Source organism: Pelmatolapia mariae, linkage group LG3_W (genome assembly GCF_036321145.2).
Source record: "Pelmatolapia mariae isolate MD_Pm_ZW linkage group LG3_W, Pm_UMD_F_2, whole genome shotgun sequence".
Taxonomy (NCBI): Eukaryota; Metazoa; Chordata; class Actinopteri; order Cichliformes; family Cichlidae; genus Pelmatolapia; species Pelmatolapia mariae.
The window spans coordinates 25,466,019-25,587,914 of NC_086229.1; the positions used below are offsets into that span (position 1 = coordinate 25,466,019).

A 121,896-nucleotide genomic window follows, 5' to 3' on the forward strand; every position below is an offset into this window, starting at 1 on the left:
GGAGGTAACACCTCGAATCTGACGATGATCCTGGTGACATATAGCATTTTGTTAAAAGCCGAGAAATGCACTGTATTTGATAGCTTGCTGCGAGACCTCACACCGTGCACATCTACTGCGGCTGTGGTGCCTGTTATCGGACCTGGAGTTAGCAACATCCCCCAAAAACCCGAAGAGGAGAGTCCTGGCCCCTAGCCCTGCCAGTGTAGCAGAAATGATGATGGATGATGATGGCAGCAGCAGCCGTTCTTCTCTGCGTGAGTAGCTTCATGTTGTTCGTGTGTAATTTACGTTGAGTACGCTAACCACGTTATTACATTGATGCATGAGGTGAACTAGCAAACACCGTCGTAGTTACATGCGGCTGTCTTCTTGTTTGATGGCAGATACTCCCTTCACCCTGGCCAAAAAGCCTAAAATGACCAAAGAAAAAGAGGAAAACGGCTAAACATGAGAGGTGTTTGGACAAAGTTTGTGTTTTTTGCATTGCTTAAGCACTGCTTCCAGCCAAGAGTGATACCATATATGCCCTATAGCTGCAGAAAAGGCTAACATTGTTATCTTTTTACAAAAAAAAACGTCTGAACATGAGAGGTTTTTGGACAAAGTGTGTGTTCTCCATTCTTTAAGCACCGGTTCGAGCACCATTTAAGCACCAGCGCCATTTCTAAAGTACCGGTTTGGTACTGGTATCAGATAAAACCTAAACGATACCCATCCCTAGTCAGGAGTTAGTACTGCAGAGGTCAGTTTGCTGACAAACCATTTAAAAACATTTTAGAGCTAAAATCAGCTTTCAGCTTTATTGACCAAAGATAAGCTCACATGTCACCTTCATGACACAGACACTTATTTCCACAGCATATGCAGGACTGACTATAAATATCTATAAAGCCACTTCTATCTGCCATACCTGTCCTTCTATCATGGTTAATCTCCTCTCATTCTGTCATTTATCCACAGTCTGCCTCCCTCTGCTCCGTCAGCTGATGTCCTCTGTACACCTACCTGCTGTGTTTTTATCCTGCAAAGCTCAAAACTCAGTATAATACAAAAGGAGGTCATGCTGAGTGCTTTCACTGGGGTCCCACCACTGACATCATGGGGTAGAGGACATGTTGGAAAACTGCCAGCTGCCTACAAACTCCAGTGCAGTCTGTCCTGTGTGTCATACAGGCTCTGACACTGAATGTTTATGTGACACATTTAAAATAAGTTTGTGTTGTTCACAGTCGTGCTTGTACTGAGTGCTGACAGCTGACAGGACCTAACAGAAATAATGTGTCTGTGCTGAATGAGAAACTAACATAACACATAATGATGTTCATGAGTCTGTTATGGAAACACTTGTTCGTTAAGTAACTGGTCTCTTTACTCCGGTCCATGTGAGCTGTAACTAATGATTTGGATCTTAATTGTGTGTTTCTAATCACCTCTCAGCCTCACTAACAGAGAACGGCTCTTTCCCAGCCGTGGCGAGATAGTTAATGAGTTACTGCTAACAGTCACAGTCCAGTCATAGCAGGTGTTTAATCTGGAAGTGACAAAAATACAAAATGTCTCCACAACAGGTGATAGTCAGCATCAGTTACCGTGGTGATCTAATCGGACAGAGAGAAACATTCATGGCTCTAAAAGCATCAGACTTTTAGCTCAACATACTTTAATACATACAACTGTTACACTCTGGTCATGTGATCATGTGGTTTGTAGGAACGCTCCTCTTCCTCAGAGGATCCACCTGTGCTTCCTCTCCTCTCTCCTCCACCTGTTACAGTGAGGGAACGTCCTCCATGATGGAGGAGCTGCTGGAAAGTGCTGAGAGTTTCCTCCAGAGTGAGACCTCTGTCACAGTTCAGAGGATCTACGGCAGCAGAGACCTTCATGGACACTAAAAGTCTCAAACACACAACAACAACATCACACTGACTCCACTCTGACATCACTGATCAATAATCAAAGAACACACAGATCAAACTGATTGATCAGCCATCAGAGGAGTCGGATCAATGGAGCTGCTTCTGTTCCTGATGTCCCCTGTTTGATCCTGGACCTGAACTCTCCCTGCAGAGGAGACACAAGACAGTCAGACACACACACACACACACACACACACACACACATACTTTTAACTTTGAGTATCACAGTTTTGTGTCTCCAGCAATGTTCCCTCTAATTTTTCTCGTATCTGAGCGAACACACAAACTCCCTGAGCGATCCCTTGGACCACTGTGAGCGACATCAGACGCGTGCACTGTGGTCACGCCGGCATCGAATCCATCCAAGTTACATGGTTTATTAAAATAATCAAATTACAGCATTTACATTTACGTTAGACTACTTTTAATTAAGTGCTTTAGCCCACTTACAATGAAAATTAAAAAAAATCTTGTTCATGACCTGTGTAGTATGTTAACACTATTGGAAGTAAAAATAACTTGAACTCCAATTTTGAAAACACAACTTTCTTTTTTTTCATAAAGCTCTGACTTGTATTATGAGTATCAGTCTGTGGTCTGGGAGAGTCCTGTAACTCTCTGTCTGTCAAATACAGTATATAATGACCAATGTTGGGCAATTAATTATATAGTTACTTCTTTATAAAAGTAACTCAGTTTGGCAAACAACAAAGTTTTTTGCAGCTATTTTTTTTTTAATGCAGCCAAGGCGTTTTTTAAGTAAACATTTCAAACTATTTACAGAACAATCAGCTGTTCTGCAGGAGATGTATCACTGCTGTAACTCCTGTAACAATCAGCAGTCGCCTCACTGCTCTGACACACACAAAAAAACTTTTGACTACACTACACAAGACTTGCGCTAAACGTCTCAAATCTCTCACATCTCAAAACACCGCCGTCACTCCTAAAACTTCCCCCCGTTTCTTAACTAGATGCCACGTTGCCATTTCATTTTTTCATTGGTCGACATGGTACTTTCTTCGACCAGGGTGGGGGGTTGGTTTTGTTTTTGCTCACAGGCGGAGAGTGCTTTCGAGCGTTTTCCTTATAAAACACTGTTTTTACTGTTTCTTCCCGCAGTAAATATAAACAACGACAGTATTCAGGAAGAAAACCAAACATTGCATATTTTTATCATAACTCTGGTTTTACGTGGCCTATCAACACAATTTAAAAACTGGCATAAAGTCCGCACTTTTCCCGTCACTTGTTCCGTCTGTCCTGCTCACATCTCCAGTGGTTGTACATGTTGTCATTAACGTGGCTTCACTCCTCATCAGCCACGCCGCTTTGCTAGCTAAAACACCGGTGTTGGCACATAAGGACGCTGTCATAGCCTGTCAACGACGTTGACTAGCTGCATATATACGAATGTGAATCGCATTATTGGCTGGACTATGGGATAAGGTGGCATCGTTCTAGTCTCATACGGGAGCAGCCAGTCACTTACTGACTAACACTGCAAAACAGAATTTTTAAAGTATTAATTTTAATTTCAATTCAGGTTAGATTGTTTTTTTGTGCGCAACACAGATTTTCTGTGCGCAGAGACCGTGCCAGCAGTGCGCAATTGCGCACGTGCGCAGCTTAGAGGGAACATTAGTCTCCAGATTCTCTTCTTGCGGTTATCATCCCTGTTGCTCACTTCACATTCATACTCTCCACTGTCTCTCTCTGTGGGGTGTCTCAAGATCAGACTGAGGTCTCCAGTTTTCAGCAGGTCTTTGTTCATCTTTGTTCGGTTCTTGTATTTTTCGTCCTGTACTTCAGGCCGGTCAGAGCCCTGCCGATGCATGTGGACCATCTTTGTTTGATAATAATAATAATAATGGATTGGATTTCATATAGCGCTTTTCAAGGCACCCAAAGTGTTTTACAATTCCATTATTAATTCACTCTCACATTCACACACTGGTGGAGTTAAGCTACAGTTGTAGCCACAGCTGCCCTGGGGCAGACTGACAGAAGCGAGGCTGCCATATCGCACTATCGGCCCCTCTGGCCAACACCAGCAGGCAGTAGGGTAAAGTGTCTTGCCCAAGTACACAACGACCAGGACAGAGAGCCCAGGGATCGAACCAGCGACGTTCCGGTTGCTGATACTCTTCCCAACCCCCTTAGCCACGGTCGCCCACTCCACTCATATCCGCACTCCACTACAACATCTTGTTGAGCTGTGAGTTCTGTAGCTTTGAAGGGCAGCAGGACAGACTCCGCCCCCTCCTCCGACTCCACCTGACAGACAACAGAGGACAACAAACACAACATGAGCCGTACAGACAGCAGCAGCAGGTTTTCAGGGTTGTAGAGAAAGCTGAAAGAAAGATCAGAGCAGAAGGGAACAGGGGACCAAAATCTATCAATAAAGTTGATCATTTCAAGTTAAGGTGTCCGTGAAAACTGGATCAGTGCAGTTTCACATCAATTCTATTTTATTTATAATGCACCAAATCACAAAAATAATAAAGACCCAACAATAATACATAGAAAGCAGAGAAGCCCCAACAATCAACATGATCTATATTTCAGATTCATTCTTCCTGTTTTTGAATCAGCAGACAGGAAGTCCTGAAGTCACATGACCTCTCTAACAGGACGATTCAAGTGAAATTTAGCCTCATTTTACTGATGAATTCTTTGTCTCTATAGCAGAGCTGTGAGCATCATTTTCTGCCGTCACCATGTGACCTCTCTCACTCACCTTTAACTCTGTGACCGTCTTCCCTTCAGTAATCCTCTCAGTTCCCTTAGCTGGGCCCACGCCCTCATTTTAGGTTTGACAACATTTTCAGCAGACAAAGGCTTATACATGAATTGATCTGCGGTTAGGGGCAAGCCTCAGAGGGGACTGGCTGCAGCTCCCAGGGCTGGCAGATCCCCATGTACTAATGAGAAGTGAAGAAGTGAAAGGAGTGAGAAGGGGAGGAAGGGTGGGGCTCGAAAAGCTTGTAGAACTGGGGATCATATATAGATAGGAACGTGGGGCGTGTAGTTAACAACCTGAGAAAACGTAAACTAGAATGAAATGAAATAATTCAGAAGCAAACACAGTTTCTGATGCAAAAGTTGCATTTGGAGAACTTTGAACATGTAAATAAATCTGGAAAATTCCTCACTAACCACTTAAATCTACATAAAGAAAAAAACTCTTCCACTGGGAAGGTTCCTCGTGATCCACAACAAATACATTTATATTTTAAAGACTGTTATAATAATGGATTGCATTTATATAGCGCTTTTCAAGGCACCCAAAGCGCTTTTACAATTTCACTATTCATTCACACACTGGTGGAGGCAAGCTACAGTTGTAGCCACAGCTGCCCTGGGGCAGACTGACAGAAGCGAGGCTGCCATATCGCGCCATCAGCCCTCTGGCCAACACCAGTAGGCAGCTGGGTAAAGCGTCTTGCCCAAGGACACAAGGACCAGGACAGAGAGCCCAGGGATCGAACCGGCGACCTTCTGGTTACAGATGCGCTTGCCCCAACCCCCTGAGCTCCCCTGATTTCTGGATTCACCTCATTCAGAGTCTGAATACTGAAAAGGCCCAGGTCCACATGGTTTTCCAGCAGTTTTACATTTTGGCCCACACTAGCACATTCTTTTTCCAAGATGGTAACTCAGATTTACAATAATCACACACTATCTCCAAACATGATCTCTGCCATCATTAGTCTACTTCTTGAACCAGCCAAAGATCCCACGCTTCCATCCAGCTACGGCCCAATCTCACTCACAAATGTAGGCCTTAAAATACTTTGCAAAGCACATGGCAGAAGATTATAAAAAAAAAAAAATTAAAAAATCACTCCATTCATAATACATCCTGACCAAACATGTAGTCAAGGGTAGACACCTGAGTGTAACGCTAAAAACTCTACAAAGACCAAAACACAATGGTGATCTACAACTACCACATTCTTTACCGCTACTTCTTATCCAACAAACTGTTTCAGAATGTATTAAACTTATTAGACAGCACATGGCTGGACCTAGAACAAGCACTCTGTGGAAAAGTACAAATCTGCAATCTGGCTTTCATAAGCTCCAGTTTTAAGCATCATACGAGCTTTAAAAGCCTCAACATAAACACCTCTCTGAAAGCCCGGTGAGAATTATTAAAAATAACGTATGCCATTTAAATTTTGAACAATCCAGTAATGTCAGAAAAATGAGCCGTACACACTCAAACACATGCACCTGCTCCACAGACAACTCTGCTGATAACTATATACATGCTATTCAGATAAAACTGAGGTAATTGTACTCGGCCCTAAAACTCTTAGAAATATGGTTTGTAACCAGATACTTAGTCTGGAGGCTTTATGTTGGCCTCCAGTAACACTGTGAGGAATTTGGGATTCATTTACTTCTAGATCACATCAGTTTGAGGAGAACATCTGCCTCTGCATAAAAACAACTGGATGAATTTGTTTCCTTGATCACTGACCAGATCAGCTGACCACATGCACTTAACTAGATACAGTAAATACTTTATTGCTGCTTAGTGATGGTGGTCACGCTCACAGCAGAGCCAATGAGAATCGATCAGCAACCAAATCAATATCTGATATCGATAATGGAATCGCAATCACTAAATTCTTATCAATTCCAAATCCCTACTTTGACCTTAATACACTCATGTGTCCTGCCTGGGACGTGGGTCCACTGGTGGCTTGCAGGCCTGTGTGGATGTGTTCTTTCATATTGTTCTCTTCCAGATGCTCTATGCTTTTGTTTTCTTTTTTGTGTGTTGAAGCTTTAGCAGTCGGAGATTCATTGCTTTTCTATTTGTTGTCTGTCTTTTTAGGTTTTTTCTCCCTCCTGCCTGTCAGCTTGGACATTTCCATACTGCACATGTACTGTAACAACAGAAGTGGCTTAAAAAAGAAAAGAAAAAGGAAACCAGGAGACAAACTGAATATAAACAATGAATAGCAGAGCTTAAAAGTCCACAAAACTCTGGGTCAATGATCCAGGAACCATGACACTAATGTGTTTATATGATCAAATTCAAAGCTTGCTTTTATTTCTCATTATGGATGATTTGATTATAAATCAAAATCACACAATTAATGGTTCATCCTGTGGGATGAGTGTAGGTCTAACACAGAGAGAACACAGTGTGTGAACAAATAAAATTCTCTCTGACCTTTGACTCTCAGATTCGCTGCCTTCTTAAACACAATGTTTCTCTCCCTGCTGTAGATGGTGCAGGTGTAGAGTTGTGTGTCTCTCTCTGTGGGGTATTTCAGGGTCAGACTGAGGTCTCCAGATTTCAGAAGGTCTTTATTCATCTTTGTTCGGCCTCTGTAATCCTGATCCTGTTTATCTGGCTGATCACAGCCTTCCTGATACACATGGACCTTCCTGTTAGCGTCTCTCCACTTTAGCACCTTCAGGTAAATTAGGTTTGGTTTTGCAGGGCAGCAGTACAGACTCCATCCCTGCATCCACCTCCACTTGGGGGACTGAGAAGACAACGAAGCACGTATAAGTGGTACAGACAGCAACAGCAGCACTGATGGTAACATTACCTCCTCTCCTTGTTTCATAGACTCAGACTTGTGATATTTCCATGTGTGTTTATGTGGAATATCAGAAAGTTTTCATAGTTCTGGTAAAAAGCATGACTGAGATATGAGTGCTAACAACATACATATATATGTTGAACTGATTTAGCTTCAGCAGTATGCTAGCTACATGCTAAACAAACATTGTGAGAAACTCATGAAACTCTCATGGATGATGTGGACCCTCGCAGTTCATCTTCTCTGAGCTTTTACAGTGACCTCTGACCTCTATCTACAGCACTGACCTCCACTGACATTGAGCAGCATTTGTTTCTTCAGCAGGATGTTTTCCTCCCTGTTTGGACAGTGCAGGTGTAGGTGTGTGTGATTGTGGGGTATTTCAGGGTCAGACTGAGGTCTCCAGTTTTCAGCAGGTTTCTCTTCATCTCTGTTAGGCCTCTGTAATCCTCATGCTGTTCTTCAGGCTGGTCAGAGCCGTTCTTACACATGTGGATCTTCCCGTATTTGTCCTTCCACTCAAGCATCTTTGGGCAGGTGAGCTGTGGTTTTGCAGGGCAGCTGGACAGACTCCACCCCTGAATCCACCTCCACCTTGTAACCTTAGAGGACAACAAAGCACAACATGATGACATCAGCAGCTGTGATAGTCACATGACCTCCCTGTCCCCTCCTTGTCTTCTAGTCTCAGTCAGATTGTGTCTCAGTTTGTTCCTGATGTGTTCCTGACTCGTTCTTTGGTAACTCGTCTGCAGCGTCCTGTAAAGTGCTGCAGACATGTTGGATGAAGAGCAGAAGAACAGACAGACTGAGGCTGTGTCCCAATTCAGGGTCTGCACGCTTGAAGTACGCATTTTAAGTGCGAATACGTCACCGCCACGCGACGACGGCTGTCCCAATTCAAAGTGTACTTCAAATGCATACTCCAAATGCGCCCTCGATTTCCCCAAATATCAAGCGTGGTCCGGTGCACACTTCGTGGTCTCATATATCCCACAATCCATAGTGCGGCGGTGGGTGTGGATAATTTTGCCGCAAAATACGGCAGAAGGGAGCGGCCGAAGAGTGAACTGGCAAAAGTAAGTACTGAATATTATGTCACTTATTTATGTGCGAATGTTTAATAATGAAGAACATTAAAACATTACTGTTGGCCACATGTCGGCAAAGTTATGTGACATTAGTGATGTTTGTACTTTCAGCGGTAACTTGGTTTTAAAGCCTCTACTTCTAAATATATATATATATAGCTGACCTTATCTTACAGAGAATGTGATGATTTTATGGATAATTAAAGTCAGTCATATATCCACAAACACAACAAGCTGAAAGTCAGTGATGCTGCTCGGTTTGCAGTCCTGAATATCACGGCACAAGCAGGATTCACTGCACTGTTAATGTTAGCTGTGTTATATTGCTGCCTCTGTTCGGTGGTGTCGAGCCAAACGGACTTTAACGTGTGTTTGAACGAGCTGACGGTTCACTCGTTAAGCTGAAAGAAAGATGCTTTAATCACAGGAGTCACACATGTGTCCACTGGACCATCTGGGACTCTTCTTGTTTAGCACTCGTAATAACACAAACACTAAATCCTCCTTCTCTGTGCTGTTTTGTAGCAGTGTGTACACCTGAGACTGTCACCTGTCTGTCTGTCCTGCACTCTCTCTCTGTTTCTTTCTCTCTGATTGTGGAATAAAAGTATGAACATGTATTTATAAGTTACACTTGTGTTTGAATCCTGCAGCTTATCACACATTTGATTTCCATGTGTGACGACTGCAAGTGTCCAGAGTGAGGACAGACTGAGGGACCCACTGCTGCACATCATCTGTGAGGTTTGCACCCCTGATGATCCACCAGGACAAACTCAGCAGTGTGTGAGGAAGAGGAGGAGGAAGAGCCAGCAGCAGCTGACAGATGGAGAGAATAGACAGACTGTTCCCTGTTTGTGAAGGACTGCTAGAAAAGTTTAACATAACTAATTATCTGTCCTGAATCAGTCTTATTAGGTAATGTTCAAATAATGTTATCATCCCAGTGTTTTCAGTGTGGGAGAAAGTACTCAGGGCCTTCAAGTTACACACTATGAAAGGCAGCAACAAGTTTAATATTCAGAAACCTAAAGTATGTATCAGCAGCAGAATGAACCTGAAAATAAATGTTTGTTTCAGTTCTATGAAGCTTTGAGTATTTTGGATTAGTAGCACTGCTGTGTTTGTTGCATCATATTGCTGTAATTGTTTATATGCTTTATATATTCTGAGGTAAGTTGATCTATAGTGTTACATCATATTCTATAAGGATGTTATGTGTTTGTTTACTTTCTGCCCAGTTTGACCCATTTAGCAGAAGTCAGCCTGTTTAAGGCTCTGATATCTATTCTGTATGACTTAAAGCAGTTATGACATGGTCTGATTTCCTCACCCAATAAAGGAATATTTAATATATCAGTCTACTCTTCATTCTATCAGAAACAGTTTTCACAGCTCGTACATTTTCCTTTTTACACATATATGTAAGCATTGAGCCAAATGTAATAATGCCAACATATTAGACGAACAATATTTGTCTCTTATGTATAATACATCTGGTCAAAGATACTTGTCTTTGAGTGAAGATTTAAGGTGATAGGAAATATAAATAACTGCAACTTTAATCTTTGACCCAGAGTTTAGCATTACTGCTGTAATATATCCCGTAACATATATATATATATATAATAATCTGACAATACATATAATATTGGCCATATTATATTTACATTACCACAGTGAGATGATTTTAGTCTCATGAACAACATTAGCTAATTGTTATTTACTAACTAATCTTAAAATGACTGTTCAGTACAGAAATGAAGCCCAACTATCATGTTTTACAGTCCCGTGGTCTCAGCCTCAGATACTCAACTAATCAAAGTGATGTCATGACAAAAATGAATGAACAACAAAACATTTTTTCTCCTTCATTTCTGTCACACACTGCTGTATGAAACGTTTCTCGCGGTTAGTATAATGGTTGCTAGGCAACCTGAACAGCGCGACGAAGGCTAGACCGTCCCATTTCACAAGCCTCTCACTTCCGCACTTCCCGTACTTATAGTACGCACCGTCCGTAGTACGCGTAGTGTGCGTACTTCAAGCGTGCATACCCTGAATTGGGACACAGCCTGAGCCTCCACAGTCGGCCATGTCTCACACACATCAGCACAGAAACATGAAGATCTCATGTGTCTGCTCTGAACATCTGAAGCTCTCCACCACATGACTGAGCACAACTCACAGAGGAACATTTACTGAAGCTGCTGCAACATTTACTGTCAGCACATGTTTCCATGTCAGCCTGCTGTTTACCACCACAGAAGAAGAACAGCTTGTGCACATGCAGCCTCTGTGTCAGATCAATGCAGTGAAGCACACACACTGTTTAGTAAAGTCATGTTGTGGAGCTGTTTCACTGATCAATGACTGAGTCTGAAGGAGGTTTTCTGACTTCTGGAACAAACCTGGAAGTTTCTCTTCAGCTCTCTGTATCAGCTGTTTGTAACTCTCAACTCTTTCAGCTTCTGGAACAAGTTTGTGTGAGCCGCAGTCAAGGAGCCACCAGAGGACACCTGCTGACCATCGGCATTATGGGTAGTGTAGTAGGAGACACTCACCTGACATGAAATAGTGACGGAAATGAAATAAAAGTCATCCAGAGAAGATGAGAAGAAGAACCAGGAGAACTGTGACCCAGGATGGAAATGGGTCTGTGGTGAAACATGAAAAAGCATTAACATGACCTCTGACCTGTAACCTTTATCTACAGTTAGTGTGTTTTTGTCTATAGTGTCTCAATCTACTTCCTATTTACCCTAATGAACACTTGCATAACATATGATCATCATGAGTTCATAAATATATTGGGACCAGACCTCATTTACCTCTCTGTTCTACTTTCCATGTCCCACCCTCTCTCTCTTTGTTCGTTTGTCACTTCCTGTCATTGGCACCAGGTATATCTGCCTGGCCCAGGATCAGACACTGAACTTTGGTGAGGCCTACCCCCAAAACCAGTTGCAGGGATGGGTAGAATCTTGCTTACCATTTATCTGTCATCCTCTATCAGTAACGTTTGTCTAATTGTTTTCGAGGTTACGTTTTTTGCTAAACAATATTTGTTTATATTCACTCTCATGTCATTTACTTTCTTAGAAACATAACTCTCATTGTATCGGCTCGTTTTATTATTAAGTATAAAAATAACAGCCCTTCTAACATCCCTCTCAAACTGCTTTCATTTTTTTATTTTAACGATTTCACTTTGTCCCTAATCCCAACTGACCTTTGACCTGCAGCACTACTTTCTGTCTCAGGATGTCTTTGTCCCTGTAGATGGTGCAGATGTATCCTCCACTGTCTCTCTCTGTGGGGTGTTTCACGGTCAGACTGAGGTCTCCAGTTCTCAGCAGATCTTTGTTCATCTTTGTGCGACACCAGTAGAGGTTGTCCTGTTTTTTACAGTCATTTGGATGTACATGGACCATCATGAGTCCAAAGTCAGAGTGAGTCCACTCCACTGTGGTGTCCTCAGCCAGCTCAGGTTTTGTTCTGCAGGCCAGGATGACAAACTCTGAGCCCTCCTCCACCTTCACCTCCACCTGTTGGTCTGAGAGGACAATAAACAGTAATATGAAGTACAGAAGCAGCACTAGTAATACTTATAGTAATTGAAGGAGTCACATACTAAAGACTTACTTAGAATTCAAACAAAAAATCCTTAAATTCATTTTGAAATTCAATGCAGAAACAAAGCTCTGGACTACTTTCTAAATATCTTCTTCAGTACTGTACATGGATGGATGGCTGTTTACCAACAGTAGTCAGGGCGGTCAGGAAACCTTTATGGAGGGAAATCATTATATTCTCTGGACTGCATAAAACATGCTGTGTCTGAAGCAGCTCAGAAATACATGCTGGCATTTTCAATTCCACAACATATGCTATTTATTAGAGCAACACACTATTTGTCATCCTTCCCTTTCTTCAGCCTTGTCAGCAGTTCAGGGGTGGCTTGCCTTCTCAGACCCACTCTGTATTGGTAAAGCAGGATTTGGCATCATTTATTCAGCGAATAAATGAAATGGGTTCTTCTGTACAAAATTACTGTTTCAATGTGGTCTCATCATTTTGCTCCACTCCTGTGTGGAGGATGGAGTTCAGATATTCAAAAAAAAAAAAAAAGTGTGCACACTAACTGCAGTAAAGACCTTATCTCAATATTTCACTCACTCATGATTAGACAATCGTGAGTGAAATATTTTCTTTCTTTCTTTTTTTTAATCCTGTCCTGTCTGGCAGCTTTTCCAATCATATTTAGGATCTGTGTGCACTGTGCATACAGATCCTAAATGTGAAATTTTAACATTTTAACTAAGAAAAAAAGCCTTAAAATGATTCCAGGGCTTTTGTACGTCTCAAAAAGCAGAAAGATTTGTAAAAGTTTTTAAAAAGCGTGATGATCATAAACAGAACTGAGCTTATCTTTGGATCAGAGTTTGTCTCTGTCAGCTTTCAGTGAGTCACATTTAGTGTGTGCAGCCAAACATGATGGCAGACTGCCACAGATCACTTCTGAGGAAAGAGGAGGCGTTCAGCTTCCTCATAGTTTCACACCTGGTGACCAACTTTGTGCCAGTATCACCTGCCTCTGTCCTCACAGAGGTCCCGTCCGGTAAATAAACCATTTCTTTGCAGATGTTTCACCACCTTCTTCCAGGACTGTGTTAAATAAAAGGAAGGTTATAAATATAATGATATTATCACAGCTCACTGCATAAAGTAAGAGCTTCTAGAAGTAGTTATTTAATTGGAGGTGGGAAACAGCCTGTCAATAAAAATACATTTTAAATTGGATTTAAAATTGAAGCATTAATGAATAATGAGATTTCTTTGAGCATCAGGGTCTCACAGGCATGTTGTTTTTTTTTAAGAAAGTAATGACTGAAGTTAGTTAGAATGCCCAACAGGAGAAAGTGAATCTAAATAAATCTGCAGACGTTAAAGGTCCTGTACCTAATGATTTGTCTGATTTGTTGCTTTTTTCTCAGAGCAGCCTTTATGTCCATGATCTGCATGGAAACACATCTATGGAGAGGAAATCCAGCTGCTGAGGGTCACATCTGCATCATTGTAGCTACAGTGGATGTTTCAGTGTCAGGACTGAAGGTGGAGCTTTGTGCGTGTCACTGTAAACAGATTCTTTTACAGCACTAGTTGAATCTGCACACTCTGCACAGCAAGCCCCATTCACCCAGTCATACGAGCACTTTTTCTACACATCACAGAGGAAGTGGGGGTTCAGGATCGTTTAGCATGCAGAGTGGTTGAACCACCAACCATCCACTTCGTAGATGACCTGCTCCACCTGCTGCAGGCACCCCGATTGTGTTTGGAGAACTGGGGCATGAAACTATGAGGAAAGCCAACGTCCTCCTCTTTCCTCAGAAGTGATCTGTGGCTGCTGGACTTCATTCCTCAAATTAACAAAGTGTGAAGCTGAACTCTGTGACAGTGTGAGCAGTGTGAGAGTGTCAGTAGATGATCAGCAGAGGAAAGTGAGAGCTGCTGTGAGCTGATGTCCTGAAGGGCTTTTAAAGAGTCTCTGAGTTTGACAGGAACATGAAGATGTTTGTGGTGTTTGTGATCCTCCTGCACGGTAAGTACACCTTCCTCTCTCTGCTCTCATCATCATCTCTCTCTCTTCAATGTGTTGAAGTGCAGCAGGAGGAGATTTCCATCAAACACTGGATTCTGATTCAGATCAAACTAACAATCCAAAGCAGCAACTTTCAAATCACTGGATTCTTCTTGGTGGCTTTCAGATGAGCTCATGTTACAATCAGCTGCTGTGTGTGTGTTGTTGTGTAGCTGAAGCTCTGACTCACATTTCATATGTGACCAAAGGAAACTTGGTGCTGTGTGACACACTTTAGATTCTCTGCTGCTGCTTTGAACTCAGTCAGCACAGAGTGTGGAGACATCTAGTGGTCGTGGAGAGTAGCGCCATCAAAGCTCTGCTGGTGAATGTAGTTACTGTAAGGTCTCTGATGGAGCTGTGTGATTGGTGGATTGTCCAAACTAAATTAAGTGATAATGTTTCCTCGTCCTCTGATAAAACATGAAAGGACTGATCACCAGTCAGGACGTCAGTATCGTGACACGAGCACTGGATCCAAATTTGACCCTGAGCTTTGTTTTTAGCTACAAAGTTTATATCTTCATTCTTTTCCCTCTGCTTGAGGCCTGAAGCCATTCAAAGGTAGGTGAACTGCAGACAGAATTCAGACTCTCGTGAATTCCTTCTAAGGCCTGATGTGGCTTTTCATTTATACCACATCTTATTTCTTTCATTATTGCATTTATTTATTTAACCTGCACACTGTTTATTCTGTTATAACAGTGATTTTATTTCTATATGTGGATATTTTATATTCTGTAACTGAAGCTGTGTCCACATTTGATCTTTACCTCAAAGTGACACTCTGTCTGTGTCCTCAGTTTCCCAGCATGCCTCAGCTGTGGAGCTGTATGAGGGAGAGCCGTCTGTCCTGCTGCCCTGTGAGTTTCCCACTTTTGAACTGGACAGCCCCACAGTGGTGTGGAGTCGCTCCGACCTCAGTCCTCCAACCGTCCACCAGCGTCAGCTTCAAGGAGACGAACTGAAAGATCAAAACCAGCGTTACAGCGGCCGAACATCCATGAAGACTGACGCTCTGGAAACTGGAGACCTCAGCCTGACCCTGACTGACCTCCAACTGTCTGACAGCGCCACCTACACCTGCTCCATTAGATCGTTTAGAGGAGAATGGAGACTGAGAGATGTCCCACTGCAGGTCAAAGGTCAACATCAAACCAAAACCCTGCTGTAGACAATCACAATCACTCAAAATGAACTTTTAATATTGTCACAATAAGCATGCTTGCTTAACAATTTTTAATTCTAAGCATATTCTTTAATTAATTACATTCAGTCAGAGGTCAAAGGTCACATGCTGCTTTGTGTTTCTCTACAGAACCATTTCCATCCTGGGCCACAGCTCTCCTGGTTCTCCTGGTTCTTGTTCTCATCGTCTCTGGAGGTCTTTTATTTCATTTCAGGCACTATTTCATGTCAGGTGAGTGTCTCCTACTACACTACCCATAATGCAGATGGTTAGCAGGTGTCCTCAGGTGACTCCTGTGACTGTGGCTCACACAGACTTGCTGACAGTAAATGTTGCAGCAGCTTCAGTAAATGTTCCTCCTTGAGTTGTGCTCAGCCATGTGGTGGAGAGCTTCAGATGTTCAGAGCAGGATCAGTCTCTTCGAGTTCTGGAGCGGGTGTGGGGGACCACTAGAAGGTTTGGATTCAATGACCTCACTCAATAAGAAGAGGTATATATATGAATAAAATCAGAGATAGAGGGAGGGGCCTGTAGGCAGGTGTTTCATTTCTGTCTGGGTTTAGCTGTAAGTAGTTGTTATTCAACCATTGCTTAATGTTTGTTTCTCAAAGGGGACAGGTTGTGAACCTCAGAAGTTTAAGTGAGCAGTATAGCTGAATACCATTGGCAAACAGATGGTAGGAAAAATCAGCTGTATTATCTGGCCTTAAGTAAGTATGTATTTAAAAAAAAAAAAAAAAAAACAGATTAGGTCCCAGCACGGAGCCTTGAGGAACTCCACATAGCAGCTCTGTGGGTTCAGACGTAATCTGGTTTGCAGAGACACTGAAACTCGTTTATCCAATGGCATGTCCTCAAGTGAAGGTCAAAAAAGGCTCAGTTATGGTCTCTCAAACAGACACGTTGCTAATGCTGAAGCCCAAAGTAAAGAGCCGTTTGAGACATGGCCGACTGTGGAGGCTCAGTCTGTCTGTTCTTCTGCTCTTCATCCAACATGTCTGCAGCACTTTACAGGACGCTGCAGACTAGTTACCAAAGAACGAGTCAGGAACACATCAGGAACAAACTGAGACACAATCTGACTGAGACTAGAAGACAAGGAGGGGACAGGGAGGTCATGTGACTATCACAGCTGCTAATGATGTCATCATGTTTAGGGGTGGGTTTTGATTATCGATTTATTCATTAAAAAGGATTCTATCGATTTATATTTTATGTTGATTCATGGTTTTCTTTCGTTTACGATCTGCTACAGAATATTTTTAAGGTCATCTGCAATAAACTCCCAGGCGTAAACAGTTTTTCTGTGTTATTCTCAGTTACTTTGACACAAACACATCTGCTGTGATGCTTACACCTTTGATAAAGTCTCGCAAGTGTCAGCTTTCTACAGATATAAAAAAATGGAAATGTACTGATACGTGATCAGAATTACAATATTTCTGAGTGCCTGTGGCAAAATTTCTGATTCAAAACAAATCGAATCGTCGATCGAATCGATTCTGAAAATCAGTGATGATACCCAGCCCTAATCATGGTGTCTTTTGTTGTCCTCTCAGTTTACAAGGTGGAGGTGGATTCAGGGGTGGAGTCTGTCCTGCTCCCCTGTAAAGCCACACTTCAGCTGCCTAAAGACGTTAGAGTGGAGTGGAAGGACATGAAAGACAGGAAGGTCCACGTGTATGTGAACAGCTCTGACAAGAATAAAGAACAGGATGAAGTTTACAGAAATCGAACAAAGATGAATGAAGACCTGCTGAAAACTGGAGACCTCAGTCTGAGCCTGAAACACCCCACAGAGAGAGACACAAACACCTACACCTGCACCATCAGCAGGGAGGGAAACATCCTGCTGAAGAAACAAGTGCTGCTCACTGTCAGAGGTCAGTGCTGTAGATAGAGGTCAAAGGTCAAACTCATTGTGACGGTAGGACCATTATCAGTTTACTCCATCCATCTAATCCATAGATCCTGTTTGATGTCTGCTTGTAATAATGACAAACTGGAAGCAGAACTTTACGATTGTTTCTTTAACCGCCAAGGACCTGGCGTCCACATATTTGGACATCACATTTTTGGACGTCTAGACCAAAATACAAAAATTTGCTCCACGAGGGCCTGATATCCACTAACAAGCACATTATACTGCTGTTGTTCTATCAAAATTTAAAATGAATGTCCTCTCATGTGGATCTCATTTTTCTCATTTTTACATCCCAAAGGTGATCAGCAGCTCCACGCTGACAGGAGACTTTACTGTAAAGTAGCAAAGGGACAAAAAGAAAAAATCCCAGCACCATCAGACTGTGATCAGCTCCAGCAGCTGCTTCTAATGTGCTTTTTTACCTTCTGCTCTGATCTGCTTCAGCTTTCTCTACACCTCTGAAAGCTGCTGCTGTCTGTACTCCTCACACTGTGTTTGCTGTTCTCTCAGAGTGTCGGGTGGAGGTGGAGGAGGGGGCGGAGTCTGTCCGGCTGCCCTTCAAAACCACAGCTCAGCTGCCTGAAGACACTCGGGTGGAGTGGTGGCACCGTCCTGAGAAGCCTGACAAACAGGAGCGGGATTACAGAGACCGAGTGAAGATGAAGGACGAGCGTGTGAAAAGCGGACGGTTCAGCCTGACCCTTGAACGCCCCACAGAGAGAGACAGTGGCAGATACAGCTGTGTGGCCTGGAGCCAGGGAAACATCATCGGATGGAGAGTCGTGCTGCTCACAGTTACAGGTGTTTGTTCACTTTCTCTTGGTTCTCTCTGCTTTCACTTATTATTTTATTGTGTTTGAGTGCTAAGCTGTTGTGTCTCCTCTGCAGGGAGAGATCAGCACATCAGGAACAGAAGCAACACTGGACATTATATTTCATATATTTCTTATATTTCTTCATTTCCATTTAATATTTGTACAGCTGCTGCTGTTGTATACTGTATATATATTTATATTATATTTCCTGATACATTCTTATTATTTCCATACTGTTCATTTTGTTGTACAGTTACTTTATTTTCAACTTAAATTCATATATATTTTATCTTATTCTTTCCCAGTTAAATTTACCCTTCATTCTAATTTGTATTGTATTGCGTATTTTGTTGTACAGACATTCTATTTTCAACTTAAATTCATATATATTTTATCTTACTCTTTCGAAGTTAATTTTACCCTTCATTCTAATTTTTGGTGTACAGTTATTTTATTTTCAACTCTAATTCATATATATTCTATTTTATTCCTTCCTAGTTAAATTCACCCCTTTTAATTTTCATATTTATTTCCTATTTTATTCATAGCCTTTTCTTTTTTTTCTTTAGGTCACGAGCAGTTGTATAAGGCATTTCACTGCATATCGTACTGTGTATGTGACAAATAAAATTTGAATTTGAATTTGAATTTGAGCTCCATTGATCCGACTCCTCTGATGGCTGAAGTTTGATCTGTGTGTTCTTTGATTATTGATCAGTGATGTCAGAGTGGAGTCAGTGTGATGGTATCAATTATGCTGGATCACTTTGCTTCAGTTTCTCCTACTGATCAGTTTGTGTACTCATGTCCCGTTTAGAGCTTTGTGAGTGTCGGGTGGGCAGTGAGCATGAGTGGGAGCCGTGGACGCTGCTGCAGGAAGGCTGCATGTCATTTATTTGTATGAGTTTAATCCATTAAAGTTAATAAAGAGCTACTCGGATGTTGTTTGTGAGTTTTTCAGGTGATTTTGTTTTCACCTGCAGCTCAGCTGTTTCTACGGCAACAGCATGAAGATGATGAAAGGATGATTAGACATCAGTCTGTAGTTGCTAACACTCGCAGCTTCCTCACCGGCTGGTACCAACGAGTCTCACCTGTGAGGTGGACTGTTACCTCCTCCTCGTCATCATCATCTTTCCTGCGCCTCCTCCTGGACCTCAGGGACACAGCAGGACTCCCCTCAGTTATTACATTCACTCATTATTACATCTTTAGCTGATCCTACATTAGAAAATGATTTTAAGAATAAATGCAGTCGTGAGTATGTGTTTAAACCAGCTGGTAGACAAACAGCTTTTTACAGCTACAGTATAATGACCTGTGTGGGTCCAGTGAGGGTCAATGACAGGACATCCTCACCTGGAGGTGAGTGACAGAAACCACAGCAGAGACCTCTGTGTTTAACAAGTGGACGGTTGTGGTCACTGATGCTCTCAGCTGGCTCAGTTTCACACACAGGTACGAGCGCACAAGCCCCCACTGTGGAGTAGACACTACAGGGACTAAATCTGAACGCCTGTGGAGCTGTTCACACAGACTGTAGTTACAGGTAACCGCCAGCAGGTGGCAGCGCATGTATGAGTGAAACAGTCATTTTATGTGCAAGTGATCAAAGAAATAAACACAAGCTGAAAAACAGACGAGGTACAGTTCGGTGACAGAAGCTTGGTGGAAACTCACAACTCATATACACACAGACCTTATTGACACAGACACTTGCATGTACAGACACACACAGACACCTGTCCTTCCATCATGGTTGCTCTCCTTGCTCCTCTTTCTCTGGTTTCTGCTTTCTGAGATATTCACTAAGTACACGGTCAGTTGTGGCTGATGTCTCTGGTCTCATCCTGGACAGTGGCTCTGCTGACACTCACTGGTCCTCGGCCTCCTTCCTTCCTCATGTCACTGGTTTCTGTCTTCTTCTTTGGCCAGCTTATCTGATCACCCGCTGGGTGTAGGTGTTGACTGACATGTGATTTGGCGCTATATAAAAAAAACATAGAATTGAATTGACCACTGTCAGATCCCATCTACAAGCATCTGTGAGGGAGACATCCTGTTAGGGAAAGAGGTGGAGCAGAAAGTCAGAGGTCACAGCTGTAGATAGAGGTCAGAGGTCACTGTAGAGTGTAGCTAGCATACAGCTGAAGCTAAGTCAATTAAAATACCAATTATAGTTATCAGACATGTCTGAGTAACAATAACTATATGCATGCATGCTTTTTACCAGAACTATGAAAAGAGTCCTCCTAAAAAGACATGTCACAAGTCTGAGTCCAAGAAAGAGGGCGGGCACAGGGAGGTCATGTGACCATCAGTGCTGTGTCCAGCTGGCCATAGTGAAATGGAGGGACATATACAAGAAGGTCAGACAGAGAAACAGGACAAGGATTAAGAAAGAAGACCTGATGACTGACCACCTCAGTCGGACCCTGAAACAACCCAAAGACGGAGACAGTGATGTTCATGAGTCTGTGATGGAAACACTGGTTCTTTCAGTCACTGGTGTCCTCACTCCAGTCCGTGTGAACTGTAACTAATGATTTGGATCTTAATTGTGTGAATGTTGTTGCATCTCTGAATGTTTAAATATTTTTATCTAACATGATCGTTTCATATTTTAATAAGTGTTCATTGTTATTATGGGCTGTAACAGCCTGACTGTGTTACAGAGGATTTCATCCTTTTACCATCATGACAGTCGCACAGAAATCTGCTTCCTGTTCCAGTGTGAGCGTTTGTCAGCCTCACTGATGGAGGATGGCTCTGTCACAGTGTGCAGACATGTTTAATGAGTTACTGCTAACAGTCACAGTTCATCGCAGCAGCTGTTTAATATGGACGTGAAAGAATAAGAGATCCAACATGACCTCTGACCTGGACCCACAGCACTGATCTCAGAGAGGATCACAGAGTCTGTTACACACACTAACTGTTCTGTGGTGAAACATGAAAAGCCATCAACGTGACCTCTGACCTTTATCTATATTTGACAGTGTGCATTTGTCTACAGTGTTTCAGTCTATTTAAACTTTTCACGCTATTCAATCTTTATTAGGAGGACCAGGAACACTTCTTGTCCCCTTCACATCCATGTCCATGTCCATCCTTTCTCTCTTTGCTCATTTGTCACTTACTGTCATTGTAACCAGGGAGATCTGCTGACCCAGGATCAGACACTGAACCTCAGCCTGAGGTGTAGATAGTTAATAAAGTTATCTTGTATATTCACTCTCATGTCATTTAAACTTAACATTAGAGCAACTAATCTATTTTAAAACACAGCAGCTGCAAGTATGCAATTGTAGGTCTCTCTCTCTCTCTTACACACACACACACACACACACACACACACACACACACACACACACACACACAGCCTTTATCTTAAAAGGTGAAACATAATAGGTCTAATGATCACATGTTTAGTCATTACCACAAACATTAATTATGTTTTCCTTTGAGGATCATTCAGCGAAGAAGACGAGCTACCGTAAACCTCAGTGTAGAAGCGCAAGAAAATCCACCCGCGGCTGCCGTCACGTGACCACACGTCCTGGTGAGTCATGTGTGTGGAGGCTTAAACGCAGCAGTGTGTAGCTGTAGTGTCTCCGTGATTTATGAACATATATAAAGAGGATTGGATCCCCGCAAAATGCTCGTGTCAGTGTTCGTGTTGGAGTTTAACCTGCGACGTAGAGGAGCTCGTTACCATGGAGCCTGCCGACAGGAGAAGGGGTTTCCCTCCACAGCAGCACTGAGCTGATCTCTCCCAAAGAGGTACCGCACACAATATACCTCCATCCTCCATCCTTCATCCATCCATCATCCATCCATCTATCCTCTTTCTATCCTCCATCCGTCTGTTCTGCTGAGTCGTATCAGCGTCACGTGACCACAGTCACTCCCTATGTTTGAAACGCTGCAGCAGATTCACCATAAACATCTCATTTCCTGCTGGAATTATTCAAATGTTTACTGAACCAAAGAGACACGTTTCTGATCTCAGCCTCTCTCACCCTTTAAACAAAAACACGTCACAATGACTGGATCACACACAGTCTCATGTAGCAGTTTCTGTTTCCATGGCAACAGCTGAAAGGCATCACCACCACCAGGTGGAGCACCAGTCTGATCACAACATGGTGGATGGTCACGTGAGCTGTAATCAGCTGATAAACAATCAAATCAAAGACAGAAAACAGGATGAAGCTTCATGAATGACAACAAGGGAAATGATGACATCATAACAGAAACACAAAAAGGCGTACATGGATATAAAACATGTCAGACTGAAAATGAGACGTCAACAGCATCCCAAACATTAATGTTTAAAGCTCCCACGACGTTTTACATTTCCTCCATGGAAACAGGAAGTGCTGCTTTTAATTTGAAAACACATTTAAGGATGTGGACGTGGAAAAGTACAAATCTGGCAACTTTTGTTGGACATGAAGTGGGTAATGTGTCTGTGTGACAGCTGTGGAAGCACAGGAGCAACGTCTGTGGGAAAATCCACAGACTCTGTACCACTGAAACATGTTTGAAGGAGGTTTTCATAATAAAATCCAAATATTGTTTTAAATGAAACTGTCTTCACCTTGTAAGGAAACATTTTGTGGACACGATCGTTTTGCAGCTAACAAAGTTAGTCCAGTGAGAGACGGCAGGAGGAGCAGAGGTCAGCTCATTGTGACAGAGGTCAAACAGATGTGAGGGGGAACAGCACACACAGGTGTGTTTCATCTAAGCTGCGCACGTGCACAATTGCGCACTGTTGGCACGGTCTCTGCGCAGAGAAAATCTGCATTGCGCACACACACAAAAAAATCTAACCTGAATTGAAATTAACCTCCTAGGACCTGCCGTCCACATATGTGGACATCACATTTTGGGTTATTTAGACCAAAATACTCAATTTTGCTCCACTTACGAGGACATTATACTGCTTCTGTTCTATCAAAATTTTAAATGAATATCCTCATATGTGGCCCTGATTTTTCATAAAAACAAAAATAAGGTAACAAAAAAATCTGATAATTCTTTGTTTTTACATTCATTGGGCCCCATATGCCCAAATATCAAAGAGAAATTAAAAATGCATGCTGTGGAAGAGTTCAGGTCTTAGGAGGTTAAAGTAAATATTTTGGTGTAATTGCATTGTACAGTGGATCAGGGCCGTGCAGAGACGTTTATAGGGGCGGGTGCTCAAAGTTTAAAAGGGGCACATTGAACCAGGTTGAATAACAACAACACACATTCATCAAGAATCTAATATGGGCAACAAGGCAAAGCAAACGTAGCCTATGTTTTACCTGATGGGTACAATGTTGCTGTTGAGGGGTTGGTGCTGCTCCTGCTGCTGATAGTGCAGGAGGGCAGGGCTGTGCTGATCTGAGACTGTAGACATTAAAAGGTCAATAGGACAGATGGGAGCTGACTAAACAAGTGTTATGAGATAAAAACAAAATGCAAAGATTGGTGTCAGCGCTTGGAGCCATAAGGCAACAAAAAACTGTGAGAAATAAATTAGGCTCTGCCTGTGAATCACTCTGCTTCTCTTCTTCCTTCCATCCCCTCATCTCATCTATCACTCTCCACTTGCTGTCTATCTGAGAACAAGGCACAACTTGCTATTGCAATAAACTATAATTTAATTATCCACACTTAACAACTCTTACACTTAATCTATAATAAAATGATGACAGAAAAATGTTATAGCACTGCCTTTAGTAGCCTCACACAGCTCCTGCTGTTTCCTCCTCATGTCCTTACCAGCCATGTCTGGACAATGTTACATCATGAGTAATAATTTTAAAAATCCATATACATAAAACACACACATGCACGCACACACACCTTCTTCAGAATACTGTAAATACTGTGGGCATCACGGTGCTGATCCAGAATCCTTCCCTTATTATTTATTATTAGAGCTACAATAATAAAGCAATGAGGGGGAAAAAGTAATAAATATGAAATAATGTATTTATGATGATTCCATTTGTTTCACTATCCACTCTGTGCAGGCAGAAAGCTTATTACATTTTTAAACTGTAGAGATACAATAATTTTACTGCTGTAAAATCCAAATTTTGTCTTATTTAAAATATAAACCTAATATAATCTGCTTCTTAATGTATGTTCTTTAAAATACAGCGTGTTTTTTAAAATATTATAATTATAATAATGCATAATTATGTGGACATGCATATTAGATTGTTTTTAGTGAAATATAATCCCTCCAGAAAGGCAGGAAAAGCCCTGTAACTTACTTTAAAACTAAATATGCTACAGACCTATGACACCTTTACCCAGTGAGCTTGCAGCTATGACCAGCACTACTTGTGCAGTTAATAAAAGGACAGGTAATGTTTGTCGCGCTGTTACACACACAGCACGCTCATTTGTTTCAGTTCATCAGTTGCCACAAGACAACTTACCAACGTGCAGAGGCGGAGGCAGACATTTGAAACACCCGGGGCTTAGCCCTAAAGGGTAGTATGCATGTGGGATTTTTTTTGGGGGGGGGGGGGGGGGGGTTAGAAATGACTGAAAGATTATTAGGCTCTGTTTTGAGTTTTGTTCAAAAAAGAATGACTTCATATAGGGAAAAAATATATATCACATATGCAGGACACCTTAAGCTAGTTTTTTAATTAAGCAGCAAGGCAGAACAAAGACGGGGCTGTATCAAGACACAGGGACTAAACCCCAATTCAACCAGACCCAGAACTGATCCGGAATTAAAACAGGACTACAACAGTTCAAAATCAGGACTACTTAGGACTTAACCAAGACAGAACCAAAATCAAAACTAGATGATAGTATCACTAAAAATCATCATAGACCTGCACTACACTTATTTTTTAATTCTACCAAAGTACACTATTTAGATTCAGAAAAGTTTATATAATTATTTCACCTTGTTGTGCAAACAAGCCTGCATAACTTAATAAATATAGAGTCTGAAAAATAACAAACCTAAAAAGAAACACTAAGTACGAGATACATGAGTACCTGTGATACGGTGATACTTTTGGTAAACAACCATTTGACTAACATGTGTCTCACCTGCTCTTGTTCCCTCTCTGCTCCTCTCTCTCCCTCTCTCTCCCTCTCTCTCCCTCTCTGCTCCTCTCTCCCCCTCTCTGCTCCTCTCTGCTCCTCCCCCCCCCTCTGTTCCTCTCTCTCCCTCTCCTTCCTGCACTGCATGCTGGGAGTGTGAGTGAATGGGTGTGTGTAGGTGTTTGGTGAGTGCGTGGAGCTGCTGAGTGAGTTTGGGACGTTTGGACTGTTTTTTCTGGAAAACTTTGGGCTTTAATGGTGGTTAAAAGGTAAGGCAAGTTTATTTCATTGTGTTGTGTGAAGTGAAGAATTTTAGTTAATTGGCCAGTTTTACCTTGAGTCATGGCGTCCCTCCCCAGTGAGGGTTCGCCTCCCCTGTCTATTAGACATGGGGCCAGGGTGGTGGCACCCCAGCAGTACACCGTGGAGCAGGTTCTGCTAGCTGTTGGTGAACAGGTGGGCCATGAGAATATAACTTATGGCTCTCGGATGAACAAGGCTGTGGTTGCTTTTCTCCGTGAGGAGCGCTTGGTTCACCTGTTGGTTGAAAGGGGGATCATTCTGGATGATTTGTTTGTGGCTGTTTCGCCACTGTTTGTGCCGTCTACGCGGGTCACCGTGTCCGGTGTCCCGCCGTTTATCCCGAATGAGCTACTTGAAAAAGAACTGACCCGCTTTGGAAAGTTTGCTAGCGGGTTCAGGGTTGTTCGTCTTGGCTGCAAAGACGCCAGACTGCAGCACGTTCAGTCACTAAGAAGGCAGGCTTTCATGTACCTGACCGATCCTTCGCAGACACTGGAAGTGTCGTTTAAAGTACGGTATGAAAACGGCTTATATACTGTTTACGCCAGTGCAGGTAGCATGAAGTGTTTTGAGTGTGGTGATGTTGGCCATAAGCGCTCATCCTGCCCTCATAAAGAGCAGGAGGTGCGCCGTGACCAAGAGGCTCATGCTAGTGGGGCGAGTGAGCAGGAGCGCGCTGCCGGTACGGGAGAACGGCCGGCTTGTAGCGATGCGGACGAGCGGCCGTCTACGAGCAGCGCTGTCATCGGCGAGCCGCTAGCGGCGCAGGGTGACAGAATGGAGGTCGCAGCCAGTGCTCCACAGGCTGCGCTAGAAGAACAGGGGGTAGTACAGGCGACCACTGAGGTGGAGGATGGCTGTGATGACATACAGGTCAGGGAAAGTGTGGAGGAAAATCAGGATAGTGGACAGACCAAAGCAGCGGCAAGTGAGGTGGGTGTTGCAAATGTAGTTTCGGGTTCTTTGAGCGCAGAAAATGAGGAAGACGACTTGTTGGAAGATGATTCCCTGTCACAATGCTCTGATATTGTTTCACAAGAAGACCATCAGCAGTCGTATTCCTTGGAAGATATAAATCGCTTTTTGGATGAGACATTTGGTATGCAGTCTGTGGATGTCACTGAGTTTTTTCCAGATGTTGATCTTTTTATAAAATCTGTTCTGAAAATCAGAAGAGTTGTTGGTTATGAACAATTGAGCAAACAGAAAAGATTCCGTCTTAAGAAGATCCTGACTAAGTTGAGGAGGGAAAAACGTGGAAAAACTCCTTTAAAAGCATGATGTTTGGAGCACTAAGGGTGTCTTTCTGGAAGTGTCTCACTGTCTTTTCTCTTTTTCTCCTCCTCTTCTCTCTTTCTTATATGGCGAGCTTGAGAGTAGGTACACTTAACATTAATGGGGGTAGGGATAGGGAAAGGCGTGCAGTCTTAGTGGAGCTTAGCAAGAACAAAAACATTGATGTGTTCTTTTTACAGGAAACACATAGCACTGTAGATAATGAGACAGAATGGGGAATGAGTTGGAGTGGGCAGGCTTTTTTAAGTCATGGTACCAACCTCAGTGCGGGTGTAGCAATTTTATTTTCTAGGCACCTTCACCTGTCACATGTTTCTGTCTGTGAGATAGAGCAGGGAAGGGCTCAGGTAGTAAAAGCAACTATCAAGGGGATATCTTTTGCTTTTCTGAATGTCTACGCCCATAACTCAGTTGCGGGTCGTGTGCGATTATTTCGAAAAATTACTGATGAGTTAGCAAAATTAAATAGTGGTTCAATAATAGTGCTGGGAGGGGACTGGAATTGCACAACCCACCCTTCAGTTGACAGAAACACAGGAGAGCCTCACCCACCTTCGGGCTCACTTTTGTCTACAGTCATTCTTCAGCATGATTTGACTGATGTGTGGAGAAAGCTCCATCCCGCAACCAGACAGTATACATATGTGAAAGTCTCTGAGAGCAATGTGAAGGCAGCTAGGCTTGATAGATTATATATCAACCAGACGTATAATAATAGACTAGTTAAAGCAGAGATTTCACCTGTTGGTTTTTCTGATCATCATTTAGTGACTGCTGATATTTCTTTATTGGTGCATTCTACCATCTGTTCGCACTGGCGCTTTAACGTGCAGCTGATTCATGACAAAGAGTTCTGTCGAGCTTTTTCTGACTTCTGGTGCCACTGGAAACTGAGGAAAACGGACTTTTGCAATTTGGCTCAATGGTGGGAGGTGGGGAAGACACAGATTAAGCTTTTTTGTCAACAATACACATCACATGCAACGGCTACTGTTAAAGATTACTTGGAGGACTTGGAACGAGAGCTCAAGAGGCTAGAGACTGAGATTTTAAGTGGGACAGACGATAGAAATGATGCCTGGGGCAGTAGGAGGAAGGCTTTGGGCAAGTTTCTTCACGAGAGAGCAAAGGGTGCTCTTCTCAGGACTCGGATTTCTACTATTAAGGAAATAGATGCCCCGACAAAGTTCTTTTTTAAGCTGGAGAAAAGGGTTCGAGAGTCACACCAAATGTTGCACCTAAGGCTCCCCGATGGGAAGGTGACATCTGACCCAGCGAAAATGAGGAAGCTCGCCATTGACTTTTATGCCAGCCTCTTTAGTGCTGACGCGTGTGACCCTGAATGTGTGACGGAGATGCTGGTGGGGCTGCCACGGCTGGATGGGGCCGAATCGGCTGTGTTGGAGTCTGCTATTTCTTTTGTGGAGATGTCTTCAGCGGTTCAACAACTCAACGGTGGTCGGTCATCAGGAGTTGATGGTCTTCCTGCGGAATTTTACCAAAACTTCTGGTCGCTGATAGGAGAGGACATTTATGAAGTTTTCACGTATTGTATGACCACTGGGATCTTACCGACAAGTTGCACAAGGGCAGTTTTGACTTTACTGCCAAAGAAAGGGGACCTGGGCTTGCTCAAAAATTGGAGGCCTATCTCTTTGCTTTGTACGGACTACAAGATTCTTGCGAAATGTCTTTCTAATAGGTTGAAGACCTGTATTGACATGATTGTTGATGTGGATCAAGCGTACTGTGTCCCTGAAAGAACTATTATGGATAACTTGTTTTTAATTCGAGACATTGTTGATCTGGCCAAGCTCAAGGACTTGGATGTGGGGTTTTTATCTCTGGATCAAGAGAAGGCTTTTGATAGAGTTGATCACCATTATTTGTTTAAAACTTTGGAAGCTTTTGGGTTTGGGAACATTTTTATTTCTTGGATTAAATTGTTGTATTTAAATGCTACTGTCATGTTGAAAGTGGGGGGAGGGTTAAGTCGGCCTGTTCCAGCTCGGAGGGGCATTAGGCAGGGATGCCCTCTTTCTGGTATGTTGTATACACTGGCTATTGAACCCCTTTTACACCATCTTAGACGGGGACTCTTGGGTTTTACCTTTGACCAAGCAGGAAGTCCAGTAAAGTTGTCAGCTTATGCTGATGATGTTACGGTTTTTATAACCGGTCAATGTGATATTGAAATACTCAGAAAGACGCTGGACTTGTATGAGCGAGCGACCTCCGCAAAGGTTAACTGGTCAAAGTGTGAAGGTTTTATTTTGGGAGGGTGGGTTGATGAAGGGGAGCCAGTGTTACCGGCTGACTTGCAGTGGAACAGGGAGGGGCTGAAGTGTTTGGGAGTTTTTTTGGGAACTGATGCTTTTCAGGGGAAGAACTGGGAGGGTGTAGTTGAAAAGATTGCTGCCCGGTTGTCTCGATGGACTTGGGTCCTGCCACAGTTGTCTTATAGGGGAAGGACTTTGGTTGTTAACAACTTGGCCGCTTCCGTACTCTGGCACCGTGCCACTGTTATTGAGCCTCCAGCCTCTCTTCTCCAGGAGATACAAAAAAGACTGGTTAATTTCTTTTGGGGAGGGTTTCACTGGACCAGGTCTGCTGTGCTGTCTCTACCTGTGTCAGAGGGGGGTCAGGGTTTGATTGACCTTCGCAGCCGGATCACAGCGTTCCGTCTTCAGACAGCACAGCGTTATCTTTATCAAAGACAACAACCACCCTGGTTCAAGACAGCATCTACGCTGCTTCACAGAGTAAAGGACCTTTCATATGACAAGCACCTGTTTCTCATAGACCTGACTGGCATGGACCTTTCGCAGACCTCTGTTTTTTACCAGTCTGTTTTGACTGCTTGGAAGACTGTTTTTAAAGTACAGAGAGACTGTTCTCAATTTTATGGTGATGTTGGTGAGGAGCCTCTTTTTTACAATCCCTTGGTGCCAAGTAGGATGCTCAGCACTGCTAGTGTGCAGAGGTTCCTCGTAAATGCTGGTCTTACCAAGCTGGCGGGCCTGAGGATGGCAGGGCAGTGGAAAACGGCTGCCAAGCTGGCTCAGGAGACTGGGATCAGGTCTCTGCGCTTTCTGGAGAAGCTGGTGGAAGAAGTCATGGGTGTTCTTCCTGGACTCGTAAGGGCTGCCCTGGGGACTCGCTCTGCAGGTGGTCAACCGAGTTCAGCTGACTTCCCTTCGCTGTCTGTTTGTGCTGCAGTTGGGGAGCAGGATGAGGAGGGAGGCTCTCTTCTTTCCTTTCGAACACCTGTTCTGGGTGACCTGTCAAGGATTTCGAAGAAGGCTATATATGAGGTGGCTGTAAAGGTGCTGAACAGGGGATTGTTGGCTGGTGTTCTGGAGTCGAAGTGGTCAGGTGTGTTGGCTCCGGGGTCATCTCCGAGGGGCAGCTGGAGGTCCCTGTACAAACCTCCCATAGAGAAACGCAGTGCGGATCTCCAGTGGAGAATAGTGCATGGGGCCGTGGCTACGAACAGACATGTGGCGCATATGGATCCACAAACAGGGACCCACTGTCTTTTCTGTCTGACTGCGGAAACACTGCAGCACCTGTGGCTTGGCTGTTCCAGGCTTGCTGGCCTTTTTTTATTGCTGCGGCAGTGGCTTGCTGGCCTTGGGAGTGTTTTGGGGGAGGGTCTCTTTATCCTGGGTCCGAGGTACTCTGCAGCGCAGCGTAGGAAGGTTTGCTTGATTAATTTTTTACTGGGTCAGGCGAAGATGAGTATATGGCTCACGAGGAGGAACAAAATGAAGGGAACAGGATCTGTTAATTTAGAACTTATGTTTAAAGGGTTGGTAGGTGCACGTTTGAAAGTGGAGTTTGTTTATTACAAGATGGTGTCCAATATTGAAGAGTTTGTCTCTATTTGGGGCATTGATGGTGTTTTGTGTACAATAACTGATGATGATTTAGTTTTGAATTTTTGAAGGAAGCCGAATGGGGAGTTTTCTGGTTTTGTTTTTCTTTTTTGTGTTTATTGTGTTTGAGTGGGGTTGATGGTGGGAGGGGAGGGTTGTTTATATGTTGATTTGGCATTCATTTTCAGTTATGGTTGTGAGTTGAAGTATTGATGTAATAAAGGTGTGTTAAAGGTCTCTCTCCCTCTCTCCCCCTCTCTGCTCCTCTCTCTCCCTCTCTCTCTGCTCCTCTCTCCCCCTCTCTGCTCCTCTCCCCCTCTCTGCTCCTCTCTGCTCCTCTCTCCCTCTCTGCTCCTCTCCCCCTCTCTGCTCCTCTTCCCCTCTCTGCTCCTCTCTCTCCCTCTCTCTCTGCTCCTCTCTCGCCCTCTCTGCTCCTCTCTGCTCCTCCCCCCCCCTCTGCTCCTCTCTCTCCCTCTCTCTCCCTCTCTGCTCCTCTCTCCCCCTCTCTGCTCCTCTCTGCTCCTCTCTCTCCCTCTCTCCCCCTCTCTGCTCCTCTCTCTCCCTCTCTCTCTGCTCCTCTCTCCCCCTCTCTGCTCCTCTCCCCCTCTCTGCTCCTCCCCCCCCCCTCTGCTCCTCTCTCTCCCTCTCTGCTCCTGTCCCCCTCTCTGCTCCTCTCTCTCCCTCTCTGCTCCTCTCCCCCTCTCTGCTCCTCTCTCTCCCTCTCTGCTCCTCTCCCCCTCTCTGCTCCTCTCTCCCTCTCTGCTCCTCCCCCCCCCTCTGTTCCTCTCTCTCCCTCTCCTTCCTGCACTGCATGCTGGGAGTGTGAGTGAATGGGTGTGTGTAGGTGTTTGGTGAGTGCGTGGAGCTGCTGAGTGAGTTTGGGACGTTTGGACTGTTTTTTCTGGAAAACTTTGGGCTTTAATGGTGGTTAAAAGGTAAGGCAAGTTTATTTCATTGTGTTGTGTGAAGTGAAGAATTTTAGTTAATTGGCCAGTTTTACCTTGAGTCATGGCGTCCCTCCCCAGTGAGGGTTCGCCTCCCCTGTCTATTAGACATGGGGCCAGGGTGGTGGCACCCCAGCAGTACACCGTGGAGCAGGTTCTGCTAGCTGTTGGTGAACAGGTGGGCCATGAGAATATAACTTATGGCTCTCGGATGAACAAGGCTGTGGTTGCTTTTCTCCGTGAGGAGCGCTTGGTTCACCTGTTGGTTGAAAGGGGGATCATTCTGGATGATTTGTTTGTGGCTGTTTCGCCACTGTTTGTGCCGTCTACGCGGGTCACCGTGTCCGGTGTCCCGCCGTTTATCCCGAATGAGCTACTTGAAAAAGAACTGACTCGCTTTGGAAAGTTTGCTAGCGGGTTCAGGGTTGTTCGTCTTGGCTGCAAAGACGCCAGACTGCAGCACGTTCAGTCACTAAGAAGGCAGGCTTTCATGTACCTGACCGATCCTTCGCAGACACTGGAAGTGTCGTTTAAAGTACGGTATGAAAACGGCTTATATACTGTTTACGCCAGTGCAGGTAGCATGAAGTGTTTTGAGTGTGGTGATGTTGGCCATAAACGCTCATCCTGCCCTCATAAAGAGCAGGAGGTGCGCCGTGACCAAGAGGCTCATGCTAGTGGGGCGAGTGAGCAGGAGCGCGCTGCCGGTACGGGAGAACGGCCGGCTTGTAGCGATGCGGACGAGCGGCCGTCTACGAGCAGCGCTGTCATCGGCGAGCCGCTAGCGGCGCAGGGTGACAGAATGGAGGTCGCAGCCAGTGCTCCACAGGCTGCGCTAGAAGAACAGGGGGTAGTACAGGCGACCACTGAGGTGGAGGATGGCTGTGATGACATACAGGTCAGGGAAAGTGTGGAGGAAAATCAGGATAGTGGACAGACCAAAGCAGCGGCAAGTGAGGTGGGTGTTGCAAATGTAGTTTCGGGTTCTTTGAGCGCAGAAAATGAGGAAGACGACTTGTTGGAAGATGATTCCCTGTCACAATGCTCTGATATTGTTTCACAAGAAGACCATCAGCAGTCGTATTCCTTGGAAGATATAAATCGCTTTTTGGATGAGACATTTGGTATGCAGTCTGTGGATGTCACTGAGTTTTTTCCAGATGTTGATCTTTTTATAAAATCTGTTCTGAAAATCAGAAGAGTTGTTGGTTATGAACAATTGAGCAAACAGAAAAGATTCCGTCTTAAGAAGATCCTGACTAAGTTGAGGAGGGAAAAACGTGGAAAAACTCCTTTAAAAGCATGATGTTTGGAGCACTAAGGGTGTCTTTCTGGAAGTGTCTCACTGTCTTTTCTCTTTTTCTCCTCCTCTTCTCTCTTTCTTATATGGCGAGCTTGAGAGTAGGTACACTTAACATTAATGGGGGTAGGGATAGGGAAAGGCGTGCAGTCTTAGTGGAGCTTAGCAAGAACAAAAACATTGATGTGTTCTTTTTACAGGAAACACATAGCACTGTAGATAATGAGACAGAATGGGGAATGAGTTGGAGTGGGCAGGCTTTTTTAAGTCATGGTACCAACCTCAGTGCGGGTGTAGCAATTTTATTTTCTAGGCACCTTCACCTGTCACATGTTTCTGTCTGTGAGATAGAGCAGGGAAGGGCTCAGGTAGTAAAAGCAACTATCAAGGGGATATCTTTTGCTTTTCTGAATGTCTACGCCCATAACTCAGTTGCGGGTCGTGTGCGATTATTTCGAAAAATTACTGATGAGTTAGCAAAATTACATAGTGGTTTAATAATAGTGCTGGGAGGGGACTGGAATTGCACAACCCACCCTTCAGTTGACAGAAACACAGGAGAGCCTCACCCACCTTCGGGCTCACTTTTGTCTACAGTCATTCTTCAGCATGATTTGACTGATGTGTGGAGAAAGCTCCATCCCGCAACCAGACAGTATACATATGTGAAAGTCTCTGAGAGCAATGTGAAGGCAGCTAGGCTTGATAGATTATATATCAACCAGACGTATAATAATAGACTAGTTAAAGCAGAGATTTCACCTGTTGGTTTTTCTGATCATCATTTAGTGACTGCTGATATTTCTTTATTGGTGCATTCTACCATCTGTTCGCACTGGCGCTTTAACGTGCAGCTGATTCATGACAAAGAGTTCTGTCGAGCTTTTTCTGACTTCTGGTGCCACTGGAAACTGAGGAAAACGGACTTTTGCAATTTGGCTCAATGGTGGGAGGTGGGGCAGACACAGATTAAGCTTTTTTGTCAACAATACACATCACATGCAACGGCTACTGTTAAAGATTACTTGGAGGACTTAGAACGAGAGCTCAAGAGGCTAGAGACTGAGATTTTAAGTGGGACAGACGATAGAAATGATGCCTGGGGCAGTAGGAGGAAGGCTTTGGGCAAGTTTCTTCACGAGAGAGCAAAGGGTGCTCTTCTCAGGACTCGGATTTCTACTATTAAGGAAATAGATGCCCCGACAAAGTTCTTTTTTAAGCTGGAGAAAAGGGTTCGAGAGTCACACCAAATGTTGCACCTAAGGCTCCCCGATGGGAAGGTGACATCTGACCCAGCGAAAATGAGGAAGCTCGCCATTGACTTTTATGCCAGCCTCTTTAGTGCTGACGCGTGTGACCCTGAATGTGTGACGGAGATGCTGGTGGGGCTGCCACGGCTGGATGGGGCCGAATCGGCTGTGTTGGAGTCTGCTATTTCTTTTGTGGAGATGTCTTCAGCGGTTCAACAACTCAACGGTGGTCGGTCATCAGGAGTTGATGGTCTTCCTGCGGAATTTTACCAAAACTTCTGGTCGCTGATAGGAGAGGACATTTATGAAGTTTTCACGTATTGTATGACCACTGGAATCTTACCGACAAGTTGCACAAGGGCAGTTTTGACTTTACTGCCAAAGAAAGGGGACCTGGGCTTGCTCAAAAATTGGAGGCCTATCTCTTTGCTTTGTACGGACTACAAGATTCTTGCGAAATGTCTTTCTAATAGGTTGAAGACCTGTATTGACATGATTGTTGATGTGGATCAAGCGTACTGTGTCCCTGAAAGAACTATTATGGATAACTTGTTTTTAATTCGAGACATTGTTGATCTGGCCAAGCTCAAGGACTTGGATGTGGGGTTTTTATCTCTGGATCAAGAGAAGGCTTTTGATAGAGTTGATCACCATTATTTGTTTAAAACTTTGGAAGCTTTTGGGTTTGGGAACATTTTTATTTCTTGGATTAAATTGTTGTATTCAAATGCTACTGTCATGTTGAAAGTGGGGGGAGGGTTAAGTCGGCCTGTTCCAGCTCGGAGGGGCATTAGGCAGGGATGCCCTCTTTCTGGTATGTTGTATACACTGGCTATTGAACCCCTTTTACACCATCTTAGGCAGGGACTCTTGGGTTTTACCTTTGACCAAGCAGGAAGTCCAGTAAAGTTGTCAGCTTATGCTGATGATGTTACGGTTTTTATAACCGGTCAATGTGATATTGAAATACTCAGAAAGACGCTGGACTTGTATGAGCGGGCGACCTCCGCAAAGGTTAACTGGTCAAAGTGTGAAGGTTTTATTTTGGGAGGGTGGGTTGATGAAGGGGAGCCAGTGTTACCGGCTGACTTGCAGTGGAACAGGGAGGGGCTGAAGTGTTTGGGAGTTTTTTTGGGAACTGATGCTTTTCAGGGGAAGAACTGGGAGGGTGTAGTTGAAAAGATTGCTGCCCGGTTGTCTCGATGGACTTGGGTCCTGCCACAGTTGTCTTATAGGGGAAGGACTTTGGTTGTTAACAACTTGGCCGCTTCCGTACTCTGGCACCGTGCCACTGTTATTGAGCCTCCAGCCTCTCTTCTCCAGGAGATACAAAAAAGACTGGTTAATTTCTTTTGGGGAGGGTTTCACTGGACCAGGTCTGCTGTGCTGTCTCTACCTGTGTCAGAGGGGGGTCAGGGTTTGATTGACCTTCGCAGCCGGATCACAGCGTTCCGTCTTCAGACAGCACAGCGTTATCTTTATCAAAGACGACAACCACCCTGGTTCAAGACAGCATCTACGCTGCTTCACAGAGTAAAGGACCTTTCATATGACAAGCACCTGTTTCTCATAGACCTGACTGGCATGGACCTTTCGCAGACCTCTGTTTTTTACCAGTCTGTTTTGACTGCTTGGAAGACTGTTTTTAAAGTACAGAGAGACTGTTCTCAATTTTATGGTGATGTTGGTGAGGAGCCTCTTTTTTACAATCCCTTGGTGCCAAGTAGGATGCTCAGCACTGCTAGTGTGCAGAGGTTCCTCGTAAATGCTGGTCTTACCAAGCTGGCGGGCCTGAGGACGGCAGGGCAGTGGAAAACGGCTGCCAAGCTGGCTCAGGAGACTGGGATCAGGTCTCTGCGCTTTCTGGAGAAACTGGTGGAAGAAGTCATGGGTGTTCTTCCTGGACTCGTAAGGGCTGCGCTGGGGACTCGCTCTGCAGGTGGTCAACCGAGTTCAGCTGACTTCCCTTCACTGTCTGTTTGTGCTGCAGTTGGGGAGCAGGATGAGGAGGGAGGCTCTCTTCTTTCCTTTCGAACACCTGTTCTGGGTGACCTGTCAAGGATTTCGAAGAAGGCTATATATGAGGTGGCTGTAAAGGTGCTGAACAGGGGATTGTTGGCTGGTGTTCTGGAGTCGAAGTGGTCAGGTGTGTTGGCTCCGGGGTCATCTCCGAGGGGCAGCTGGAGGTCCCTGTACAAACCTCCCATAGAGAAACGCAGTGCGGATCTCCAGTGGAGAATAGTGCATGGGGCCGTGGCTACGAACAGACATGTGGCGCATATGGATCCACAAACAGGGACCCACTGTCTTTTCTGTCTGACTGAGGAAACACTGCAGCACCTGTGGCTTGGCTGTTCCAGGCTTGCTGGCCTTTTTTTATTGCTGCGGCAGTGGCTTGCTGGCCTTGGGAGTGTTTTGGGGGAGGGTCTCTTTATCCTGGGTCCGAGGTACTCTGCAGCGCAGCGTAGGAAGGTTTGCTTGATTAATTTTTTACTGGGTCAGGCGAAGATGAGTATATGGCTCACGAGGAGGAACAAAATGAAGGGAACAGGATCTGTTAATTTAGAACTTATGTTTAAAGGGTTGGTAGGTGCACGTTTGAAAGTGGAGTTTGTTTATTACAAGATGGTGTCCAATATTGAAGAGTTTGTCTCTATTTGGGGCATTGATGGTGTTTTGTGTACAATAACTGATGATGATTTAGTTTTGAATTTTTGAAGGAAGCCGAATGGGGAGTTTTCTGGTTTTGTTTTTCTTTTTTGTGTTTATTGTGTTTGAGTGGGGTTGATGGTGGGAGGGGAGGGTTGTTTATATGTTGATTTGGCATTCATTTTCAGTTATGGTTGTGAGTTGAAGTATTGATGTAATAAAGGTGTGTTAAAGGTCAAAGGTCTCCCTCTCTGCTCCTCTCCCCCTCTCTGCTCCTCTCTCTCCCTCTCTGCTCCTCTCCCCCTCTCTGCTCCTCTCTCCCTCTCTGCTCCTCCCCCCCCCTCTGCTCCTCTCTCTCCCTCTCTGCTCCTCTCTCCCCCTCTCTGCTCCTCTCCCCCTCTCTGCTCCTCTCTCTCCCTCTCTGCTCCTCTCTCTCCCTCTCTCTCCCCCTCTGCTCCTCTCTCTCCCTCTCTGCTCCTCTCTCCCTCTCTGCTCCTCTCCCCCTCTCTGCTCCTCTCTCCCCCTCTCTCCCCCTCTCTGCTCCTCTCTCCCCCTCTGCTCCTCTCTCCCCCTCTCTGCTCCTCTCCCCCTCTCTGCTCCTCTCTCTCTCTCTCTGCTCGTCTCTCCCCCTCTCTGCTCCTCTCTCCCCCTCTCTGCTCCTCTCCCCCTCTCTGTTCCTCTCTCTCCCTCTTTGTGCTGACAATCATCAAATATACAGTTGAAACCAGATATTTACATACTCTTCAGATCAAAACACAAACACTTTTTTAATTGTAACATCAAATCAGACTAAATGTTTATTTTTTTAGATTGATAAATATAAAAAACATATTTGTTAACTTTAAGAGTAAAGAGAGAAACTATCTGTATTTCTTAATTGCAAATGGCACCAAATTGTATTCAAACTGAGCCACACTTATGGAGCTCCACAATTCTTTTCCTGGTGTTTTGGTTGACATCTCTTGATTTTCACATGTCACAGAAACAGGCTCTGTGTTTTGCCTTATATACATCCACAGGTGTGCCACCAATTTACTCACATGGACTCTACTAACCTATCAGAAGCTTCTTCAGCTCAGAATGGAATCGTCTGGAGTTTTCTTATTAATTAACAATAAACTTAGTGTATATGTACTCCTACATTTGATGAAAGTGATTAAAATAGACAGCTCTGTCTTTATTCTGACATTTAACTAATTCAAATTTTATTCAATATTTATTTATCCAAAACAAAACAAGTTTACTCTAAATTGATGTTGTACAGTAAAAAAAATGTTCTTGTGTTTTCCATAAAGTGTATGTAAATATCTGGTTTACACTGTGAATATACTGCTGTGTATTGAAGTTCCTCTTGTTTTGCATAGAAATATACTGAACAACATACAAAGCATGATATATAAAATAACATCTACCTGAGTTTTTTCTTTGAAAGAAGCCCCTTATGTCCATTCTTGTATATCAGTACATTACTGAAACCGATTTATTTAGCCGTGAAGGGAAACAACTGAAAATATGAAATAAACACACATGTAAGCTAAGACTCTCTAAAGAAACAGCGTTGTTGTTGTTCTGCTTTTCATTTCACCGTTTGTTGATTCACTTGAAGAGCAAGTAACGTAATATGGGTCAAGTGATCAGTTTGATATCAATCTTTCGTGATAAACCGTCATCTTTACATCATTTGTACAGTACAAATGATTTGCTTTGGTACCTGGTCAAACTTCACTTCTCCTCTGTCTGTCCAGCTCCGTTTCTCTCAGCGCACTCACAGGCAGCAGCTGCCCCGCCCCCTCGCTCAGTCGCTTAGTGCCTGAGCTCGGATCATACCAATATTAGGGGGGATTTACGCACAGTCGTAAATTCCCACAGTGTGCACTACGTGCTTCGAATATTGTGTGTAGGTTTTTGTTTTATACAGTTGTCAGCCAGGCATCCAACTATGAAAAAATTACACTCCAAAAGACCCCGGGCTTCTGAAAAAACAACCCGGGCTTAAGCCCAGTAAGCCACCACCCCCCCCCCGCTCCGCCCCTGCCAACGTGTACGTAATAAGCTAATACTCCTGTGTGCTTTAGACTACAGTGTACGCTGAACACCTACTTACTGGTTTTGTCGCATCAGTCTGTATGGGACAAATAAAATAGTCTGTCTCTGAGTTAATTTGTGTTTCTCCTACAGCTCCGGTACGCAAAAAATGCGCGTGCTCTTTGTGAGCTCGTTGCCGGCTCGTAACCAGCGCGTTCTGCCGTTAAGGGCGATCATTGGTTAAATGTGATCATGTGACTAATGCAAGCGAGATTCTTTTATTTAGCAAAACTGTGATTAATAGTATATATTATTGTTGAGGGGCACAGACAGGACTCCGCACACCCACACACATAAAAAAAATTATATATATATATATATATTTTTTTTTAAAGTTACCTCACCAAAAGGGCACTTTGGGCACCCATCAGGAAAGGGGCGGGTGCTCAAGCCCCTCCAGCCCCCCCCCCCCCCCCCCCCCCCCTCCCTCTGCACGTGCCTGCAGTAGATGTTAATTAGTGATGGGATTTCCAGGTGATACATGTTTTCCTGGCTTCATTTGGTGAGTCCATCCAGCAGAGACGTGGAGACACAAAGACTGAGAGCTGCTGGACAGTTTCAGGTGTTACATTTCAGGTCAGGTTCATGTTTGTGCACTAGAACCTGATGTAGAAGTAGATATAGATGGGGCCGAGGAGCAGCTCTTTACTGACTTCTTGTGGTTCTACGTCCTTTTCCTGCTTAATGAAGTTCAGCTTTCTCCTGCAGGTACTTTGATGAGTCTTTTTCCGTCCTCATGACTCAGGACCCAACAACGTCGGTGCAGCACTGGACCTGCAGCCGTCTGTCTGAAGGCCTGAAACTCCTCCCACGCTGATCACAGGTGAGCATGTTGACCTTCATCGGCTGTTGGACAGTAAAGAACTTCAGCCAAACTCCACAAAAGAGAAAGAAAAGCTTCTGTACTATGATTCATATTCTCTGAGAGCAATCACAGATCCCTGCAGGGTGACTGAACACTCGTACACACTTCCAGCTGCACTGTGGAGGCGCAGTGATGGCGCCCTGCAAACATGAATGAACTCTGTGCAGTTTATTTACGCGCTGATTTATTGTCTTTGCTGTAACTGAAGTTCATATCTAGTCTCCTGAGCACGACCCCGGCGCTCTCCTCCTGTTACAGGATGTGATGTGTAAGATGGGAGTGGAAATGGCTGTAATACTCATGCCTACTTTAGGCCCCTCCCACAGGGTAGACAGAGAGACTGTGACATCATCATGTGACAAAACCTATTCTGTTAAATCTTTCTGCACTTCCTGATTAGTGACCTCATCATTTAGCACAGCCTCATTAAATCTGAAGTATTTAGATAGTTTACTCGGTCCTGTCCTCACCATCAAAGTTACTGGTTTGTGTCCTCACACATCTTGTTCCCTTGTTGGCCTCTGGGACGCGCTATCTTCTCACATCCAGCTTTAGAGGCCGTGTCTCGGTGCAGGAGATATCTGATCGTCTTTGTTGGTCTGCTCGCGCCCCTCTCGGGTTTCTGTCCTTAGCTTTTCTAGTTTCTGGATTCTGTCAGTGCAGTGTTGTCCTTCTCCTCTACGCATCAAACTGATTATACACATATACATGTGGATTGTAAGTGGGCTGGACGAGTGAAGCTCCTCTTTCTGTCGGTGCAAAGAAGTTTAACTGCACTTTTGATCCATGAGTCATGCTAATATAAAGGAGAGCAGCTTCAGCAGCACGTCTCAGACTGCCCATCCCAGTCCCCACGGGGTGAGAGGCGGGTGCAGCCTGGACAGGTCTTCATATTTCCCAAAGCTGTCCAATGGGCCAAATCAGAGTCTTTGTCCGGCCGATTCTGGTCCCCGGGCCTTATGTTTAACATCCCTGCTCTAGAGGATGCTGGCACTTTAAAAAAGTTTAGTGTTGCAGAGTTTTCATTGGACCTATAGGATGGTGGCCACATCCTGTAACGTAAGTCGAGCTAAGACAGCAGCACAGAGGCCGTTACACTAACACAGTCTAAAAATACAGTCACGAGATGGGGTTTACACTTACACTCAGTATCTGCAGCTGAAGGCCAGCATATCAGGGGTGAAGCTGGACTTTTGTTGGCTCCAGAGAAGAAGAGCAAAGACAAACACATCCTCTCTTCTTCCTGAATAAATCTCAGACGCAGCAGGAAGCAGCTGCTTGACGTTCTGCACAGTTACACGACTGCTCAGCGTCACAATGTCAGCAGAGAGCAGGAAGCAGGTGTGTGCTGGAGTCCTCACATATCACACCCGAGTGTCCGTAATGATAAAACAACAGTTATCCAGGTGTGTTACAGTTTAAAGAGAAGAATTTAAAATCAGCTCCAGTGAGGTGGTTGGATCTCATTCAGTCTAACTTTCTATTTCTTCTATTCACAGTTTTACATTTTGTGTCCTTTTGAGAGTTTTGTTCAGTTCGCTCCGTGCACAGTAGTCACAGTGTTGTTAAACCCTCTCACATATCACACATTGATTTATTATGCTGGACATTTTGAGACAAAGCTGGTGTGTGTGAAGTATTAATGATGTTTAGTGAACGTACCATCAATATGAAGGTGAGGAGAATGTGAGGAAGAGTCATGTTTCATTAAATGAATGTTTAAAGGACGGTTTGAGTTTTCATCCTTTACGCTCAGAGTCAATTTACGTCTGTCAGTCATATGCAGGATCCTATATGAATGCTCACAGAGCAGCTGATGGGAGGAATAATCAGGGAGTAAAGTTTTGTCTGAGCTTCTATATCAACACTGACGCTCATCAGAGGAACAAAGAGGCTGTGAACAACCGTGGACCCTGCTGCTCTCCACACAGCTCTGACACACCCTCATGAGAGCTGATTGGTCAGTAGGCGGGCTGGTCGTACCTGCTGATCACTCACCTGTTCCAGACCAGGCTGGGGTTACCATGGCGATATATATTCCACCTTCATTGTAGCACCTTCTCCTTTAGAATCTGAGTTGTGATAAGACACAAGTGTTTGGAAGATATTTTATTTATTATTTATTTGTTTTTAATTCTTTAGATAATATCATGTTAGTGACAGAATAAGAACCAAAATCCATTAAAATAACATCAACGTTCTGTCTGAGAGAACGAGGTTCTCGTCTCAGGTCTCACACTACATGGTCCTGTCCACTGACCTCTCAGTGCAGTGACGTCGTCCTGCACCCGAAACAGAGAGACAGCCCAGAGCATGATGGTCCCACCTCACTGCCTGACTGTGGGGACGCTGCTCTGTGGGTCACATCAGCATTTGTCTTCCGCAATGATATCTACATGTCTATGTAGGAAAAGTATTTCAGATGAATCTGCCCATAGACAGGGAACACAATTACAAAATATGAAATATGGATGATTATGAGCTGAGTGTTAAATCCAGGCAGGACATGATGTGCAACGAGTTTCACAGCCTGAGTCAATAAGTAATAATAATAATGCATTGGATTTATATAGCGCTTTTCAAGGCACCCAAAGCGCTTTACAATGACATTATTCATTCACGCTCACATTCACACACTGGTGGAGGCAAGCTACGGTTGTAGCCACAGCTGCCCTGGGTAGACTGACAGAGGCAAGGCTGCCATATCTCGCCATCGGCCCCTCTGGCCAACACCAGTAGGCGATAGGGTAAAGTGTCTTGGCCAAGGACACAACGACCAGGACAGAGAGGCCGGGGATCGAACCGGCGACCTTCCGGTTACAGGTGCCCTTCCCGACCGCCTGAGCCACGGTCGCCCTAATAACAATAAGTGTGTTATTGTAAGATGTTAGCAGAGCAGTGATTAGAGTGAGGGGGCGTGGTTTAGCTCTTTGGTCTTGCCCGAGGTGGTGCAGAGGGTGGAGTAGAAGAAAGTGTTTCTGTGGACAGGTGTGCTTCATCCACACATGAGCTGAGATCAGGTGTGTGTGTGTGTGTGTGTTGTAGCACATCTAATACTTTCCTCACTCAGGGACATGAACACACTTTGTATACAGCCTTTTTGATTTTGTTGATATTCTGTCTCTATTAGAATGAAACACCATAAAATAAGAGACTTTATTGTTTGTAATTAAACAGGAGTTATTCCCCCTCATGTAATTTAAGCTGTTGCTGCTGCTTTTATAAACAAAGCAAATCAGAGTTGGAGGAATTATGGGAAAGTTTGGAAAAACTTCTCCCAGCACATCGGTGCATCCGTTAAAACAGGAATTCACCATGGCAACAGAGTCATCTTCACCTTGTGATTAAAAATGTTTTTTATTTTTTAAATGGATTTATTTTGGTTGTTTGAGTCTGAAAAAAACTTACAGCAGCAGGCTAAGTGGGTAAATGTAGCGGTCACAGAGTCGTGTTCTGTAACTCATGTCGAAAAAATGTTTTGTATTTGCTAAATGCTTTTAGTTCTGGTTTATTTTGTTCCTGTATGACTGTGTGTGCGTGTGTGTGTGCGTGTGTTCTACAGTCACTTGTGAGGACACACAACCCAGCATTATGTCAATGAAGGTCCTCATTAAGTTAGCTAAACAGGGTTGTGTGTCTGTGTGTGTGTGTGTGTGTCTGTGGCAAAGTGTTTCTGTGCAGTGTACCAGGGGCATGTGGAAACGTTGTCGTACCATATGCACGAGGAGTGTGTGTGTGTGTGTGTGTGTGTGTGTGTGTCTTTTGTCTCCTCTGCAGGGTCCAGGATCAAACAGAGGACATCGGGAACAGAAGCAGCTCCATGTAACAAATATAAAACATTTTTTCGACATGAGATAGAGAACACGACTCTGTGACCATGGACGCACCGGTACATTTACCCACTTAGCCCGCTGCTATTAGTTTTTTCAGACACACACTCTTGTTTTCATATTTCAGAGAGGACATCTAATTGATATAATGCTTTTCCTAACCACTTACTCTCAAAACTGAAGACCTAAACCTAACCACACACACACACACACACACACACACACACACACACACACACACCAGTGCTCTCTACAGTCTCAGCTGACTGCAGGGACCCTGTAAATACAACATTTGCATCAGACTGAACGTCTTTCTGTGAAATAATGTGAAAAAAGTTGAGAGTGAAATCGACGTCACTCCCAGACTGCACGTGAAACACTGTGCAGCAAAAAGATTAAAGCAGCTGCTTTTCTATTGTTCATGTCGACAGAAGCCTCAAATAAATCAAATGTACACTCTGAAGATCATGAGTGGGTTTGTTTTCTTTCTTTTTTCACAGAGAGTAGTGAGAATCAAGTGTGAGCATGACTCTGTTTGTGCCCGTTCAGCCATGACTTAGCAGCTAAAGCAGGGGTGTCCAACATACGGCCAGCGGGCCACATCAGGCCCTGATACACGTTCATATGTCAGTTATTATCAGTGATGGGAATAACGGCGTTACTTTTTTCAGTAACGAGTAATCTAACTAATTACTTTTTCTATCGTTACAACGCCGTTACCGTTAATAACAAGAAAATGCGGTGCGGCCACTGTACTATTTTACGATTTTACTATTAAAGTTATTATAGTAATCATTTGTGGCCATTACAGCAGTGAGCTTGAACTCTGTGCCAAAGACTCAAGTTGCAGTTATTTATATTTCCTGTCACCTTAAATCTCCACTCAAAGACAAGTATCTCTGACAGTGTATATATAGATGTATTATATACAAGAGACAAATATTGTTCTTTTAATATGTTGGCATTACTAAATTTGGCTCAATGCTTACATATATGTGTAAAAAGGAAAACGTACGAGCTGTGATAACTGTTTCTGAAAAGAGTAGACTGATATATTAAATATTCCTTTATTGGGTGAGAAAATCAGACCATGTCATATTAAGTCCAGGCACGTGCAGAGGGGGGGGGCTGGAGGGGCTTGAGCACCCGCCCCTTTCCTGATGGGTGCCCAAAGTGCCCTTTTGTTGAGGCAACTTTAAAAAAAAAGCTGTAGGAGAAACACAAATTAACTCAGACACACAGACTGATGCGACAAAACCAGTAAGTAGGTGTACAGTACACTGTAGTCTATAGCACACAGGAGTATTAGCTTCTTACGTACGCGTTGGTAAGCTGTCTTGTGACAACTGACGAACTGAAACAAATGAGCGTGCTGTGTGTGTAACAGCGCGACAAACATTACCTGTCCTTTTATTAACTGCACAAGTAGTGCTGGTCATAGCTGCAAGCTCACTGGGTAAGGCTGTCATGGGTCTGTAGCATATTTAGTTTTAAAGTAAGTTACAGGGCTTTTCCTGCCTTTCTGGAGGGATTATATTTCACTTAAAACGATCTAATATGCATGTCCACATAATTATGCATTATTATAATTATAATATTTAAAAAACACACGCTGGATTTTAAAGAGCATACATTAAGAAACAGATTATATTAGATTTATATTTTAAACAAGACAAAATTTGGATTTTACAGCAGTAAAATTATTGTATCTCTACAGTTTAAAAATGTAATAAGCTTTCTGCCTGCACAGAGTGGATAGTGAAACAAATGGAATCATCATAAATACATTATTTCATATTTATTACTTTTTTCCCCTCATTGCTTTATTATTGTAGCTCTAATAATAAATAATAAGGGAAGGATTCTGGATCAGCACCATGATTGAAACTTGTGCCCATAGTATATACAGTATTCTGAAGAAGGTGTGTGTGCGTGCATGTGTGTGTTTTATGTATATGGATTTTTTAAATTATTACTCATGATATAACATTGTCCAGACATGCCTGGTAAGGACATGAGGAGGAAACAGTAGGAGCTGTGTGAGGCTACTAAAGGCAGTGCTATAACATTTTTCTGTCATCATTTTATTATAGATTAAGTGTAAGAGTTGTTAAGTGTGGATAATTAAATTATAGTTTATTGCAATAGCAAGTTGTGCCTTGTTCTCAGATAGACAGCAAGTGGAGAGTGATAGATGAGATGAGGGGATGGAAGGAAGAAGAGAAGCAGAGTGATTCACAGGCAGAGCCTAATTTATTTCTCACAGTTTTTTGTTGCCTTATGGCTCCAAGTGCTGACACCAATCTTTGCATTTTGTTTTTATCTCATGACACATGTTTAGTCAGCTACCATCTCTCCTATGAACTTTTTAATGTCTACAGTCTCAGGCCAACACAGCCCTGCCCTCCAGCACTATCAGCAACAGGAGCAGCAGAAACCCCTTGTTGGGTCTGTTCCCACAAACCCGCTAATTCTAGAGACTTATTGATCATGAAAGAAAACAAGACAGTCAGCGATCGATCGATTACTTGCGCAAGGGAGGCCTCATCTGTGTCCAGCACGAAACTGACCCCCAAATCCGGCCTCCTCTCGCTGCCTTTTATTGACAACACAGTTCACACAAAACAATAGTACCTCCCTCATAAACCCCCTTGGTTACAAAGACAAGGCACTGTATGCATATGTGTGTGTGTGTGTGTGTGTGCGTGTGTGTGTGTGTGTGTGTGTGTGTGTGTGCGTGTGTGTGTGTGAGACCTCCTGCTGGGCAGGACGCTTACATCAAAAGGACCTTCACAAGGATGTTGCCTATAATAAAAGACTACAGTCCTCTACCCAGAACCCCGAGAATCTGGGGAGGGGGACAGTGAAATTCCTTTTGTAGAGATGGTAAGCATAAAAATGACAAACGTTTAACAATTCACTCTAACACCCCTCAACAGCAACATTGTACCCATCAGGTAAAACATAGGCTACGTTTGCTTTGCCTTGTCGCCACCTTACAACAGTGGTATGATGCAGTCCCACATTAGATTCTTGATGAATGTGTGTTGTTGTTATTCAGCCTGGTTCAATGTGCCCCTTTTTAACTTTGAGCACCCGCCCCTTTAAACGTCTCTGCACGGCCCTGTTTAAGTCATACAGAATAGATATCAGAGCCTTAAACAGGCTGACTTCTGCTAAATGGGTCAAAGTGGGCAGAAAGTTTACAAACACATAACATCCTTATAGAATATGATGTAACACTATAGATCAACTTACAGAGGTCATGGTGATGGTGGAAGCAGGATCAGTTTACTCCATCCATTTAACCCATTCATCCTGTTGGATGTTTGTTTGTAATGATGACAAACTGGAAATAGAAGTTTACGATTGTTTTTTAAATGTCATATTTACTGAATTATTCAGACACTTATTTGAAGCACCTTCAGCAGGATTCACAGTATCAGGTGTTTTTGGGTATGATGCAACGAGCTTTGTCCACACCTGGATTTCCTGTCATTCTTCTTTCTAAATACTCACAGGCTCAGGCGGTGGGGGTCACATAGAGGTGGGCTCTGAGCCCTTTATCGTTTGCAGTCCTGATGAACAGGTTGCACTCTGATGTCTGTAGAGAGTCTGGAGAGAAGAGCGGTGAAAGTAGAAACAAGGAGAGAATACGTCTGTGATGATGGAGGTCAGGGGTGATTTATGACAGGAGGAGAGCAGTAAGAGTGAAGGGGAGTGAGACCTGCTGTGATGGTTTGCAGACGGCAGCACAGAGACAGGAGGAGCTGCAGGTGGCAGAGCTGCAGATGCTTAGAGTTTGGTTGGAGGTGAGCAGGATGGACAGGATTAGAAATGAGAACATCAGAGGGATCGCTCAGATCCAGCAGTTTGGAGACCTGCAGTCTGACTGTGTGATGGATGCTTTGAGGATGGAGCGCTGCTACTCTCCAGAAAGTGTGTGTCAAGTTCACACAGTGCAGAAACAAAGAGCCTTCACTTTACAACGTTATCACATGTTTATTGATCCATCAGAGCAGCTGGGAGGGAAGAGACGAGCTGAGCAGCTCCTGAACATTTCCTGACGCTGCTACAGAAACAAAGTTATTCATTATTCGTTTTATTATGAACAGATCTTTAACGTCACAGCTGTCTGAAACATGCTAACACTGAACCCTCACACAGAAAGTTTACCCCCCTTTTTATCTGATAATGACAAAGCAACGCCTGAGCCGTGATTCTCATGTTGGTTTGGAGAAAGTCATAATGTGCACCACATGAACAGGAGTTTGACTATATCATGTTTAAGATGATTCTATTTGGACACTTTGATGCACAGATGTTGTTTCTACTTTTAACTTAAACACAAGTGTTTCCTTCAACATTTAATGTGACTGTGAACATTTATTTTTGACCATTCTTTACATTTATGTAAATACAGTTTGACGGTGGATCTGAAAGGATATGAAATACAGGAAGGTCCACGTGTATGAGAACGTCTCTTCCCAGAATGAAGAACAGCATCAGGTTTACAGAGACCGAACAAAGATGAATGAAGACCTGCTGAAAACTGGAGACCTCAGTCTGACTCTGAAATACCCCACAGAGAGAGACACAAACACCTACACCTGCACTGTTTACAACAGGGAGGGAAACATCGTGCTGAAGAAACAAGTGCTGCTCACTGTCTGAAGCTGTGTCCCAATTCCTACGCCACATCCTTCGGAGGCTGCATTTGAAGGCCGATTAGGTCAAAGCCAGGTGACGAAGGCTGTCCCAGCTCGAAGGCTGCTCCAAATGCGTCCTTCATTTCCTCAGATTTGAAGGATGGGTCGGGTGTGTCCTTTGTGGCCCAACCTATCCCAGAATTCATAGCGCGGCCCAGCCAATTCCAGTTTTGAACAATGGCGGCAGCTGCGTAGTTTTAATATTACTCTTTTTGGGTTACAAAACAAACTTTTGAGATATTTTCAGACGAGAATGTAGCCGTGTAAACTTCAGATATCTGCTCGGTTTATTAAGACATCACATATTAGCGAAAGTTCTGTGACGCTTCGGAGGCATCTGTTACCCACCAGCTCGATAGCTGACCGGGAGGTCGAGGCTCTCTAGAGCCGGCGAGAACAGCAGACTCCCGGTGCATCTTTTCAGTGTTTCATTTGTTCCTGAGTAAATCGTTTTGGCTGAGATTAAGGTTAAGCTTCATAACATATTCACCACAGTTAAATTGAGAGGGGACAGCAGTAAAAACTCCAGTCTGTGCTCGCGTTGTCAGCAAGTCCGGACTTGCCGAGAATGCGAGTAAGGACTCGCGTACTTGAGAAATGAGAAAGGGCCCGGACCACACTTCAAATTTGGGGAAATGAACGGTGCATTTGTCGACCACATTTGGAGTACACCTCGAATTGGGACACCCTTAGTTGCGTCGCTGTGACGTAATCCATCTAAAAATGTGCACTACGAAGCGTGCGGTCGCTAGATTGGGAGAAAGCCGCTGATTGTCGCCGCAGTGATATTTGATGCTCCACAAACACTGATTTAATTGGCTAAAAATCATCTTTACTTGTTAGTGTAGTAAAGTGTAATGTAGTAATTAGTTATTATGGTTTCACAACATATCAGCACACACATGGGGCCTTGGAGGCAGCTGTGTTACTCAGAGGCTGAGGCTTCAACTTTACCTGCAAGTTAGACACTGAGGGTCTTGGGGGGGTGGGTGGGGGGGTGATCACTTAAGGGCGCCCGCCCCCCTCAATTTCTACAACACTCCAGTTTTGTTTGCATTATATTTTAGTAGTTTCTGAGTTGAGGAGAATAACGAGACATATAACATTCGATGTAGCCTCATTGTTGAGTATTAAGCACAGATTAAAGACGTTTAAACTGAAGAATCTCTGAGCAGATGGTGCAAACAGCGAACAGCTGCTGCTGAAGATGCTGCAGTCCTCAGGTTGGTGAGCAGACAGTGACACACAGACAGCTCGGCTGCAGTAATACTTCCCAGAGATAACACTGAGTCAGGCTGCACACCAGCTAATGCTAATGTAAAGTGGCCAGCACTTGTGTTGTTGGTGGTCACCAGGTTTGCTCACCTGCAGGGACTGTGGTTCTCTCCTCTTTACAGAAACTCTCTGAATCCTTTCAGAGGTTTCTCAGCTGCTCCCAGCTTCAGCTCCCTCCACAGGTTTTGTAGGACTGAGGTCTGGAGACTGATCCATGTCTCTGTGCCTTCTCTGAATCATTTAGGTCAGGGGTCTCAAACTTGTGGCGCGGGGGCCACCATACATATAGAAATACATGAGGGATTGGCTGTGTTAGTTGAGCGAGAGATTAAAAAACTAATGTGTACACTTATGTCCGCACTTTTATTTTGTTAAATACAAACAAAATGATGTCTGTCTGGACAGAAAGAGAGGACCAATGTGTTTGTTACGCAGTTCAATGAAAGGAGTCAGTCAGTTTAGAGGGAGGAAAAAAAGTTTGCAGTTTTGTCTTGTTATACAATAATTGAAATGTAAATACAAACAAAACGCTACATTTTCTGAAATATTTGTGCCTTTTTTTTCTTGTTTGAGGGGGGGGGGACGAGTGGGCTTACTGCATCGGTGCACCCACTAAAACATGAATTCACCATGGCAACAGAGTCATCTTCACTCAGAAGATACAGAAGTGTGTTTTTTTCTATTTTCTAAAAGGATTTCTTTCAGGAGGTTTAGTTGTGTGTGTGTGTGTGTGTGTGTGTGTGTGTGTGTGTGTGTGTGTGTGTGTGTCTGTGTGAGCACTGAGACAGTAATAGCTTTGGATTGGTTTGAGAGCTACATCATAATTGGCTCATTGTCAACAAACAACCTTTTCTAAGGAAGTCTTGAAAGTACACAGGAAGGATTCAAACACAGGGACCGAAATATTTATAAGTGCTTTATTAAAACCATCATCATCATCCTCAAGTATTTCCATCATCATGACGGCACGTTGCTTTAGAGCAGAGTCAGCACGTGGCCTGTTGGCTCATATTCTACATCATTGTGTGTCGCTGTGATTGTGCATATGATACGACTCTCACTGATATTGTGTTTAAACAAGCGAGCTGTTCAATTCTAAAGCTTTATTTGTCTTCATGATGGACAGCACCTCCACCTCCTGCAGGAGGCTGTGGAGGCTCTGAGAGCTCCTTCAGCAGTGACTGTCACAGCCACGGAGCAGCTCCTTCATCCTCACAGTCTCACACACACACACGCACGCACGCACGCACGCACGCATGCACGCACGCATGCACGCACGCACGCACGCACGCACGCACACACACACATACACATACACACACTCCAGAGCTCTCTACAGTCTCAGCTGACTGCAGGGACCCTGTAAACTCAACATTTACATTTTTGATGTCAGCAGCTGCTTTTCTATTGTTCATGTCGACAGAAGCATCAAATAAATCAAAAGTACACTCTGAAGATCATGAGTGGGTTTGTTTTCTTTCTTTTTTCACAGAGAGCAGTGAGAATCAAGTGTGAGCATGACTCTGTTTGTGCCCGTTCAGCCATGACTTAGCAGCTAAAGCAGGGGTGTCCAACATACGGCCAGCGGGCCACATCAGGCCCTGATACACGTTCATATGTCAGTTATTATTAATGATTAATATGGAGCTGAATCTTCAGCCCTGCTGGTCTCCATGCAGACAGAGGTGGGACCATGCAGCCAATCACATGCAAGGACAGACTGGGTCACACCTTTATGTTAAAGAAGGACAGCAAGTGTAATGGTACAGGCCAGTTACACAGAGAGACGGCAGCAGATTTAAATACAAGAGTGTCGAGAAAAAGTTAAGAAAGCAGTAAAAATTTAAGATAAGCATCTGTTTGCATTTCAGTGATGTTGGAGACACAAAGCTGAGTGAAGAGTTTAAAAAGCTGTTCTCCATTGTAGAGACAAAAGCTCTCTAACTTGTCCTTTAACCTCATGTGTTCTCCCTGGTAGGAGCAAATACATAAAAATAAGGCTTTTGTGAAAATACTGAATAAAAAATAGCCTCTGTTAAAAGTACTAAAGTTACAGTTCAGAGTTGAATATTAGATTAAATAAAGTTTATTCAAAGTTTGAAGTTTGATTAGCAGAAATGTGAGCATGTAGCACAGAGCTCACGCTCAGAGTCTGAGTGAGTCTCACAGGCTGAATGTGCCTTTAAAGCTCTTTATAATAATTAGACATTACATTGGGGAAGGCTGTAGCTCAGTAGAGCGGGTCAAAAAAACGTAACACCCCTGCTTGTGTCAAAATTTGATTGATGACCCTAGCCTTGACCTTTTGACCCCACCGGAAGTACTCCGGAAGTGTGTAATATGATCCATAAGCGTGACACCTGTTGTGAAAAATAAAAAAATGTTTTCTTCCTTAGAGGGAGGGGGGGTCTGTTGAGGGAGGAGAACAAAAACAGAGAGGGGCAGCGCACTATGCGCAGACAAGATGGATCCTTTCATTCTGCAGCCGTGCGTTCCTGTGTACTTGGACGGGGAAGAGATCTGGGGATCAGAGAGGGAGGGGTTCCTGAGACATGGGGGTGACGCATCAGATTTCTGTTGAGTCAGTGCTGTATAGAGAGACAGAGCAGCAGTTAGTTTTCCACAGACAAACTCATAGTTTGAATGTTTAAATATTATGACAATTTTCTTAATAAAGAACTATTTCCTTTTTTCAATAGCGGATGTAATTTTACTTTCTTATATTACAGGCACAGTAAAATAAAAAAACTTTAAGATTATCTGACTAGTAACGGATTACATATATATATATATATATATATATATATATGTAATATATATATATATATATATATATATTACATATATATGTAATATATATATATATATATATATATATATTACATATATATGTAATATATATATGTAATATACATATATATATTACATATATATGTAATATACATATATATGTAATATACATATATATGTAATATATATATGTAATATATATATGTAATATATATATATATATATATATATATGTAATATATATATGTAATATATATATATATGTAATATATATATATATGTAATATATATATATATATATATATATATATATTACATATATATATTACATATATATATATATATATATATATATTACATATATATATTACATATATATATATATATATATATATTACATATATATATTACATATATATATATATATATATATATATATTACATATATATGTAATATATATATGTAATATACATATATATATTACATATATATGTAATATACATATATATGTAATATATATATGTAATATATATATGTAATATATATATATATATATATATATATGTAATATATATATGTAATATATATATATATGTAATATATATATGTAATATATATATATATATATATATATATATATATATATATATATATTACATATATATATGTAATATATATATATATATATATATATATATGTAATATATATATGTAATATATATATATATATATATATATATATATGTAATATATATATATATATATATATATATATATTACATATATATATGTATATATATATATGTAATATATATATATATATATATATATATATATATTACATATATATATATATATATATATATATATATATATATATATTACATATATATATATATTACATATATATATATATATATATATATATATTACATATATATATGTAATATATATATATATATATATATATATATATATATATATATATATATATATATATATATTACATATATATATATATTACATATATATATATATATATATATATATATATATATGTAATATATATATATATATATATATATATATATATATTACATATATATATTACATATATATATATATATATATATATATATATATATATTACATATATATTACATATATATATATATATATATATATATATATGTAATATATATATATATATATATATTACATATATATATGTAATATATATATATATATATATATTACATATATATATTACATATATATATGTAATATATATATATATATATATATATATATATATATATGTAATCCGTTACTAGTCAGATAATCTTAAAGTTTTTTTATTTTACTGTGCCTGTAATATAAGAAAGTAAAATTACATCCGCTATTGAAAAAAGGAAATAGTTCTTTATTAAGAAAATTGTCATAATATTTAAACATTCAAACTATGAGTTTGTCTGTGGAAAACTAACTGCTGCTCTGTCTCTCTATACAGCACTGACTCAACAGAAATCTGATGCGTCACCCCCATGTCTCAGGAACCCCTCCCTCTCTGATCCCCAGATCTCTTCCCCGTCCAAGTACAGAGGAACGCACGGCTGCAGAATGAAAGGATCCATCTTGTCTGCGCATAGTGCGCCGCCCCTCTCTGTTTTTATTCTCCTCCCTCCACAGACCCCCCCTCCCTCTAAGGAAGAAAACATTTTTTTATTTTATTTATTATTTTTATTTATTATTTTATTTATTTATTTTTATTTATTATTTATTTATTTTTATTCACAACAGGTGTCACGCTTATGGATCATATTACACACTTCCGGAGTACTAGTGGGGTCAAAAGGTCAAGGCTAGGGTCATCAATCAAATTTTGACACAAGCAGGGGTGTTACGTTTTTCGGGTCATCTACTGATCGGAAGGTTGGTGGTTCAATCCCTGGCTCCCCCTACTCTGCATGCCAAATATTCTTGGGCAAGACATTAACAGTTTTCTCTGGTGCGTCTATCGGAGTATGAATGTGTGTGAATGGTAGTTAGAAAGCACTTAAAGCATAGAAACAGTGCTTGTGTGAATGTGGCACGCTTTGAGTGCTCAAGGAGAGTACACATACATAAAAATCAGTCCGATTATAATTGATTATTTTAACTTGTTTGATCTGCTGCTCACAACAATCAAGCACAAGCAGACATTTTGAATTTTCATAGTTTTACAGCTTTTCTTGCAGATACAAATCTCACTTATTCATAGTACACAAAGTCATTCAGCAATAAAATATTAAAGACAGAAAACCTTTTTTCACTTTATGCTATAGAAACTTCAGGTTTTTAAGACTAAAGATGAGCTATGAGAACTTTTTCTGTCATTTTATTTCTGACAGTTTAAAGAGTCGTGCTGACAGATTTCTGTCATTGTCACTTTTTCTTCATCATGTAGAGAAGCAGTTAAATATGTGACAGGAAGTTTCACTGGTCCGGCCCATTGAGGTCAAAGGGGGCTGTATGTGGCCCCCCACGTAAACTGTGACGCCCCTGCTGTGAATCATGGAGTACAGGAACTGTTAACGCTCTAGCGTAGCATCAATATATAGAAGAGCAAGCATGCCCAGTCACTGACGACACGCTAGCTGTGCCTTCATTAGCTGTTCATGTGCTACCTGCTGATTGTCGCTGCAATGATATTTGGTGCTCCACAAACACTGATTTAATTGGCTAACAGTCCTGTTTATTCGTTAGTGTAGTAAAGTGTAATGTAGTAATTAGTTATTTTGCACACACATGGGGCCTTGGAGGCCAGCTGCATTACTCAGAGGCTGGTGGGTGGGGCTGCTGCACTCATTCACCCCGTTGCTGCTGCCTGCCTAAAGCCCCCCCCCCACCACCACCAATTTTTACAACAGTCCAGTTTGAATCTCATTATATTTTAGTAGTTTCTGAGTTGAGGAGAATAACATGACATATAACATTCGATGCAGCCTCATTGTTGAGTGTTAAGCACAGATTAAATAAAGACGTTTAAACTGAAGAATCTCTGAGCAGATGGTGCAAACAGCGAACAGCTGCTGCTGAAGATGCTGCAGTCCACAGGTTGGTGAGCAGACAGTGACACACAGACAGGTGGGCTGCAGTAACACTTTAATACAGGACACCATCAACAGTAAGTCCATCACATAGTCACAGAGTTATCACAGTACAGTCACAGGAACATGGTTACAACATGACAGCAGCTGCTGAGCCAGGCTCCCTGCATCATCCAGACAAATAAAAGCAAACTATAAAGTGAGGCTGGAACCCACAGCACTGATGCTTTTCTCTGTCACATGTCAGTCTCTTTGGACTTCACGCTGCTGAGTTTAAAGACGTATGAAATGAGCCTCCACCCTCTGCTGCTCCCTGAGCTCAGCTCACGTCTGTCATTAGGCCAGTGCAGCAGCTGACTGCATGTTTGAGGCTGAAGGTGTTTTTCCTGTTAGTGATATTCAGTCACATTCCTGCTCTGTGTGCGTCTCTGTAACAGTGACATTCGTGTCCCTGCAGTGCTGATAAATCAGGATGTTTAAGGAGCTGAAGTCAGCAGAAACAGACGGAGCAGCTCAGTCTCACTGTTACATTCACTTTGTCACAATATTCAACTTTAAGGACACTTTCTGCACACCTGAGGGAAATCCCAGAGATAACACTGTGTCAGGCTGCACACGAGCCGAAGGCAGCTTTTAAAAAGGCTTTTCTACAGTAAAGAACAGACGATGACTTACACAGAGGGACGTCATCATTAGACCTGCTCAGGCTGCAGGTTTGCTCACAAACAAGTCAACACTTTGTTACTTTCTGTAGTTTTGGTTGATTTTCTTTCTCTCGCCATTAAAACCAAACTGCCATAAAATTAGAGACAGTTTATTTGCTGAAACATGATAGTAACTGTGTCCTTGTGTGTCATTTTCAGACTTGGGGAAATTATAAAGAAAAATAATAACAAGAGAAAAACGAGGCTACGAGCATCCATTCATGCAGGGATTACCATGGCAACAGAGTCCTCTTCTTCAGACAACACTCGTGTGTTAAATATCAGCAGCTACACAGATCGAAAGCATAAACACTTCAGTTTGAAAACAGATTTTTTCGGTTTGTTTTGCATGTGTGTGTGTGTGTAGAGAGTACAGTTTAAATGATTCACTGAGAACAAACAGTGTTTCTTAAAAGTAGCGAAGCTGCACAGCAGAGAATGATTTGTAAAGTTAAACACTAAGTGTTTAAGTCTGAGTGTTTTGTACGGCGCTCGCTGTTTCACGGTGCATCACAGGAAAATTCTTGTACAGTCACGATGCTACAGATAGAGACACAAAGCAAAGAAAACAAATCATGGACTACAGGAACCATTAACACTTTAGCTGTTCCTGCATTAATAGTTAATATTAGCTATGCTAGCTCCCTGTTACTGACTGTGTTCATGTGCAACACGCTGATTGTCGCCACAGTGATATTTGATGCTCCACAAACAGTGATTTGATTGGCTAACATTGGTCTGTACTGTTTGTGAACGTCTGACAAGTCTTTTAGTTTTGGTCACAGTGCATGAGAAACAGTTTCACTGTTTGCTAAATGAGCTGGACCGTTTGGTGGGGGCAGATCAAACATGTGCTTGAAACTTATTCAGTGACAGAGGTGTTTAGTTTACTTATCGTCTTGTTTTCATCATAAAAGTCCGTGAAACTACTGTGAGTCCTGCCTGTGAGTACAAACATGCTAAACAAGAACCTCCCTTAAAACAATATCTATTAAAACTGCAGATTATAAGAGGAAAACTGCGGTGAAATCAAACCCTGGGATTATGTTTAAAAACAAACCACAAAAAGAAAACAGTTTCCACCCTTTACATGTAATCTCAGCATTATCATCACAGCCACTGTAAGTGAAAAATGTCACATCACACATTAAATGATAGCTGTTATATGGGGGAAAAACATCAAAGCAAAAGCAAAATGAAAACAAAATAAATGAAAAAATCAAATAAGTTTCTGTTTAAACTCAGAGGCAGGACTTTCAGGTCAGAGGTGTTTACAGCATCATCAAGATTAAACAGAGAAACAGAAATAAGAGAGACACAAAATCAAAAATACCAGAGGAGACGTAGGTGGAGCAAACTGCCTCTCGCCAGCATTCAGTGGTGGAGCTGCAGGTGAGAAACAGAGACAGGTGTGAGACATGATCTACTTCCTGTCTCATCAACAATATCTTCATAAAAGCAAACGTTCCTCTGTCACAGCAAAGACCTGACGCCTGCTCTATGATCCATCCTGCCTGTAGCAGCTGCTGCTCTGGGCACATTTTCATGTCGCACTTTGGACCCCTCAGTACCATCTGAGCATCGTGTGAACATCACAGCATATGTGAGCATTGCTGCTGACCACGTCCATCATACTTTGGTCACAGTGCACCGTCTTCCAGCAGGACAACACACCGTGAAACTAGTCGGAGAACAGGACAGTGACTCAGTTCTTGGTCTAGTGGAGAACTTATGAGATGGAACAAGAGATTCACATCGTGGATGTGCAGGAACTGTCATTTGAACATGGAGCCAAATGTCAGAGGAAGGTTTCCAGCACCATGTTGCATTTATGCCTTCATACTGCTTTAAATTCTCTTTAATATTTATTCCTTACTTGATCTAATTAAATAACTCAAGAGGCTGCAACTAAAAGAACAATCAAAACAAAGTATCCTGCAGTGCACTCACCCCACACATGAGACAAAGGGGGGCCTAGCAAAAAAGAGTTTGGGAACCACTGAACTAGAGCATCAGTTCTGGATTGAAATGTTAAGACAGTTGGTGAGGAGCATCACTTCACTGTAATCAAATTACATTTTTAGGTAACACAATAATGTGATGTGTGATTGTACTAAGATCAGTAATTACAATGATCCAGGTGAGTAAGTTAGGGCACAAAAGCTAAGCAGCCCTCTCACACAGAGGCAAAACCCATTTTTAATCCAAGCTGTAAATCTGCTTTGTAATTCAACTTTATTTATACAGCCTCAAATCACAGCAACAGTCACCTCAAAGCACTTCATATTGTAAGCTACACCCAACAATAATACAGAGAAACCCCAACGATCATATGACACCCCTATGTGCAAGCGTTTTGATGACAGTGGGAAAGAAAAACTCCCTTTTAACAGGAAGAAACCTCCATAAGCACCCTGCACCCTTCCCAGTTCCATGTGTGAGGACAGCAAGGCTCTGGCACTAGCCCCCACCTGTGCAGCCTGAGAACCCTTTGAACCCGGGTTCGGTCTATCCACACTGAATTCCAGTCTGTATCTCCACCCTGGCCAGCATGGAGACTGCTCCTCCACCCTCATCCTCTGATGCTGGGCTCTTTCTGCCTGCTTTTACTCAGACTGGCTCCAACACTTTTGTTCAGCAAAGCCCAAATCAGGGCCTGTGAGCCCTGCTGACCAGCCTCTGTATAAAGTACAGAAGCTGATGAGACTATATATATATATATATGTATATATATATATACTCTCAGTTGCCAAGGCTTCATTGTCAGTTGACACCTGACAAGGTGTGGATAAAGGTGTGCCTGAGGTTGGGCTAAATCACACGACTTCTTCCACTCATGCTCTCCTCGCTATTATTCTTTAACTATTTAACAGAGTATTTTAAAATGAAACTAATGTTTCCACAAACTCTGGTGTCACTCTCCACTCTGTTGCATCTGTTAAGCCAGGTCGTGACTTTATTTTAGACAATTTCATTTAAATTCCATTCAATTCAAGTTTATTTATGCAGCGCCAAATCACAGCCACAGTCGCCTCAAATAAGTAAGTAAATAAAGTTTATTTATTAATTGCTTTTCATAGACAGGCCAACACAAAGTGCTGTACACAAAGATTAAAATAAGCAGAAAGTTAAGTCACAGAATAGACAATATACACAATATAAAATAATCACAGAACTATTTCCTGCATCACAATCCATTAACAAATCGTTATAGACCCTTAAGAGAGCGTCTCAGTGGAGTGCTGCTTTTGAAAGCCAGACTGAAAAGGGTGAGAAATCTGTAATCTGCATAGTAAGGACCTGAACTGATTTTCTACAATTTTTTCCAGTAATTTACTTATAAATGGCAATTTTGGAATAGGCCGATAATTACAAGCAGAGGTAGGATCTAGATTCTGTTTTTTTAAGAGTGGAGTTACTTCAGCATGTTTAAAATAAGATGGAACACAACCTCAGTGAACTGTTGATGATGGATTACAATGTGGGACCAATGATGGTGAGAGTACCAGACAGACAGAGGGAGGCAATATATCTGAAGAGCACGATGAGATTTTCATTCATTTTCATTTTACCTATTACTGTAACTAAGTCATTGAGTGTGATTGCAGAAAAAGAAGTAAATGACCCATGACACCGAGGAGCATCTTCATAAGGGGAGGCACTTGAGGAGATTTTGGATCTCAGGTTCATCACTGTATTTACAAAGTGATTGAGAAAAGTATTACAATCTTCATTAGAAAGTAGCACAGCGTGCTGGGTTGGGGGAGAAACAATACTGTTGATGGTATCAAATGGAATTTTTGGGTTATTTTTATGACGGTTTATAAGATTATTCAAATAAAAGGATCTAGCCTCTTTCACTAATTCATTATATAAGGGAAGAAGTTCTTTGAAGTGTTCACAATGGACAACCAGACCAGTGGACTTCCAAAGACGCTCTGCTTTACGACAGGAAGTTTCGATTATGATTGTTTAACCAGGGAGTGCGGGAACTAACAGTGCAATGACTGGTTTTGAAAGGAGCAACCTCATTAAGAATGGCAAGACAGTGTTCATTGAAAGAATTAGTAAGGAGGTCGACATCGTCAGAGGAGGCTTTAAAATTAAAAAGAGAAGAAAACTTATGAATGATAGAGTCATCAATAAAGCACCTGAGCTTAATAAAACCTTGGGAAGGAGCCTCTGAGTTGACAGATACATTGAAAGAAACTGACTTACGGTCGGTAAAAATGATGTCATTTAAGTTCAAGTGGTCAAGGGAAATGCCATAAGTGAAGACCAAGTCCAGAGTATCGCGGAGCTTCCACAGATTCAGTAACATTAGCAAGTGGTGGAGGCCAGCAGGTGGATGAGGGAAAGGGGAGGCAGGAGGAGGAGAGAACCATCTTATCTTAATGACCTTGTAGTACCATATCACCCTATTAGAGCACTTTTCTCTCCCACTGCAGCCTTAATTGTTGTTCCTGTAAATGACCTCATTAATCTTTTGTAAAGTGTTTTGTAAACTTATGAGTGACTATTATATTGTTGGAACGGATACTTTTATTTTGAAAGTCACAGAGCGACAAGGTGCCGTAAACTATATAGCAGAAGCGCGAGTTTTAATGCACAGAGAGTAGTGATGGGATTTCCGGCTCTTTTTAGACATCAGGCTCTTTCGGCTCCAAACCGGCTCTTCAGGTTGTTTTGATGCTTTAATTAATTTATTATTAACAACAATATAAAATTATGCACAAAAGGAATTACTAATGTAAAAAAAAGTGGTTTTATTTATATATGTTTAACCATATATATATATATATATATATATATATATATATATATATATATATATATATATATATATATATACATATATATGTGCGGTGGCCCCTAGAGACAAAGCACGTACAAACTCCAAAACATTTCTAGAGTTAACTGAATTTGCAAAACAGAGCTACCTAGATCACTTAAATTACACAATTGAAAGCATACACTGTAAAATGTAATATTGTGTTTAATTAAAAATATTAAATAGGCTGAACTCAATTTTTATCAATTTGTTATTAGAACTCAATTTAAATAAGTTACCAGTACTTTTTATGCAAAAATGCCGATAAACTCGATTAATTTGAGTTGTCCTAACTTAGAAAAACTAAGTAAGCTGGAAGTTTTGCTTCTCAGGGCGGAAGGATGAAAGATGTGTTTTGAAAATGCCACGTGACTACCGTCCTCCTCCCTCGCGGATCAGTCCGCATGTTCACGGTGCATTCTTTATGGAATATGTTGAGCAAACCTGGAGAAGCTTCAGCTCAAGATATTATTGTTGTCATTGCTGTGGATTTTTACTGACTTGGTGAGTAAATGTTTACTCTTATTCAAACTGATTTTGTGGCTTCTCTTAGTTTAGCACCAGGTTTATAATCTTGCTAGCTAGTTAGTGTTAGCCTAGCGTTGCTGCTGTCGCTGGGCTCATGTTACTTAAAAATTAACACCACAGCATTAAAAACCTTACATAAAACTATGTCGGTGAAATTTTCTGTTGATCCTTTGAAATAAATAATTGAGATAAGAGCCCAGACAAAATTCTTTGGGAGGTGCAGCCGTTAGGGGTGGGGTAGGTGTGGGGCGGGGGTGGATAACAGAGCTCTCCGAAAACATGGAAGCACTTTTGCAAATATGTGATATTTTGATAAATTAAGTAGATATTTGAGCATTACATAGCTACATTCTCGCCTGAAAATATCTTAAAAGGTTATTTTGTGACCCAGAAAGGGTAGTCTGGTGAAAAAGAGGATCGCATTTGTCGGCCACGGTTGTCGGAGCCTGTGCGCACTTGTAAGCGCGGCAATGGCGGAGGAGCGCGGCTAAAAAACGTATTACTTTTTCTGCGTCACAAAATAAACTTTTAAGATATTTTCAGGCGAGATTGTAGCTGTGTAAATTTCAAATATGTGCTCGATTTATCAAGACATCACATATTTGCAAAAATGCTCCGACGTTTTCGGAGACGTCTATTTTTTCATGCTTTGTGGCAGCTTTTGAACATCTGTGGCATCTATTAATGTCAAATCTAGCCTTTATTTAACAACATAAGCGAACTCTATGTTACAATGATTGCACAGCCATTAAGGATCAAATCAATGTTCTGTTTTTTTCTCCCTCTGCTTGCTTCTTACTGTCTTTGAGGCTCGGGACCAGCACTCCTGTTGTTGGACAGAAAGACATCAGTAAGTATTTTGGTTTTCCAATATATTAGCAACTGTCAGTGACATTTATATTAATCAGGCTGAACTTTAATCATACTTTAGATCAGCCTGTTTTGCTTATTGTTTTATTTGTGCTTTGGTTTGGGGAAGTTGTTTCTTTACTGATCTTTTCCTGTCTTCTGTTATTAGACTTGAGATATGACTGCACTATGCTGTTGCTGTGACTCCAGTTAATTCTACAAGACATGCTGTGTAAGTAAACAAACAACAACAGTTTGGTCTGCATTTCTTGAAAGATCACATCCCCCAAACTTAGTTTAGAGGGTCTACACTGTATATAGTGAAGTCTGCAAGTTTTCTAACAGCAAAATTTGTTTTGTGCCCAAATCATTTTGCACATCATTAGAATGAAAGTTATTGCCCATGTTTGCATAGCCCTTTTTAAAATGATGCTTTCATGACAATATTGTGTGGTGGTCTCGGCTATCCAGACTGACAATTTGGGACATTGAATGTCACCTCTCCGGTGGGGAGGGAGCCTGAGATTGTCTAAATTGGAGTCTGTTTTATACCAAATGCAGAAAAAAATGTTTTAAGAAAGCAATTAAGTTCATGTTCCAAAAAATATGATTGTTTGCTTGCAGGACACCAGGAGAGATGAGTCCTCTGTCACAGATGGTGTGGTCAGTGAAGGTGGTCACCTGCAGGTTCAAGCTCATTGCATCTCCAACCCACATCCACTGCCACTGTACTTAAGGGAAGTTAAAGACTTTCTTCTGCACCTACATTTGGATCACCTCGATCCATGATAGTCATTCAGGCAGTAATGCCTGGACTGGAAACAAGCATCCTTAAAATATTACAACATTCCAGCTCCTGTGTTGGAATGGAAAACAAATGTGTTGTTTAAATTAGAGACTGCACTTGTGACAGAACAATAAATATTTTATGTTGATTATATAAATAATGTAAGTACAAAACAAACTTGTGGTAGGCCTAAACTTATTTTCAGAATAATTACATCTGAGACTTTGTTTCGTTGTAAGATTATAACAGTGATGGCAATATAATTTTTATTCAGCAGAACAGTGTCCAGTATGTTGGCTGTTGTACTTTGTTGTGTTTGAAAATAAAAGTTGTGCTCATTTTAACATCATTACAAAAATTGTTGTTAATTATTTTTAATCATATTCATGGTACCACAAATTGTTTTTTCATTTAGTTGAACATGAAATGTTTGTCAGTAGGTAAACAATTAGTATTGTCAGAAAGTCAGAAATATCAAGTTATTCTTAATACTGCAGACTTGCAATGTATAAGTTGTCCTAACAGTCATCCTATGTAAGCTTTACTTAGTTTTTTTGAGGCAACGAGTTTCCATAATTTTTTTGAGTTCTGGGAACTAACACGGCTGTGTACAGTGAGTACAGTGTACTCAAAATGAGTAAGTTGCCCTAACTTGGTCATCTTACGTAAACTTGATCCACTTTTTTTGAGTTCTGGGAACAAATGAGCTTGTACAGAGTACTCAAAATAAATAAGTTGTCCTAACTTAGTCATTTTTAGCTAAGCTTTACTCAATTTTTTTGAGGCAACGAGTTTCCATAATTTTTTTGAGTTCTGGGAACTAATTAGATTTTACAGTGTATGTGTATTGTTTGTGTATTTATAGATAAGCACTCATATATATTTAAATAATTTAAAAACAAAAAAAAAGTTCATGTACCTGTTACTACCACACACCAAATCCGGTCGTTGATACTTCCTGGCTTGTGTAGCCACTAGGTAACAAAAGCTCAACACTGCGTGTTTTGTTGTGTTTTGGAATTTTTATATGTTTTGAAGTTTGTACATGTGTTGTCTCTAAGGGCTACCATAAATATACTTTTATTGACTCACTCCACATAAAATGTAATAAATAAATCATATAATACAAAAACCAACTATTTACATTTTAAACTTTTAACTATTTAAATTTTCAGCTTTTCGTTTTTAAACAAATTTAAAGTGAAACAACACAAAACACTTCAAACCAGAACACAGTTAAATATAAATTAAAATATGAAAACAAAAAGAAGATGCACATTCTCTGTCATATGGGCCTGAATGAATAAACTTTCTGAATCCTTTATCATCCACAACTGAAAATAGTTGTGGATGATTACTATACCTTTCTAATGTGACGTTGTTGTCCCTGGCTCTCTCTCTCCCGCTCTGTTCCTGTACTACTGCGAGTGTAACTACAGCCCCTCCCCCCTCTGCCCAGCGCAAAGCACAAGGCTCGCGTGCGGAGTGAAGCGGAAAATAAGTACGAGAGAGAGAGAGAGAGACAGAAAAAAAACCCACTGCTCCCAATAAGGAGCCGGCTCGTGTCGTTCACTTCAAAGAGTCGGCTCTAAGAGTCGTTTCATTCGCGAACGACACATCACTAACAGAGAGAAAGTGTGCTCAATGGTTAATGGACAAGAATATGAGAAAATAGCTATTAAGGTGCAATCCTGAGTTGTAAGCAGTTCCTTAGCACCTGGTTGATGAGGGAACAAGGTTTGTAACAAAGTTTGTCCTGTGGATTTGTACTTTGTTGTTTTACGGAGCATATAGCTGCTGACCGCTACTAAGGATAAAGGCTAAGTTTTCACCCACTAGAGGGTGCTAACATACCTCGTCATGTTTAGGCAGCGATGCAACGATTTCACTGTTATATGTTATGTAAGTTAAAGATAAGTACTTTGTGATTAATGAATAAGTCAAAAGGTTAAAGGTAACACACTGTTTGATTTACTGATAGTCTTTTATTCTGTATGTTGTAGCTCTTAGGCTGTTTAATTAAAGGATTGTGAATCATCAGTTTGAGAGACCATCTTTTCAACCGGTGATGCTACAGTTCCTAGAGTATTTAAAAGTAGATTATCAAATAGTAGTACTAGAAGCTTCGGCTTACAACTTTCCTTTTTGATAAAAGTTCTCTCTCTCTAATATTATTCATATTATTGACACCTTAGAATATAAAGTGCCTTGAGATTGCTGTTGCTGTGAAACACGACAATGTAAAACAATTGGATTGAATTTTCTCACCATCGAATTTGGTGATTGGTTGGGTCAGGGCCATATGTTCCACGGTGCAGCTGTAGACGTCTCGCTTCTTGGGGATCAAGTCTAGCCTGGATGTCTGTTTGAAGGAACCATCTTTGTTGGGGAAGGGAAGGCTGGTGCTCGTTCCTTCGGTCACCTGCTCGTTCTTGGTCCAGGTGATGTTGACGGGAGCAGGATAGAAACCGGTCACATGACAGATCAGAGTGTTTTGGACTCCGAGCTCCACATGTAGTAGGGCGTAGATGACCAGGCAGAAAGAAGGATCTGTGCACTACACATACAGGTTACTCACAACACCATTCAACAGGCTGCACTGAATATTGTCAGTGTCTTAATGTTCAGTTAAGTTTCAGTTATTTGTTGTCTATATATTTGTTGTGCTTGTTAGAGGTGGGGACTAATAAAACAGGAGAATAACTATAAACAGGCTATACCTCGCTCTGTGTTTGTTTCCCGTTGATAGTCCCTTATCCCGTGTGTTACGTTCTGCTTTGCCTTCCTTGGTGAATTCTGTTCAGCTGTGTTCCCCAGGTGTTTCCACTCTACCCTTACCTCATGTCTGTATATAAATCTTTAGTTTCTAATAAATCTGGTTCTTGTCCTTCCTTTACTGAATGGAGAGATATTTATTTATTTATTTATTTTGGTCCTTTACACGTCACACATAGTTTCGATAAAAACAACTCCTTCTGTGTTACTTTGTTCCGATTTTTTTGTCTGGTTTCCTGTATTTTATTAATATGCCTCTGTTGCTAAGGCGACCTGTCACCCTCTGATCTAGTTCTCTCTCACAGCTGGCCTTGCTTTATACAGGCCTTTATTATTAAAATACATAAAACAATATAATCAAACAATAAGCACTAAGAATATATATTTATTATGTAACATTTCCCATTGATTGATTAAGAATAAAGATTATTTACTATAAGCACAAGCACATATATTAACTCTGTTATAGCACTTTATCATTTCAAAATAAAAGCCTGGCTCTTTAGTCCTTTTACCCTCTTTCAGATGTAATGATAATAAGCCGGAGGGGACTTTAATTTCTCTCTGTTCCAACTCTCTCAATAGTAAGGAGAGAGGGAGAAGGGAAGACATGCATCACAGGGCTGTAGGTCAGACTTGAACCCAGGTCAATGCTTTCTATTATATGTCGAGTAAATACAGCATGGAAAAAAAATTATTAGATATTTTTTCTTTAAATTATTGTCTAATAACTGCATGTTGTATTTGAGCAAACTACACATTTTCATGTTATCAAAACATTAGGATCCTTCTGTTCTGCATCCTCTTCATGAACTATGGGGCAGCGGTCCCCAACCTCTGGGCCACGGACTGGTACCGGTCCGTGAGTCATTTGGTACCGGGCCGTGAGACTTGAGGCTCCGGGGTGAAATTTATGGTTTTCAGGGTTTATATCGTTAACTCTGTTTCCCTGGGTCTTTTCTCGTGTTGTAGTTGTGTGTCTTATTTTGAAAGAAATATTTACGCATTACCATAGCGACCAGAGAGCATTAAGGGGCAGAGAGGAGGATGTTACTCACAATGTTGTTGGCGCAATTCAGGAGGCTAATAAAGTTACACAATTACGCAGTGAATTCGTGTTTATTACTATATTTAAAAAATGCACTGGTTTTTGTCTTGGTCGTATCATTATATTTTGTTGTATTTATCTGCCACATCTTAAAGGCCGGTCCGTGGAAATACTGTCTGACATTAAACCTGTCCGTGGCGCAAAAATGTTTGGGGACCGCTGCTATAGGATATATACTGTATAATATGAGTGAAAAGTAATGAAAGTTGGCACCCATGTAGAGAAGGTAACCCAAAGGAGTGTTCAACTGACAGTTTCATGTGGACAATCACAGATTTTTTTTAAAAATAAATGTTTAACATGAGTTTATCACATTCCTTTAAAGTTGTTAAATTTGAGCAGACTTGGCCTTTAATTTCTCAGGAGTATGAACGCAGTTTGGGATGAAACTGAGCCCAGGTGTAGAGCAGGTGGAGCAGAGGAAGAATGTGTTCAAAGTTTCACGTCAACTATCAGGGATGATTTTTAATGACTTTTTGAATATGACGCAATCAGGCTGCTGGTATGTGTGCGCGCGCCCGTATGTTTGATACGTGTGCGCTCGTCCATGTTTGGGATCAGCGCAGGAGAAAAGGCGCTGCCGTAAAGCGGAGTGTAGAAGCGCAAGAAAACGAGAGGCGGCTGTCTCCACCGCGGCTCACAATGACGGCTCACTGTGCCGCGGTCCCGTGAAGGCTGAAGAGACGATGATTATTTAATTTCTTACGCTGATTAGTGCTGGCACGGAAACTGGAACTAGTGTTGTAGTTTGTGTTTATCCCGGACTCTGTAGGTGCTGCACACTCGATCTCTCAGCCCGCGGGTTTCGGAACAATAAGAAAGGAGAAAGAAGAGCACGAGCGCGCATAGTTAAAGCAGACTAACGTGGAAACAGGTGAAGAGACGAAGGTGAGCGGTACGGTTTGGTGACGTCACAGTAAAATCCGCACAGAGACAGACTTCATCCTTTTACTTTAACTGTACATGAAAAATGAAGCTGAGACAGGAGCTCAGTGTCACAGCTGGAACAACATCAGCTGACATTAAAGAAAAGCAGATGTTTGTTCCCTGACAACAAAGATGGAGAGCGTGAGGGAACTACAGAGAGGAGGAGGACACAGTGGACCAGCCCTCAGACCTGTGTGTCTCACACTGCCCTGTGATTACACTCCACACAGTTTCATTAACACTAATGAAAAGACAAAGTAATAAGTTACTGTAGTTCTCAGTTACAGCCTCATGTTTACTCCACGTTCGTCTGTTTTCAGACATCATTAGGAGGGAGGACGACCCCCCAGTCTGAGGACGATCCACCACATGAATGGGGGACAGGAGGCGCAGCTTCCAGCCCAGCTGGTAGGAAAGTCCTCCTCAACTTCTCTGTAACTATGGACTCTGCCTGTTGTCATGCGTGCAGATGTTTCAGTCCACAGTGATGTCAGTCAGTGCTTTTTAATGATGTGCAGGGTGTAAAATCTCCTGTTTGGTTGTTAAATGTTCATTCACTTTGTTTGTGCTCCAAATTTTATTTCTTTATTTATTTCACACATTGTTCATTTCCTACATAAAAATCCTCTTTCCCATCAATTCACATCATAGATGAAACAGTTCAATATCGCCTCTTGTTTTGATGTTGTGCCCCCATAAAAACACCCTGAGCCCATACTGGTATATCTGGTGTGGAAACGCCAAGTGTTCAAGTGTTTTCCACAAAAATTCTCCTTCCACTCATTATTATGTCCTTTTCCTGCACACTGAAATCTGAGGCAATGCTTAAAAATGACTATTTCCTATAAACTACAAACACAAGAGCCTCGAATCACTGCTTTTACTTCTCATGTGCATGAATCAGTGTCTGTCATTCAGCACAGAGACTTCAAACACTTCTACAAAACAATCAATCAGTTCTTCCAAATCTCATATTTGAGCACACGGTAATAAAAACACTTGATATGTGAAAGATAATCAGTGCCGATGTCTGAATCTTCACAGAAATGCAAAAATAAACACGTAGAATAGAAAAGAAAACAGCAGATTTTTAGTCACAGAAGTGAAGAAAATTGCTGTTTTCATTTTCCTTCCATCATCAGAAGAGTCTAAATGATGCACACGTGTAGAAACAGACACATATACCTGTGCATGATCACTGCTGTGCAGACAAAACACACGATTTCCATCTTTCTCATGCAAACACTCACCTACAGAAGTTGTAAAGAGGCAGAGAAGAATCAAAGCCAGCACAGCTTTCCTGGACATGTTTGTGTTCTCAGCAGTGATGCTGCTCAGAGCTGCTTGGTCCTCTTGGGTTTGGGTGATGTGAGCGCTCACAGCAGCAGGACCACAGGGGTACAGACCTTTATACACTTGTGCATGTGTGTTTGTTGACAGCAGTCACATGCTCATGATGCGTCTGCCCATCACTGTCACACTCACTGTTTCCACCAGCACATCCACCCAGCTGAGCAGCTGCATACATGTGTGTGCACTCATACATGCAGCTGCTCAGAGTGATGTCAGACTGCAGGTCAGTATCCATGGTTACAGGCGACGCTCTGAAACTGATGATCCCCGTCAAAGATGTCAGGTTATTGTTTCCATACAGAATCAAGACTGAAGTCAAATAAATCCACTGTATGTTTAGATAGTGTGTTAGTGTCGTTTCCATGGCAACACTGACTTATAAAAACAAAGGCGATCCATCAGTCCAGATCAATAATGTGAGCTCATTTAAGCGCACATGCATGTTTGTGTATTCAGAGCCATGAAGGTTGATGTCCACTGATGACTACTGACATCTAGTGGACATTTGAAGACATTACATCAATAGTTTGTGTGGAATGAATAAAATGCAGATATAATCTAGTAATAAAATACTGCAGAACTAAATAGAACACATTAATTCACACAAGGGGAAGTCATGTGACTGTGATGACAGATGTCATTGGGTGTAAAGATCAGCATCATCAGAACAATCATTCATCATTTAGCTCTCTGTAACCTGATGGAGTCAGTGTGTAAAATAAGGTGATGCAAAGATCTGGATGGAGCAGATGCAGAGTTTAAAAGGTGCCTTCATGGTTCAATAATATCAAAATAAAACAAATAATAACAAACAGGAACTCTGATGGTTCTGTTCAGCTTTGGGTTGAATGTTTTATCTCCAAAAGTTGATTCTTTTCATCTGGACGTAGCGTTTTGTGGGAGAAACGTTTCGTCACTCATCCAAGTGACTTCTTCAGTCTCAGCTGACTGCAGGTTTCCCCAATCTTATAAACAGTACATTTGCATAATGACTGAAACCAGCCCACTGATCACGGATCACATTAACTCGGTGGACCGACACTTCAAATTCACCAGGAAGGATATGAAAAGTGGCAGGTTAGCCTTCTTAGACTGTGAGATTTCCATCAGTAATGGGGGACATCTAAAAGCTGACATGTACCGTAAACCTACACATACAGATCAGTATTAAAGGTGGACTCATCATCCACTGGAGCACAAACTGGGTGTCATCAGGACGCTACAACACAGAGCGAACACCATCCCCACTGACACAGCAGCCAGGGAGGCAGAAGAACAGCACATCAAGAAGGCCCTGAGTAAATGTGGTTATCCCAGCTGGACGTTTGTCAAAGCTGGTAAGGCACCTAAAGAAAGCTCCAGCTGATCCAGGAGAGAAGGACAACCGCTGCCCAAGTGAAAACCTGCAGTGATCCCATATGTGTCAGGAGTATCGGAGCAGTTGAGACGCATTTTTTCTAAACACCGGGTCTCTGTGGCTTTTAAACCCCAAAACACGCTGCGCCAAAAATTGGTTCACCCCAAGGATCGGGTCCCCCGACACAAACAGAGTAACATAGTGTACGCTGTTAAGTGCCAGGAGGATTGCCAGGATTTATACATCGGGGAAACCAAACAACCTCTGGTGAAGCGGACGGCACAACACAGAAGAGCAACCTCATCAGGCCAGGACTCTGCAGTCTATGTACACCTACAGGCCAGTGGACACTCTTTCAATGATGAGGATGTACACATCCTGGACAGGGAGGAACGCTGGTTTGAGCGCGGAGTCAAGGAGGCCATTTACGTGAAGAGGGAAAGACCATCTCTGAATGGAGGAGGGGGCCTAAGGGTACATCTGTCACCATCTTACAATGCTGTGATTGCAGCCATTCCCCAACTCTGTGAATGGTACTCATGGCCATTGAACAGTTTCTTTGATCAATGGTCATGAGAATTTGCATAATTATGATTAAGGAACTGACCTCACAGCCCATTGTTCCTCAGTGGGCTGGTTTCAGTCATTATGCAAATGTACTGTTTATAAGATTGGGGAAACCTGCAGTCAGCTGAGACTGAAGAAGTCACTTGGATGAGTGACGAAACGTTTCTCCCACAAAACGCTACGTCCAGATGAAAAGAATCAACTTTTGGAGATTTACTTTCCTGGATGATTGAGCATGCATCGAGACGTTTAATTTTTTATATTTATATTACTTTTACTGTAAAATACAATAAATACATTTCAAGAGGTGTTGTTATCCAGTGAAACTCCAGAGTATCAGGGCTGAGCTTTGACCCCAGTGTTTCAAGATACTAACATATGGACCACTGTGTGTGTGCTTGATCCAACATATACACAGTGGTGAGAACAAAATAGACACATTTAATAAATCTGATGGAAATTTTGTGTGAAAACTCCAAGAAGTTTGAACTTTTCCATACAAACATTAATAAATGAGGCCCACACAGGTGATGACTTCATGCCTGTTGATCTCTAATCTGGAAATAAAGAAGAAGAGTCAGACGGAGCCGTGTGCAGCAGGGAGACGAGCGCTGTCATCAAGTGTGACTGCTTCCAGCCTGCAGTCAAACACCACCCTCAGGATGTTTCAACAGACCCACGCCTGTTGTCCACCATCACACCATGAAGCTGCCTCCATTTAGAGCAGTCACGTACTCTGAGCGCTTTCTCATCGGGTCTCCTTCGCCTCATCGTGTTTCCCATAAAGGAGGAGGAGGCCTCTTTGTTGTTCTGGTTCTCTCCTTACATTTAACCTTGCACCATCCTCAGCGTCCTTGTCTCCTCCCTCCTCGTGTCTCAGGTGAAGCTGCCAAGCTTGTGTGATTCATCTGTCAGAGCCTTAAACTCTCACTCTCATGTCTTCTTGTCACACAAGCTGAGTTAAATAAAGGTTTTTTGTCCTCATGTGAACAAACTGAGTGTGTGTGCTGAAAGCAGCTGCTGTGTGTGTGTGTTTCACTTCTTATTGCACACTAAAACACACACACTCTCTTTGAGTTCAGTTTAGTGTGTGCAGCCAAACATCACGGCAGACTGCCACAGAGTTCAGCTTCCTCATAGTTTCACACGTCATAAGCCTTCGCATCACTTCCTGTCCTCACAGGAAGCTAAACACAGACGGAGGAGATACTCTGTCTCTCACCGCAAAGAACAGTTTGTCAGAGCCACACATACTCTTAAGAAAAAAATCAGTGTTTCCAACTGTTTCTCAGTGTTTCACAATAAAAGCCTTGTTTGTACAAAACTGTCCAGCAGCTATTAGGAGGGCCTTTAATTTGAAATAGATGGAAAAGGAATCAGAAGAGATCAGCCAGCTTCAGAGGTCAGAAGTTAAAGGCCATGTGAATGAAGAAATGCTGTTCATACTTTGGTTATTTTTTTTGTCAGGACCTTTGACCTTTAAACCCTGAGCTTTGCATTGAGCTACAAAGTTCATACCCTGCTTCTTTTTCCAGTTGAAAATATTGCAAAAGTTCATTTCCACAGCAGAGCCTGACACAGCGCTCCACACCTTCACCTTCATCACTTTTGTGCTTCCTGAAGCTGCTTCCTAAACTTCCAGACTTCTAACTCAAAGAGAGGAGATCACTCCACTGTACTGCAGGCAGATTTCAGACTCTCATGAATTCCTTCTAAGGCCTGATGTGACTTTGCTTCCAGCTACATGACACATCATGAACCAATCAGGAGCCTCCTACCTGTTCCCACAGACGCCTTGTTAATAAAAGGAAATCAGTGTTTCTGTGAGCCGACGAGCTGAACTCAGACTTTTCACTTAAACCACCTCTTATTTCTTTATTTATTGCATTTATTTATTTTACCTGCACACAGTTTATTCAGTGATTTTATTTCTTTATGTAGATATTTTGAAAACTGTCTAAATGAAACTGTCCACGTTTGATCTTTACCTCAAAGTGACACATGGACTCTCTCTGTGTCCTCAGTTTCCCAGCATGCCTCAGCTGTGGAGCTGTCTGAGGGAGAGTCGTCTGTCCTGCTGCCCTGTGAGTTTCCCACTTTTGAAATGCACTACCACTGCAGGTCAAAGGTCAACATCAAACCAAAACCCTGCTGTAGACAATCACAATCACTCAGACTGAACTTTTGATTTGTCACAATAAGCACGCTTACTTCACCATCTTAAATCTAACAAATTTGGATTTGTCTTTGTTTCTATTTTTAACTTGTAGCTTTTCTGTGGTTGGTTTGTTTTCAACAGAGAAAATGCATCTTTATAAACCACGTGAGAATATTCAGTCTGCTCATTGTGGGAGCAACAACAGGAAGAAGGTGCTGTGGACTTTTGGAGAAAACAGAAAGTTGATGTCACAGCTTGTTGCTAACCCGTAAGTATCTTTGCACATCTGTAGAACTTTGCTGCATCCCAGAATGCAAAGCACACGTGGCTACAGGAAGTTTTTTAGCTCAAACTTTGAACGGATATCTGGTTGTTGGTTCGGAGCCAGACTGAACACAAGAAATCCACAACACAACAAGGGGTTAACAAGGGGTTAACAACAACACAAACACAGATCTAATGATCACATGTTTAGTCATTAACACAAACATTAATTATGTTTTCCTTTGAGGATCAATCAGCGAAGAAGACGCATTACCGTAAACATCTGTGTAGAAGCGCAAGAAAATCCAGCTGAGGAGCAGCTTCCGTCACCTGACCACACGTCCCGGTGAGTCACGTGAGTGGAGGCTTAAACGCAGCAGTGTGTAGCTGTAGTGTCTCCGTGATTTATGAACATGTATAAAGAGGATCGGGTCCCCGCAAAATGCTCGTGTCAGTGTTCGTGTTGGAGTTTAACCTGTGATGTAGAGGAGCTCGTTCCCATGGAGACTGCCGACAGGAGAAGGGGTTTCCCTCCACGGCAGCACTGAGCTGATCTCTCCCACAGAGGTACCGCACACAATATACCTCCATCCTCCATCCATCCAGAAAGAAAAGTGTCTGTATTGTGATTCATATTCTCTGAGAGCAATCACAGATCCCTGCAGGGTGACTGAACACTCGTACACACTTCCAGCTGCACTGTGGAGGCGCAGTGATGGCGCCCTGCAAACATGAATGAACTCTGTCCAGTTTATTTACGCGCTGATTTATTGTCTTTGCTGTAACTGAAGTTCATATCTAGTCTCCTGAGCACGACCCCGGCACTCTCCTCCTGTTACAGGATGTGATGTGTAAGATGGGATAAGATCTGTGATTTTGAAGGTCAGGACGTGTTTCAGCCTCTGCTGGTGTTGATGTCACAGAAGAGTTAAATCCTTCCTGTTTCAGTGGACCGTCCTCGTCTTCTGACAGTGAGCAGAAACTTTGATAGTGTTTGTTCGTGTCGACGGCTCGTCGCTATGTGAGCGTTTTTTGATGAACGGTCCTGATGGATTGTGATTGGTGAAACTGGAGACTTGCTCCACCTCCCACCTGTTCCATCATCTTCCTGTCTATTATCCCAGTTGTGTGTGCTTTGATGTGGACATAATGTCAAAGAGCCCTTTAATGATGCAGACACCTCCTGTCTCTGTGGCTGCTGCTGCTCTGTCTCTAGTTTCTCTGGTTCAGCTTTGTTTTCTCAGTCTGAAGGAAATGGCTGTAATACTCATGCCTACTTTAGGCCCCTCCCACAGGATAGACAGAGAGACTGTGACATCATCATGTGACAAAACCTATTCTGTTAAATCTTTCTGCACTTCCTGATTAGTGACCTCATCATTTAGCACAGCCTCATTAAATCTGAAGTATTTAGATAGTTTACTCGGTCCTGTCCTCACCATCAAAGTTACTGGTTTGTGTCCTCACACATCTTGTTCCCTTGTTGGCCTCTGGGACGCGGTATCTTCTCACATCCAGCTTTAGAGGCCGTGTCTCGGTGCAGGACATATCTGATCGTCTTTGTTGGTCTGCTCGCGCCCCTCTCGGGTTTCTGTCCTTAGCTTTTCTAGTTTCTGGATTCTGTCAGTGCAGTGTTGTCCTTCTCCTCTACGCATCAAACTGATTATACACATATACATGTGGATTGTAAGTGGGCTGGACGAGTGAAGCTCCTCTTTCTGTCGGTGCAAAGAAGTTTAACTGCACTTTTGATCCTTGAGACATGTTAATATAAAGGAGAGCAGCTTCAGCAGCACGTCTCAGACTGCCCATCCCAGTCCCCACGGGGTGAGAGGCGGGTGCAGCCTGGACAGGTCTTCATATTTCCCAAAGCTGTCCAATGGGCCAAATCAGAGTCTTTGGCCGGCCGATTCTGGTCCCCGGGCCTTATGTTTAACAGCCCTGCTCTAGAGGATGCTGGCACTGTAAAAACATTTTATGTGCATTATTTTATTTGCAGAGTTTTAAGCCGAGTAAAAGCAGCAGCACAGAGGCCGTTTCCAGTGTCGGTCAAGTTAGTTGAAAAAAGTAATTAGTAACTAATTAAAAAGGAATTCCTGTTACTTTACTGATTACTTATTTTCAAAAGTAATTAGTTACTTAGATACAGAAAAGAAACATGATACACAACCTGCATAGGTAATTAAACAATAGATGTCATTGTCATGAGTCACTCTCGCAAACAAAATCACGGGTTAGTAATGCAGCATGCTTACAGGAAAGTAACAGTGTTTTAAGTACCCTTTTTGGAATAGTAATCCCTTGTTTTACTCATTACTTGAAAAAAGTAATCGGATTACAGTTACGCATTACAAGTAATGCATTACTGCCCATCTCTGGCTGTTACACTAACACAGTCTGAAACTACAGGCTCAACAAATACAGTCATGAGATGGGGTTTACACATACACTCAGTATCTGCAGCTGAAGGCCAGCGTATCACGGGTGGAGCTGGACTTTTGTTGGCTCCAGAGAAGAAGAGCAAAGACAAAAACATCTTCTCTTCCTCCTGAATAAATCTCAGACGCAGCAGGAAACAGCTGCTCGACCTGCTGCACAGTTACACGACTGCTCAGCGTCACAATGTCAGCAGAGAGCAGTAACCAGGTGTGTGCTGGAGTCCTCACATATCACACCCGAGTGTCCGTAATGATAAAATAACAGTTATCCAGGTGTGTTACAGTTTAAAGAGAAGAATTTTTGGTTGGATCTCATTCAGTCTCTATTTCTATTTGTTCTATTCGCAATTTTACGGTAGTTTGTGTCCTTTTGAGATTTTTCTACAGCTCGGTCTGTGCACAGTAGTGACAGTGGCGTTAAACCCTGTCACATATCTCATACATCGATTTATTGGATATTTTGAGACAAAGTTGGTGTGTGTGAAGTATTAATGATGTTTAGTGAACATACCATCAATATGAAGATGAGGAGAATGTGAGGAAGAGTCATGTTTCATTAAATGAATGCTTAAGGGACGGTTTGAGTTTTCATCCTTTACGCCCAGAGTCAATTTATATACAAAAACAGAGTTCACAGACACAAAGGTCATCAAAGGTCATCGAAGGTCATGAAAGGTCGTCACGTCTGTCAGTCATATGCAGGATCCAATATTAATGTTTACAGAGCAGCTGATGGGAGGAATAATCAGGGAGTAAAGTTGTGTCTGAGCTTCTTTAATCAACACTGACGCTCATCAGAGGAACAAAGAGGCTGTGAACAACCGTGGACCCTGCTGCTCTCCACACAGCTCTGACACACCCTCATGAGAGCTGATTGGTCAGTAGGCGGGCTGGTCAAACCTGCTGATCACTCACCTGTTCCAGACCAGGCTGGGGTTACCATGGCGATATATATTCCACCTTCATAGTCAGAGTCAAGCCTGCATCAGACGGCAGGCCGGAGATCATGTAGATGTTGATGAATACAGTGACACACACAGAGCATGATGTTCCCACCTCACTGCCTGACTCAGGGGTTGCTGCTCTGTGAGGGTAGCTGATTTCTGTCTGCATCTATGATAAGCACTGTTTGAATCAGAGCCACAGCTGGACTGTGAACATCACACTGCTGAGTGGCTCACATGAACTGTGGACATTCAGTTATAAGGATGAGCAAATATAAGAGTTGTATGTGATGTCATGTATCTGAGAGCCCCCCCCCCCCCCCCCCCCCCCGCTGGACATGAGGAGGAAAGCAGCTTTGAGACACTTTGTGGAGCTCTCACACACGTGTGTGTTCTAGTCCACATCAAACAGCTGACAAACAGCTGCTGCTGAAAACGCTGCAGTCCACAGGTCGGAGGAACAGACAGTGACACACACACACAGGTCGTCTACAGAAACTCTCTGAATCCTTTCAGAGGTTTCTCAGCTGCTCCCAGCTTCAGCTCCCTCCACAGGTTTTGTAGGACTGAGGTCTGGAGACTGATCCATGTCTCTGAGCCTTCTCTGAATCATTTAGGTCAGGGCTCTCAAACTCGTGGCGCGGAAGCCCCCATACATAAAGAAATACATGAGGGATTGGCTGTGTTAGTTGAGCGAGAGATTAAAAAACTAATGTGTACACTTATGTCCGCACTTTTATTTTGTTAAATGCAAACAAAATGATGTCTGTCTGTCTGGACAGAAAGAGAGGACCAATGTGTTCATTATGCAGTTCAGTGAAAGGAGTCAGTCAGTTTAGAGGGAGGAAAAAAAGTTTGCAGTTTTGTCTTGTTGTACAATAATTGAAATGTAAATACAAACAAAACGCTACATTTTCTGAAATATTTGTGCCTTTTTTTCTTGTTTGGTTATTTGTTTTCTACTTCTTGAACATTAACGTGGCCTCCAATGCAAGGGCGTAGATTTGGTTTTGGCATTGGTGGGGACGGATGATGATGACCACCGAACCCTGCCCGGTTTCTTTTTTTTTCTTTTTGTTTTTGCTTCTTGATAAAAGGGGAGAAATATACTTGCCTACATATGCTAATCTACATGCTTTTAAACCATTTAAAATTACAATTCACACTTTTATATGTGAATTATATAATGTTAAATTATACAAGTATTTTAGACTGTAGTTTACTTCAGCCATATTCCTTATAAATCAGGTATCATACAAAAATGAAAACAGAGTCATGACAATAAAAGAATATGACTTTAAGGACTTAACAACATTACTTCAGTTATAGTACACCAACATCTCTGACACATTAGTACAAAGGGAACACTGAATGACCTGGTGGGTTTTGTCCATAAAACTGCTCCTCTAAGATTACCACAAAGTAAAAGATCTCTCATCAAAATTATGTAACATTTTAGGCACTATTGTCCCGATCAACTCAGTGAGCTGGGATGTTTTATTCTTTTTTCTTTTTTTTTTGCCTGTCCCGTTTGGATCTTTAGCCATCAGAATTGTTGTCTGAAGGCCAAGAAAGATGCCAAGCGGATTTACTTCACTAATTGGGTCATCATGGCCTTGCCATATTGGTCCATTTGATTGACCTTTATATAATTATGTATTTATTTGATTTGATTTTCAGTTGTTACAGACGGGACAGACATGACTGGGGGATAGGACAGGGAGAAAGAATGAAAGAAAGAGAGGGAAACAAAGAAAAATAGAGGGGAGAAAAAATGGTGAGAAAGGGGGGAAGAAAAACAAACAAAAAAAAGGGTACCCCACCCCCCGGAAGGGGCCCAGCCAGGCCACAGGCGCTAGGCCCCGCCAATCGGCCACCAGGAGTGAGTCGGTACATACATGAGTGCCCAGCCCCAGACACCAAGAACCACCAACGCACCGACGTCTGAGGGCATCAGCCACTGGCAGGGAGTGTGGTGAGGGGAGATAGGCCTCCATACCTCGGAGAGCCTGAGATGTTCCCAGAGAGGTCGAGTCTAAGACCCAAGTTGACATATAGACACAGACGAACAGGTCCACGCAGACACAAACGTGCATTCCCACCCCCATATACACAACCAAATACTCGGCACTCACCCAACGTGGAGACAGACACAGACACTGTACACACATTCACACTCCCCAAATATACTCTATATCCCAGGTCCGGGTACCCCTGCCCCCAGAAGGGCAAACCATACCAAGACCCAGGCCCGCATCCCAGACCCTAATCCGACGGTTAACAGAGAGTGGGGGTGAGTGAAGACCCCAAACCTCCCTCTGCCCGCTCATGTTTAGTGTTGCTGCGTGCTGTTCTAAAGTGCATTTAAAACACAGGAGGTGCTTCCTGCTAGAGAGCAGCACGGCTCCTCCCGAAAACCCTCAGTGTCTATATGCATTTAAAATTGAGGGTAGGGCACCAGCGCCAGAGGTGGGTTGGAATACACCGACCCTCCTCTGGACGCTGTATAATGTGCCCACCACCAAGGCCCTATATGTACAGTTAAGCCCATAATTATTCATACCCCTGGCAAATTTTGACTTAAAGTTACTTTTATCCAACTAGCAAGTTATTTTTTGAGCAGAAATGACACAGGTGTCTCCCCAAAGATAATAAGACGATGTACAAGAGGCATCATTGTGGAAAAAAATATTTCACAGGTTTTATTTATATTTTAGCAAAAAGTATCATGTCCAGAATTATTCATACCCTTCTCAATAATCAATAGAAACAAGCCTTTATTGGCTATTACAGCAATCAAACGCTTCCTATAATTGCAGACCAGCTTTTTGCATGTCTCCACAGGCATTTTTGCCCATTTATCTTTAGCAATGAGCTCCAAATCTTTCAGGTTGGAGGGTCTTCTTGCCATCACCCTGATCTTTAACTCCCTCCACAGATTCTCAATTGGATTCAAGTCAGGACTCTGGCTAGGCCACTGCAAAACATTAATGTTGTTGTCTGCTAACCATTTCTTCACCACGTTTGCTGTATGTTTTGGGTCATTGTCGTGCTAAAATGTCCACTGGTTCCCAAGGCCAAGTTTTTCTGCAGACTGCCTGAAGTTGTTGTTGAGAATCTTCATGTATTGCTCTTTTTTCATGGTGCTGTTTACTGTGATTAGGTTCCCTGGTCCATTGGCTAAAAAACACCCCCAAAGCATTAGGTTCCCACCACCATGTTTGACAGTGGGGATGGTGTTCTTTGGGTTGAAGGCTTCTCCATTTTTATGCCAAATGAAGGCAACATCATTGTGACCAAATAATTCAATTTTTGTTTCATCTGACCATAACACTGAAGACCAGGAATCTTCTTCTTTGTCCAGATGAGCATTTGCAAAGGCCAAATGAGCTTTTGCATGCCTTAGAAGTGCCTGGAGAAGTGGCGTTTTCCTTGGTCTGCATCCGTGGAACCCAACAGTGTCCGTTGGACTGTCTGCCTTGAGACATTGCCACCAGCAGAGCCCAGATTCACCAGAATGGCCTTGGTGGTGATCCTTGGATTCTTTTTCACCTCTCTCACTATTCTCCTGGCCAGCACAGGTTTCACTTTTGGCTTCCGACAACGTCCTCTGAGATTTTCCACAGTGCGGAACATCTTGTATTTTTTAATAATACTTTGCACTGTAGCCACTGGAACTTGAAAACATTTGGATATGGCCTTGTAGCCCATTCCTCACTTGTGAGCAGCCACAATGCACAGCTGCAGGTCCTCACTGAGTTCTTTTGTCTTAGCCATGAATGTCCACAGACCACCTGCAGAGAGCTGCTGTTTTTCACCTGTTGAGTTGATTAAAACAGCTATTTCCAATTAATCAGGGTAATTAGGATGCTTTAGAATAGCTTTGACTATTTGGAATGGTATGGAACTTTGGATTTTCCCAGAGACTGTGACAGTTTGTGAAGGGTATGAATAATTCTGGACATGATACTTTTTGCTCAAATGTAAATAAAAGCTGAGAAATTTTTTTTTCCACAATGATGCGTCTTGTACATCATCTTATTGTCTTTTGTGAGACACCTGTGTCATTTCCAGTCAAAAAATAACTTGCTAGTTGGATAAAAGTAACTTTAAGTCAAAATTTGCCAGGGGTATGAATAATTATGGGCTTAACTGTATATGTTATGAGAGTATGAGTAAAGTGGTCGTCTAGGTTGCGGAATAAAATTGAGGCACAGGCGGCCAGAAGGGGACAGAGGGGGAGTGCCTCCCCTGCACCCTGAACTACTGTTACAGCAACAGACATGGACTACTGGTGCCCCACACAACAACTCAATATCCACTATGTGAAGGAGCCAAACACATGCCTCCTCCTCTCGTTAATCTATAGCACCAAATCATCAGTCAGTCACCTGTGACCTCACCTCTTCACCTCTGTCTGAGCTACAACATGGCAGAGCTGCCTCTGTCACCTGATAAATAACAGTGAGACATTCAAAATACATGCAGTCACACATGTGCTTCAAATACAGTCATGAATCACCAATTCATCATCCAATTTACCTGTGATCTTGCATCACCATTGCTCTCTGAGCTTTGTGTTGGTTCTTCTGTCACCTGACAAATAGGACATACATGACAATAAGAATAAAATGTGTAGCTGCTTCAGTGTTTCTGTCAGTTTGTGCAGATCTTGACTCGTCAGTAAAGTTTGTAGGGTGAGTGCAGTTTTGCAAACTGCACTACAAGGTGGAATATTTGCAAAATCATGACTACCTCGTGATATTTTGTCTCAAAAATTAACCCTATAAATATGTCAGTGCCATTAGGATGAAATTATTGTGTCACCAACATTTTAACATTAGACATATAATTTTAACAGCCTCTGTAAACTAATATCCGGGCTTGCTCGAGGCTCCGTTTTCTCTGACAGTTTCAATCAAAATTAGAAATGCTGCTCTGAGACTGAGAGAACTAATAGTGCTGCCTGCTGTGCAGTTAGTTTCCAAAACACGTTATTCATGGTTGCATACAGTTTTAGACTGATGTGGGCCAAAGCCTAGCATAGCCTGTAACGTTATTATGACGGACACATTTTATGAGTGAACTTGGCTTTAAGTGACTTACAGGTTTCTTTGAAAAATACTTTATTATATCCAGGTTCTTCCTTTGTGCTGCCATCCTCCTCTCCTCCTTGCAGCGCAGGTTTGCCACTGCTAAAACTAAACAGAGCTCCCTGAAAGGCACAGCCAATCACATTGGCCATATTTGTCACATGATGTAGGACTCCAATAGAGAACGTAATTTAACTCTTTCTGCACCGCTGGGTGAATGAGACGCTGACAGATCATTTTTTTCTACCGGGTTTGTTTTTCTTTACTCGAAGAGATCAAATTATTGGTGGAGACAATTCAATAAGCACTGGATATTAATGGGGACGTGTCCCTTCCGTTCATGCCAAATCTACGCCCTTGCTCCAATGAGACGACAGTGGCCCACAGCTCATTTAAGTTTGAAGCGTACTTCCTCACTCAGTGACGTGAAAGTCTCTTCATACACAGCCTTCACGTGTTTGTTACTATTTTGCTGCTACTTTAATTAACAAATAAATTCAGAGTTGGAGGGATTATGAGAAAGTTAGAAAAAACCCATAATAACAGTGGGACGAGTGGGCTTACTGCATCGGTGCACCACTAAAACATGAATTCACCATGGCAACAGAGTCATCTTCACTCAGAAGATACAGAAGTGTGTTTTTTTCTATTTTCTAAAAGGATTTATTTTGGGAGGTATAGCTGTGTGTGTGTGTGTTGTGAGCACTGAGACAGTAATAGCTTTGGATTGGTTTGAGAGCTACATCATAATTGGCTCATTGTCAACAAACAACCTTTTCTAAGGAAGTCTTGAAAGTACACAGGAAGGATTCAAACACAGGGACCGAAATATTTATAAGTGCTTTATTAAAACCATCATCATCATCGTCAAGTATTTCCATCATCATGACGGCACGTTGCTTTAGAGCAGAGCCAGCACGTGTGTCACGAACCGGCTGTGTGGCAGGCAGGAAATATGACCCAAACGCAAACTCACGGGAAACAGGACTGAACTCAAAATACAGCTTTATTGCTGACAACAGATAACAGCGATATAAAATAACGTGAAACCAAACTGGGAAGTGCTAAGGAACTGCCTTACAAGGAGACACACAGAGGGGCACACAGTCATGAGGGAGAACGCGAAACTGACACAGGGAAACAGAGGGCTAAAATACACTGGGAAGTAACGAGGGGAATGAGACACAGAAGGGGAGCACAGCTGGGAGAAATCAGAACTGACGAGACGAGGGCGCAAAGTAGAATACACTCACAAGAGACATGGACCTTCAAAGTAAAACAGGAAGTGGCACAGACGCAAACTAGACTAGGGGAGACAGAGCAACTAAGAAACACAGAACAACATCAAAGAGACACAGAGGGCAGCTATTAAATACTCAGAACTAAAGAGAATACAAGAAAGCCAAACTAAGACACTAGACTAAAGAATAAACTGGGGGAACAAAGGGATCTAAGATCACAATACAAAACTCAGAGACACAAGAAACTCAAAACACTGGGTTACCGACCCAGGACCGTGACAACGTGGCCTGTTGGCTCATATTCTACATCATTGTGTGTCGCTGTGATTGTGTATATGATACAACTCTCACAGATATTCTGTTTAAACAAGTGAGCTGCTCAGTTCTAAAGCTTTATTATCCCCATGATGGACAGCACCTCCACCTCCTGCAGGAGGCTGTGGAGGCCCTGAGAGCTCCTTCATCCCCCACAGTCGCTCTCTCTCAAACACACACACACACACACACACACACACACACACACACACACACACACACACACACATCGCTGCTCCCACCACACCAGTGCTCTCTACAGTCTCAGCTGACTGCAGGGACTCTGCATAACATTTGCATAACGACTGAACGTCTTTCTGTGAAATAATGTGAAAAACGTTGAGAGTGAAATCGACGTCACTCCCAGACTGCACGTGAAACACTGTGCAGCAAAAAGATTAAAGCAGCTGCTTTTCTATTGTTCATGTTGACAGAAGCATCAAATAAATCAAAAGTACACTCTGAAGATCATGAGTGGGTTTGTTTTCTTTCTTTTTTCACAGAGAGTAGTGAGAATCAAGTGTGAGCATGACTCTGTTTGTGCCCGTTCAGCCATGACTTAGCAGCTAAAGCAGGGGTGTCCAACATACGGCCAGCGGGCCACGTCAGGCCCTGATACACGTTCATATGTCAGTTATTATTAATGATTAATGTGGAGCTGAATCTTCAGCCCTGCTGGTCTCCATGCAGACAGAGGTGGGACCATGCAGCCAATCACATGCAAGGACAGACTTGGTCACACCTTTATGTTAAAGGAGGACAGCAAGTGTAATGGTACAGGCCAGGTACACAGAGAGACGGCAGCAGATTTAAATACAAGAGTGTCGAGAAAAAGTTAAGAAAGCAGTAAAACTTCAAATAAGCATCTGTTTGCATTTCAGTGATGTTGGAGGCACAAAGCTGAGTGCAGAGTTTATAAAGCTGTTCTCCATTGTAGAGACAAAAGCTCTCTAACTTCTCCTTTAACCTCATGTGTTCTCCCTGGTAGGAGCAAATACATAAAAATAAGGCTTTTATGAAAATGCTGAATAAAAAATAGCTTTTTTTAAAAGTACTAAAGTTACAGTTCAGAGTTGAATATTAGATTAAATAAAGTTTATTCAAAGTTTGAAGTTTGATTAGCAGAAATGTGAGCATGTAGCACAGAGCTACAGCTCATAGTCCGAGTGAGTCTCACAGGCTGAAACTTCAGGTTTTTAAGACTAAAGATGAGCTATGAGAACTTTTTCTGTCATTTTATTTCTGACAGTTTAAAGAGTCGTGCTGACAGATTTCTGTCATTGTCACTTTTTCTTCATCATGTAGAGAAGCAGTTCAATATGTGACAGGAAGTTTCACTGGTCCGGCCCATTAAAGTCAAAGGGGGCTGTATGTGGCCCCCCCATGTAAACTGTGACGCCCCTGCTGTGAATCGTGGAGAACAGGAACTGTTAACGCTCTAGCATAGCATCAATATATAGAAGAGCAAGCATGCCCAGTCACTGACGACACACGCTAGCTGTGCCTTCATTAGCAGTTAGCATTAGCCATGCTAGCTTCCTGTTACTGTGTTCATGTGCTACCTGCTGATTGTCGCTGCAGTGATATTTGGTGCTCCACAAACACTGATTTAATTGGCTAACAGTCCTGTTTACTCGTTAGTGTAGTAAAGTGTAATGTAGTAATTAGTTATTTTGCACACACATGGGCCCTTGGAGGCCAGCTGGGTTACTCAGAGGCTGGTGGGTGGGGCTGCTGCAGTGGCCTCATTCACCCCGCTGCTGCTGCCTGCCTTAAGCCCCCCCCACACACACACAATTTTTACAACACTCCAGTTGAGTCTCATTATATTTTAGTAGTTTCTGAGTTGAGGAGAATAACAAGACATATAACATTCGATGTAGCCTCATTGTTGAGTGTTAAGCACAGATTAAAGACGTTTAAACTGAAGAATCTCTGAGCAGATGGTGCAAACAGCGAACAGCTGCTGCTGAAGATGCTGCAGTCCTCAGGTTGGTGAGCAGACAGTGACACACAGACAGGTGGGCTGCAGAAACACTTTAATACAGGACACCATCAACAGTCAGTCCATCACATAGTCACAGAGTTATCACAGTACAGTCACAGGAACATGGTTACAACATGACAGCAGCTGTTGAGCCAGGCTCCCTGCATCATCCAGAGAAATAAAAACAAACTATAAAGTGAGGCTGGAACCGACAGCACTGATGCTTTTCTCTGTCACATGTCAGTCTCTTTGGACTTCACGCTGCTGAGTTTAAAGACGTATGAAATGAGCCTCCACCCTCTGCTGCTCCCTGAGCTCAGCTCACGTCTGTCATTAGGCCAGTGCAGCAGCTGACTGCATGTTTGAGGCTGAAGGTGTTTTTCCTGTTAGTGATATTCAGTCACATTCCTGCTCTGTGTGCGTCTCTGTAACAGTGACATTCATGTCCTGCAGTGCTGATAAATCAGGATGTTTAAGGAGCTGAAGTCAGCAGAAACAGACGGAGCAGCTCAGTCTCACTGTTACATTCACTTTGTCACAATATTCAACTTTAAGGACACTTTCTGCACACCTGAGGAAATCCCAGAGATAACACTGTGTCAGGCTGCACACGAGCCGAAGGCAGCTTTAAAAGGCTTTTCTACAGTAAAGAACGATGATTTACACAGAGGGACGTCATCATTAGACCTGCTCAGTCTGCAGGTTTGCTCACAAACAAGTCAACACTTTGTTACTTTCTGGAGTTTTGGTTGATTTTCTTTCTCTCACCATTAAAACCAAACTGCCATAAAATTAGAGACAGTTTATTTTATAAATGAAGGAAATCAGAGGTAAGAAAGTGTGAAGAAGTCAGAAAAAAATAATAACACGAAAAAATGAGGCTAAGTTCATCTGTGCATCCATTCATGCAGAGATTACCATGGCAACAGAGTCATCTTCTTCAGACAACACTCATGTGTTAAATATCAGCAGCTACACAGACTGAAAATATAAACACTTCAGTTTGGAAATAGATTTCTTTGGTTTGTTTTGCATGTGTGTGTGTGTGTGTGTGTGTGTGTGTGTGTGTGTGTAGAGAGAGTACAGTTTAAACAACTCACTGAGAACAAACAGTGTTTCTTCAAAGTAGTGAAGCTGCACAGCAGAGAAGGATATGTAAAGTTAAACAAGGACGACTAAGTGCTTGAGTGTTTCGTACGGCGCTCGCTGTTTCACGGTGTGTCACAGGAAAATTGTCGTACAGTCACGATGCTACAGATAGAAACACAAAGCAAAGGAAACAAAGCAGCACTCGAGCTATGTTACAAAGAAATATCAGGCTCACTGCTACTGAGTCAGCGTTGAAGCTGCCTGCTCTGGCTCTGGATCAGCTCTAATGGCACTTAGTTTCAGAGCAGAGTCAGCACGTGGCCTGTTGGCTCATATTCTACATCATTGTGTGTCGTTGTGTCTGTAAAGTGCATATGATACAACTCTCACTGATATTACGTTTAAACAAGCGAGCTGCTCAATTCTAAAGCTTTATTTGTCCTGCATGATGGACAGCACCTCCACCTCCTGCAGGAGGCTGTGGAGGCCATGAGAGCTCCTTCATCCCCCACAGTCGCTCTGTGCAGTGCACACACACACACACACACACACACACACACACACACACACACACACACACACACACACACACACACACACACACACCAGAGCTCTCTACAGTCTCAGCTGACTGCAGGGACCCTGTAAACACAACATTTGCATTTTTGATGTCAGCAGCTGCTTTTCTATTGTTCATGTTGACAGAAGCATCAAATAAATCAAAAGTACACTCTGAAGATCATGAGTGGGTTTTTTTTCTTTCTTTTTTCACAGAGAGTAGTGAGAATCAAGTGTGAGCATGACTCTGTTTGTGCCCGTTCAGCCATGACTTAGCAGCTAAAGCAGGGGTGTCCAACATACGGCCAGCGGGCCACATCAGGCCCTGATACACGTTCATATGTCAGTTATTATTAATGATTAATGTGGAGCTGAATCTTCAGCCCTGCTGGTCTCCATGCAGACAGAGGTGGGACCATGCAGCCAATCACATGCAAGGACAGACTGGGTCACACCGTTATGTTAACCCTCTGAGGTCGACGGACGCACCGGCGCATCAAAATCACATGACCAATTCAAGATGACACAGCTACGAGATGCAGCGACCCATTTCAACTTGGGTTTAAAGTGCGGACTTCAAAATATACACAAGTTTTTAAATTGTGTCGATGGGCCACGTGAAACCAGAGTCACGATAAAAAATACACGCAATGTTTTCTTCTGAACAAAACAGTTTTGTAATGACAGCGCTAGCAAAGTTTTAGGAGTGACGCCCGTGACGGAAAGAAAGAGAGAGCAAGTTTTCAGATGTGAGACATTAGTGACGTTTAGCACGCTTGGAGACTATAGTTAGTGCGTTGTGTAGTTTTTGTTTTATTTTGTGTGTCAGTTATACTGCTGAATGTTACATTTGCTCCAAAAAAGCCATCAAAGGCAGATTCCAGTGTAAACGCTGTTCCCACATGGAAAACTGGACTGACACACCTCCTGCTCTCAGACCTGCAGGATTTAGGCCTTTGCTGTTCTCCTCTGTCTTATACTGAACACAAACTATTTGTTTGGACTGGCACAAATAATTTGTGTGCCTTCTTATTTGATGCAGCACACCTGATTGTTCTGTAAATAGATTTAAATGGTTATATAAAAAACACCTGAGGCCTTGGCTGCATTTTTAGGTAAATAGTACCATATAACTTTGTTGTTTGCAGAACTTGTGCATAATGTTTAGAAATGTACAATTTATATTTGCATTTCAAGTTATGAAAATGATTCATTAGACATGTTTGTGGGTTTTACACTAAAAAATTGTGACAAAGAAATACATTCAGATTTTAAGTTTTTTGTCTGAATTTAGGTCAATTGTGCTAATACAGTATGTCAAAAGGAAAAAATAACTTCAATTTCAGATATTTGAGGTTGTGCTGAAAATAATGATACCAAAGAAGACAAGATAAACGGTTGTTAAAGGTGAAATATAGAAGTAAAATCAAAAGTAGTCAAAAACGGCCAATTATACCCTGGACCCAGAGGGTTAAAGAAGGACAGCAAGTGTAATGGTACAGGCCAGGTACACGGAGAGACAGGAGCAGATTTAAAAACAAGAGTGTTGAGAAAAAGTTAAGAAAGGAGTAAAAACTTCAAATAAGCATCTGTCTGCATTTCAGTGATGTTGGAGACACAAAGCTGAGTGCAGAGTTTATAAATTTAGTAGATTAGTACCCTCGGATAGCTATTGAGCTGGTAACCGCCTCTGAAAACGTCAAAGCACTTTTGCAAATATGTGATGTCTTGATAAAACAAGCAGTTATTTGAGTTTACACAGCTACATTCTTGCCTAAAAAATATGTTAAAGGTTTATTTTGTGACCCAGAAAGAGTAATAAGAGTAATATTAAAACTAAGTAGCTGCCACCATTGTTAGACACTGGAATTGGCTAGGCCAATGGATTCTGGGATATGGTGGGCCACGAAGGACACACCCGACCCATCCTTCAAATCTGGGGAAAAGGAGGATGCATTAGGAGGAGTCTATGAATTTAAAAAAGCCTTTGTCAAGTCGCTGTGATGTAATTGACCTAAAACTGCGGCCTCAGGAGGATGCAGCCTAGGTTTTGGGACACAGCTAATGTTAGCTATGCTAGCATCAGTATATAGCACAGCAAGCAAGCCCAGTCATTGACACAGCCGAGTAGTGCCTTGATTAGCAGTTAGCCATGCTAGTTGCCTGTTACTGACTGTGTTCATGTGCAACATGCTGATTGTTGCTGCTGTGATATTTGAAGCTCCACAAACACTGATTTGATTGGCTAATGTTGGTCTGTACTGTTAGTGGAGTAAATTCAGTCTGTTCAGAGTCTTTTGACAACAGTGTCCTTTAGTTTTGGTCATAGTGGATGAGTGGATGAACTTACTGCACTTCTGATTGGATCTTGTTTACTGACAGAGGTGTTTAGTTTAGTTATTGTCTATCATGACCATCCCTTAAAACTAGTGGTGCAACGGATCACGATTGATCCGTAAACCGAACCGATCCCGCTCCACTGTTCGGCAAGCACGTGATCCGAAGATTCGAAAAAGACGGAAAAAGAAGTATGTGTATGGTGCGCGTGGTCAGTCTGTCAAGCCATAGCTATGGTCAGCGCTAGCGGTCCACGTGGAGGAGCAGAGGAGTTTGCGGCATTTAAGCAGCCCAGTCCGACCGGGCTAAAGCTATTACGAAAGCTATTGGGGTGTTTAGCTGCAGACAGAAGGCCGTATTCTGTTGTGCAAAACAAGGGGTTTAAACTAGTCAACGCGTTAGTTGACGCATTGACGCCGTGCAGCCCCACGCAACTGGGCGATCCGTGGTAACTAGTTAACAGAGATTTGCCGCCTTAATGGAGTTATGGCATTAACGTCATTTTAACAAGATTTACGCTGACAGCACTAGTTTAAACTGTGATGAACGTGCTTGAGCCACTCTATGATATCCCGTCGCGCGTCCACTTCAGTGACAACATCACTCCAAGCATGTATGAGCAGGAAAAGTTTAAAGTTATGGCTGAGCTGTCCCACGCATCTTCTGTTGACCTAACTACAAATGGGTGGACCTCCAGGGCAACGGAAAGCTACATGACCGTGACCGCTCGTTATACCACAGTGGAGTGGTAAATAGAAAGCCCTGGACTGCCCTATCTTGCGCCTTAATTTGTTTTTATATAATTGCGTGGAATGAGTCTTGAGTTGAATGTTTTTTAATACGCAAAAAGTACTTAAATAAGTGAATGGTAAGTTAAATTTTTGTCTTCTTTTTTTTCTGCTGATCTGAAAATTGATCCGATCCGTGACGAAAAAAACGTGATCCGATCTGAACCGTGAGACTTTTGATCCGTTGCACCACTACTTAAAACAATACCCATGAAAACTGTAGATTATAAGAGGAAAACTGCGGTGAAATCAAACCCTGTGATTATCTGTAAAAACAAACCATAAAAAGAAAACATACATATAAGTTTCAGCATAATCCCTTATCCTCACAGCCACAGTGAGTGTATTTAGCTGTATGTGAAAAACCACACATTAAATGATAGCTGTTATATGGGAAAAAACCCCAAAGCAAAATAAAAATCAAATAAATGAAAAAATCAAATAGGTTCCTGTTTAAACTCCGAGGAAGGAGTTTCAGGTCAGAGGTCGGTGTTTACAGCATCATCAGAATTAAACAGAGAAATATGAGAGAAGACCCAGAGTCAGAAGTAGCAGAGGAGACGTAGGTGGAGCAAACCGCCTCTCGCCAGCATTCAGTGGTGGAGCTGCAGGTGAGAAACAGAAGACAGGTGTGAGACATGATCTACTTCATGCGTTCTACAAAGTCTCATCACAAATATCTTCATAAAAGCAAAATGTCAGAGGAAGGTTTCCAGCACCATGTTGCATTTATGCCTCAAAGGATTAAGACAGTTCTGAAGGTAAAAGGGGGCCAACCCTAACAAGGTGTACCTAACAACACGAGCAGTGAGTGTAGATTGTTGAGAACAACTATGAATTTTATTGTAAGTCATTATTAAACTAATTGTCCAATAACTCCTTGTACCTCAGCCAGTGTGAGACGTTATATCAAAGGGCCTTCATACCGTTTAAATTCTCTATTTATTTCTTACTTGATCTAATTAAATAATACAAGGAGCTTTAACTGAGAGAACAACGCTCCATGTGTCCCCCAGTGCAGCGGTCCCCAATCCCCGGGCCTCGGACCGGTACCGGTCCGTGAGTCGTTTGGTACCGGGCCGCGAGAGTTGAGGCTCAGGTGTGAAATGTATGGTTTTCATGGTTTTTATCGGTTTTCAGCGTTATTTTGTTATCGTTTTTATCATTAACTCGGTTTTCCTGGGTCTTTTCACGTGTGTTATGAATAAATCTTCTTTTTTTCAGTACCGGTACTAGTTTTATTTTGTTGTATTTATCCGCGACACCTTAAAGGCCGTTCTGTGAAAATATTGTCGGGCATAAGCCGGTCCGTGGCGCAAAAAAGGTTGGGGACCACTGCTCCAGTGCACCCCCTACCCTCCTTATGCAAGGACTTTGGTGACAGTGAGAAAAGCTCCCTTTTAACAGGAAGAAACCTCCAGCAGAACCAGGAGCAGAGAGGGGCGGGGCCACCTGAGAGACTGAGGGGAGGAGAGGTGAGGACAAAAGACACGCTGGGGAAGAGAGCCAGAGTTTAATAATAGGTATGATTCAATGCAGAGAGGTCTATTAACACGTAGTAGCTGAAGATGGAACACTCAGTGCATCAGCAGTCTAGACTGCAGCGTAACCAAGGCAACTGTATTAGTGATTTGGCGCTGTATGAGGATCAGAGAGAAAGGATTGTGGACGGCTCTACAAACTCACCCTCTAGATCAATTATCAGCTGGATGGTGTTGATGGTGTCAGCGTTCTCAATGGGAATCTTCCACTGGTGTATTTCTTTGTCGACAGCCAGACACTCATATGTTCCAGTCTCAGGCAGCATCACATCCTGCAGGGCCAAGGACAAATTTCCATTCTTCATCCCGATGTCCATCAGATGCACGCGGCTTGAAGGTGGATACTTGTTGGCTTGATGAGACGTCTTGCTCTGGTACAAAAGCACTTCTTCTGGCTTCACGTCAGTTCTCCTCCACACTACAGCCGCGATGGGATAATCTTTTTGAACCTGACACGGCAGAACGACGTCCTGTCCACGCACAGCTCGGATGATTGTCAGGTCTGCAGGACAGAGGAGACAACACAGGACAGAAAGACTGTTTTCAAGCTCCTTTCATGACAAACAGTCATAAAATATTGGCTCATGTGATTTGAAAGTCTTTCAGTTTTCATCTATTCAAATGTAAAGAATTTAAAGAGCATCCCAACTTTTCTGGGACTTGGATTGTAAACAGCAATCACTGATCAGTGTTTTATGCATCTAAAGGTTGGTACATAAATAATGATTAGTGCAGTCAGTGTTTGAATATCCACAGAGACTCCGGATCAGGTAATTGAAGTAGTAGATGGAATCTGAAGTGGATTACTCATCCGCCCTGTGAAGCATCAAGTAGGCTCTAAAAGCTCTTTTTGCTTCTTTTTTGTTCCGCTGTTTTGAAAAAGTGCAGAAATGAATTTTTTTTTAAAAATTAAGTATTATTATTATTGTTAAATCCTGTCTGGCTGATGTAGGAGGCAGAACCATGGTCTGAATGTACTGTGTGTGTGTGTGTGTGTGTGACTGTGGGGATGAAGGAGCTCATTGAAGTGCCATTAGAGCTGATCCAGAGCAGGCAGCTTCAACGCTGACTCAGCAGCAGTGAGCCTGATATTTCTTTGTAACATAGCTCGAGTGCTGCTTTGTTTCCTTTGCTTTGTGTTTCTATCTGTAGCATCGTGACTGTACGACAATTTTCCTGTGACGCACCGTGAAACAGCGAGCGCCGTATGAAACACTCAAGCACTTAGCCGTCCTTGTTTAACTTTACATATCCTTCTCTGCTGTGCAGCTTCGCTACTTTGAAGAAACACTGTTTGTTCTCAGTGAGTCGTTTAAACAGTACTCTCCACACACACACACACACGCACACACACACGCACACACACACACACACGCGCACACACACACACACACACACACACACACACACACACACACACACATATGCACAATCCATTTTCGAAATGAAGTGTTTATACTTTTAGTCCGTGTAGCTGCTGATATTTAACCCATGAGTGTTGTCTGAAGAAGAGGACTGTTGCCATGGTAACCCCTGCATGAATGGATGCTCGTAGCCTCGTTTTTCTCTTGTTAGTATTTTTCTCTAATTCTCATGATTTTCCCACGTCTGAAAATAACACACCAGGACATAATCACTACCATGTTTTAGCAAAGCAACTGTCTCTAATTTTATGGCAATTTGGTTTTAATGGAGAGAGAACGAAAACTTGAGAAAAAAACAGGTGAAAGTGTGTGTGTGTGCGTGTGTGTGTGTGTGTGTGTGTGTGTTACTATACTTGTGGGGACCACATTAAGATTCTTGGCCTCACGAGTTTGAAGTCATTTGTTGAGACAAAAATGTGGTTTTAGTGTCAGAGTTACAGCTCAGTTAAACTCACATTCACACCTACAGGCACTTTATTGTTACCAGCTAATCTAACTGAGGAGAAACAAACACAGAGCCCGGCCTGATGGTGGAATCAATGGAGAAACTTTAAAGTTTAAACTTTGTGTTAAATCGTGTAAGTCAGAGAGAGACCTAAAAGGTGTAGGTGGACATCACATGATTAAATATCAACAACTTGATTGGTGTGAAGACGTGATGTCCAGTAGGAGAGGAGGGAGAAAGAGTGAGCAGGTATAAAAGTGAGGTGTGGAAGACATTTGAGGTTCTTACCTTTAGTCTTCTGGCTTTCGGTGTTGCTGTCACTTGGTGTTTGCTCTCTTTGTGGTGGAGTATCACTTCCTGTTCCTGTTACAACACACACAGTGAGGGCCATAATAAACTTTCTGAAGCTCATATTGAAAAAGGGTTAATTACTCGAGGCTTTCCAACACAGTCCTCTTTGGTGACATCTGCTGGCCAAACTTATGAAGGGAGGCTTGAATCTACAAGTTACAACGAAGTTCTTCATTATGATTGTCCACTTAACAGAGCCAAGCTGACAGCTTCTGTTTAACATCATGTGAAAGTTTTGTCACTGTACATTTCAGACCTGGGGGCAGAATGATGGCCGGGTTGTTATTTAGAAACAGGCAGAGCTTCCTCTTTTCCTCGCTGGCTCCATGACAACTCTCATTACCACACACGCTGGTTCACTTTCTCTCCCACAGAGACAGCACAGCACAGCACAAATCCCACCGATGATTCACTTCTTTATAAACCATTGAATGAGGTTCTGAAGGAGAATTGATTGACTGATCACTAACTCTGTTCAGACGAGCCTGGGCACAGTGTTTCTGAAGCATTGCGTCAATCATTTTGACACATGTCAGTAATCACTTATTGTGTCTTTAGGGTTTCACTAGCTTAGTTTAGTTCGTAGCTGACTCGCTTACAGCTCTTCACCTGTCCTTCCTGCACTTTTCTGCTCCTTGTGTTAGATGTTTAGTTACTCCTCGGCCTCCTTTAGCAGTAATAATACTTGTTATAATTGTAGCCTACTTGCAGCTCTGGAGGCCAGGATTACTGAATTGGAGACTCGGCTTTGCCCTCTTGATCCACTCGGCGGCACACACCGGCTGGGGATCAAACTCTGGTAATTGGCGATGCTGTTCTGAGACATGTAAATGGACTTATTTTATGCTTTTCTGCTCTATCTGAGCGCTTAATGTGCTTTACTCAACTTTCCCCATTCAGCTATTAACACTCTTTTGCACAAGTACTTTTTTCTGTGCTCTTTCTCTAGAAAAGCTTTCTATCTAACATATACATGCATTCATACTCCAATAGATGCATCAGAGAGCAACCTGGGGTGACTATCTTGCCCAAAGATATTTGGCACATAGACTGATGCAGACCAATCTTCTGGCTGGTAGTGACCTGTTGTCCCACCTGCAATCAGGCTGCTGGTATGTGTGCGCGCGCCCGTACGTTTGGCATGTGAGCGCGCGTCCATGTTTGTGATCAGCGCAGCACTGAAGGCGCTGCCGTAAAGCGGAGTGTAGAAGCGCAAGAAAACTTGCGCAGCGGACGAGAGGCGGCTGTCTCCACTGCGGCTCACAATGACGGCTCACTGATCCGCGGTCCCGTGAAGGCTGAAGAGACGATGATGATTTAATTTCTGAAACAAAACTAGTGTTCTAGTTTGTGTTCAACCCGGGCTCTTTAGGGCGCTGAACACTCGCTCTCTCAGAACATTCGCGCTCAGAAAGAAGCGCGCATAGTTAAAGCAGACTAACGTGATAACAGGTGAAGAGACGAAGGTAAGCGGTACGGTTTGGTGACGTCACAGTGAAATCCAGCTTCATGGCTTCAACACTGAACAAATCCGGTCCGCACAGAGACAGACTTCATCCTTTTACTTTAAACGTACATGAAAAATGAAGCTGACACAGGAGCTCAGTGTCACAGCTGGAACAACATCAGCTGACATGAAAGAAAAGCAGACATTTGTTCCTTGTTAGCAAAGAGCGTGAGGGAACTACAGAGAGGAGGAGGACACAGTGGACCAGCCCTCAGACCTGTGTGTCTCACACTGCCCTGTGATTACACTCCACACAGTTTCATTAACACTAATGAAAAGACAAAGTAATAAGTTACTGTAGTTCTCAGTTACAGCCTCATGTTCTCTTTTCAGACATCATTAGGAGGGAGGACGACCCCCCAGTCTGAGGACGATCCACCACATGAATGGGGGACAGGAGGCGCAGCTTCCAGCCCAGCTGGTAGGAAAGTCCTCCTCAACTTCTCTGTAACTATGGACTCTGCCTGTTGTCATGCGTGCAGATGTTTCAGTCCACAGTGATGTCAGTCAGTGCTTTTTAAAGATGTGCAGGGTGTAAAATCTCCTGTTTAAATGTTAAATGTTCATTCACTTTGTTTGTGCTCCAAATTTCATTTATTTATTTCACACATGGTTCATTTCCTACATACAAATCCTCTTTCCCATTATTTCACTTCATAGATAAAACAGTTCAATATCGCCTCTTGTTTTGATGCTGTGCCCCCATAAAAACACCCTGAGCCCGTACTGGTATATCTGGTGTGGAAACGCCACTGCTGTCAAAATTTGTCTTCAAGTGTTTTCCACAAAAATGCTCCTTCCACTCATTATTATGTCCTTTTCCTGCACACTGAAATCTGAGGCAAAGCTTAAACATGACTATTTCCTATAAACTACAAACACAAGAGCCTCGAATCACTGCTTTTACTTCTCATGTGCATGAATCAGTGTCTGTCATTCAGCACAGAGACTTCAAACACTTCTACAAAACAATCAAGCGCTCCTTCCAAATCTCATATTTGAGCACACGGTAATAAAAACTCTTGACATGTAAAAGATAATCAGTGCCGATGTCTGAATCTTCACAGAAATGCAAAAATAAACACGTAGCATAGAAAAGAAAACAGCAGATTTTTAGTCACAGAAGTGAAGAAAATGCTGTTTTCATTTTCCTTCCATCATCAGAAGAGTCTAAATGATGCACACGTGTAGAAACAGACACATATACCTGTGCATGATCACTGCTGTGCAGACAAAACACACCATTTCCATCTTTCTCATGCAAACACTCACCTACAGAAGTTGTAAAGAGGCAGAGAAGAATCAAAGCCAGCACAGCTTTCCTGCACATGTTTGTGTTGTCAGCAGTGACGCTGCTCAGAGCTGCTTGGTCCTCTTGGGTTTGGGTGATGTGAGCGCTCACAGCAGCAGGACCACAGGGGTACAGACCTTTATACACTTGTGCATGTGTGTCTGTTGACAGCAGTCACGTGCTCATGATGCGTCTGCCCATCACTGTCACACTCACTGTTTCCACCAGCACATCCACCCAGCTGAGCAGCTGCATGCATGTGTGTGCACTCATACATGCAGCTGCTCACAGTGATGTCAGACTGCAGGTCAGTAACCACGGTTACAGGCGATGCTCTGAAACTGATGACTCCCAGTCAAAGATGTCAGGTTATTGTTTCCATACAGAATCAAGACTGAAGTCTAATAAATCCACTGTATGTTTAGATAGTGTGTTAGTGCCTTGTCTCCTCCCTCCTCGTGTCTCAGGTGAAACTTGCCAAGCTTGTGTGATTCATCTGTGCAGAGCACAACACTAAACAGCTGAGCTAAACACAGACGGAGGAGATCCTCTGTCTCTCACAGCAAGGAACAGTTTGTCAGAGCAACACATGCTGTTAAGGAAAAAATCTGTGTTTCCAAATGTTTCTCAGTCTTTCACAATAAAAGCCTTGTTAGTACAAAACTGTCCAGCAGCTATTAGGAAGGCCTTTAATTTGAAATAGATGGAAAAGGAAGCAGAAAAGATCAGCCAGCTTCAGCGGTCAGAAGGCTATGTGAATATTTTTTGTCTGAACTGGCAGGAAGTAACACTTTTATTGTTTTTGGTGACTTTCAGAAATCTTCCAGCCGCTATAAAATAAAGTTATGCTGGTAGCATCGCTATTGCAGATGGAGGGCTCAGCCGCCTCCAACCGAGTAAAGAGGTTCAGACTCAGCAACTCTGATCATACATTGGAGTCAGCACAGAGTGTGAAGACATCATGGAGCTCTGTGATTGGTAGATTGTCCAAACTAAACTCGGTGATACAGTTTCCTCGTCCTCCCGTTTTCTTCTGAGCAATGAAAGGGCTGATCAGCTGATCAGCATCGTGACATGAGTACTGGATCCAAATTTGAAGTTCTTCTCTCTGACCAATGAAATCTGACCCGGAATTTGGGAAAAGTCCAGGAAAGTTGTTTTCCTGCATTAACGATTCTGCTCACAGCCTGAGTGACCTTTGACCTTTAACCCCTGAGCTTTGCAGTGAGCCACAAAGTTCATACCCTGCTTCTTTTTCCAGTTGAAAATATTGTTAATTATAATTAAATATAGTTAATTTCTTTCCACAGCAGAGCCTGACACAGCGCTCCACACCTTCACCTTCATCACATTTGTGCTTCCTGACGTTCAGCTGCTTCCTAAACTTCCAGACCTCTAACTCAAAGGTAGGAGATCACTCCACTGCACTGCAGACAGATTTCAGACTCTCATGAATTCCTTCTAAGGCCTGGTGTGGCTTTGCTTCCAGCTACATGACACATTTATTCACACCTTATGAACCAATCAGGAGCCTCCTACCTGTTGCCACAGACGCCTTGTTAATAAAAGGAAATCAGTGTTTCTGTGAGCCGACGAGCTGAACTCAGACTTTTCACTTAAACCACCTCTTATTTCTTTCTTCCTATTTTTAACTTGTATCTTTTCTGTGGTTTGTTTTCAACAGAGAAAATGCATCTTTATAAAGCATGTGAGAATATTCAGTCTGCTCATTGTGTGTTGGGGGCGGGAGCAACAACAGGAAGAAGGTGCTGTGGACTATTGGTTGATGTCACAGCTCATTGCTATCCTGTACAGATCTTTGCACATCTGTAGAACTGCATCCCAGGTTGCAAAGCACACGTGGCTACAGGAAGTTTTTTAGCTCAAACTTATAACAAACTTAACTTAACAAACGTATATCTGGTTGTTGGTTCAGACGCAGACTGAACACGAGAGATCCTAGAAACTAAGAGGGATCACAAAAACACAAAGCCCACTACACAAACTGTACGTAAAACACAATGTGACCAAACAACTATCTTAAAAAGGTGAAAGCTGGTCTGGAATCAGTGAAGTCCTTAGTGACCCTCTCCTGCTCTGTCTCCACCCCAGCCTGCAGGCCTTCACCTCTTCAGGCCAGGAATCCACAGTCTGCCTCCCTGTGCTCCGTCGGCTGACGTTCTCTGTACAGCAACTCAGTTTTGTGCTCGTGCTGTTAGTCTGAGATCTCTAGTCATTAACACAAACATTAATTATGTTTTCGTTTGAGGATCAATCAGTGAAGAAGACGCGCTACCGTAAACCTCAGTGTAGAACCGCAAGAAAATCCACCCGCGGCTGCCGTCACGTGACCACATGTCCTGGCGACCACCACCACCCTCCCCATTTCAGACGCAACGACCACCATCACACCTCGTACCCCCTTTTCCTCCTCCCTGAAACTCAGAATACACACTGAGGATGTGAGCCGACTATTTCAGAAACAGAAGCCCAGGAAAGCCCCCGGACCAGACGGTGTCTCACCCTCCTGCCTCAAGACCTGTGCTGAACAGCTGGCTCCCATCTTTACGCGCATCTTCAACAGATCCCTGGAACTGTGTGAAGTTCCATCCTGCTTCAAACGCTCCACCATCATCCCTGTTCCCAAGAAACCCACCATCACAGGACTGAATGACTACAGACCTGTCGCCTTGACGTCTGTGGTCATGAAATCCTTTAAACGACTGGTGTTAGACCATCTGCAGGATATTACAGGCCACCAGCTGGACCCTCTGCAGTTTGCCTACCGGGCAAACAGGTTGGTGGATGATGCAGTGAATATGGGGCTGCATGGAGGTGGACCCCTGCCTGGTGGCTTGGATCTCCGACTACCTCACTGACAGACCACAGTACGTCAGGCTGAAGAACATCACGTCTGACACTGTGGTCAGCAGCACAGGAGCACCACAGGGAACTGTGCTGTCCCCTCTTCTCTTCACCCTGTACACCTCTGACTTCTGCTACAACTCTGAATTATGCCACATTCAGAAGTTTGCAGATGACACAGCCATCATGGGGTGTATCTGGGATGATCAGGAAGAGGAGTACAGAAGTCTGGTGAGGAACTTCGTCACATCGAGTCACACAAACACCTGCAACTCAACACCTCAAAGACTAAGGAACTGGTTGTGGACTTCGGGAGGTCCAGAGAAGGTCCAGTGCCAGTACAGATAGAGGGGGAGGAGGTGGAGGTGGTCAACAAGTACAAGTACCTCGGGCTGTGGGTGGACAATAAACTGGACTGGTCATGCAACACAGAGCACCTGTATAAAAAAGCCCAAAGCCGACTGTACTTCCTCAGGAGGCTGAGGTCTTTTAACATCTGCAGGAAGCTCCTGAGGATGTTTTACCAGTCGGTGGTTGTTGGAGTACTTTTCTATGCTGTGGTGTGCTGGGGGAGCAGCACAGCAAAGAAGACTCATCCAGGCTGGAGAAACTGATCAGGAAGGCTAGCTCTGTGGTCGGCATGAAGCTGGACACTCTGGTGTCAGTGGCAGAGAAAAGGACACTAAAAAAGCTGCTGGACATTATGGACAATGCTGGGCATCCTCTGCACACGGCCATAAACAAACAGAAGAGTCTGTTCAGTGACAGGTTGCTTCTCCCAAAGACAAGAACCAACAGACTTAAAACCTCCTTTGTCCCACACGCCATCAGATTGTTTAACTCCTCTCTAGAGGGGAGAGGGAGGTGAAAGGAGGGGGGAACAACTAAGCTGTAGTGCCTCTTCACTTCACTGTGCAATTACCTTTGTGCAATACTTTTGTTAAATAGTCAACGGTGCAATAGACTTTAATACTTGAAATGTGCAAGTCACTTGTATTTTTGTTTTTTATTTTTTATTCTTATTTATTCTATGTATCCCCTTCATATTTTTTTTATCTATATATGTCTCTGTATTTATATGTGTATATATAAATAATATTCTCCTCACACTCTGTAACTTCTGTCGGTGTTGTGCTTTTTGGAAACCGAATTTCCCAGAGGAACCCACACGAGGGATTAATAAAGTTCTATCTTATCTTATCTTATCTTATCTTATTACATCCTGCAACACCTCGACAGCCCAGGAACTTATGGGTCCTGTTTGTGGACTTTAGTTCGGCTTTTAATATCATCGTGCCTGAACTTCTCTCTTCCAAACTCTCCCAGCTCAGCGTGTCTCCAGCTACCTGTCAGTGGATCACCAGCTTCCTGACAGACAGAAAGCAACAAGTGAGGCTGGGGGAGATCACCTCTGAAACTCGGTCCCTCAGTATTGGTGCCCCTCAAGGATGTGTCCTCTCACCACTACTGTTCTCCCTCTACACTAATGACTGCACCTCCAAGAACTCAGCTGTAAAACTCCTAAAGTTTGCAGATGACACCACCGCCATTGGCCTCATTCAGGATGGTGATGAGTCTGCATACCGGCAGGAAGTACTCTGGTGCAGTCAGCACAATCTGGAGCTGAACACGCTTAAAACTGTAGAGATGACAGTGAACTTCAGGACACATCCCTCAACTCTGCCCCCCGACACAGGAACAGTTTCTTTCCCCTCGCCATCTCCCTCCTAAACAGTTGACCTGTCTCACTGCTCCCACTGCTGGACTGCAACTACACCTTATGTACATTCTGTAGTATTCATTCCACCTCATTTCATTTCTGTATTTTATGTATATAAGTTTAGATTAGTTATTTATAGTTGGTTTACACAGCTTTGTGTATGTATGTGTGTGTTTTACATTGCTGTGCTTGAGAGCCACCATCTACCGGAAAGAAATTCCTTGTATTTGTCTGCACATATACTTGGCCAATAAACACGATTCTGATTCTGATTCTGAGTCACGTGTGTGGAGGCTCAAGCGCAGCACTGTGTACCTGTATTGTCTTTGTGATTTACGAACATATATAAAGATGTTCGTGTTGGAGTTTAACCTGCGACGTAGAGGAGCTCATTACCATGGAGCCTACCGACAGGAGAAGGGGTTTCCCTCCACGGCAGCACTTTGAGTCACACATCACCACCACCAGGTGGAGCACCAGTCTGATCACAGATTGGAGGAAACATAGTGGATGGTCAGGTGAGCTGTAATCAGCTGATAAACAATCAAATCAAAGACAGAAAACAGGATGAAGCTTCATGAATGACAACAAGGGAAAACACAATCCACAGCAACACTGACTCCACACTCAGCCTCCCAGTGACTGTGAGCTTACACGTGTCACCGGTGCCACACTCTGTGGACCCCACTGTGCCATGAGATGGTGATACAAGTTTTCCACACTGAGTCCTGGCTTCAGTTGGTGAGTCCATCCGGCAGAGACGTGGAGACACAAAGACTGAGAGCTGCTGGACAGTTTCAGGTGTTACATTTCAGGTCAGGTTCACGTTTGTGCTCTAGAACCTGATGTAGAAGTTTCAGCATGAAAGCACACGATGATGGGGCCGAGGAGCAGCTCTTTACTGACTTCTTGTGGTTCTACGTCCTTTTCCTGCTTAATAAAGTTCAGCTTTCTTCTCCTGCAGATCCTTTGACGAGTCTTTTTCTGTCCCCATGGCTCAGGACCCAACAATGTTGGTGCAGCTCCGGACCTGCAGCCGTCTGTCTGAAGGCCTGAAACTCCTCCCACGCTGATCACAGGTGAGCATGGTGACCTTCAGTCTGGTAAACCTGTGACTGTTTCTGTCCAGCTCAGCTGTTGGACAGTAAAGAATTTCAGCCACCAAAGAGAAAGAAAAGTGTCTGTATTATGATTCGTTTTCTCTGAAAGTAATCACAGATCCCTGCAGGGTGACTGAACACTCGCACACACTTCCAGCTGCACTGTGGAGGAGCAGTGATGGGATCCTGTCAAACATGAATGAACCCCATCCAGTTTATTAACATGCTGATTTATTGTATTTATTGTCTTTGCTGTAACTGAAGTTCATATCTAGTCTCCTGAGCACGACCCCGGCACTCTCCTCCTGTTACAGGTGGGATTGGATTGGCTGTAATACTCATGCCTGATTTAGGCTCCTCCCACAGGATAGACAGAGAGACTATGGCATTATCATGTGACAAAACCTATTCTGTTAAATCTTTCTGTACTTCCTGATTAGTGACCACATCATTTAGCACAGCCTCATTAAATCTGCAGACTTATTTAATATATTTAAAGTTACAAGCCAGAAAGGGAGAGACGGAGAAAGAGAGCCAGGGACAACAACGTTACATTAGAAAGGTATAGTAATCATCCACAACTATTTTCAGTTGCAGATGATAAAGGGTTCAGAAATTTTATTCATGTGTTGTCATTCATTTGTGTTGTTTCATTTTAAATTTGTTTAAAAGGAAAAAGCTGAAAATTTAAATAGTTAAAAGTTGAAATGGGAATAGTTGGTTTTTGTATTTTATGATTTATTTATTACATTTTATGTGGAGTGAATAAATAAAAGTATATTTATGGTGGCCCCTAGAGACAAAGCACATACAAACCCCAAAACATGTACAAAACACAACAGAAGTGCTCCAGGATGCTAGGGGCAGTGTTGAGCTTTCGTTACCTAGAGGCTACACAAGCCAGGAAGTACCAAGGACCGGATTTGGTGTGTGGTAGTAACAGGTAAATGAACATTTTTTTTTAAATTATTTGATTATATATGAGTGCTTGTGTATAAATACACAAACAATACACATATGCTTTCAATTGTGTAATTTAAGTGATGTAGGTACCTCTATTTTGGAAGTTCAGTTAACGCTAGAAATGTGTTTTGGGGTTTGTACGTGTCTCGAGGGGCCACCGCATATATTTAAATATAAACATATATAAATAAAACCACTTTTTTTTTACATTAGTAATTCCTTTTGGGCATAATTTTATATTATTGTTAATAATAAATTAATTAAAGCAACAAAACAACCTGAAGAGACGGTTGGGAGGCGAAAGAGCCGGCTTTTTTAGTGAGCCAAGCCGAGAGAGCCGGCTGTCTAAAAAGAGCCGGAAATCCCATCACTAATGCATGGGCTGGGCTGTAGTTGTTCCATAAGGTTTGAAAAACTGAGCTTTAAAATTAATAGCAGTAATAGAAACGTAGAGAGGCCAAAAGTGATCCCTGACTGTTTTAGGGGCTTTTTGAGAATAAATAGAACCAGATGCAAAGCATTGAAACATGTTAAAAAAACAAAAGCCTTTTTAAATGCAGGGCAGTTTCGGCCCGGAAGCAGGATTCGTCATGTCATCGCTTAAAGACCAGATAGATCTTTCCGCCCAATTCTTCTTTGTCTGCAAAATCCATCAAATAAAATGTTGTCAAAGAAAAAGTCTCTTTTTAAAACTTGTTTTATTAGTGATTTATGAGTTTTCATAATGTCACCTGTTTCACGCACAGACAAAATTTAAATAGAAAAACAGAGTTCACAGACACAAAGGTCATCAAAGGATCCTATATGAATGTTTACAGAGCAGCTGATGGGAGGAATAATCAGGGAGTAAAGTTGTGTCTGAGCTTCTTTAATCAACACTGACGCTCATCAGAGGAACAAAGAGGCTGTGAACAACCGTGGACCCTGCTGCTCTCCACAGAGCTCTGACACACCCTCATGAGAGCTGATTGGTCAGTAGACGGGCTGGTCGTACCTGCTGACCACTCACCTGTTCCAGACCAGGCTAGGGTTACCATGGTGATATACATTCCACCTTCATAGTTAGAGTTAAGCATCAGACGGCAGGCCTGAGATCATGATGAAGACAGCGTGTTGCGTAAAGCAGTTTCGCCCCGGTCATATTTTACATCATTGTGTGTCGCTGTGATTGTCTCGTTCATATGATACGACTTTCACCTGCTGGCAGGTAGAACAAATACTCACTGACTTCTTAAAGGAAGCAGGTGTCAGATAATATGTGTGAAACAAGGGAGGTGTTAGAGCTTTATTTGTCCCCATGATGGACAGTTTCTTCCTGCAGGAGGCCACAGAGCAGCTCCTTCATCCAGAGGTCGTTTGCTTTCCCCGATGTGTAAATCACAGCAATTTTAAACAAAGGGACTTCATTGGCTGGTCGACGGACCCACCCTCGAACGCTCTCTGTATTTGTGAATTTAGTCAAAGTGAAGACAATGAAGCCAAACTGCATCCTGACACACGAAGTGAACGACAGATAAGAGTCAGTGTTCATTTATGATTGAGTTTAGTGGTTATTTAAGCCTCTACAGTCTTTTATTTATAATCGCTTAATTTCTGCTCAGGCAGGTGGAGGTTTTTCTGCTCCTGCTGCTGGCGGAGCTTCAACAGATGAAGCAGAGGATTTCTGTCTGCATCTATAATAAGCACTTTTTGAATCAGAGCCACAGATGGACTGTGAACATCACACTGCTGAGCGGCTCACATGAACTGTGGGCATTCAGTTATAAGGAGGAGCAAATATAAGAGTTCCTATAAAGCTTCAGCTTACTGTATGTGATGTCATGTATCTGAGAGCAGCTCCCCCCCCCCCTGCTGAACATGAGGAGGAAAGCAGCTTTGAGACACTTTGTGTGAGACATTGCCTCCAATGAGACGACAGTGGCTCACAGCTCATTTAAGCTTCAAACTTACTTTCTCACTCAGTGACATGAAATTCCCTTCATACACGGTCTTCACGTGTTTGTTTAGTTTATCTTCCTGCTCCTTTAATTAACAAATCAATTCAGAGTTGGAGGAATTATGAGAAAGTTAGAAAAAACCCATAATAACAGTGGGACGAGTGGGCTTACTGCATCGGTGCATCCACTAAAACATGAATTCACCATGGCAACAGAGTCATCTTCACTTAGAAGATACAGAAGTGTGTTTTTTTCTATTTTCTAAAAGGATTTATTTTGGGAGGTATAGCTCTGTGTGTGTGTGTGTAGGTGTGTGTGTGTGTGTGTGTGTGTGTGTGTGTGTGTGTGTGTGTGAGCACTGAGACAGTAATAGCTTTGGATTGGTTTGAGAGGTACATCATAATTGGCTCATTGTCAACAAACAACCTTTTCTAAGGAAGTCTTGAAACTACACAGGAAGGATTCAAACACAGGGACCGAAATAATAAGTGCTTTATTAAAACCATCATCATCATCATCGTCATCATCAAGTATTTCCATCATCATGATGGCACGTTGCTTTAGAGCCGAGTCAGCACGTGGCCTGTTGGCTCATATTCTACATCATTGTGTGTCGCTGTGATTGTAAAGTGCATATGATACGACTCTCACTGATAATACGTTCAAACAAGCGAGCTGTTCAATTCTAAAGCTTCATTTGTCCCCATGATGGACAGCACCTCCACCACCTGCAGGAGGCTGTGGAGGCTCTGAGAGCTCCTTCAGCAGTGACTGTCACAGCCACTCTGTGCAGTGCACACACACACACACACGGTGTCATGGAGTACAGGAACTGTTAACGCTCTAGCATAGCATCAATATACAGAAGAGCAAGCATGCCCAGTCACTGACGACACACGCTAGCTGTGCCTTCATTAGCAGTTAGCATTAACCATGCTAACTTCCTGTTACTGTGTTCTCTTCAGTCCTTAGTGTAGTAAAGTGTAATGTAGTAATTGGGTATTTTGCACACACATGGGGCCTTGGAGGCCAGCTGTGTTATTCAGAGGCTGGTGGGTGGGGCTGCTGCACTTATTCACGCCTGCCCCCCCCCCCCCCACCAATTTTTGCAACACTCCAGTTTGGTTCTGATTATATTTTAGTAGTTTCTGAGTTGAGGAGAATAACAAGACATATAACATTCGATGTAGCCTCATTGTTGAGTATTAAGCACAGATTAAAGACGTTTAAACTGAAGAATCTCTGAGCAGATGGTGCAAACAGCGAACAGCTGCTGCTGAAGATGCTGCAGTCCTCAGGTTGGAGGAACAGACAGTGACACACAGACAGGTGGGCTGCAGTAACACTTTAATACAGGACACCATCAACAGTGAGTCCATCACATAGTCACAGAGTTATCACAGTACAGTCACAGGAACATGGTTACAACATGACAGCAGCTGTTGAGCCAGGCTCCCTGCATCATCCAGACAAATAAAAACAAACTATAAAGTGAGGCTGGAACCCACAGCACTGATGCTTTTCTCTGTCACATGTCAGTCTCTTTGGACTTCACGCTGCTGAGTTTAAAGACGTATGAAATGAGCCTCCACCCTCTGCTGCTCCCTGAGCTCCGCTCACGTCTGTCATTAGGCCAGTGCAGCAGCTGACTGCATGTTTGAGGCTGAAGGTGTTTTTCCTGTTAGTGATATTCAGTCACATTCCTGCTCTGTGTGCGTCTCTGTAACAGTGACATTCGTGTCCCTGCAGTGCTGATAAATCAGGATGTTTAAGGAGCTGAAGTCAGCAGAAACAGACGGAGCAGCTCAGTCTCACTGTTACATTCACTTTGTCACAATATTCAACTTTAAGGACACTTTCTGCAGACCTGAGGGAAATCCCAGAGATAACACTGTGTCAGGCTGCACACGAGCCGAAGGCAGCTTTTAAAAAGGCTTTTCTAAAGTAAAGAACGATGATTTACACAGAGGGACGTCATCATTAGACCTGCTCAGTCTGCAGGTTTGCTCACAAACAAGGAAACACTTTGTTACTTTCTGGAGTCTTGGTTGATTTTCTTTCTCTCGCAATTAAAACCAAACTGCCATAAAATTAGAGACAGTTTATTTGCTTTAAAGTGATAATTACGTCCTTGTGTGTAATTTAAACTGCTCTTTGTTCAAGTTTTAAGGTTTATAAATGAAGAAAATCAGAGTTAAGAAAGTATGAAGAAGTTAGAAAAAAATAATAACACGAAAAAATGAGGCTAAGTCCATCTGTGCATCCATTCATGCAGAGATTACCATGGCAACAGAGTCATCTTCTTCAGACAACACTCGTGTTAAGTATCAGCAGCTACACAGATAGATTTATTTGGCTTGTTTTGCATGTGTGTGTTTGCATGTGTGTGTGTGTAGAGAGTACAGTTTAAATGACTCACTGAGAACAAACAGTGTTTCTTGAAAATAGCGAAGCTGCACAGCAGAGAAGGATTTGTATAGGACGGCTAAGTGCTTGAATGTTTCGTACGGCGCTTGCTGTTTCGCGGTGCGTCACAGGAAAATTGTCGCACAGTCACAACGCTACAGATAGAGACACAAAGCAAAGGAAACAAAGCAGCACTCGAGCTATGTTACAAAGAAATATCAGGCTCACTGCTGCTGAGTCAGCTTTCTGCTCTGGCTCTGGATCAGCTCTAATGGCACTTTGTTTCAGAGCACAGTGTGTGTGCACATGTGTGTCGCTGTGATTGTAAAGTGCATATGATACAACTCTCACAGATATTGTGTTTAAGCGAGCTGTTCAGTTATAAAGCTTTATTTGTCCTCCATGATGGACAGCACCTCCACCTCCTGCAGGAGGCTGCGGAGGCTCTGAGAGCTCCTTCAGCAGTGACTGTCACAGCCACGGAGCAACTCCTTCATCCCCACAGTCACTCACACACACACGGACATCGCTGTAAACTGTGTGTTTTCTTTCTTTTTTCACAGAGAGTAGTGAGAATCAAGTGTGAGCATGACTCTGTTTGTGCCCGTTCAGCCATGACTTAGCATCTAAAGCAGGGGTGTCCAACATACGGCCAGCGGGCCACATCAGGCCCTGATACACGTTCATATGTCAGTTATTACTAATGATTAATGTGGAGCTGAATCTTCAGCCCTGCTGGTCTCCATGCAGACAGAGGTGGGACCATGCAGCCAATCACATGCAAGGACAGACTGGGTCACACCTTTGTGTAAAAGGAGGACAGCAAGTGCCGGTGCGTAATGGTACAGGCCAGGTACACAGAGAGACGGCAGCAGATTTAAATACATTAATGTCTTTACTGTTAGTGGAGTAAATTCAGTCTGTTCTGGGCAGACTTAAAGACTTTGTCGCTATACTTAGCAAGTTTTCTTTCCTAAAAAGCAACTAGTGACTTTTTCTGATGTTATTGGAGACTTCTGATGACTTTGTGAAGTGAAAGCTTTTTTGCAGCTGCTCACTCATTTAGGTCAAGTGCTACATTGCTGAACCTGCCATAGAGAATCTTGACCAAAATGAGGATGACCCACTCTTTCTGTGAGCCAGCACAGCCTGTGTGTGTGTGCGTGTGGAGGAGTGTCTGAAAAAAACACCCAACTAGCCTTTGGACCAGACTAGTGAACATCATTTTTTCACATTGCCACTTTTTTCTGTTGTGACCTTTTGGTCCATTTAGCTTATTAATGTAGTTTGTTGACAACGTTATGGTTAAAAATCTTCTTTTACTGTTACTTTTTTTTATCACAAGGATTAAAACTACTTAAAAACACACAGAGAACAAAGTAACTCAGCCACAGTGCCTATTTTAGGTCACTTTTGCCAGACCCAAGCCCAGATAAAGAAGCAGGGATATTGTGATATTAAAAAAAACAGTAATTGCTGAAAGAAATGTAATTTGTTCTAAATATATTCTACAAATAAATAAATAAATGCAGGGAGGGTTCTGACTTTATGTCTCATGTTATATCTCCTACAGCATCCATTACAATTACATAAACAATTATGCAAATTAGGTTGTGTTGTCATTTATTGACTTCTAGCGACTTTTAGGACAGCCAGTAGTGATTTTCCTTACTGAGGAGTTAGCAACACTGGTTCTGGAGCCTGAAATGTAAACGTGTGCAGAGTCTTTTAGTTTTGTTTACAGTGGATGAGAAACGGTTTTACTGTTTGCTAAAAGAGGTGGACTGTTTTGGTGGGACAGTTTAAAACAGATCAAATGTGTTCTTTAAACTTACTGCACTTCTGATTGGACCTTATTCACTGACAGAGGTTTGTAGTTTAGTTATCTTCTTGTTTTCATCATAAAAGGCCTGTACAAACACGCTAAACAAGTACATCCCTTAAAGCATGACTAGGGCTGCCACAATTAGTCGACTAGTCACGATTACGTCGACTATTAAAATCGTCGATGACTAATTTAATAGTCGACGCATCGTTTGAAGCTTTATAAGATCACAAAAGACGCAGGAATAAGTAGTAGGATTTAAGAGTGTAATAACGGACTGAAACAGAAGATGGCAGCACTGCATGTACAAGGATGCCAGCTGCCGTTAAACCCCGAAGAAGAAGAAGCTGTGTCCCAGATTTCATAGCGCGGCCCTGCTCAGTTTCCAACAATGGCGGCAGCTAGTTAGTTTTAATATTGCTCTTATTATTCTTTCTGGGTCACAAAATAAACGTTTAACACATTTTCAGGCGAGAATGTAGCTGTGTAAACCTCAAATATCTGCTCAGTTTATCAAGACACCACATATTTTCAAAAGCGCTCTGACGTTTTCGGAGGCGTCTGTTACCCACTAGCTCGATAGCTAGCCGGTGTTCAAGGCTCACTAGAGCCACTGAGAACACCGGACTCCCGACAAATCGTTTTCAAACCCACCGCCGTCTTTCCCTACTCAGGTTAAACATGATATAAAAGTCACTTTAAGTCAATTTAATAAACTATCATCTTGTCTTTATTTTTAGTTAGCACATACCTTAAACACTTAAACCTAGGGATGGGTATCGTTTAGGTTTGATCCGATACCGGTGCCAAACCGGTACTTTTGAAACGGTGCCGGTGCTTAAACGGTGCTCGAACCGGTGCTTAAAGAATGGAGAACACAAAATTGGTCCAAAAACCTCTCATGGTTAGCTGTTTTTTTTTGTAAAAAGATAACAATGTAAGCCTTTTCTTTAGCTATAGGGCATATATGGTATCACTCTTGGCTGGAAGCAGTGCTTAAACAATGGGAAAAACACAAACTTTCCAAAAACCTCTCATGTTTAACTTTTTTCCACTTTTTCTTTGGTCATTTTAGCCTTTTTGGCCAGTGTGAAGGGAGTATCTGCCATCAAGAAGAAACAAGAAGACAGCCGCATGTAACTACGACGGTGTTTGCTAGTTAACCTTACATGCATTAATGTAATAACGTGGTTAGCCTACTCAACGTAAATTACACACGAACAACATTAAGCTACTCACGCAGAGAAGAACGGCTGTTGCTGCCATCATCATCATCATCATTTCTGCTACACTGGCAGGGCTAGGGGCCAGGACTCTCCTCTTCGGGTTTTTGGGGGATGTTGCTAACTCTGGGTCCGATAACAGGCACCACACCCGCAGTAGATGTGCTCGGTGCGAGGTCTCACAGCAAGCTATCAAACACGGCGCATTTCTCGGCTTTAAAAAAACCGCTATGCGTCGCCAGGTGTTTCATCAGATTTGTGGTGTTACCTCCTTTGACAGTATCACAGTATCAGCTTAAAGCACTTGTTGCAGGCTGCTGAGTTTGCATCTTTTGCTGCGAAGTACAGCCAGACTTTTGACCGCTTCACCTTGGGCATTTTTAATCTGTAGCTCTGCTCTAAAAGAACGTACCTGGGTCTGCCTACTATCCTCGGAAACGTAAAATGATTGGCTAGAATTGGCTCAGGATTAAAAAAAAAAAAAAAAAAGCACCGAAATAAAGCACCGAAATGTGCGCTGCTTTACGGTCTGGTTACTACCGTTTATGTCAGAACCGGTGCCATCATGGCACCGGACACCGGTACCCATCCCTACTTAAACCTGTAAGCGAATGATAGTTATATAAGAGCAGATGCATGCTGGGGCAATAAGCTGCACCTTGTACGTCCAATGGATGCATGATCTGATTAGTCGACCAACAAAATAATCGTTTGTGGCAGCCCTAAACATGTCTCATGAAAACTCTAGATTATAAGAGGAAAACGGTGGTGAACTCAGACTCTGTGATTATCTTTAAAAACAAATCATAAACAGAAAACATACATATGAGTTTCAGCATAATCCCCTATCCTCACAGCCACAGTGAGTGTTTCTGTATTTAGCTGCAAGTAAAAAATGTCACGTCACACATTAAATGATAGCTGTTATATGAAAAAAAATGTAGCAACATAAAAACCAAATAAATGAAAAAAATAAAAAAGGTTCTGTTTAAACTCAGAGGCAGGACTTTCAGGACAGGGCTCAGTGTTTAGACCATCAACAAGACTAAACAGAGTAACCGAAATATGATATAAAGACCCAAAATCAAAAATAGCAGAGGCGACGTACGTGGAGCAAACCGCCTCTTGTCAGGATTCAGTGGTGGAGCTGCAGGTGAGAAACAGAAGACAGGTGTGAGACATGATCTACTTCCTGCTTCCTTTAAAGTCTCATCAACAATATCTTCATAAAAGCAAACATTTCTCTCTCACAACAACGACCTGACACCTGCTCTAGAGCGTGATCCATCCTCCCTTTAAATCCTCTTTAATATTTATTCCTTATTTGATCTAATTAAATAACTCAAGGGGCTGTTATTGAAAGAACAACGCTGCAACTGTCCTGCAGTGCACTCAACCCAGACGTGAAACAAAAGTTCCACTAGAGCATCAGTTCTGGATTGAAAAGTTAAAAGCTGCTGAGGAACAACACATCACTGTAATCACATTACATTTTCCAGGAACAAAATAATGTGATGTGTGATTGTACTAAGATCAGTAATTACAATGATCCAGGTGACTAAGTTAGGGCACAAAAGCTAAGCAGCCCTCTCACGCAGAGGCAAAACCCATTTTTAATCCAAGCTGTAAATCTGCTTTGTAATTCAACTTTATTTATACAGCCTCAAATCACAACAACAGTCGCCTCAAAGCACTTCATATTGTAAGTAAGTAAAGTTTATTTATTAATCGCTTTTCATAGACAGGTCTTCACAAAATCTAGTTTTAATCCAAGCTGTAAATCTGTTTCATAATGCTGTTCAATTCAGCTTTATTTATACATAATTAAATCACAACAACAGTCACCTGAAAGCTCTTTATATTGTAAAGTAGACCTGACAACAATACAGGGAAACCCAACAATAATATGAGTGGGAAGGAAAAACTCCCTTTTAACAGTAAGAAACCTCCATGCTTTGAAAGAGAGCCAGAGATTAATAACAAGTATGATTCAATGCAGAGAGGTCTATTAACACATAGTAGCTGAAGATGAAACACTCAGTGCATCAGCAGTCTAGACTGCAGCGTAACCAAGGCGACTGTAGTTGTGATTTGGCGCTGTATGAGGATCAGAGAGAAAGGATTGTGGACGACTCTACAAACTCACCCTCTGGACTAATTATCAGCAGGATGGTGTTGATGGTGTCAGCGTTCTCAATGGGAATCGTCCACTGGTGCCTTCCTTTGTCGACGGCCAGACACTCATATGTTCCAGTCTCAGGCAGCATCACATCCTGCAGGGCCAGGGACAAATTTCCATTCTTCATCCTTCTATCCATCAGATGCCCGCGGCTCCTTGAAGGTGGATACTTGTTGGCTTGATGAGACGTCTTGCTCTGGTACAAAAGCACTTTTACTGGCTTCACGTCAGTTCTCCTCCACACTACAGCCGCGATGGGATAATCTTCTTGAACCTGACACGGCAGAACGACATCCTGTCCACGCACAGCTCTGATGATTGTCAGGTCTGCAGGACAGAGGAGACAACACAGGACAGAAAGACTGTTTTCAAGCTCCTTTCATGACAAACAGTCATAAAATATTGGCTCATGCGATTTGAAAGTCTTTCAGTTTTCATCTGTTCAAATGTAAAGAATTTAAAGAGCATCCCAACTTTTCTGGGACTTGGATTGTAAACAGCAATCACTGATCAGTGTTTTATGCATCTAAAGGTTGGTACATAAATAGTGCAGTCAGTGTTTGAGTATCCACAGAGTCTCCGGATCAGGTAATTGAAGTAGTAGATGGAATCTGAAGTGGATTACTCATCCGCCCTGTGAAGCATCAAGTAGGGTCTAAAAGCTCCTTTTGCTGCTGAGTGATGTCTCCTAGGAAAAAAGTTATACGTAGACCTTGTTGTTTATCAAGTGCAGAAGATAAAAGGAAAAGTTGTTTTTTTAAAAATTATAGTTATTATTATTATTATTTATATCTTGTGTGGCTTTTCTAGCAAGCACAGTCATGGTCTAATTGCTTTGCTGTGACGAACACAGGAGCCTTCAGCAGAGAAGACCTTCTGTAGGCTCCTTTTGTGAAACTTTTATTGTATTTTATTATTCACATCACTATCAGAGTGGGCAAAGGCTAGGTTGGTGAAAGACAGGAGGATGTCACATGATTAAATATCAACAAGTTGATTGGATTACCAAGAGGGAGAAAGAGTGAGCAGGTATAAACACGAGGTGTAGAAGAGGTTTGGGGTTCTTACCTTTAGTCTTCTGGTTTTCGGTGTTGCTGTCACTTGGTGTTTGCTCTCTTTGTGGTGGAGTATCACTTCCTGTTCCTGTTACAACACACACAGTGGTAATGAGGGCCATAATAAACTTTCTGAAGATCATATTGAAAAAGGCTTCATTACTCGAGGCTTTCCAACACAGCCTCTTTGATGACATCTGCTGGCCAAACTTATGAAGGGATGCTTGAATCTAACTTCTAATGAAGAACTTCATTATTTGACCATCCTTGTTTAAACATGTGCTATGGTGTGTTCTCCCTTCGCTTGTGACCTCTTGATGTTTTTTAGAAATAACAATAAACAAAATGCACAATATATAACAATTTATAACACAATCTTGGAATAGGTTGGCAGTAAGTTTGTCCTGTCAGGTCCCTGCCTCCACATCATTATGTAAATAATCAGTATAAAAGTGTGTTTATAATAATAATAAAATTAAAATGAAATCTCTAACAATCAGCTATGTACCACAGGCCTTCAAGCTGGCTGTAGTTGAAATTGAATTTGAGTAGAAATGTCCTTTAATTTATCCTTTTGTGATGAAAGTTGACACACATGTAGAGAAGGTAACCGGGAGGCATATTCATCTGATAGCTTCATGTTAACACTCGCAGATGATTGTTAATTTATTTTTTCTGTGATGTTGTATTTGACTGAGCATGTTGAATGTGACCAGAACAGCTCTTTAATTTCTCCAGAATTATGCAGTGGCTTTAGATAAAACTGTGCACATGTCTTTAAAGCTTTTACATTTGAGCAGTTCTGTCCTGTCATTTTTGTTAAATGTTGCAGTGGAGGTGTAGGACTGTGGGGGACACAGTGGACCAGCCCTCAGACCTGTGTGTCTCACACTGCCCCTTGATTACACTCCACACAGTTTCATTAACACTAATGAAAAGATAAAGTAATAAGTTACTGTAGTTCTCAGTTACAGCCTCATGTTCTCTTTTCAGACATCATTAGGAGTGAGGACGACCCCCCAGTCTGAGGACGATCCACCACATGAATGGGGGACAGGAGGCGCAGCTTCCAGCCCAGCTGGTAGGAAAGTCCTCCTCAACTTCTCTGTAACTATGGACTCTGCCTGTTGTCATGCGTGCAGATGTTTCAGTCCACAGTGATGTCAGTCAGTGCTTTTTAAAGATGTGCAGGGTGTAAAATCTCCTGTTTGATTGTTAAATGTTCATTCACTTTGTTTGTGCTCCAAATTTTATTTCTTTATTTCACACATGGTTCATTTCCTACATACAAATCCTCTTTCAGATTAATTCACTTCATAGATGAAACAGTTCAATATCGCCTCTTGTTTTGATGCTGTGCCCCCATAAAAACACCCTGAGCCCATACTGGTATATCTGGTGTGGAAACGCCACTGCTGTCAAAATTTGTCTTCAAGTGTTTTCCACAAAAATGCTCCTTCCACTCATCTTCATCTCCTTTTCCTGCACACTGAAATCTGAGGCAATGCTTAAACATGACTATTTCCTATAAACTACAAACACAAGAGCCTCGAATCACTGCTTTTACTTCTCATGTGCATGAATCAGTGTCTGTCATTCAGCACAGAGACTTCAAACAATCAAGCGGTGCTTCCAAATCTCATATTTGAGCGCTCGGTAATAAAAACACTTGACATGTAAAAGATAATCAGTGCCGATGTCTGAATCTTCACAGAAATGCAAAAATAAACACGTAGAATAGAAAAAAAACCAGCAGATTTTTAGTCACAGAAGTGAAGAAAATGCTGTTTTCATTTTCCTTCCATCATCAGAAGAGTCTAAATGATGCACACATGTAGAAACAGACACATATACCTGTGCATGATCACTGCTGTGCAGACAAAACACACGATTTCCATCTTTCTCATGCAAACACTCACCTACAGAAGTTGTAAACAGGCAGAGAAGAATCAAAGCCAGCACAGCTTTCCTGGACATGTTTGTGTTCTCAGCAGTGACGCTGCTCAGAGCTGCTTGGTCCTCTTGGGTTTGGGTGATGTGAGCGCTCACAGCAGCAGGTCTACATGTGTGTGCATCATCCTTCAGACTGACACATGTGCAGTTTTGCTGCTCTCTGGTGTTCACCTTTGACACGTCATGGTTTATGTCATACTATAGACAACAGCTGACACTCCGTTAAATCAACATTTATTACTGAGCAGGTTTGTCTGTGTAGCTTCTTATCAAGCTGGCGTTTCCCTTATTAGCTCCATTAGAAGAGGATACACATTATGAAGGAGGTGCTGTGGTGAGCAGGACTGCAACCACAGGTGTTCAGACATTTAGCAGGTTTACTATCAGAGTCACTGCAGTAGTGGAAAGTGGACAGGTGAGTTTGTTTTCTCCACAGAGGAGAGGATGGATTCATCTTGAGGACAAGCAGCTAAACTTAACACTGATGGATGGGTCAGTGATGGGTGGGTGTAGATCAGGAGGTTGCGCAGATGTTCCAATTATCAGAAGACACCCACAGCCATCAGGCTTTTTCACTGTTCTTCAAACAGCAGATCACCTCTCTCCCTCTTCTCCCTCTACATAGATATATACATGTCTACCACCATTATGTCCAGTTGGTTAGCTATCACCACTTTGTCCGTCAGCATCTGGAAGTCCCACAGGATCTTAGCTCGGTCATTCTCCACAGCCCTAGAAGGCATTTTGACATCGTTGGCACTCAGCACAGATCTGCCTGTGAAATATAGGGCTGCCACAATTAGTCGACTAGACACAATTACATTGACTATCAAAATCGTAGACGACTAATTTAATAGTCAAACTTTTATTTGAAGCTTTGTAAGATCCTCAAACATGCAGGAAGAAGTGGTCGGTTTTAAGAGTGTAGTAACAGACTGAAACAGGAGATGGCAGCACTCCACCGACACGGATGCCAGCTGCCGTTAAATGCCGAAGAAGAAGAAGAAGTCGTCTCCAGGATCATAGTTGTGTCCAAACTCAGGGGCCGCATTTGTAGGCCGATTACGTTACAGCAAAAAGTGTATTTTCAAAACTGCTCAGACATTTTCCGAGACAAGCTGACCGGGAGGTCAAGGTTCAACTCAAAACATCCCTTTGATTCAGCTGTGTGGTGATAGGTTAATTGAAAAATCTAAATTGCCCATAGGCGTGAATGTGGATGGTTGTCTGTCCCTGTGTGTTAGCCCTGTGACAGACTGGCGACCTGTCCAGGGTGTACCCCGCCTCTCGTCCTATGATAGCTGGGATAGGCAGCGCTGCCCGCGACCCTGAAAAGGCGGACGCAAATGGATGGATGGAAAAATCAAAGAGAAAACTGATTAAACAGAAGTGTGAGATGGTCAAGAATTTACTCCAGTGTCTTTTTATATTTTATATAACAAGGAGCAGACAGCTGAGTTTATTAAACGCCACAGAGACAATCTACAAATTTCATCAAAATTTAATGAACTCATCTTCTTGTCTTTATTTTTAGTTATCACATACCTTAAACACTTAAAGCTGTAAGCTGGTGATAGTTATATAAGAGCAGAAGCATGCTGGTGCAATAAGCTGTATTTGGTTGGACACATGATCAGTCGCCTATTAAAATAATCATTTGTTGCAGCCCTAGTGTACTATGCCGGCCACTATAGCTTATGGTGTTCCATGTTTGCCCTGCCAGCTACTATCTTACACCCTGCTGTACTGGATTGTCTCAGGGGGATCTTTACACTGTGTGTGTGTGTGTGTGTGTGTTGACAGCAGTCACATGCTCATGATGCGTCTGCCCATCACTGTCTCACTCACTGTTTCCACCAGCACATCCACCCAGCTGAGCGGCTGCATACATGTTGAAAGATCCAGCCCCGGTGCAGCTTCAGCTTTGTCACTGATTCCTGGACATTGGTCTCCAGAATCTGCTGATACTGAGTGGAATCCATGTGTCCCTCAACTCTGGCAAGATTCCCAGTCCCTGCACTGGCCACACAGCCCCACAGCATGATGGAACCACCACCATATTGTACTCTAGGTAGCAGGTTTTTCTTGGACTGCTGTGTTCTTTTTCCTTCATGCATAACGCCCCTTGTTATGCCCAAATAACTCAATTTTAGTTTCATCAGTCCACAGCACCTTATTCCAGAATGAAGCTGGCTTGTCCAAATGTGCTTTAGCATACCTCAAGCGGCTCGGTTTGTGCTGTGGGCAGAGAAAAGGCTTCCTCTGCATCACTCTCGCATACAGCATCTCCTTTTGTAAAGTGCGCCAAATGGTTGAACGATGCACAGTGACGCCTTCTGCTGCAAGATGATGTTGTAGGTCTTCGGTGCTGGTCTGTGGGTGGACTCTGACTGTTCTCATCATTCGTCGCTTCTGTCTATCCGAGAGTTTTCTTGGTCTGCCACTTCCAGCCTTAACCTGAACTGAGCCTGTGGTCTTCCGTTTTCTCAATATATTCCTAACTCTGGAAACAGACAGCTTAAATCTCTGAGACAGCTTTCTGTGTCCTTCCCCTAAACCATGATGGTGAACAATCTTTGTCTTCAGGTCATTTGAGAGTTGTTTTGAGACCCCCATGTTGCTACTCTTCAGAGAAAATTAAAAGAGGAGGGAAACTTACAATTGACCGACTTAAAAACTCTTTCTCATTATTGTATTCACCTGTGTATGTAGGTCAGGGGTCACTGAGCTTACTAAGCCAATTTGAGTTCCAATAACTAGTTTTAAAGGTTTTGGAATCAATAAAATGACAACAGTGCCCGAATTTATGCACCTGCCTGATCTTGTTTAAACAATTATTGCACACTTTCTGTAAATCCAATAAACTTCATTTCACTTCTCAAATATCACCGTGTGTGTCTCCTATATGATATATTTAACTGACATTTTTTATTGAACAACCAAGGATTTATAGAGGGAAATAATGACTATTAACAAGGTTGCCCAAACTTTTGCATTCCACTGTATGTTTGTGTATTCAGAGCCATGAAGGCTGATGTACTCTGTCCACTGATGACTACTGACATCTAGTGGACATTTGAAGACATTACATCAATACTTTGTGTGACATGAATAAAATGCGGATGTACTCTAGTAATAAAATACTGCAGAACAAAACAGAACACATTAATTCACACAAGGGGAAGTCATGTGACTGTGATGACAGATGTCATTGGGTGTAAAGATCAGCGCCATCAGAACAATCATTCATCATTTAGCTCTCTGTAACCTGATGGAGTCAGTGTGTAAAATAAGGTGATGCAAAGATCTGGATGGAGCAGAGCAGAAGAAGAGCAGACGCAGAGTTTAAAAGGCGCCATCATGGCTCAATAATATCAAAATAATACAAATAATAACAAACAGGAACTCTGATGGTTCTGTTCAGCTTTGGGCTGAATCGTTTATATTACTTTTATTGTGAAATACAGAGGTGCTGTTATCCAGTGAAACCCCAGAGATCAGGACTTGGTTCTCACCGAGTGCCCTTCACCTCACCATGTTTCCCATGAAGAAGGAGGAGGCCTCCTCTTTTCTCTGGTTTTCTCCTTACATTTAACCTTGCACCATCCTCAGCACCCTTGTCTTCTCCCTCCTAGTCTGTCAGGTGAAGCTGACACAGACACCCGTCCAAGCTTGTGTGTGATAGCTAAGAGAGCTGGGTGAAATAAAGGCTTTAAGTCTGAGGCACCATGAAAGTGAGTTAATAGAGAAAGTTTAAACTCATGATTAGAGCACTGAGGGACAGCGAGCAAGGTTGGGGCTGCTGGCTGGAAGTTATTACTGAGGCTGGGTCATAGAGATCGATCAGAGAGACGGTCTGAATAAATATCATCACTTATTCATTCAGTTTTATTAACATAGCATCAAATCACAGCAACAGTTGCCTCCATGCACTTTACATTGTAAAGACTCAACAATTACACTGTTACAGTTAAAGCTGCTGTACCTAATGATCTGTCTGAGTTGTTGCTTTTTTTGATCAGCATGGAAACACATCTATGGAGAAGAAATCCAGATGCTGAGGGTCACATCTGCATCATTGTAGCTACAGTGGATGTTTCAGAGTCATGACTGAAGGGTGGAGATTTGTGTGTGTCAGGGTGAGGCCGCAGCCGCCGCCTCCAACCGAGTAAAGAGGTTCAGACTCAGCAGCTCTGATCATTCATTGGAGTCAGCACATAGTGTGGAGACATCTAGTGGTGGTGGAGAGAAGTGCAATCAAAGCTCTGCTGGTGAATGTAGTTACTGTAGGATCACTGATGGAGCTCTGTGATTGGTGGATTGACCAAACTAAACTCAGTGATACAGTTTCCTCGTCCTCTGATGAACAATGAAAGGACTGATCAGCAGTCAGGGCGTCAGCATCGTGACACGAGTACTGGATCCAAATTTGAAGTTCTTTTCTCTGACCAATGAAATCTGACCTGGAATTTGGGGGAAGTCCAGGAAAGTTGTTTTCCTGCATTAACGATTCTGCTCACAGCCTGGGTGACCTTTGACCCTTGATCCTGAGCTTTGCATTGAGCTACAAAAATTGCACGCTCAGTCCATAAAGAGGAAAAGTACATCTTCTTTGTTATTTTCCACAACAGAGCCTGACACAGCGCTCCACACCTTCACCTTCATCACATTTGTGCTTCCTGATAGCTGCTTCCTAAACTTCCAGGAGCCTCCTACCTGTTCCCACAGACGCCTCATTAATAAAAGGAAATCAGTGTTTCTGTGAGCTGACGAGCTGAACTCGGACTTTTCACTTAAACCAAGTCTTATTTCTTTATTTATTGTATTTATTTATTTTACCTTCACACAGTTTATTCAGTGATTTTATTTCTTTATGTAGATATTTTATATTCTGTAACTGAAACTGTCCACGTTTGATCTTTACCTCAAAGTGACACATGGACTCTCTCTGTGTCCTCAGTTTCCCAGCATGCCTCAGCTGTGGAGCTGTCTGAGGGAGAGTCGTCTGTCCTGCTGCCCTGTGAGTTTCCCACTTTTGAAATGCACTACCACTGCAGGTCAAAGGTCAACATCAAACCAAAACCCTGCTGTAGACAATCACAATCACTCAAACTGAACTTTTGATTTCTCACAATAAGCACGCTTACTTCACCATCTGTAATCTAAAAAATTCTTTAATAATTTATATTCAGTCAGAGGTCAAAGGACAGGTTGTTCTTTGTGTTTCTCCACAGAACGGTTTCCATCCTGGGCCACAGCCCTCATCGTTTTCCTGGTTCTTCTTGGGGTTTCTGGAGGTATTTTATTTTATTTCCGGCAGTATTTCATGTCAGGTGAGTGTCTCCTACTACACTACCCATAATGCCGATGGTTAGCAGGTGTCCTCTGGTGGCTTCTTGACTGTGGCTCACACAAACTTGTTCCAGAAGCTGAAAGAGTTGAGAGTTACAAACAGCTGATACAGAGAGCTGAAGAGAAACTTCCAGGTTTGTTCCAGAAGTCAGAAAACCTCCTTCAGACTCAGTCATTGATCAGTGAAACAGCTCCACAACTGTGTCAGATACTGAGCTTCAGTAAAGATTCAATTCGCAGTTATTTATATTTCCTGTCACCTTAAATCTTC

The 121,896-nt window shown here is 42.5% G+C and overlaps 1 long non-coding RNA gene across 4 annotated transcripts; it reads left to right on the forward strand.

Moving 5' to 3' along the window:
* Positions 1-21,753: 21,753 nt before the first annotated feature.
* Positions 21,754-121,643, forward strand: LOC134624356 (uncharacterized). 4 transcript variants are annotated; one of them, XR_010093513.1, is made up of 11 exons: positions 21,754-21,938; positions 39,640-39,754; positions 68,320-68,407; positions 73,301-73,360; positions 73,576-73,702; positions 73,946-74,044; positions 96,090-96,177; positions 102,597-102,711; positions 115,314-115,401; positions 121,234-121,293; positions 121,508-121,640. It is a non-coding gene; the product is annotated as an uncharacterized LOC134624356 (long non-coding RNA). The 4 variants fall into 4 exon arrangements; XR_010093512.1 differs by having other exon boundaries at positions 21,755-21,938; positions 102,634-102,711; positions 121,508-121,637; XR_010093515.1 differs by lacking the exons at positions 21,754-21,938; positions 39,640-39,754 and adding an exon at positions 66,075-67,960 and having other exon boundaries at positions 102,634-102,711; positions 121,508-121,643.
* The last annotated feature ends 253 nt before the right edge of the window (positions 121,644-121,896 follow it).